The sequence below is a fragment of the Pristis pectinata genome, chromosome 10, assembly GCF_009764475.1.
Source record: "Pristis pectinata isolate sPriPec2 chromosome 10, sPriPec2.1.pri, whole genome shotgun sequence".
Classification (NCBI taxonomy): Eukaryota; Metazoa; Chordata; class Chondrichthyes; order Rhinopristiformes; family Pristidae; genus Pristis; species Pristis pectinata.
Window position 1 is genome coordinate 99239130 of NC_067414.1, and position 106075 is coordinate 99345204.

The 106075-nt window shown below is 54.4% G+C and overlaps 4 protein-coding genes across 11 annotated transcripts in view; 1 reads left to right on the forward strand and 3 right to left on the reverse strand.

Annotated features, from left to right (window-relative positions):
• The first annotated feature begins 22863 nt into the window (after positions 1-22863).
• On the forward strand, positions 22864-37759 carry degs1 (delta(4)-desaturase, sphingolipid 1). Of its 2 annotated transcripts, none has more exons than XM_052024358.1 (3): positions 22864-23026; positions 35038-35780; positions 36631-37759. In XM_052024358.1, the coding sequence occupies exons 1-3, from the start codon at positions 22945-22947 to the stop codon at positions 36772-36774; spliced, it is 969 nt and encodes a 322-aa protein (XP_051880318.1). In that variant the 5' UTR covers positions 22864-22944; the 3' UTR covers positions 36775-37759. The 2 variants fall into 2 exon arrangements, with proteins under 2 accessions (XP_051880318.1, XP_051880317.1); XM_052024357.1 differs by lacking the exon at positions 22864-23026 and adding an exon at positions 25829-25904.
• Positions 37760-37804: 45 nt separating this feature from the next.
• On the reverse strand, positions 37805-74363 carry nvl (nuclear VCP like). 3 transcript variants are annotated; one of them, XM_052024354.1, is made up of 24 exons: positions 74231-74310; positions 73473-73562; positions 72710-72780; positions 70815-70867; positions 69163-69247; positions 61710-61761; positions 60896-61129; positions 60055-60178; positions 59154-59230; positions 58524-58658; positions 57668-57769; positions 56762-56879; positions 56183-56327; positions 50975-51197; positions 49034-49252; positions 48594-48698; positions 46576-46638; positions 46237-46356; positions 45875-45974; positions 45405-45511; positions 44859-44935; positions 43358-43434; positions 42090-42169; positions 37805-39680 (listed from the first exon to the last, which is right to left on the reverse strand). In XM_052024354.1, exons 2-24 carry the CDS (start codon positions 73524-73526, stop codon positions 39636-39638), a joined length of 2466 nt encoding a protein of 821 aa, XP_051880314.1. In that variant the 5' UTR covers positions 73527-73562; positions 74231-74310; the 3' UTR covers positions 37805-39635. The 3 variants fall into 3 exon arrangements, with proteins under 3 accessions (XP_051880314.1, XP_051880316.1, XP_051880315.1); XM_052024355.1 differs by having other exon boundaries at positions 37958-39680; positions 73473-73568; positions 74231-74363; XM_052024356.1 differs by lacking the exon at positions 74231-74310 and having other exon boundaries at positions 73473-73826.
• Positions 74364-81207: 6844 nt separating this feature from the next.
• Positions 81208-99310, reverse strand: LOC127574798 (epoxide hydrolase 1-like). Of its 5 annotated transcripts, none has more exons than XM_052024156.1 (9): positions 99282-99310; positions 92696-92891; positions 90173-90353; positions 88157-88384; positions 86633-86762; positions 86037-86248; positions 85055-85163; positions 83184-83309; positions 81208-81697 (listed from the first exon to the last, which is right to left on the reverse strand). In XM_052024156.1, exons 2-9 carry the CDS (start codon positions 92873-92875, stop codon positions 81493-81495), a joined length of 1371 nt encoding a protein of 456 aa, XP_051880116.1. In that variant the 5' UTR covers positions 92876-92891; positions 99282-99310; the 3' UTR covers positions 81208-81492. The 5 variants fall into 5 exon arrangements, with proteins under 5 accessions (XP_051880116.1, XP_051880120.1, XP_051880117.1 ...); XM_052024160.1 differs by having other exon boundaries at positions 81208-81786; XM_052024157.1 differs by lacking the exon at positions 99282-99310 and adding an exon at positions 98613-98641.
• Positions 99311-103997: 4687 nt separating this feature from the next.
• srp9 (signal recognition particle 9) overlaps positions 103998-106075 on the reverse strand; it is a 3535-nt gene continuing 1457 nt past the window's right edge. Inside the window, exons 2-3 of the mRNA XM_052025461.1 lie at positions 105753-105821; positions 103998-104436 (exon numbers count right to left, since the gene is read on the reverse strand). Coding sequence (XP_051881421.1) covers positions 104317-104436; positions 105753-105821 — 189 coding nt within the window. The 3' untranslated portion in view covers positions 103998-104316. The remainder of the gene's footprint in view (positions 104437-105752; positions 105822-106075) is intronic.

The window sequence follows — 106075 nt, forward strand, 5'->3', positions numbered from 1 at the left end:
AGCTGCTGCAGGGGTGTGCAGCGGTGCTGGCTGCATGGGTCGCAGCTGCAGTGGGGCAGTAATGGTGTGGCATGACTATAAGATGAACACCAGCTATAGGGGAGTGAACAGTGGGGCACCCTGTCGGGGAGAGAGGAACAGAGAGACAGCAGGGTGTCTCAGACCCGGGGAGGCTCCATGTGGGAACTCCGGGATAGCCAGTGGTGTGGGAAGTGCGGTCAGCTGGAGGAGTTCCAGGTTGTAGTGTCGGTGTAGCAAATGAAGCAATGGAGTTATGGGCACAGGAGTTAAGGTACAGCACAGGAACAGGCCCTTCGGCCCACCATGTTGTGCCAAACTCATTAAACACCTAGTTAATCTGATCCCTCCTGCCTACACAATGTCCCTCTCCCTCCGTCCCTGCACATTCAAGAGCCTCTTAACCACTGTCGTATCTGCCTCCACCCCCACCCCTGGCAGCACATTCCAGGCTCCCACCACTCTCTGGGGGGGAAAAACTTACCCTGCAGATCTCCTCTAAACATCCCCTCTCCCCTTAAATCCATGCTCTCTAGTATTGGACATTTTGACCCTGGGGAAAGGATACCGGCTGTCTATCTGTACCTCTCATAATCTTACAAACTTCTGTCAGGTCTCCCCTCAGCCTCCAAACAACCCAAGTTTGTCCAACCTCTCCTTACAGCCCATGCCCTCTAATCCAGGCAGCATCCTGGTGAACCTCTTCTGCACCCTCTGCAAAGCCTCCCCATCCTTCCTGTACCAGGGCGACCAGAATTGAATGCAATACTCCAGATGCGGCCTAACCAGGGGTCTGCAAAGCTGCAACATAACTTCCTGACCCTTGAACTCTCTTTACATTTTGATCTCCCAAAGTGCATCACCTCACACTAGCCCGGATTAAACTCCATCTGCCATTTCCTATCTGCAACTCTATATCCTGCTGTATCCTTTGGCAGTCATCTACGCCATGCAAAAAGCCACAATCTTTGTATCATTTGCAAACTTACTAACCCACCCACCTACATTTTCATCCAGGTCATTTATCTATATCACAAACAGCAGAGGTCCCAGTACGGATCCCCACGAAACATCACTAGTCACAGACCTCCAGCTAGAATAAAGCCCAATGACCACCACCCTCTGTCTTCTCTAGGCAGGCCAATTTTGAAATGAAATGGCCAAGTCACCGTGGATCCCATGTATCTCAATCTTCTGGGAGCCTCCCATAAGGGACCTTGTCAAACTCCTTACTAAAATCCACGTAGACGACATCCCCAGCTCTACCTTCATCAAACACCTTCATCACCTCCCCGAAAAACTTGTTAGTAAGACACATGCCCCGCACAGAGCAGTGCAGGAGTCCGAGACCCCTGCTTTCAGGGTCAGTGTACACACCGACCTCCAAGGGGGATGATCCTGCGGGGTGAACGTGCCTCGGACTAGCGGGCAGCGAGCCCTGGGAGTCGGCATCCGCTGCCCCCTGGGGGGCAGCCTGGGTTATCCTGGGGCTCTGGGCTGGGCTGCGGGGGGGGGGGGGGATCCCTAAGGTGAGGAGTGGGAGGGGAAAGGGCAGTTGAGTGAAGGGTGGGGAGTTGGGAGGCAGGAGGACCAAGGTCAAGGTACATTGGTGCAGGGACAGGATACCTTGAAAGGCTCCCTCCCCTCCGTCCCCGCGTCCTCTCTCCGTCCCCGCACCCCCCCTCGGACCCTGTGTCCCTCCGTCCCTGCGCCCCTCCCTCCGTCCCCGCGTCCCCCCTCGGACCCCGTTGCTCTCCCCAGCAGCCTGCTCCTTGTTCTGTGACCCCTCAGCCAGGGGACCCATTCCCTGCATCCACTGAGACCTTGCGTTCATTCCTCTGAATTTCACAGGCCAGGACTCCCCAGTCCCTCCTCAAACAACAACCCCGGCCCCACCCCACCCTGCCAAGCACCAGTCTGGTGAATCTTCAACCCCCCCCCCCCCCCCCCACCCCTGTAGCAGGCACCATCCGTCCTTCAGTGAGACCAAACAGTGCACAATATTCCAGTCATGCTCTCACTGAGGCCCTGCACAGCCCTGTCGTACCAAAGCCCACCCCACCGCAGTGGCAGTGGCTATGTACACGGGCACCCAGGTCCCCTTTGACCAACATTTCCCAATCTCTTACCATTTAAAAGTCACTCTGGTTCAGATCAGTGCATTGAGAAACACACCAGGGTTCAATTACATTCCTTCTGTTTTGTACCAAAATTGGAGGGACGTGGTCCAAACACAGGCAAATGGGACTAGCTCCACCTGGCCAGCACAGGCCAGTTGGGCTGAAGGGGCTGTTTCTGTGCTGTATGGCCCCGTGACTTGCATTTCCATCCGCCGTGTTCTTCCTGACTCTCTCAGCTTCTCCGCGTCGCGCTCAAACCTTGCTACATCCTCCACCCTCACCATCCCGCACAGGTTAGTGGCATGAGCAAACTTGGAGATGTGACATTTGGCCCCCTGACGGTGAGCATTTGGATCCCAGCACCGGTGCCCGGGAGCGCAGTGAAGACAGTCTCAGACAGACCTGGTTTATTCCCATGCTTTGCTTTCTTTGACCGACCTGGGGAAATAGCCACGGTGCGTCACGTTCACACAAAGAAGGCAAATGCAGCGCCCACGTGGTCTCCCCCCAAAGTGTCGGCAGTGGTGCCGCCGGGCAGAGGTGCTCACCTCATGCCCACTCGGTGTGGTGCCAGGACCACTCCGGTCTGGACCTTGTCACAGGTGGGTCACAGTCGGGAACAGAAGAGCTGAATTGGTGGAAGGTGAGCATGACATCCAGGTGTTTGACCCAACGTGGAATCGAGGAGGGCAGCAGCCGTCAGAAGGAAAGCTTTCCTGTGGTTGTACCTCACACCGCGCGGAGCTGGCCCAGTGTTGGAGGTCGGCCTTCCCTGCAGGCACCCCGGGCAGTGTCCTGGATCCAACCACCCTCAGCTGCTTCATCGATGAGTTTCCCGCCGCTTGCATGGTGAGAGGTGTGGTGTGCACTGCCTGCATTGCAGCAAGACCCAGACAATGTTAGCTGATGAGAAGCAAGTGCACCCCAAGCACAGAAGTACCAGCTGATGACCACAGCACAGGAGCAGGCCCTTCGGCCCACCACATCTGTGCCGACCATGATGCCAATCTAATCCCATCTGCCTGCACGTGGTCTGCATCCCTCCACTCCTTGCCTGTTCAGGTGCCCATCTAAACGCCTCAAACACTGCTGTTGTATCTGCCTCCACCACCTCCCCTGGCGGCCTGTTCCAGGCACCTACCGTTCCCTGTGTAAGAAAACCTTGCCTCATAAATATCCCTTAAACTTTCCCCCTCTCACCTTAAAGTTGTGCCCTCTGGTATTTGACATTCTCACCCTGGGAAAAAGACTGTCTACCCTTTCTAAGCCTCTCATAATTTTATAAACTATCAGGTCTCCCCTCAACCTCTGATACTCCAGAGAAAACAATCCAAGTTTGTGCAACCTCTTGTTATAGCTAATACTCTCCAAGCCAGGCAACATCCTGGTGAACCTCTTCTGCACCCTCTCCAAAGCCACCTCATCCTTCCCGTAATGCAGCGACCAGAACTGCACACAGTGCTCCAAGTATGGCCTGATCAAAGTTTCATACAGCTGTAACATGACTTCCTGACTTTTATACTCAATGCCCCTGATGAAAGCAAGTATCATTGGAAATGAATACATTTTTAAGAAAATCTCCAGGCTAGTACTTCACTCCCCAAATCCCTGTATGGTAATTTGGTTCACCAATGTGTATGAGAGTTTTACAGTTTACCACATCCACTGATTTCCCCTTGCCTGTTCTAATAGTAACATTTTCAGAGAACTCCAGGTGTCAAACATGACCCCCCCCCCTCCTTTCATACTTCCATGCTGACTGCCGAGTCCAACTGTTCCAGTAATCCTGTAACTTACACCCTTCATTACAGATCCCAGCTCTCTCCCAACTACCAGTGTCAGGATAACAGCTCATTTGTTCCCTGAGTTCTCTCTCACCCATTAAATAGCAGCATCACATTAGCTGCTCTCTGATCTGCAGGAACCGTCCTGGAACCTGTGGATGTTTGCAGGAGAACCTACACTTGCACAACCACAGTTCTGGGATGGAGATGAGAACCAGGTTTATTGTCACTGACGTATTGTTCTGCAGCAACAGTACAGTGCAAAGACATAAAATTACTATAAACTACAAAAATAAACAAATAGTGCGAAAAAAGGAATAACGGGGTAGTGTTCACGGACCATTCAGGGATCTGATGACGGAGGGGAAGAAGCTGTTCCTGAACTGTTGAGTGTGGGGTGTGGGTCTTCAGGCTTCTGTACCTCCTCCCTGCCCCCCCCCCCCCCGATGGTAGTAACGAGAAGAGGGTGCTTGGGACTTGATGGCTTTTACTCTCACCAACTGCTCCAGTAACTTGATTCACTACAACTTTCCTTCAGCTCCTCGTCCTCACCAGATTTCTGGCAGGATTTTTTGCATCATCTTCCATGAATTCACCAGGTGAGTGACCAATATCACACTGCTGATAAGTAACTTCCACCCCAATGCTTTCTGTTCCTTAACTTTACCCAAGGCGATTTAACATGAGAAATCGGAGCAGGAGGAGGTCGCCTGCTCTGCCCTTCGGCTACCTCAGTGTATTCTCCAAGGTTCCTCATTCACCGCTGTACGTCCTGCGGCCTCTGTCTGGGAGGCCCCCACTTCTGCCTTTGATCATCTTTTCCCTTCTCTGCACCTACAAAAGTTTCGACGGTCGATTTATGTCTTTGTCAGTTTACTCTCCCGTTCCATCTTACCTTTTCTATTCATTTCTTGGTCCTCCTCAGGACTGCTGCTGTTCCTGGCAGCTTTCTGCTTTGGACTTTAACTTCTCCCGTCAACCACGAATGGATCACTCTTCCAGTTGGGTGTTTGTGCAACTGTCGGTCCTTTTAATGTACTTTCCCAATCAACTGCAGCTAAGTCATAGAACCACACAGCACAGAAACAGGCCCTTCAGCCCAACTGGTCTGTGCTGACCAAGATGCCCTATCCATGCTAGTCCCATGTGCTAGTGTTTGGCCCATAACCTTCTAAACCTCTCCATTCCATGGACCTGTCCAACTGTCTTTTAAAAGTTGTTAATGTACCTGCCTCACCCACTTCTTCTGGCAGCTCGTTCCATGTACTGACCACCCTCTGTGTGTAAAATAAAAAGTTGCCTCTAACGTTCATATTAAATCTCTCCCCTCTCACCTTAAACCTACGCCCTCTAGTTCATGATTCCCCAACCCTGGGAAAAAGACCGAGAGCATTCACTCTATGCCCCTCGTGATTTTATACACCTCTATAAGATCACCCCTCGTTCTCCTGCACTCCAGTGAAAACAGTCCCAACCTGCTCAACCTCTCTCCATAACTCAGTCCCTCGAGTCCTGGCGACATCCTCGTAAATCTTTCCCACACTCTTTCCAGTTTAATGACATTTTTCCTATAGCAGGGCGACCAAACCGGAACACAATGCTCCAAGTGTGGCCTCACCAGCGTCCTGTACAACCGCACCATGACCTCCCAACTTTTATACTCACTGCCCTGACTGGTGAAGGTCAGTGTGCCAAAAGCTGCCTTCACCACCCTGTCTACCTGTGACTCCACTTTCAGGGAACCGTGTACTTGTACTCCCAAGGTCCTTCTGTTCTACAACACTCCCCAGCACCCTGCTGTTCACTGGGAAAGTCCTACCTGGATTTGACTTTCCAAAGTGCAGCACCTCACACTTACCTGAATTAAACTCCATTTGCCATTCCTGGGCCCACTTACTCAGCTGATCAATATCCCGCTGTAATTTTTGGTAACATTCCTCACTGCCCACTATACCACCTATCGCAGTGTCATCTGCAAACTTACCAACCGTGCCTTGTACACTCTCATCCAAGTCATTGATATAGATGACAACGGCAGGGGTCCCAGCACCGAGCCCTGAGGCACACCACCAGTCACGGGCCTCCGGTCCGAGAAACTACCTTCCACTATCACCCTCTGCTTCATATCCAAAACCTCTAACTCCCTCCCTAATTCCCTCACTCATACCCCGCCCGGCCAGAGTTTCCCGCTGCCGCAGGGTCCTCTGGACCCCGGCCCGCTCCACACCACCACTCTCTGCTCCCCCGGGGCCTCGCTCCCTCCAGGCTTCACTGCCTGGTTCCTCCTCATTCTGCATCCCACCTTGCACCTCCACCAGCCCAGTCCCTGCCCCCCTTATCCCCTCCCCCCCTCCTGTTCCCTCCCCTCCATCTCCCTTTTCACCCCGTACCACTCCCAACCCCTCTCACCAGGCCAGCCCCCCTTCCTCCTCCAGCCCCAACCCTAACCCCTGCTGGGTCTTTCCATCCCCCCTGACCTCCCCCTCTCTGAGGTGGAGCGGTCTGTCCTCAGCAAAGCCCTCACCTTCGTACCCCTGTGCCCCCATCTCAATGAATCCCAAGCATGGCGTGATGCCCAGCTCTTTTTCCGCTGCCTCTGCCTCCATGCTGCCTTCTTCAGTAAGGAGTCCTCTCCCCTTTCCGATGACCCGTTCTCCCGCTTCCAGCCCTCTTCTTCCACCAGGATTCCCCCACTGGGCCTGTTGCCTCCCCCAGACATATTCATAGCCGACTGTCAGCACCTCATCAGCCGTCTTGACTTTCCTTCCCCCCTCACCCACTCCAACCTCAGCCCTGCTCAACGCTCTGCCCCCCACTCCCTCTGCACCAACCGTGACGTAGTCATCGATCCAGCCCACAAAGGTGGTGCCGTGGTAGGCTGGCGTACTGACCTTCCTTGCAGAGGCCAGATGCCAACTCTGGGAGACTTCCTTCTACCTACCCCGAACCATGACCACCAGGACATTATCTCCTGCACCATAACAGACCTCTTCGCCTCGGGAGATCTCCCCCCACGGCTACCAACATGATAGTCCCGCAACCTAGGACTGCCCGCTTCTATCTCCTCCCCAAGATCCACAAGAAGGACTGTCCCAGCAGACCTATGGTCTCCGCATGCTCTTGCCCCCCTGAGCTCGTATCCTTGTACCTGGACACTATTCTGTCACTCCGGTCCAATCCCTTCCCACCTACATCCGTGACACCTCACGCGCTCTCCGACTCCTCCATAGCTTTAAGTTCTTTGGCACGCACAACCTCATCTTCACCATGGACGTCCAGTCCCTATATACCTCCATTCCCCATCGTGACGGCCTCACCGCCACCCCTTCCTTTCGCGACCGGTGACGGAACCAGTCCCCTTCCGTTAACACTCTCCTCCGCCTGGCTGAACTTGTCCTCACTCTAAACCAACTTATCATTTGCTTCCTCTCACTTTCTACAGACCAAGGGTGTAGCCATGGCCACTCGCATGGGCCCCAGCTCTGCCTTCCTTTTCGTTGGCTACGTTGAACAGTCTCTGTTCCAAGGCTACTCCGACCCCATTCCTCAACTCTTTCTCCGCTACATCGATGACTGTATCGGTGCCGCCTCTTGCACCCGTGTGGAACTCGACGTAAATTTTGCCACTGATTTTCACCCAGCTCTCCAATTCACTTGGACTATCTCTGATACCTCTCTCTCGTTTCTTGATCTCTCCATCTCCATCTCAGGAGATTCTTTATCCACCGACATCTTCTACAAACCCACTGATGCACACGGCTACCTCGATTACAGCTCCACTCACCCTATCTCTTGCAAGGACGCTATCCCTTTCTCTCAGTTTCTCCGCCTTCGCCCCCATGATGAGGCTTTCCACTCCAGGACATCTGAGATGTCCAACTTCTTAACTAACCATGGCTTCCCCCACTGCTGTGGTCGAGAGAGCTCACACCCGTATCTCTGCCATTTCTCACACCTCCGCTCTCACCCCCACCCCTCCCTAGGGATAGGGTCCCCCTTGTCCTCACATTTCATCCTACCAGCCCACGTATCCAAGACATCATTCTCCACCATCTCCAACCCACCACCAGGCATATCTTCCCCTCCCCACCTCTTTCTGCCTTCCGCGACTCCCTCGTTCACTTCACCTCCCCCACCCATCCAGATCCCACCCCAGGAACTTTCCAATGCCCCCGCCATAGGTGCAACACCTGCCCCTACACCACCTCCATCCAGGGACCCAAACAGTCCTTTCAGGTGAGGCAGAGATTCACCTGCACCTCCCCTAATGTCGTCAACTGCATTCGGTGCTGCAAGGGTGGCCTCCTCTACATTGGTGAGACCAGACGCAGAGTAGGTGACCGTTTCATAGAACACCTGCGCTCTGTCTGTAACCGCGACCTGCATCTCCCCGTTACCAGTCACTTCAACTCCCCCTCCCACACTATCACTGATACGTCAGTCCTCGGCCTCCTCCACTGCCGGGAGAATTCCCAGCGCAAACTGGAAGAACAGCCCTTCATTTTCCATTATGGAACCTTGCAGCCTAACGGCATGAACAATGGATTCTCTCACTTTAGGTAATCCCCCCCCCCCCCCCCCAACTGTGCTTCTTCCCTCTCCTAGCCCTTTCTTCCCTCTCTCTCCCTACCTTTGACCCATCCCCCAGTGGATCTGCTCTCCCCTCCTCCCCCGCACCTGTTTATCACTATCTCTTACCTGCATCTACCTATCACCACCCCGTGCCCACCCCGCCTCCCCTCTTTTGTCCACCTATCACTGCTCTGCTTTTCCCTCCTATACATTGGGCTTCCCCTTTTCCTATCTTCAGTCCTGAAGAAGGGTCCTGACCCAAAATGTTGACCACCTGCTTTTCTCTACGGATGCTGCCTGGCCTGCTGAGTTCCTCCAGCACCATTGTGTTTTTCATCTGCAGTCTAGCGAATGGCCTCATTCTGCTAACCTGCCCTGAGCGAACTTGTGGGTTAATTGGCCACTGTAAATGTCCCGAGCGTGTGGGCGAGTGGTAGAATCTGGGGGAAGCTGATGAGAATGTGGGGAGAATTTAAAAAATGGGAGTAATGTCGGATCAGTGTAAATGATCCTACATTCAGCACGGACTGGGTGGGCTAAAGGGCCTGTTTCCCTGCTGTGTCTCTCTATCATTCGAGGCTATGCAGTCGGCTGTTGCTTGGAGAGATCTATTGCTTTAGACAAGTGGCATGCACTAGCTGCATTGCCGTGTGGTACATCTTGTGGGTAAGGAAACCAGAGGCGCTGCGTGTAAAACACTGGGTAACAAAGGAAGTGTCGCTGCATCGTGTCTGCCGGAGAGTCGGATGTCACGGAACCCCAGAGGACACACAACAACCCCGGGACCTCGCGTCTACTCAGGCAACAACTGATAAAGAGATGAGCCTGATAAACTGCGGGCTCAGGTCCAAAAATAGACACATAGGGAGGGAGGACAAGTGACAGGCCAGGGGAAGGCAGAGGTGTCCGAGACAGAGGTGGGTGCTGCGACATGATGCAAGGAAGGTATTGGAATTGGTTTATTATTGTCACTTGTACCGAGGTCCAGTGAAAAACTTGTCCTGCAAACCGATCGTACAGGTCAATTCATTACACAGTGCACTGAGGTAGTACAGAGTAAAACAATAACAGAATGCAGAGTAAAGTGTCACAGCTACAGGAAAGTGCAGTGCAGGCAGACAATAAGCTGCAAGGTCACAACAAGGTAGATCATGAGGTCAAGAGTCCACCTCATCGTATAAGGGAACCGTTCAATAGTCTTATCACAGTGGAGTAGAAGCTGTCCTTGAGCCTGGTGGTACGTGTCCTCAGGCTCCTGAATCTTCTGCCTGATGGGAGGGGGAGAAGAGAGAATGTCCTGGGTGGGTGGGGTCTTTGATTATGCCGGCTGCTTCACTGAGGCAGCGAGAGGTAAAGACAGAGTCCAAGGAGGGGAGGCTGGTTTCCGTGATGCGCTGGGCTGTGTCCACAACTTTCTGCAGTTTCTTGTGGTCCCAGGCAGAGCAGTTGCCGTACCAAGCTGTGATGCATCCCGATAAGATCCTTTCTATGGTGCATCGGTAAAAGTTGGTGAGTGTGAAAGGGGACCTGCTGAATTTCTCTAGCCTCCTGAGGTGGTGCCAGGAAAGGACTTAAGCAGGAGATATGAAAGAGACTGGCGTCCAGGTCTGCTGCAGAGTCCGGCACTGTTCCAGGGAGCCTGTCCCCCATGAGACAGCAGTCACTGCCCCCGAACAACCCCCCCCCCCCCCCAGCACACACACAGGGTATCTGCTCTCTCTCACCAGGCAAAGTCACCTCAGGGACCACAGCACTACCACGGCAGGTAGTGCCGCTGCCTCCCAGCTCCAGTGACCTGGGTTCAATCCCCACCTCGGGCTCTGTCTGTGTGTGGAGTTTGCACGCTCTCCCTGTGACCGTGTGGGTTCCCCCCCACCCCCGGGTGCTCCGCTTTCCCCCCCACATCCCGAAGACGTTCGGGTCGGTGGGTTCATTGCCACCACCCCCGTGGTGGGAGAACCAGCAGGGTGGAGGTGGGGGTGGGTGGAAGAGGTGTTAACGGGCGTGTATGACTGGTTACAGGGAAACCTGTGGGGGTGGGATTGTTCTGAGGGCAGGCATGGACACAATGGGACGAATGGCCTCATTCTGCTAACCAGCACCAAGTGAACCAGCTGGTGTTTACCACAAACTGGTCACTCCAGCTGACACCGGGTCCTTACCTCCGAACCTTCTGTCTCCTACACTGACGGCAAGAGTAGAAAACACACCCTCTGGGTGGTCCATCCATGACCCACCCAGTGCCCAGTCCAAGGTCCTGAGGAAGGGGCTCGGCCCAAAACGTCAGCTGTTTATTTCCCTCCAGAGATGCTGCCTGACCTTCTGAGTCCCTCCAGCACTGTGTGTGTGTGTGTGTGTGTGTGTGTGTGTGTGTGTGTGTGTGTGTGTGTGTGTGTGTGTGTGTGTGTGTGTGTGTGTGTGTGTGTGTGTGTGTGTGTGTGTGTTGCCCCAGATTCCAGCGTCTGCAGAATCCCTTGTTGTCTCCGAAGACTGAAAACTCAGCTCAGTAACGTGTCTGTGAGGCAAGCAGATCACCGAGCCTGTCCGGTTCCTGAAACCCTTCCAACCAAGGAAACCCGACGGGCTCGGTCAATCTGCCCCGGCGTTGCCGGTGGGGAACACAGCAGTGGTCGTGCCATTGCCTGTCAAAGGTGGGGGTCAGACCCTCTCCTGTTGGTCACTGCCTGACAGGTACCACAGTCTGGCTCTCGCTGCACACGGGCGTGGACTGCTGTGGAGTTGGGAATGGAATTGAACCCAATGTCAGCGAACGTCCCCACTGCTGACCTTGTGTTGGGAGGAAGGTCACTGGTGAAGCAGCTGAAGATAGCTGGCCTAAGTGCTGCCCAGGGGCAGGATTACAACCCCAACAACAACAACCACTAATGCCCAGTGACTTCTGTTGGACCGGGGCTCCTTAATGTCAATCCTGCCCCAAGGTCGAGGGCAGACGCTCTCACCTCACCTCTGGAGTTCAGGACGGGCAGTGCTTAGCAAAGAAAGAGCAGCTTGGCGGGAACACAGAACAAAGGGAAGCGCTCCAACAGGGGAAGGAGCAGAGGGAGCTGGCGCTGTGGGAGGGCCCGTACGGCAGGCTGTGAGTGTGGTTAATGAGGTGTACACCGCAAGGAGTGAAAGCAGAGATGTTGTACTGAATGAAAGCCAAACTACTGCAGGAAATCCAAACTAAGAACAGGAACAACCCTCCCCGGCACTCCCAGCAGCCCCTACATTGGGAGGGGTGGGGGAGCTTACTGCAGTCAATGCACCCACCAACCATGGACGTGGGGGAAACCCAGGCAGTCAGGGAGAACATGCACACTGCACACAGACGGTGTCGAGGGGCAGGCTGGATGGACTGTCCGCAGCCCCACTGCCCGACGATCATCTCCCCGACATCCCTCTATAGAGGACACAGTCCCAGACTCTCCAATCTCTGCCCCCTCCCCCACCCCCAGGAACCTGCTCTGGACCCTCCCCACTGTCGTCACATCCTCGGTCTGTGTACGTCCCCACGCAGGTCTCACAACACGGGGGGCCATTCAGCCCGTCGTCCATGCCAGCTCTCAGGCCATTTCCCCACCTGTCCCTATTTACGTCCCTGTAACATGAACAGGAAACGCTCAGCAGGTCAGGCAGCGCCTGCGGGAAGAGAAACAGTCGACGGTTCAGGTCAGAGACCCTTTGGCAGGACTGGGAAGGAGACAGCAGCTGTAAAGGGAGGGCGGTGGGGTAAGACAGGGGACACCACGGCGGATGAGTGTAGGGGAGCAGTTACGTCCCTGTAACCTGCCGCCTCTCACACGCCCAGGAGCTCCCCTCGGGTTCTCCTGAACCCCAGCAACACCACGGGCGATTTACAGCAGCCATTCAACTCCCATCTATGTGATGAGGGAGGGAACCTGGGGAAACCCACGGGGTCACAGGGAGAACACACGGACAGCACCAGAGGTCGGGATCGAACGGGGATCTCGGGGGCAGGGAGGCAGCAGAAATGACCCCTATGTAACTCTATTCCTTCTTGTATAGTTGTCAGACATCTTCACATTTCCTTCAATATCTGCCACAGCTTATCTGTCACTTTCCCAGTTCCCCCTTAGTCGAGTTTCGTTCAAACTTCAGCATTTGCAAGTATCTCAGTCTGACACTGACCGTGACATCTCATCAGGCTGTCATTGACGTACACGCCCAGGGTACACATACAGCAGCAGCACAGTGCAGTACAGATCGAGGGCCCCCTCCCGGCACTTATCCCTGCAACCACACCAAGTGCTACACCTATCGCCACACCTCCTCCCTCACCACCATTCAGGACCCCAGACAGTCCTTCCAATTGAGGCAGCGCTTCACCTGTGAGTCCGAGGGTGCATTTATTGCTTCCAGTGCGGCCTCCTGTACGTCGGTGAGACCCGACGCAGATCGGGTGACCGCTTCGTTCAGCAGCTTCGCTCCGTCCGCCGCGACAGCCGGGACCTCCCGGTGGGCACCCACTTCAATTCCACATCCCACTCCCACACTGACATGTCTGTCCACGGCCTCCTCTACTGCCACGTTGAGGCCAGACGCAGGTCGGATGACCAACACCTCATGTTCCACCTTGGGAGTCTCCAACCTGATGGCCTCAGCATCGATTTCTCTGACTTCCGGTAACCCCTCCCCTCTGTTTTCCCTTCTCCCCCCCCCCCCCCGTTTGTCTTCCCTCATTCCCGTGGCCCCCCCTCCCCTTCTCTTTCCCCTGCCCTGCCCTCACGACCTGCCCACCTCCTTCCATGGTCTACTGTCCCCTCCTATCGGATTCCTTCTTCTTCGGTCCTTTGCCTCCTTCACCTATCACCTCCCAGCTTCTTGCATCATCCCCCCCTCCCCCACCCCTTCCCCCCCTCACCTGGACTCACCTACCACCTGCCAGCCCGCGGTCCTCCCCCTACCTCAGCGGTTAGCGTAACGCCATTACAGCGCCAGGACACGGGTTCGATCCCAGCCGCTGTCTGTGAGGAGTTTGTACATTCTCCCCGTGTCTGCGTGGGTTTCCTCCGGGTGCTCCGGTTTCCTCCCACATTCCAAAGACGTACGGGTTAGGAAGTTGTGGGCATGCTATGTTGGCGCCGGAAGTGTGGCGACACTTGCGGGCTGCCCCCAGAACACTCTATGCAAAAGATGCATTTCACTGTGTGTTTCAATGTACATGTGACTGATGATCTTATCATTCTGGCTCCTGCCCTCTTCCTTTCCAGTCCTGATGAAGGGTCTCGACCCAAAACGTCAACTGTTCCCTCCATAGATGCTGCCCGACCGGCTGAGCTGTGTGAGTATTGCTCAAGATGGGGATAAACATGTTCACATAAACTTAATATAAATTAGACATAACTTACATGTGTGTAAACTAAACCACAAAGTAAACATAAGGACACTGGTGCAGGTTTGAGGAGTAAAAATGAGTCCTTCCCAACGGATCCTTCATTAGTTCCCTTCCATTACACAGGAGCAGATGTGGCTAGCTCTGCAGCGTCTTGTTCTCCGAAACTGTCCTGAATACACACTGTGAACACGTCCTTGGGACGATATCTGCCAACTTGACTCGTCTGGCCTGCAGGAGGATTGAAGTTGCCCACTCCCATTGCAGGACCTCCCAGACAGAATCTCATCGGTTCCTGCTTCTCCTCCCTCCGACTGTAGACACTTTACTCCCACCGGTGACTCACTTCCCCTGCTCTTCCTCCTCGCCACCCAAACTGATTGTGCATCTCGATCTCCGGAGACAGAGGTGATTCCCACTGCAATCTGAGCTCAGCCTTCAGCCGCAGAGAACACTGGCCCTCTCTCCCCTTGACCCAGCCCTCCTCTGTTCAGTTCCTAGGCCTGGTCTCTTTGCAAACACGTCTGCCTGATCAGACCCACTGATTCCTGTCATGTAGAGAAACAAAGGACTGCAGACGCTGGAATCTAGATGAAAAACACGACGATGCTGGAGGAACTCAGCAGGCCAGGCAGCATCCGTAGAGAAAAGCAGGTGGTCAACATTTTGGGTCAGGACCCTTCTTCAGGACTGAAGATAGGAAAAGGGGAAGCCCAACGTATAGGAGGGAAAAGCAGAGCAGTGATAGGTGGACAAAAGAGGGGAGGCGGGGTGGGCACGGGGTGGTGATAGGTAGATGCAGGTAAGAGAGAGTGATAAACAGGTGCGGGGGAGGAGGGGAGAGCAGATCCACTGGGGGATGGGTCAAAGGTAGGGAGAGAGAGGGAAGAAAGGGCTAGGAGAGGGAAGAAGAGAAGAAGCACAGTTGGGGGGGGGGGGGGATTACCTAAAGTGAGAGAATCCATTGTTCATGCCGTTAGGCTGCAAGGTTCCATAATGGAAAATGAAGGGCTGTTCTTCCAGTTTGCGCTGGGAATTCTCCCGGCAGTGGAGGAGGCCGAGGACTGATGTATCTGTGATGGTGTGGGAGGGGGAGTTGAAGTGACTGGTAACGGGGAGATGCAGGTCGCGGTTACAGACAGAGCGCAGGTGTTCTACGAAACGGTCACCTACTCTGCGTCTGGTCTCCTCTGAGGCCACACTTGGAGCTCCGAGTCCAAGCTGTGTCCTCACTGAGTCTGCTGTGTTCTCGGTGAATCGTTATTCTGTTGTGAATGCTTCAGGTGAAGAGGCTTCAGTTTTGTCTGTATCCCTCACTTCCTTACTGTGACCCGGTTTGCGGGAGCACCTGGCGTCCGGGTCACACTCTGATTACTATTCCCGTCCTCCCACCTTGCACATTCACCGTCTGCGCCCTCATTCTCCTGATACATTTCTCTTCGTTGGACCCCATAACTGGCAACTGGCGGGGAAGGAATGACGGAGAGACCGGGGCTGGAGATCGGAGAGAGACGGAGTACAGGAGTTGGGACATCATGTTACAAGTGTACAAAATGTTGGTGAGATCACATTTAGAGTGTCACATGCAGTTCTGGTCACCCAGCTATAGGAAGGATGTGATTGAGCTGTAGAAAAGTATCACAGGGATGTTGCTGGGACTGGAGGGCTTGAGTTATAAGGAGAGGCTGGACAGGCTGGGACCCTTTTCCCTGGAGCAGAGGAGGCTGAGGGGTGACCTAATCGAGGTTTATAAAATCATGAGGGGCAGAGATAAGGTGGACGGTCACAATCTTTGTACAAGGGTAGGGGAGTCTAAAACTAGAGGGCACAGGTTTAAGGTGAGAGGGGAGAGATTTAAAGGGGACCTGAGGGGCAAGTTTTCCACACAGAGGGTGGTGGGTGTGTGGAACGAGCTGCCAGAGGAAGTGGTAGGGGCAGGTACACTTACAATGTTTGAAAAACATTTGGACAGATCCATGGACAGGAAAGGTTCAGAGGGATTTGGACCAAATGCAGGACAATGGGACTGGTCAACCTTGGTCAACACGGAGGAGTTGGGCTGAAGGTCCTGGTTCCATGCTGTATTACTCTATGACTGGGGGATGGAAGGCAGCCAATCAGGAGCCTGGGATACGATTCACCGATAGTCTAAATGTAAAAGTTAGTAAATACATGACTAACAAGTACAGCTGAACCTTTATAAAACACTCCTCCTGGACTATGTTGAATTCCAATGTATTTACTAACTTTTACAGTTGGACTATGGGTGAATCACTGGGAGTTGGTTACGAGAGGGATCTGTGTGTTCCCGGTGTCACTGGTTCAGTTCAGTGAGTTACCACTGGAACCAGGTTTCCCCCACCGCTGGATCCCCACCACACCCTGACCCTGGGCTCCACCTCCCCCCACATCCCCTTCCTCACCCTCTGTACCCCCCCCCCCCCGCCTCCGTTCTAACGTCAGAAACTGCTGGAAACACTCAGCGGGTCAGACAGCACCTATGGAATGTGAAGCAGTGTTAAATCCTTCGTCACAACTGAACAACCCTCTCTGACCTTGGACTTTTACCCACAGCTGCTGCCTGACCTGCTGAGTGTTTCTGCTCAATACCCCAGCTCCCTTCCCCTCTATACCCCTATCTTTATATACCTCCCCTATACCACCCCCTATACCCTCCCCCATATCCCTTCCTCCTATACCCCTCCCTCAAAACATCTCTATTTGTTTCCCTTACCTCTTGAGCAACCAGTAAATACCAAGAAATATTCGTTAAAGTTCCCGCCCATCTCCTAACAGACATAGATGGCCCCTCACCTCTATACCCCCTCCCTCCCCTCTATACCCCCTCCCTCACTCCTCTAAACCCCTCCCTCTCCTCTAAACCCCTCCCTCACTCCTCTAAACCCCTCCCTCTCCTCTAAACCCTTCCCTCTCCTCTAAACCCCTCCCTCACTCCTCTAAACCCCTCCCTCTCCTCTAAACCCCTCCCTCACTCCTCTAAACCCCTCCCTCTAAACCCCTCCCTCACTCCTCTAAACCCCTCCCTCACTCCTCTAAACCCCTCCCTCTCCTCTATTCCTGTCCCTGCCCTGTGACCCCTCTATCCCTCTGCCTTTCTCTATAGCCCAGGCTCCTGACTGGCTGCCTTCTACCCCCTAGAGTCATACAGCATGGAAACAGGCCCTTCGGCCCAAATCGTCCACGCCGACCAAGGTCTCTGTGTCCGACAACACTCCCCAGGGCCCTGCCATTTACTGTGCAAGACCTGCCCTGGGTTAACTTCCCAACGTGCACCACCGGACCTGTCCGAGTTCAGTTCTTGGTGTGGGGATCCTGTCGGAACCAAGGATCTCTTCTTCACCGCCCGGACGCCACCAAGTTTGGTGTTAACTGCAGACTCACTAACCATGCCACCTTCATCCTCATCCAAATCGTTAGTATAGATGACCAGCAACGGGGGACCCAGCACCGATCCCTGCGGCACACCACTGGTCACACCCCTCCAACAGCTCCCTCTGCCTCCTACCACCAAACCAATTTTTCTTTACTGTGACCCTCTAAGCGGAGCTGGATACACAGTGACGTATTAATACCCACGTATATAAAAGGGAAGAGAGTAGTTTGGGTGACGGTGGTCATTGCTGCTGCCTCACTGCTCCCAAAATCCCGGTTCGATCCCAACCTCCGGTGCTGTCTGTCTGGAGTTTGTGCGTTCTCCCTGTGACCGTGTGGGTTTCCTCCAACATCGAAACACACAGTGAGATGCATCTTTTGCGTAGAGTGTTCTGGGGGCAGCCCGCAAGTGTCGCCACACTTCCGGCGCCAACATAGCACACCCACAACTTCCTAACCTGTACGTCTTTGGAATGTGGGAGGAAACCGGAGCACCCGGAGGAAACCCACGCAGACACGGGGAGAATGTACAAACTCCTTACAGACAGTGGTGAGAATTGAACCCGGGTCACTGGCGCTGTAATAGTGTTACGCTAACCGCTACACTACCGTGCCTGCAGAATTAGGCTATTCGGCCCATCGAGTCTGCTCTGCCAGTCAATCATGGCTGATTGTTTTTAGCCTTATTCTCCCACCTTCTCCCCGAAACCCTTAACCCCCTGACCCATCAAGAACCCGTCAATCTCTGCCTTAAATACCCCCAATGACTTGGCCTCCACAGCCGTCTGTGGCAACGAATTCCACAGATTCACCGCCCTCTGGCTGAAGAAATTCCTCCTCATCTCAGTTCTAAAGGGACGTCCCTTTATTCTGAGGCTGTGCCCTTGGATCCTGGACTCTCCTCCTGATGGAAACATCCTCTCCACGTCCACTCTGTCCAGGCCTTTCAGCATCCAGTAGGTTTGAATGAGATCCGCCTCATCCATCAGAATCCAGTCATCGCTGAATATCCCCACTCCGGACTTTTCGATGGAAGGAAGGTATTGGAATTGGTTTATTATTGTCACTTGTAGCAAAGTACAGTGAAAAACTTGTCTTGCATACTGTTCGTACAGGTCAATTCATTACACAGTGCATTGAGGTAGTACTACTGTGAAACAATAACAGTACAGAGTAAAGTGTCACAGCTACAGGGAAGTGCAGTGCAGGTAGACAATAAGGTGCAAGGTCAAACAAGGTAGATTGTGAGGTCAAGAGTCCATCTCATCATATAAGGGAACCGTTCAATATCACCATGGGAATAGAAGCTGTCTCAAAGATGGTTGGGGCCCAGGACACTCCCAGAGGAACTCCTGCGGCGATGTCCTGGGACTGGGATGATTGACCGCCAACACCCACGACCTTATTCCTTTGTGTGAGGTATGACTCCAGCCACTGGAGTTTTCTCCCTTGATGCCACAGTCTGTCAGACACTGCCCTGGAGTGCTGCCGAGGGCAGTCACTTCCACCTCCCCACGGGAGTTCAGCTCCCTGGTCCCCGCTTGGACCAAGGCTGTGGCAGGGTCTGGATCGGAGTGGTCTGGGTGAAATCCAACTGAGGTCATGGGTTAGTGCTCCCTAACAGCACATGCAACATCTAACAACAAGTGAATTAAAGTGGACCGGGGTTTCCGATAGTGACACCCAATGGTCAGGAAAACCTGTCAGTCTGGCACCACCAAAGTCCTGAACGTAAATTGGTTTATTATTGTCACACGTACCGAGGTATAGTGAAAAACTTTGATTTGCATACCATCCATACAGATCAGTTCATCACAGCAGTATATCGAGGCAGTACAAAGACAGTATATAGTGTTACAGTTACAGAGAAAGTGCAGTGCGGGCAGACAATAAGCTGCAAGGGTCATGAATGAGGTAGATTGTGAGGTCAAGAATCCATCTTAATGTACAAGAGGTCCATTCAATAGTCTCGCAGCTCCCATCGGGCAGGAGGTACAGAAGCCTGAGGTTCCACACCACCAGGTTCAGGAACAGCGACTTCCCTTCAACCATTCGGTTCTTGAACCAACCAGCACAACCCTGATCACTACAGTGTAGCAACACTGAGATCACTTTGCACCAAAATGGACTTCTGATTTTTTTTGTTCCATTGTGTTCTTTCTTGCAAAAATCATGTTTGTTTTTCTTGTGCGTGATACCCTGTATGCTGCCTGTGATGTTTGTTTGTCTTGTGCGTGATACCCTGTATGCTGCCTGTGATGCCTGTGATGTTTGTTTGTCTTGTGCGTGATACCCTGTATGCTGCCTGTGATGCCTGTGATGTTTGTTTGTCTTGTGCGTGATACCCTGTATGCTGCCTGTGATGCCTGTGATGTTTGTTTGTCTTGTGCATGATATCCTGTATGCTGCCTGTGATGCCTGTGATGTTTGTTTGTCTTGTGCGTGATACCCTGTATGCTGCCTGTGATGCCTGTGATGTTTGTTTTTCTTGTGCGTGACACCCTGTATGCTGCCTGTGATGCCTGTGATGTTTGTTTGTCTTGTGCATGATATCCTGTATGCTGCCTGTGATGCAGCTGCTAGTTTTGCTTTGCACCTGTACACACGGGTACTTGTGTAGATGACAATGAACTCGGTTTCGACTTTAGAAGCTGTCCTTGAGCCTGGTGGTACGTGCTTTCAGGCTTTTGTATCTTCTGCCTGATGGGAGGGGGGAGAAGAGAGAATGACCCAATGTTGGCTGCTTTACCGAGGCAGCGAGAGGGGAGTCCAAGGAGGGGAGGCTGGTGCCCGTGATGCGCTGGGCTGTGTCCACAACTCTCTGCAGTTTCTTGCGGTCCCGGGCAGAGCAGTTGCCGTACCAAGCCGTGATACATCCAGATCGGATGCTTTCTATGGTGCATCGATATAATTGCCGGGCTATGGGAGTTTTATGGCATTAGTTCCCCAGCCTGTGGCCAACACCCTGCAGCTAACTCGTGGTAAACCGACACTGACTGAAGGGTGACTTCCAGTTCTATCCCAGTGCGCTGCAGAGAACAAAGGCGATGTGTGTTGAATGTATCCCGGCTGCAACCTGAGAGGAAATGTTGAAGAGTTGTTTATAAAACACAAAAGTCAACCGCCTCTTTCACCAACAATTTACAGTCAACACACAAGTGACCAAAGTGGCCCCGTTATGTATGGCTCTGGCCTGAACAGGCTTTTGAAAGTGGGGAAGGAATGACTGAAGGTAAAACCAAGTCGGCAACAATGCTGAGAAGCTCAAACTTTCCCCCTTCAGTGTGTTGTGCCCATGGCTGAACAGCAAGCAGGCGGACAGGATAAAGATGAGACAGTCAAAAGGGAGACTGTGTCAATCAGACTGTGTGATTTCTGTGTCAATCAATGAGGCGGCTCAGGGAAGGCTTTGGCTATTTGCAGGTGTCTGCGGACAGGACCGGCTCCTGTGCACATTCCAAGTCATTGCTGGGCTGAATTGTGTCCAAAGTCGTCTGGAGTTAGACAGTGAGTAACATTTAAATTTGGAGAACAGCTTCCGAGGGGACTGCAGACAGAGTCGATTGTGTGTCTGGTCAGGGAGGTATAGACGTGAGCAGATGTCATAGGAAGCTCAAGCTGCACAAGGCAGAGGTCATGTTGCTGTACAACATCTGTAATATTTTATATCAGTGGTTATTAGTGATTTCATCCCACATCTGGTGTATTGTTTGCAGTGCTGTACTATTGTTCTACTTGTATGGTATGCTCAGCCTTGACAAGCTTTTAGAAGGGCTGTGAGTGGTGATGCTCAGTGAGCCTCGACTGGTTTTATCCATCTCAATGGGTTCAGACCGACTCCAGAAGCTGGGAGCGACCGGTGCCCACAAGGCCCATCTTCCAGGAGCTATCGGGTGAAGCAGGAGGACCACAGCCAGTTTTCATACCCACCTTGATGTGGGTACAGAGACCTGGTACAGCACAGAATTAGACAGGTGGTCCATCCAGACCGGGCCTGCTCCTGCCAGGTCCATTCCTTCCTCTTTCTGCAATACCCTGCAAATTACTTTCCCGTCTACACGATTCCTTTTTCAAGACCCTGATCGATTCTGTTTCCAGTGCCCTTGCAGTCGATGAATTTCACAGTCAGAACCAGCTTTATTAGCACTAACGTGTGCTGTGAAATGAGTTGTTTTGCAGCAGCAGTACAGTGCACGACATAAAGATTACTACAGGCACCAAGATAAATAAACTGCACAAAAGTGGAATACTGAGGTAGTGTTCACGGACCCACGTCCCCTCCCTTCCCGTACCTGCAGTGTACCTTTCTTCCTGAACCATCTGCTAAACACTTTTCTTCTGTTTAGCTTATCCAAACCGGTTCAAACTTGTAGGTGACTCAAAGCAGACAGACTGGTTGAACACACAGATGCTTACCGTTAAAATTATCTGCAGAGAGGCTGAGGTGGGACATTTTTACTGAATAAACACAACTCAGACTAACTGGCATTGCCTTAGCAAGGCTGCAGGAAGAGGGATGTGGGAGGATTTACACATGGCTATTGAAAGAGGTCAATGAGCAATTTATAAAGCATAGAGATTCCTGGGTGTTATGCGGAGAGGTAGAGGGGACACAGGCTGTGCGGGACATTATTCTGCAGGATGTACCCAGTTCCGGGTGAGAATCTTTGGGAAGGACACAGATACTTTGGAGAGGGTACAGGAAAGATTTAATACCATGACTGCAGAAATGATAGTCATCAAATTGAAGCTCAACTGTTGAGCTACGAGGAAAGAGCAGGCTCCTCAGAAGAGTAGGTTTGGTTGTGACAGGCCAAATGGCTTGACTGGCCAAGTCTAATGATGGAGAGGGGAGGTTATTCAAAACTGTAGCTAGTTTGATGATTCGTTGATTATTGTCACATGTACTGAGCTACAGTGAAAAGCCATGTTCTGCATGCCATCCATACAGATCATTTCAAGACACATGTGCATCGAGGTGGTACAGAAGGAAAGACAAATCAGAATGCAGGATATAGTGTCACAGATACAGAGAAAGTGCAGTGCAGGCAGACGATAAGGTGCAAGGGCCATGATCAGGTAGATTGCAAGGTCAAGAGTCCAGCTTATTGTACTAGGGAACTGTTCAATAGTCTTATAACAGCGGGATGGAAGCTGTCCTTGAGCCTGGGGGTACGTGCCCTCAGGCTTTAGTATCTTCTGCCCGATGGGAGGGGGGAGAGGGAATGTGCGGGGTGGGTGGGGTCCATGGAGGGGAGGTGGTCTGTGTGACACACTGGACATACCCCCAGGCAACGCCCACCCACCCGCCCCGCACAAAGATGGCGGCACGACCGCCTGCCACGTCACATGACCCACCCCCGCCCCGCACAAAGCTGGCGGCACGACCATCTGCTACGTCACATGACCCACCCGCCCCGCCCCTTTTGGACAGGCTGCGGCCGCCCCCGCCCTGGGACGACGGTGACGTCACGCGGGAGGCGGGTACGAACGGCCGGCTGCCTGCGCGCGCGCGCGCGCGGATGGTGGCCGTCTCCCATGGGGGGGAGGGGCGACGGTGACGTCACGGAGAAGGGGCGGGGGCCGGGGGCTGGCCGGGGTTTAAAGGGCGGCGGCGGGGCGGACGCGCCAGGCGCGGACCGGCCGGGAGCGGGTCTAGACGGGTCGGGTCGGGTCGCTCGGGTTCCGGCGGGCGGTGGCCATGGGCAACAGGGTGGCGCGGGAGGACTTCGAGTGGGTTTACACCGACCAGCCGCACACGGCGCGGCGGCGGGAGATCCTGGGTCAGTGGCGCCGGGGACCGTTAGACGGGGCGGGGCGCGCGTCCGGGGACCGTTGGGGGGGGGGGGGCGCGCGTCCGGGGACCGTTGGGGGGGGGGGGGCGCGCGTCCGGGGACCGTTGGGGGGGGGGGCGCGCGTCCGGGGACCGTTGGGGGGGGGCGCGCGTCCGGGGACCGTTGGGGGGGGGGGCGCGCGTCCGGGGACCGTTGGGGGGGGGGGGCGCGCGTCCGGGGACCGTTGGGGGGGGGGGCGCGCGTCCGGGGACCGTTGGGGGGGGGGGCGCGCGTCCGGGGACCGTTGGGGGGGGGGCGCGCGGCCGGGGACCGTTGGGGGGGCGGGGGAGGGGGGAGAGTGAGGTCGGCGCCCGGTCCTCGCTCGGTCGGTGGGTGGCGGCGGGGAAGGCCGAGACCCGGGGCCGTCCCCGGGCGGGCGGCGGGGTGGCCGTAACGGGGCCCGGGGCCCAGCTCCCGGCCCCACCCTCGCTCCCGCACCGTTATTCGCTGCCTCCCTCCGACTGCATTCCGATAACCACCGACCTCCTCCCCTCCCCGCCTCCGTGCTGACCCACGGGCACCCTTCATCCTGTCGCGGCGATTCGGGTCCCCCTCCCGGACACGGGCGGTCCCGGGTTACGGCCCTTCGGCTAACGGAGATTCGAACTTGCGGAATTCCCACACTTCTCTAGAAACTTCAGACAATAACATTGCTCGTGGAATTGGTGGGGGTGGGTGGGTGTGGTCGGGGTGGTCGTGGGGGGGTGGGTGTGGTGGGGGGTGGGTGTGGTCGGGGTGGTCGTGGGGGGGTGGGTGTGGTCGGGGTGGTCGTGGGGGGGTGGGTGTAGTCGGGGGGGGTGTGGTGGGGGGTGGGTGTGGTCGGGGTGGTCGTGGGGGGGTGGGTGTGGTCGGGGTGGTCGTGGGGGGGTGGGTGTGGTCGGGGTGGTCGTGGGGGGGTGGGTGTGGTCGGGGGGGGGTGTGGTGGGGGGGTGGGTGTGGTCGGGGGGGGTGTGGTGGGGGGGTGGGTGTGGTCGGGGTGGTCGTGGGGGGGTGGGTGTGGTCGGGGGGGGGGTGTGGTGGGGGGGTGGGTGTGGTCGGGGGGGGTAGATTAATTCAACACAATGTGGCTTTGTTATTTGGAAACTGATGTTGCATTGCTAGAGAACAGGGCACCTCTAATGTGGGGGTTGTCTGTACTTCAGTGTTATCAGTCACTGCTTCCACTCTCAGGTACTTGCCACTCTGTGAAGTTGGTTTCCCTGTAAATCTTTCCCTTGCACTAAACCTGTTATAATTTTATCTACCTTGTATGGGGAAGTTTCCTGCAGTCTCCCCTGTTAATACCCTTTGACTTTGTCCCCTCTGCTCTGGAGAGAGCACACCTACCTTCACCACATCTCCTTGTCACAGGATGGCAGCATCCTGGAAATCCTGCTCGTCCCTCTACAGCTTTATTGCATGCTTCCTATGTGACAGAACTGCACACAGTACTCCAGCTGAAGTTTTGAGGTTGGAGCATAACCTCCCTGCTTCTGTATTTGATGCCCTAACTAATGAAGGCCTCATGCCTTCCCAGTCGCATTGTCTGCTTGCCTTGTTGCCTTCAAGGATCTGACTTTAACTTTGAGGTCCTTCTGTTCCTCAATACTCTCTAGGACACTACTGTTCATGGTGTATATCCTAGCCTCATTGGTACTCAAAATGCATCACCCTGCATTTGACTTGATTAAAATCCATCTATCACTTCTCAGCCCAACACATTGATATCTCTCTGCAGCCTAAGTCTACCTTCCAGACTATCATCAATACCTGTTTATGGTAATCCTGTTCACCAGTCTGTAGCCCACTGTTTCTTGGTGATTCAAGTACTCCTCAAGATGCTTAATCTATTGTGAAAGTACTGTCTTCACCAGCTCTCTCAGATGGTGTGTTCTGGATTTTGGCCATCCTCTAGCTAAAACTTCTTGGATCCCCTTTACCCTAAATTTATGCTGTCTGTGGTGAATGTTTTTGTTTTGTGGGGGGCAGGAAGTGTGAGCTACTTGGGGTGTGGGGAAAGAAGTGCATGATTTGAGTGGGGGGAGGGGAGAGAGAAGTCTGAAGATAATCTTTTGGGCAAAGTGTGACCCTTTTTGCTAGTGAGGATGGACTGTTTTAAATTTGTGGATTAACCTGTCCTCTGGTTATCTTGCTAGGGTAGATACAGCATATCAACTGGCACATGTTGTCCTATGGTTAATTTGGCCCTGGGTTGGCTAGATTGATTTCAGCCTGCTGCTTGGTTGCAATCAATACCATTCCTTCTCTGGTTGCTGTCTTGAACTACTGAGCAGTTTAATCTTGAGCTTCTAGTATTGGACAGATTTTGCAAGTCTGCATGCCTTTGCACTTTCCCCATTACAGGAGGCTGTCAGTGGGTTGTAGCAGAAGTTTAAAAATGCTTCCCTAAAATTGGTTAATCTGCCCTCTTGGGTAGGAAACTGGGGAAGTAAAGATGAATTTTATCAGGAATGACTTGGGTCTTATCCCAGGACTTGAACTCTCCTGGGATAGTGAAGCAGTGCGGGCCTGTTTTGTGCTGGTCTGGTAACAATGTGGGCCTGTTTTTTTTCCAGTCTGGTAACAATGCACTCCATTTTGGGGGGGGGGGGGGGGGAATGGAGAGAAAGCCTCCCAAGTTGAATGAATGCTTCAGAGCCCACTGTTCTGTCTGCAGGAGTGTCTGAGCTTGTCACTATTAATTCTCCATCCCACACTGACCTCTGGTTTTTGCTCTGTTATGATGAGGCCCAACATTGTCTTTCAGCTGGGCACATTTGCAACATTGTGGACTTGATGCCTGAAGATGTAATGCTGATTATATCAAATTCTACCAGTTCTGCTGTAGGTAGGCTATCTTTTCCTTATTCAGGCTTCTGCCCTCTTCCTTTGCAGTCCTGATGAAGGGTCTTGACCTGAAATGTTGACTGTTTATCTCCATAGATGCTGCCTGACCTGAGTTCCTCCAGCATTTTGTGTTTAATAATGGCTCTTTTGTTTTTTCCGCTAGCAGAACCTGACTTGCTGGTCACTTCCTGTGACTTTGCATTTCACTTCCTAAATTCCTTTGTTCTTTTTCATGTCCCTCATTAGCCTATCAGTCAGAAACTTCACACCTTGTCATCACAACCTTGTCCTTGCCCAGCAGAGTGTCCTTGTTCTGTCTGCTCCCTCCTTTCTCCAACTTGAAACTTGTTTCCCCATTATGCTTTAACAAAAATACTGGGTTGCTGCACAATTAATCTTTGGGTACAGGATTTTGTAGCAGAAAATTAAATAGCTGTTCAGATGTGCAGTTGGTGAGGCTGAAACTGTTCACCTACTGGATGGATGTTCCTGGCCAGCTGCAGCCTGAAGTGAGTTGACAGTGTGCATCTGGGTCCAGAAATACTCCATGTGCCAGTAAATGGATTTCCCTCTGCCCCTGGCCCCCATGTATTGTTGGAATCTTCTGATCACATTCTGACTACATTGGCCAAATTTGTACTAGCGTTAATCTTCCTGCTGCTTTCAAATTGTCCATTGTAGTGGTACCCAGCTAGAACAAAGGTGGTGAATGGAGCATTGTCAATATTTGAGAATGGCCATGTGTGTGGCTTCCTTAACCCAAGCTCATTTCAAGTGGAGTAGGAACTTATTGTCCAAATTGGGTCCAGTGGGTGCTGGTTGCAAGGGTCCTTTGAGCACTATTGCTTATCGGTTTGTTTTTGCTACACAAAAGTTAATCTGCATTGTCCAGGGCTGATCTGTTGGTGGTCAACTTTAGAACTGATTTCAAATTGTTGTAGGTAGTAGGAGGAGCATTGTGCTCCCAGGCACACTAGGAAATGTCATGAATAGGGTTAGGGCATTTTCTTCCCAGTTGGAGGTAATGGCTGAATTCCACATGGCCATCCACATGCCACAATACAGGTAATGTCTGTTTGAATAGTTTGGGCAAATTCTGTGAGGTTTTGTAGTACTTTCCACCAGAAATGCCAAAAGATTTCTGTGCCATCAGCTCCCCATACAGCTTTTGATTTGTATGGTAAAAGGGCAGTTTAACTCGTGCAAATAAGGACTATATCCATGTAATTTAAACCCATGGAAGATTCTGACTGATATACAGTCCATCCATAGAAATCTATTTGCCAATTTTGCCACGCAACTTAGTTTCATCTTTTTAAAAAAAATCCTTTTGCATTATTCACAATGCTGCCTGTCTCTTGTCATTGGGGGAACAAATACATAAGACTTCTGTACAAAACAAAGTTTTGTTGTGGCTACAACACAGATCCCTTGTGGGACCTCACTAGACAGTCTGTCAGTTAAGTGTCTCTATCCTTTCTCCTGCTCAACCTGATTTTTGAAGCCTGGTGATTAGTTTTCCTTCAGTTCCATGCCCTTCATCTGGTTGTTTGACCAGCATTCCTTCTGTCTCCATGGTTGGATATTCTCAGTGGTTGATGGGACTTGTACTGATCAGAGTTCCATGACTAGTGGTGATCTGTACAATGACCTCTGTTATTATATGTAAATGACCTGGATGAAAATGAGGGTGGGTTAGTAAGTTTGCAGATGATACAAAAATTGGTGGTGTGCATGGTGTAAAGATTGCCAAAGGATACAGCTGGTTATAGATCAGTTGCAGACATAGGCAGAGAAATGGCAGATGCAGTTTAACCTGGTCAAGTGTGAGGTGTTGCACTTTGGGAGATGAAATGTAAAGGGATGGTACACTATTAATGGCAGGACCCTTAACAGTGATGTAGAGAGGGATCTTGGGGTCCAAGTCCATAGCTACCTGAAGGTGGCTGCACAGGTTGATAGGGTGGTAAAGAAGGCATATGGCGTGGTTGCCTTTATTTGAGGCATTGAGTTCAAGTAGGGAGGACAATGGTTGTAGGTTTATAAAACTGTGTAGTTAAGCTGTCTGGATTATTGCATTCAATTCTGGTCACTCCATTATGGGAAGGATGTGGAGGTGTTGGAGGGGGTGCAGAAGAGGTTCACTAGGATGCTGCCTGAATTAGAGGGCATGTGCTACAAGAAGAGGTTGGACAAACAGTTTGTTTTCTCTGGAGAGGATGAGGGAAGACCTCAGTTTTATAAGAATGAGGCCAAGCTGGAGTAGATGGCCAGCATTTCTTTCCCAGGGTCACAATTGCTAATACTAGAGGAAATGCATTTAAGGTGAGGGGGGCTAAGTTCAAAGATGTGGTGGGTGCCTGGAATGCACTGCCAGGGTTGCAGGTGGAGGCAGATATGATAGAGGTGCTTAAAAGGCTCTTGGATAGGCACATGAATGTGGAGGGATATGGGCATTGTGTAGCTAGAAGGGATTAGTTTAGGTATTTAATGAGTTTGGCACAACATGGTGGGCTGAAGGGCCTCTTCCTGGGCTGTACTGTTCTGTGTTCTACATCATAGATATAACATCTTGGAAATCATGCTGGCACCCTGATCAACTGTGTTCGGTCACCACTTGCATAGGCTCATTGGTTCCCAAGAACAGCTGGGCTAACATCTAAATAGTGCTTTCTCCCTTTTGCCCTTGAATATTGGGGTGCCATGGAATTTCAGGCCCAACTGCCATTGCAGCTTTGTTGTCTTGAGCATCCAATTTAGCTTTTTTAAAAAAACATTTGAGTTGAAAATGATCAATATGAAGTAAAGTAGGTTGCCACATGGTAACTTCAGTAAGTATTGAGATCTCTAATTGCAGCCTCCTGCATGTCCTGGGACAATAGAAATTTATAGCACACTATGTAGCCCATAGTTTTCAGCTGAGTAAACAAGCCTGCCCTCTTGGTCTGTAGTCTGGCAGTTGGTATGCATGCACACTTTCTATTACAGTTTTAATTTCTGTCTGTCCCAGTGTTTCAGGCATTGTTCAAAATCTCAAGTTTTTTCAACTATTGTGGAAAATCCATAGTTGAAGGAAAGTGATCACTGATGTGAAATAAATAGAATAGTGGAGATGCTCAGTGGGCCAGGCAGCATCTGTGGAAGGTTAATGTTTCTGGTCACACCATTCAGACATGATGCAGTGTTGTCATTGAACAGATGACATTGCTGGTGGAAGAGACCTTGCAGGAACCAATAAGTTTAATTGTTCTGTCAGCAGAATTCCTGTTGATACAAGTTTAACTCTAGTATTTTGCATGAATACTGTAGATTTGAACTAGTGAGCTGTTGAAACTTGCCAGGAATTTGTTCAAAGTTCCTTTATTTTGGGCACCAAGTCTTGTTTGCCAAAACTATCCATTAGATTTTACTGCTTAATTAGATATTAAACCACTTTAGCGCAATTGTTTTTAAACTTCAAACATCTGGCAGGATTCTTGTCAGGTGGGGGTGGAAACTGCTGATGTATCCTGTCCAGTCAGATGCAGGCAATAGAAGGGCACTGCACCAAACAAGCTCTTGCTGTCAAGCCACAGTTTACTTTTAATGGCTACATTTGGGTCAAAGGTACAGATTCTGGGTTGATCATTGGTGTCTTCTCCAGGTCAGGCAAGGGGAATGTGTGTGATTAGATCCAGTTGGATAATCTGTTAGTTTAATAATTTCACTCAGCAATTTATCTAGACTCGAGTTAAACTGGACAACAGATCAGTCCTAGAGAAATTGCTGGATTATATTTCCTTCTAAGGATACTTAATTGGGGTCTTAACCCTGCATCACATCCAAATTACTTTCCAACTATTATTTACTTTAGGCTGGTGCATAAATTGTGTAATCAACATTCCAGTTAGATTTGAGCACAGTTTGTCCTTGCAGCTTGGGAGATACCAGCACCTGCATAAGGCAGTGTTGGTATATGCAAAGGCCTGCAGGGAGTCCAGCTCAGGGCTTTGAAGTGAGCTGCTTCACCTTTGTGCCTTTCTGTCTACTAAAACACTACAAAACTGCTACCCCTCCCATAGACCAGCTTAATATTGGGGTTGACCTAGTTTTGATTTTTATTCTTTAATACCAGCAGTTTGTGGCATTAACTATCAAAGCTGCTTCATTGGAATTTGGGTTTGGGCGTTCAGATTTAAATACAAGCTGGGAGGCAGGTCCTGACCCCACCATTTAAAATAGTGTGTCTGACTATCTTCAACTCTGCTTTCATGTCTATTTGTAACTCTTCACTGTTGCTTATCAGAATCTAACTCCAGTGTGACAGTCAAGCCTCTGCTTTCACTTTCATTTTGAGCAAGAATTCCAAGACTTGTGACCCTTAGATTTTGAACTTGTCTTAAGTCGGTAACTCTAACTTTTTAAAGTTGTCTCTAGTTCTCCTCTCCCAGAAGAGGAAATTTCCTCTCCACATTCACCCTGCCAGAGACCTTGGCCTTGTTTCAAATTTCTTGCTCCAATCTCAAGTGGATACAAGCCTAGCTGGTTGAGGGTAGTGAGGCCAAATGTGGCCACGTTGCAGTTACAATGAAGGGATTAAATGCTTAGGGAAGATGCACAAAACCTGCTGGGCACAGAGCCAAGGGTTGAGCAAGAATGAGGAAGTGATGGAACTAAGTATTGCATGAAAACATTAGAAGATTTGAAATCTGAAATCAGTCTTGATGTTCCAAGAATGGGCAAAGGAAGCAGGTGGTTTAGATGCATCTGGATTTTGGAAAGCTTGCTGTAAGCTGGACATGGTTAACAACATTGGAGCATGTGGAAATGGGGCAGTGTGCTGATGTGAATGGAATTTGTTTTGGACATTGGGAATAAACGGGTCTTTCTCAGGTTGCCAGTTCTCCAGACTGGTTCCTGAGGAGTTGGGTTGACAGGAACTTTATCCTTTAGTTGGAAAGCAGAGGAAACCTCATTGAAACTTAAATTGTTGCAGAGCTTGACAGGTTCTTGTTTCTCCTGACTGAAGTCCTGAACATTGAGAAATGATGAAGCTGGAAGTTGTGGGAATCTCAGTAGGGTGGTGGTGCAGGTAGAAGATTGGCGTGTCCTTGATGAATAAAGGACAAGCTTGAACGATGGGGTGACTGCCTTGTTCTCAACATGGCAGGCAGCACATCAGATTGGGCCATTAGCACAATACAGACACCTTCCAGACAGGTGGATGAATCAGGGTGACATTATTTTCAGAATGTGGATATTGCTGGCAAGCTGAGTGTATTCTGTGTCCACGAAGATTCTTTGTGCTCTCGGGTAGAATTACAACATTTACACCAGGTGAGGGTAAGTAGCCATGCACCACCTCTGGATGTCCTGAGTGTGAGGTGCTGTTGGAATAGCCTCAGCAGTAACAACATGTATTGTCATGCTACAGCCTGTGTGATACAGATAGGAATTGGGCTGGTTAGCTGCATTGTCCTAGATGGTGTTGAGCTGCTTGTATTTGGCAAGAGGGGAATATTCCATCATGCTCCTGTCCTGATATTGCACCCATGGTATTTGTGGTTGCTCCATTTGTTTCTGGTAATTCACGACACTGGGGGCCCTTGGTCAAACTGATCCTATTCAATATGAAGGGCAGGTGGTTGGCCTCTAGTTCAAATGGTCACTGCCTGGCACCAGTATCTTGTTTAATCTCCCACTCCAAGCTTGCATGTTTTGTGCATCTTGCTGTGTTGTAGCCCTTCAGCTTCTGACCTTCTGAAGATGCTCAGGCCTGAGGGAACCCCTGCAGCAATGTCCTGGGCTTTCTCAATGGCAGCCACCTTGCTTTGTGCAGGATGTGAGTCCACGGTTTCCCTTTGTTATCCATTGACTTCAGCTTCACTAGAGATGTCAAGGGCAGGAACTTCAACTTCCACCTTCAATGTTGGACCCGAGGCTGAGGTGATGAGCGGTTCCTGGTGAACGACTCTATGCGGAGTCTGGGTTGATGCTGCATTGCTGCTCATGATGCCTGTCCCTTTGAGTGAACTGGGTGGCAATTGGCTGGATTGCATTTGTGAACAGGACAAGTCCTGGATGATTTTCCCCACTGGTTGAATGCCAGCATCTGTACTGGGAGGTGTGGCTAGTGCTGAAGTGCCTGGCTTCTGTAACAACTGGGACATTGTCTGGTCCTGTGGCCTTCACTGCAGCCAGTATTCCTGTGGTTTCTTTATTGGAGAACTGGCTGTGGTGATGTAGGATTTCAGACGGGAGATGAATCATCCACTCTGTATTCCTGGGTGATTGGCAGCCAACCCTTCCACCTCTCTTGGCACCTGCATTGGGCCTGCCTTTGAAGTGGTGGTCTGTTTCCTTCAGTGTGTAACCCTACAACCAGGGTGTACCAGGACTTGTGTTGTGGTATGACTTGGTTGTGTCTGTGGTATGCTGCTCCATGTTGCATTTGTTCCTTCAGTTTGATGGCCAGAGGCATGAAGTGTATTCCTGCCATGCACCACTGCAGTTGGCCCTTGCCTGAGCATTTACTGTGCTTGCATTACAGGTTGGTGTACACTGCTGCTGATGGTCCATGGTGCCTCATTGCTCTGAGATGCTAAGTCCTATCAGGCATGACTAATGCCACATACAGTGTCCTCACTACAAAGATGGGAATGGCCATTCCCACCAATCTTCTGGATTGTGGATTGAAGATGTCTGGTGGGTTAATCCTCTGGTACCTGCCACAGACATGACACTCCAGTGCTGTGACTGATGCCCACCAGTAAGTGGTTTGAAGTCCACCCAGAATGTGTTCTGTGCTGTTGCCTGGTACCAAGGTTTCAGCTGAGTGAGCCACTTGGTTGTACAACTATAAATAAGGGGGAGGTCCAATTTCCAACATAGACGGCAGTGGTTTCACACAGACTTGCTTTCTTTGCACACCCACAGTATTGTGGAGGAGGAAGGGATGGGAGAATTTCCTGACTGCCCGTGGTCCCTATGGACTGCTCCATCATGCCAGTTGTCTTCATCTGACGTCAGTGCTTGTCACCAACTGCCCTAGTTACTGGTGAATCTGAATCTGCCAGCCTCTGGTAGTACATTCCAGGACACAATTTGCTGCAGCAATTACTCCTTGCCTTCTGAATCATGAATTCCTCCTTTGATTTTTTTCTTGAAATCCTTGCCTGTTCGATAAAACTCTTCATTTTGAACACCACTTAAATCTTCTCCCACCCTCTAATCAAACAGCTGGATTCTAGTTGTTACCAGCAAATTTCCTTGATGAAATGTGAGTGTGGTGCTTGGGATTGATCACAGATGTGATGTTAACAAGCTCTGGTTCAAGGCTCCATCCAAATGAACCAGACAGATGCTGAGGTTGCAACAGCATCCCTGGTCCAACACCTTTGTCCCAGGTGAACTGCTTGGCCAGCAATGCACACTGAAGGATGGGTCTGGCTCTGATTGTCCAAGACAATGACCAAGACGGACTTAGGTCCTGAACTGATCACTCTCCTTAAGAAGATGATCCATCGCTAGTTATCTTCCCCACACTTCCCACCCCCCCCACCCACCCACCACAAGTTCTCCTTGAGATTAAATTGAGTTCTCCTGTTAGGACATGGCTACTGTATTAATGTGATTTCATTTCAAATCACTGATGCTATAATCTTATAATCCAGTGCAGAATGTATTTCAGAGCAGTGGTTGTGTTACCAGACTTGTAACTAGAGATCAGAACTACTGATTTCGAGTCAGGTGTCACGAGGGAAGCTTGAATTTGCATTCAGCACCTGGGTAGAGTTAACAAGTAATAATCCCAAGTACCGGATGAGTGTCAAATATTCATTCTGAGAGAAGCAATTTGCTGATGGTCAGGAGTCAGTTGGTTACCACCTTCTGAAATGGCCCAGAAAGCTGTTAAGTGAGGGGCTGGTAAATAGTGTCCTTGAACACCTGTATCCTACTTGGTTAACACCATGCTGAGCTGCCTTGCCCAGCTGGAGTTTGTGCTTGTTCCTGGAGTGGTGCAGCACCTACAACTTAAGGCAAGGTTGCTCCACTGCTCTCTGGGGCTGTGAGGAGATTAGTAGACAGTCCACTTATCCATCCTGTTTTGTAAAAAAAAAACAAAATCCTCCATCTGCAGGATTCCAACCTTTGATACTCTCTAAATAAAATTCCAACAGTGTCTTTTGGATTTGTGCCAGCCAACATGAACAGTATCAGCTGGTTAAATTATACTAATTACTGTCACTGTGCCAAGTTACCTAATCCCTCCAATTTGAGTTGTAGGTCATGGAACTGTTACATCACAAGCCAACAGATGGGCCAGAGTCGATGGCAGTTGAGTAAAGCAATGCTGTGGTCCCAAACCCTACTCTAAATCCTGCACACTTAGTCTTCACTGCCAAATGTCCCCCAGTATGGCAAGAATTGCAGATCTTGCCTTCTGTCCAGTTATCTCCTCTTCCTTAAGTTCCTGTGTCCTACTGCTAAATGGCCTGAATAGGTGTGATGTGCTGCTGGATTGGCCATGGGGCAGGTTTGTACTGACCTTGTGTTGAGGAATGTGGACCTCCTCCCCATGACTGGGTTTCCTGCCACATGAGATGTGCTATAAATGACCCTTGGTGTGGGCAAGTCACAAGTAAAGGGGTGTGAAAGATAAAGTTGCTTGTCAGCCTGAATTGCAGTTGCACCGATCATCTGTTGATGTTGTTCCAGGAAATCTCCACCTAGTGTGAACAGGATTTGGTATAACTAAAGTACTGCATCTGCGCGGGGAGGTTCTGAGCCTGTGTCACAGGATCCAGTGATGGCAGCTTGAGCTGTACCTGTCACCAGATTATTAGCCTGATAAGTTTCTGGCTGGTTCCAGAACTGACTGGCAAAGTGCTGTAGTAGTGCCTTGTGTTCTTCCTGTCAACAGGACTTGATATGCAGGTACTGTGGTGGTTACTGAAGCACACCTGCGGTATTGATCAGTACCTGGTGGGAATATAGCTCCATCTCTGCACAGTTTAACCCCATTGTTCAGTAATTGTACAGGTCCGAATCCCCCCCCCCCTTGCCCCTGTGCCTGCCCACCTCTTCTCCCCCCCCCACCCTCCCTCCCCCCTTGACCAGGCCACTGATTTGAACTGACTCGCTTTTTCTTGCAGCCAAATATCCTCAGATCAAGTTGTTGATGGGTCCTGATCACAACCTGAAGTGGGTCGTCACCCTGATGATTGCAGTGCAGCTTCTGGCCTTCTACCTTGTTAAGGACTTGGAGTGGAAGTGGGTGATGTTCTGGGCGTACGTGTTTGGTGGGTGTGTGAACCATTCCATCACGCTGGCCATCCATGAAATCTCTCACAATGCTGCCTTCGGGAACAAGTACGCACTGATCAACCGCTACTTCGGCATGTTTGCTAACCTCCCCATTGGCCTGCCGTACTCGGTCTCCTTCAAGCGGTACCATATGGACCATCATCGCTACATGGGTGGGAGTGGCATCGATGTGGACATTCCCACAGATTTCGAGGGCTGGTTTTTCTGCACCAGGTTAAGGAAGTTCTTTTGGGTCATCCTGCAGCCACTGTTTTATGCCATACGCCCGCTCTGCATCAACCCCAAACCCATCACTCACCTGGAGATCACCAACCTGGTGGTTCAGTTAACCTTCAACCTACTGATTTATTATCTCTGGGGAGTGAAACCGGTTGTCTACATGTTGGCAGGATCTCTCCTGGGAATGGGCCTTCATCCCATCTCTGGACACTTCATTGCTGAACATTACATGTTTTTGAAGGGACATGAAACCTACTCCTACTACGGCCCCCTCAATCTGATCACCTTCAACGTTGGCTATCACAATGAACATCACGACTTCCCCAGTATTCCGGGCTGCAGACTTCCTCAGGTGAGTTTTGGTATCATTTTTAAACTGTTCCTCTGTGCTGGGGCTGAGCTCTTGAACCATTTGTTAGCTGATGAGCTGTCTGAGTTGTACAATGGCAGGTCTGTACTGAGGATCTTCATGAATTTGTGCCCACTGATCAGTGGTTTCAAGTTCGCTCAATTTGCTTTGGCTGTGCAGTGAGTGATGTTTCATTGTACTCTGTGCAAACAAGGAGGGGCTGTTCTATTTGCATTTCACATTAGATCTGCAGAGTTGGCAATTGAATTCAAACTGGAGAATAAGACCCACGACTTGGCTGAAGTGCAGACTTGAATCAAACTACTTGATGTGAAATGATTAGGATAGATGCAATCTGACATAATGTGCAGTTGAGCAGGGCAAGGTTTTGGACCTAGGCAAACTTGATTTTTGAATTCCAGCTGTGTGATCTGACTCGATTTGCCTGTCAATGGCCATCATTTTGAAGCAGCTTTTCATCCAGTGAAATCCCCTGGGCCAGTTTAGTGGGAGTAAGCTACAACCTTCAATACTTGAATTACTACAAAAGTACGTCATGACTGCAAATCATGAAGTTGTTGGTGGCTCCAGTGTGGGTGGTGTTTCAAAGGGTGTGGGTCTGTGCTGGTTTTCATAGTGACGTAATGACACTAGAACTAAGCCTGGCCCTCACTGCAACTCCAGTTGGCTGGATTAGTGTTCCTCTCATGGGGACGGGGGGGGGGGGCAGAAATGTTGGTGGGATTCTGGGGATCTCTTGCTCTGATGCTGTCTGCTCTGTGGAGGGGCAGCAGTGAAACCTCTGCCTACTTGTCCAGGGTGAGGAGCTGATGTGTTGTTATTCTCTCGGCAGGTGAAGAAGATTGCTGCTGATTACTATGACAACCTGCCCCAGTACTCCTCCTGGGTGAAAGTGCTCTACGACTTCATCATGGATGATACCATCAGCCCCTACTCGCGCATCAAGAGAACAGTGAAAGATGCCAACCAGGACTAGGTGTGAACTGTCAAACCGGCAGAATAAGTTGGCTTGCCTCCTGGGCAGATTTTTATAGTTCTTACAAATCTTGTATTCTCCAAGAACAATGTTGTATTAAGTGTCTTTGTACAACCCATGCACTAAGCAACCGTGAATATTTAGTGTTTAATGACGTGTTTTGGCTGCTGTATAGCTTTGCTCAGCTGTTGTCAGACTAACTGCAGGAATTTGATATGACTGTAGGATGAGGTGTTGGCAATGGAAAGTGTTTCAGCTTGCAGTTGGATTGTGGAACCTGTTACCTTTTGAATTGCTGCATTTGCCTCCAATCTGCCGAGCTGAGGCAAGCAACCTTCGGCTTGGCCTGTACCTGATCACCTCACCCTGCTGGCTGTTCTGTGCCTTGTTCTTGGCCTGGTTGTTTAACCTGGCAAGCTGGGCTACAATATACTGAAGTAGGTGATCATTGCCTGCCTGGGCTGTTCCCAGCAGCTTGCGTTGTTCACCAACACTGCAGCTGTCGACACCGCACACACCAGCTGTTGGGAAGTGGTCACTTGATGCCAGTGGAGAGCTCGATAGTTGTGGCCATGGCAACTACAAATTGGGGGTGGTGGGGGGAGTAGTTCCCCTCCAGTTTAAAACCAAGTTGGGTGTCCAATCGTGAGTCCCCTGGAAGGTGATCTGGTTCCTCTCCCTTGATTTTTAGGGCTTGAAGGGGAACGTGAATGCTTGCTTTGGGTGTGGGGAAGATTGAAGGCCCAGGACTGCAGCATGAAACTGGCTGTGAGGAGTGAGCCTTTCAGTTGCCAAAGAATACCCATGTCTGTGAACTTCCTTGCTGTATCCTGCCTGCAATTGCTGGCTGCTTCCTCTTGACTGCAAGGATCAGTTTCTGCACTGTTTACTTTGCATGTTTTTGTACTGATGCTTCTATTAATGTTGAAACCACCCAGATATTGCCCATCTTGCAATTTAAAATAAATGGCTTTAATACTTGTAACCTGAGTTTCTGCAGCTTACTCTCGTAACAGATAGTGATAGAATGAGAATCTGGAGCAAAAGCTGCTGAAGGAACAGCAGCTGGTCAAGCATCTGTGGAGGCAAAGCGATGATCAATGTTTTGTCGAGACTCTGCATCAGACTCGTTGCTGCACTGCTTTTTGGCTGCCTGTGTAATGGGCTTAATTACCCATGGGAGGGGCTTGTCCATTACAGCTGTAACTTTGGCAACTGAGGAAGGGAAGCAGGAGCTCGATTTTGATGGAATCTGCATCCTAACATGATCAAACAGGAGCGTTTTTTAAACCCACTACTTGGACTGCAGCTGCCCTGTGACGTCACCACAACATGTGGCAAGTGCAACTCCTGGGTCATACTCAGTCCCTCAGATTTTTAGTCAATCTCAAATTTATTGGAAATCCCCTCCAGTTAAAGTGCCAGGCACAGTCCAACCCTATCTCATGTCAGACTTGCTAAAACTCAACAAAGGGCAAAACGAGTTGACCCCTAGCTAACAGGCAATCACCAATAGTGGGTAGAGATTGTGGGAGAATGGTGTTGTGGCCTTTAAGGGTACAGAAAGTAATGAAGTTTGTACAAAGGTTGTAAAGATTCAAACAAGTTTCCATTTGTAGGCAAGGTTATTCCAATTGCAGTAAAAACATCTGGTGCATTCAAAGGAGCACAGCTAACAACACTGAACCAAATACAATGGAACTTTTATCAACAGCCAGGACTGAGTCACTGGATGAGATAACTTGCTGCCTGCAGCATGGCACTGATGGTGACTCTTCCTCTTCCTCTCCCCAGATGCTGCTTAACCTGCTGAGTTCCTCCAGCAGCCTGTTTGTTCTGCAGGGCCCAGCAGCTGCAGTCTTTGTCTCCAGTGAAACTTTAACCTAGCAGCTGTAATTGAACTCTGCAAGAGTCCATGCTGGCTGAGGGGATGTGATCACTCCAGCTCCCAGCATTGATTAATGGAACTTCACTACACTTTGTACCATTGCAAACCAGCTCCTCCACCCCAGGAAAATGAGCTTGGCAAGAGGATGAAAGTGGCCTCAGTGTAGCCTGGCAGCTCAGCACCCTGGACTACTGCTGGGCCTCAGCAGGCCTGTCGGCTCAGTTTCAAACATTATTGCTGTATGATGCTACTCAAGTCTTATGATATATAATTTAAAAACATCCTTCAACCAGACAAAGTGAAACAGCACTTATCAGCAGCTGAGGACTGAGTCATTACATGAGCTAATTCAGTGCCTACAGCACAGTGCAGTGATGCCAAAGCCTGACCAGCTGCTGCAATACAAAATAATCAAGGACCCAGGTCCCAGTTCTGCTGAGAGCAGATCTCTGCATTAGTTTGTTGTGAAGAGCAAGGGCTGACCAAGGTCAGACGCTGCCAGCACACGTTCAAACATTATTACTCCATTTCTCAAGCTGGGCCTGCTCTGCAGAAGGACTTTGTTCAGTACCGCAGCTTCCCCACTGCAGGAGTGAGTGAACCTGGAAAGGTCTGACTGCAGCATTCGACAATGTGTTGTCCTGAAGCATGAGCAGGGTGGCTGGCCTCCCCATTACAGCTAACCCCACCCCCGCCACCCAAAAAAAAAAGGTTGGGCAGAATACCCTTTACTTCATCTGCACAAACTTCCTCTCCAGCTGAATTTAAATCCAACTGCCCCTTTCATTACAAACACCCACTCCCACTTCCATCCAAGCCACCAACCCTGGGGTCATTAGTCAGTGGGGGGAGGGGAGTCAGGTCTATTTTTCATGGCAGCGTTACTGTGGGGAACATCTCACACCGGGTCCAAGGATGTACCAGCTGCTTTCTGTCCAGGAGCCCCACAAACACCGGCCGCCGCCAACACCTCTCACTGACTGAGGGTCCGTCGCAGCTGCTCGTACATCAACTGATCCTGCAAGGGACAGAATGAGAGACGACCACGTCAGGTGTCTGAAGTTGAACCGCCCTCGAAAGGGTTAAACAGAAGTGAAACCGGCTTCAGCAGAGATAAGATAGCGGCTCTGAGCCTGCCCAGGTTTACGTGGACAAATAAAGCACACTGCATTCCCAAGGTCAGCCAGTCGATTAACCAGCCACCTTGCCAAAGTCCACCACATGCATGAAGTGGGCCTGAACGTTGCCCTGCCTCAGACGGATGTTGCGTTTGCCAAGGGAACTGACGACGGCTCCCTGGCTACTGTCGTCCAAAGATATTTCAACCCTGCTCCACCCAACACTTACTCCCCCCCACTACCTTTTCTGTTCACTAAACTCCTCTTCCCCTCTCCCTGAATCTGCCCCACTAGAACAACACCTTACAGTGCAGCCCTGCTCCTGAGTGGCCATAGATTAACTGCTTCCCTATCTCAGTCACAGGTGAGACTCGGGGACAGTGTCCTCTGCCTGGACGAAACCAAGGTCTGGTCTCATGCCACGGTGACAGAAATTTCTTTGGGAATTCTCTGGCTTGGCACGGGAATGTTCGACTGCTGCGTGCAATGCAGGCCAAGACTTTTATAGACTGAGCAATGAGGGTATTGTGACCAGGTGGAGAATCCAGCACCAAAAGACAGCAGGCATTAGAAGGGCCAAATGGCCCAGAAGGGACAATCTCACCTTCACCCCAAACTGTGGAACCTTTCCCCAATCTTCAGCAATCCCGATCCACCTGGTCCACTCCCTCTCCTGCTCCATGACTTGTAAACTGCCAACATGGCCTTTTCCATTGTCTCATTCCTACCCTCCACCCCAATCCACCCCGAACCCGCAGCACGCCGCCCCCTCCACCCCAATCCACCCCGAACCCGCAGCACGCCGCCCCCTCCACCCCAATCCACCCTGAACCCGCAGCACGCCGCTCCCTGACGGGCCCCCTCCACCCTCCACTCTGAACCCGCAGCCCGCCGCTCCCTGACGGGCCACCTCCACCCTCCAACCCAATCCACCCTGAACCCGCAGCCCGCCGCTCCCTGACGGGCCACCTCCACCCTCCACTCTGAACCCGCAGCCCGCCGCTCCCTGACGGGCCACCTCCACCCTCCAACCTAATCCACTCTGAACCCGCAGCCCGCCGCTCCCTGACGGGCCACCTCCACCCTCCAACCCAATCCACTCTGAACCCGCAGCCCGCCGCTCCCTGATGGGCCACCTCCACCCTCCAACCTAATCCACTCTGAACCCGCAGCCCGCCGCTCCCTGACGGGCCACCTCCAACCCTCCAACCCAATCCACTCTGAACCCGCAGCCCGCCGCTCCCTGACGGGCCACCTCCACCCTCCAACCTAATCCACTCTGAACCCGCAGCCCGCCGCTCCCTGACGGGCCACCTCCAACCCTCCAGCCTAATCCACTCTGAACCCGCAGCCCGCCGCTCCCTGACGGGCCAACGTTACCATCAGACCTTGTTGATGGTGACATGACTCCAGAGGCTGAACACCAGCTCCCTCTCACCTCATCCCTCCCTCAAAACCAGGAACCCACCCGAACATAAGGCCGTTGACCCCAGTTGGACACTGATCTCATTTCTTTGTGAGATGTCCCTTCCACAGCCTCTGGCTTCAACGATAGAGTCATAACAGTACGGAAACAGGCCCTTCGGCCCAACTGGTCCATGCTGACCAGCGATGCCCATCCAAGCTTGTCCGATCTGCCAGTATTTGGCCCATAACCTTCTAAACCTTTCCTAACCACGTACATGCCCAACTGTCTTTTAATGTACCTGCCTCAACCACTTCCTCTGGCAGCTCGTTCCATGTACTGACCACCCTGTATGTAAAATAAAGTTGCCTCTCAGGTTCCTGTTAGATCTCTCCCCTCTCACCTTAAACCTAAGTCCTGTAGTTCTTGATTCCCTAATCCTGGGGAAAAGGCTGAGTGCATTCACCCTGTCTATACCCCTCATTCCTTGGAGTGTAGGAGACTGAGAGGTGATCTTATAAAGTCCCAGCCTGTCCAACCTCTCCCTATAACTCAGTCCTGGCAGCATCCACAACATTGACAGTTTCTACTTCTCTGATCCCAGCCTGGTCACCTTCACCACGGAGGTCCAACAGCTCCATCCCTCTGCCTCCACAGCCGCTGCCCTGACCCACTGGGTCCCCGCCGAAGGTTATTTCTGCAGCCCTGTCTCTCTCGCTTGGTTCCCCACCGTGTCACAGGCAGCCCCGGCAGTCTCCCCACCCCTTCCCCCCCTCTGAAGCTGGAAACATCATCCTGAGGCAGTGATGGTTCCTGCCCTCCCCCCACAGTCACTGCTGGAGCAGCCGGGGAATCCCGGAGTTTCCCGATCCCTCTGTCCCTGTAGCCACTTGCTCCTGCTCACCTTTCTGGAGACGGAGGGTTTGACTTTCTCCAAAGCTGCTTCGAAATGTTGCCGTGTCACTCGCAGGCTCAGGCGGGAGGCTGGAACACACGAGCAGTTAGTGCAGGACCGAGGGAGGGGTGTCACAGGTGGGGGGACGGACCGGAGACAGGGAGGTGTCACGGGGGGGGGGGGGTACCAGAGAGAGGTAGATGTCACAGTCGGGGAGACGGACCAGAGACAGGAGAAGGGGCGGGAAGGAGCAGGCAGCAGGGAACGGAAGGGGGCAGGGTCATCATACAGCCCACAGCACACAAGCAGGCCCTTCGGCCCACTCTGCCCCTGCTGCCCACTGTACCTCCCTGAGCTGATCCCATTTACCAGGGTCTGGACCACAGGGTGATCCAAGTGTCTGTCTGGATGCTCCTGACTCTGTCTGCGCCACCCCCTCGGGCAGCGTGTTCCAAACACCAGCCCCCTGTGGGTGGAAACCCACACCCCCACACCCCGGTCCCCTCGAGACCTCCTGCCCCTCAGCTTGTGCCCCAGAGATCACTGGGGCAAGGCAGCTCGAGGAACAGCACCCAGGCCAACTGTGGCCTTACCGAGTCAGCTACCCCGATTTCCGCCTGTATCGCTTGTGTGTGACAGTGATTCCGTTCGCTTGTTTTCCCCTTTCTCCCCCCACCTCCCTCACCCCCTCTCTGTGGGGGCTGAGGACGTGCCCAAGCTCAGCTGGCCTGTCACAGCTCCCACCCTGTTGTCTGCTGGTGCTCCACTCACTGACCGGATAATCCCCACGGTCTTCCCGTCACAGACGTCCGCTGCTCCACCCTCCCTATCCGAGCTGCCTTCGCCTCTGACGCAGGAACACCGACTCGCGCTCCCTCCCCTCAGACGCTGCTGCTCCTGGATTTTTGCTGAGGCTCCGTCCCCGTCGCCACCACAGGGAGCGAGGGTCTTCCTGCACACCCTGTGGGCCTGCACGTCTCTCCTCGGTCTCCACCGCTCCACGGAAGACAGTCCCAGCCCACCCGCTCTCTCGGAACCGGGGCGCTCCCACCCCAGGCGACACCCTCCCTGCAGCATGGTGACCAGAACTGTGGCCTGCCCGGTGTCAGGGAGAGGTGCCACCCATCACCTCCCCACCACCCCCTGCACCGAAGGTGACCACTCGCCAGGACCCCACACACTCCCCAGGGTCCTGTGTACCTCAGGACCGATACTGTGGGGTGGGGTGGGGGTTGGTGGTGGCAGGGGTCAGGGGGAGACGGACGTCGCACTCTCACCTGGCTCCGGTTCTGAGAGCTGCTGCCTCAGCGCGTTGATGGAGGCTTCACGCAGCAACGCGGACAGGTCGGCACCGCTGTGGGGAACACAACACAGCCAATCAGGGCGGGGGTGGGGGGAGAGCAGGAGGGGGCGGGGGTGACGGCGGGGGGGGGGGTGGGATGGGACGGGGGCGATGGGGGGCAGGAGGGGACGCAGGGGACGGGAGGGGACGCAGGGGACGGGGGGCAGGAGGGGACGGGGGGCAGGAGGGGACGGGGGCAGTGGGGGCGGGAGGGGACACAGGGGGCAGTGGGGGCGGGAGGGGACACGGGGCAGTGGGGGCGGGAGGGGACGCAGGGGACAGGGGGCGGGAGGGGACACGGGGCAGTGGGGGCGGGAGGGGACGGGGGCAGTGGGGGCGGGAGGGGACGGGGGCAGTGGGGGCGGGAGGGGACGGGGGCAGTGGGGGCGGGAGGGGACGGGGGCAGTGGGGGCGGGAGGGGACGGAGGGGACAGGGGGCGGGAGGGGACGGGGGCAGTGGGGGCGGGAGGGGACACGGGGCAGTGGGGGCGGGAGGGGACACGGGGCAGTGGGGGCGGGAGGGGACACGGGGCAGTGGGGGCGGGAGGGGACACGGGGCAGTGGGGGCGGGAGGGGACACGGGGCAGTGGGGGCGGGAGGGGACACGGGGCAGTGGGGGCGGGAGGGGACACGGGGCAGTGGGGGCGGGAGGGGACACGGGGCAGTGGGGGCGGGAGGGGACACGGGGCAGTGGGGGCGGGAGGGGACACGGGGCAGTGGGGGCGGGAGGGGACACGGGGCAGTGGGGGCGGGAGGGGACACGGGGCAGTGGGGGCGGGAGGGGACACGGGGCAGTGGGGGCGGGAGGGGACACGGGGCAGTGGGGGCGGGAGGGGACACGGGGCAGTGGGGGCGGGAGGGGACACGGGGCAGTGGGGGCGGGAGGGGACACGGGGCAGTGGGGGCGGGAGGGGACACGGGGCAGTGGGGGCGGGAGGGGACACGGGGCAGTGGGGGCGGGAGGGGACACGGGGCAGTGGGGGCGGGAGGGGACACGGGGCAGTGGGGGCGGGAGGGGACACGGGGCAGTGGGGGCGGGAGGGGACACGGGGCAGTGGGGGCGGGAGGGGACACGGGGCAGTGGGGGCGGGAGGGGACACGGGGCAGTGGGGGCGGGAGGGGACGGGGGCAGTGGGGGCGGGAGGGGACGGAGGGGACAGGGGGCGGGAGGGGACGGGGGCAGTGGGGGCGGGAGGGGACACGGGGCAGTGGGGGCGGGAGGGGACACGGGGCAGTGGGGGCGGGAGGGGACACGGGGCGGGAGGGGACGGGGGCAGTGGGGGCGGGAGGGGACGGGGGCAGTGGGGGCGGGAGGGGACGGGGGCAGTGGGGGCGGGAGGGGACGGGGGCAGTGGGGGCGGGAGGGGACGGAGGGGACAGGGGGCTGGAGGGGACAGTGGAGCAGGAGCAGACGAGGGGGGGATGAACAGACTCACGTGAAGCAGTCACACCGCGGGTCGCCGGCGATGGCACTGAGGTCAACGTCCGGGTCCAGGGGAGGCCGAGTCCCACCCTGCAACACAGCAGCTGCACTGAGGCCGTCTGGGTCAGCACCTCCCCTCCTCCCCAACCCTGGGGTCAGCACCTCCCCCCCACTCCCCACCCCCAGGTCAGTACCTCACCCACCTCCTCCCCCGGGGTCAGCACACCAGCCCCCTCTCCCCACCCCCGTCTCCGCACACCCCTCCCAGCCCCCGACCCTCCGAACGTCACATCCTCTGCACACACCACCGGAGCCTCTCGCCCCCGCACACGCCTCTCACCCCCGCATGCCCCCACCTGCCCAATATTCTACACACCCATCACCCCCCTCCACATGTACCACCACACGGCTCCCCCACACACCCAGAGGACCCTCCACACCCCCCGACCCTGCACCTCCCACGTACTCCGTCCCCACCACTGCTGGAACCAGACACCCTCACCTACCGAGGGGGGATGTCACTGGGCAGTGGTGGGGGTCACCACCTTTGCCCTCTCACCTTGGTCAGAGTCTGGAGGATGGCGAGTCTGTCAGGGGCCGGGGGCAGCCCCACGTACAGCGTCTTGTCCAACCGTCCGGGGCGCAGTACGGCCGGGTCAATGATATCTGGGGCAGAGGACAGGGCAGTGAGAGTGTGGGACCCCCAGACCCACCCCCACAGGGCAGTGTGGGACCCCCAGACCCCAAACCCACCCCCACGGGGCAGTGTGGGACCCCCAGACCCCAAACCCACCCCCACGGGGCAGTGTGGGACCCCCAGACCCACCCCCACGGGGCAGTGTGGGACCCCCAGACCCACCCCCACGGGGCAGTGTGAGTGCGGGACCCCCACACCCCACCCAAAACAGGTTCTGCAGAGGGCGAGGGTGGGGTCCGTCCCCGAACACCATTCCCCACAGGGTCTGTCCCTCACACTGTTCCCCCTGGGTCTGACCCCCAACCCCACAGTGACCCCGTGCCCCTGGTTACCTGGGCGATTGGTGGCGGCCATGATGAAGACCTGTCTCCGTGCCTGCAGCCCGTCCATCTCCGTCAGTAGCTGGTTCACCACCCGCACGCTGGCTCCTGACTGGGGGGGGGGATGGGGAAGGGAGGGCGAGGTAGGAGCGGAGGCGGGACCGAGGGGCAGACACAACAGATCAGTCCAGCGTCTCCATAGTCCCACTCACCCCGTACCCCAGAGACCACCCACTCCCCCCGAACTTCCCCCCCCAGAGCCCCTCCCTCCCCCTTTATCCACTCCCCCGTCCCCTCTGGAGATCCTGGGTGGCTTTCCCAGCCCCTCCCTGACCCCCACCCCTGCCCGCCCGACCCCTGACCACCCCCCTCACCTCGTGCTCTGACCTCCGCGGACACAGGGCGTCGAGCTCATCAAAGAAGATGACACAGGGAGCGGAGTTCCGGGCTCGCTGGAATACCTGGCGCACAGCTCGCTCGCTCTCCCCCACGTACTGCGAAGACACCAGAGGGTGAGGGGGCTGTGGGGGGAGAGGGGAACGGGGGGGGGGAGAGGGAGTGGGGAGGGGGGACAGAGAGCAGCGGGGGTATTGGGTGGAACTGGGGCAGCAGGGGAGGAGAGAAAGGACGTGTGAGAGATGGGGAGGGTGGGAGGGGGGGAGGAGGGGAGGTAGTGGGTATCTGCCCCCCCCCCCGCCCCCACTGACACTCACCATGTTCAGCAGCTCGGGCCCTTTCACCGAGATGAAGTTCAATCCCGACTCGTTGGCCACGGCCTGGGGACACAACGTCGGCTCAGTCAGGGCACAGCCACTCCCCCCACCCCTCCCCTCCCCTCCCCCCCACAGCCCTTCACCCAACCCTTCAGAACAGGAGGGAGAATTTCAGCCACGGGGTCTGGCACCCACCGGGCCCCCCCTGCACGCGGTAAGCTATGTAGAATTTAGGTTAATCTCAATGCGTGTGAGCGTGTGTGGATCCCCACCCTGTAACGCACTGCGCTGCGGCAATTCCACCCAGTGTACGTACATGCACGGCGGCGGTAAACGTGACCAGACACGGGAGTGGACAGGAGGGATACTGTGTAACAGACCTTCCCCGGGAGTTTTGGGAATTATCCACCCCTGATGCTGCAGCTCATTCACTGCGGAGGGAGGTTTCTGTGGAGGGAGATGGACAGCTGATGTTGCAGGTCGAGACCCTTCATCTGGACCATTCCCCACACCCCCAGATGCTGCCTGACCCGCTGTCTCTGTGTAACGGACCGGACACACAAGGAACAGGAGCAGGAACCAGACAACCTGCCTCCCAGCCCACTCCCCCATTCACCAAGATCACAGCTGGTGCTTTACCTCAGAGACACCTCCCAGCACTGGATCCTTTCATACCCAGAAACCTCCTTCCACTACAGCATCGGGGGCGGGATAATCCCAAAACCCCCAGTCCCAAACGGCCAACTCCAACTGTGTCCCGGGTGCTGGATGCCTCAGACAGGGGGAGCATCCTCCCTGCATCCGGACTGTCGGGTCACCTCTCGTCCTTTACACTGGAGAATGTAGGCCCAGTCTGTAGTCTGCCCTCAACGTGAGGCTGCCCAGGGTGATCGGGCGGTAGAGAAGGCGTGCGGCACGCCTGCCTTTATTACTGGAGGCGTTGAGTTCAAGTTGTTGCAGCTGTATAAAACTCTGGATAAGCCACACTTGGAGTATTGTGGGCAGTTCTGGTCTCCCCATCACAGGAAGGATGTGGATGCTTTGGGGAGGGTGCAGAAGAGGTTCCCCAGGATGCTGCCTGGATTAGAGGGCATGAGCTAGGAGAGGTGGGACAAACTTGGGTTATTTTCTCTGGAGCAGCAGAGGCTGAGGGGAGACCTGATAGAAGTTTATAAGATTATGAAAGGCAGAGATAGACAGTCAGTATCCTTTCCCCAGGGTTGAAATGTCTTGTACTAGACGACATGCATTTAAGGTGAGAGGGGGAAGTTCAGAGACCTGAGGGGCAAATTTTTTTTTACACAGAGAGTGGTGGGTGCCTGGAATGTGCTGCCAGGGGTGGAGGTGGAGGCAGGTGCGATAGAGGGGTTTAAGAGGCTCTTAGACAGGCAGGTGAATGTGCAGGGAACGGAGGGAGATGGATGTTGTGTAGGCAGAAGGGATTAGTTTAGTTAGGTGTTTAATTAGTTTGACACAACATGGTGGGCTGAAGGGCCTGTTCCTGTGTTCTGTTCTAACCAGCTGAAGCTACCCCTGGGGCCAGTCCATGAACCCCGGGCAAATTCCCTCACTGGCAGTTAAACCCTTTCTCAGATCCAAACTCTACATCGAGGTTCTCACCAGTGCCCCGTACGACATCCCCCACGGGAGCCGGGCCCGACAGCTGGGAGCCCCATGGGACCTGACAGGAAAGATGCGCGGAGGAAAACTAGGCTGTATCACAGTGCGTGGGAACGGTGCCTGCCTGCAGGACCACAGCAGCTGACCCAGGACCACGGCACAGTTCCTGGGGACACTGCAGAGATGGCACTCTCTGCAGACAGTCCAGCTACAAACCCGGACCACGGACTGACCCCCACCGCAGTATGGGGGCTCGGTGGGGGGGGGACGGCTGGCAGTAACCCCCCCTCCCCCCCCCATCACAAACCATCCACTGATTTAGTGCCCCCCCACCCCCACCCTCCCCGGCAGCCAGACCAGCCCAGGCAGGGGCTGCCTGCAGGACACAGGGCACTCACCTTGGCCAAGAGCGTCTTCCCGCAGCCCGGAGGCCCAGCCAGCAGCACGCCAGCCGGGTTGGACAAACCGAGGACCTGGAACTGTTCCGGATGTCGGAGAGGGGCCTGGGAGAGGGGAAGGACTCCGTGAGTTCCAGCAGGACTGCACTCGCACCCAGCCCCTCCCCAGGGACATTATCCCCACCCCCACTGATGTCACCCCCACCCCCAGTGATGTCACCAGTGAGCTCCGGGACGGCGGGGGCTCTGGGGGTTCCAGGAGCTCCGTGACAGTGGGGGGTCCAGGGATGGTTCTGGGACGGTGGGGGCTCTGGGACGGCGGGGGGGTCCAGGGGTTACAGGACTGAGGGGGGGCTCGGGGACGGCAGGGGTCCCGGGACGGCGGAGAGCTGTAGCGGGATCCTGGACAGGCACCAGGGGCCTGGGGGGGGTAGCAGTACCAGGATGGCCATGGTCAGCTCCTCGCGAATCTCCTGCAGTGCTCCGATGTCGGCCCAGCTCACATCCGGCACCGTGGCGAACCCCTCCCGCTTGGCAGAGGGCTGGACGGCGGAGAGGGAGCTGGTGAAGTCCGTCATCTCCATCTGTAGATCCTGCAGCTCCTGCAGCGGCAGCGGCGCTGGGTCCCTCAGCACCGCCCGCAGTCGCTGCAGCTCAACCTGCGGGGCAACCAGAGAGAGCTGTCAGAGGGAGCACCCCGGGGCGGGGCAACCAGAGAGGGCCGTCAGAGGGAGCACCCCGGGGCGGGGCAACCAGAGAGGGCCGTCAGAGGGAGCACCCCGGGGTGGGGCAACCAGAGAGAGCCGTCAGAGGGAGCACCCCGGGGTGGGGCAACCAGAGAGAGCCGTCAGAGGGAGCACCCCGGGGCGGGGCAACCAGAGAGAGCTGTCAGAGGGAGCACCCCGGGGCGGGGCAACCAGAGAGGGCCGTCAGAGGGAGCACCCCGGGGTGGGGGAATGGGGCTGAGGAAGCAGGGACTGGCTGAGGGGAGCGGGGGTGTGTGGTCACAGTAACCCCGTCCCTCCCACTCCTGACCCCAAATACACCCTCGACCCCTGATCCTAAACCCACCCCTACCCTGACCCTACACTCTGCACCCCTAAACCCACCCCCAACCCCAAACCCACCCCCTAGGCTGACCCCAAACCTCCAGTTTCTGCCCCGGCTGCAGGGAGAACAGACCCGGCCTCTCCCGTCTCTCCTCAAACGCTCCACCCCAGGCAACAGCCCGGCGGATCCCCCTGCACCCTCTCTGTACAGTCACACCCCTCCTACAGTGTGACGACTGCAACTGTACACTGTACTCTACCTGCCACCTGACCGTTGGGTTACGAAGCTGCACCGTAACCTCCCTGTTCTTGTACTCAGTGCCCTGGCCAATGAAGTCCAGCGTCCCACACACTGCCTTCACCACCTGAAGGAATCCTTGGGCTTGTCCACCAAGGTCCCTCTGTTCCTCACTACTCGGAAGATGCCGACCATCCATTGTACCCTTCTTAACCTGCCCGAAGACAAGTCCTGCTGCTATTTCTCTGCCTATTTTACCAAATGCTTATCTTCCTGTGACCTCAGATCATTTTCACATCATCTGTAGACTTACTGGTCACATCTCCCACATTCACACGGCTATGATGAACGTATACAACAAACAGTAAAGGTGCCAGCACCCGTCCCTGTAGTCTGCCACCAGTCACAGACCTCCATCACAATAACACTGCCCTCTGCCTATTACCAAGACAACTTTGGATCCAATCTTCCAACTTTCCCTGGATCCCAGCAGCTCTCATCTTTTGGACCAGGCTCTCACGTGGGCCGTTGTCAAAGGGCTAACTGAAATCCATCCAGACCACATCAACAGCACCACTCTCAGGAACAAATTTTCTTAGCTCTCTGAAAAATTCAATCAAATCCGTCAGACAGGATCTCCCCCCAACAAGGCTGGGCTGGCAATCTTTGATCAGTCACTGCCCATTCTAAGTATAATCTAATCCCATTGCCTAGATTTTCCAGTAACTTCCCGACGGGACGGTGCCGAGGGGGTGTGTGACGGGACGGTGCCGAGGGGGTGTGTGACGGGACGGTGCAGAGGGGGTGTGTGACGGGACGGTGCAGAGGGGGTGTGTGACGGGACGGTGCAGAGGGGGTGTGTGACGGGACGGTGCAGAGGGGTGTGTGACGGGACGGTGCAGAGGGGGTGTGTGACGGGACGGTGCAGAGGGGGTGTGTGACGGGACGGTGCAGAGGGGGTGTGTGACGGGACGGTGCCGAGGGGGTGTGTGACGGGACGGTGCCGAGGGGGTGTGTGACGGGACGGTGCCGAGGGGTGTGTGACGGGACGGTGCCGAGGGGTGTGTGACGGGACGGTGCAGAGGGTCCCTCACCAGCTCAGACTCCTGCCGCTGTCCTGAGCTGGGATCTCCGGCGTCAGGTCCCTGGGACACGACTTCCTGCCGCCGGTTCAGGATGCGGTTGACGGCGTTCATGGCTGCCTCGCGGCACAGAGCCATTAGGTCAGCGCCCACGTAGCCTGGCGTCAGGCGGGCCAGCTCCCGGAAATCGAACGGCTCCGGCAGTCTCAGCTTCCGGCACAGAGTCCGCAAAATCCTGGCGGGAATCAGGAAATCACTGGGTGAAGCACAGCACTGGAGGCAGGAGCAGGGACTGCACGCTGCCCATCACATCTAACCTCAGCATGACCCTGCCTTCTGACCCCCAAAAGGATGGAGGAGGAAGGGGACCAGACGCCACATGAGAGTCCATCAACCAACCGAGGGGTGAAGGGTCAGAGAGAGAGAGAGGGTCACAGAGGGGAGAGGGGTCACAGAGAGGGGTCACGGGGAGTGTGTGTAACAGGTCGAAGGAAGAGGGGAGAGAAGTCAGACAGTGTGGGGTCAGAGGGTGAGGGAAGAGGGGTCAGAGGGCTGTCAGAATGTTTATTATTAGATGTACCCATTTCGGAGGAAGAAATAAAGAAAGTAATTTCTTCAATGAATTTGGGTAAAGCACCCGTTCCTGATGGGTATACAGCTGAATTTTTAAAATCTTTTTCTGACCTTCTCTCTCCCTGGTTAGGTAAAATTTTTAAAGCAACTATTTCTTTAATTCTTAAAAAGGATAAAGATCCCACTGAATGTGCATCTTTTTTTAAAATTTTATTTACAGGGTGGTAACAGACCCTTCCGGCCCAATGAGTCCATGCCGCCCATTTTAAACTCAAACTAACCTACCCGTATGTCTTTGCAATGTAGGAGGAAACCGGAGCACCTGGAGGAAACCCACGCAGACACGGGGAGAATGTACAAACTCCTTACAGACAGCGACGGGAATTGAACCCTAATCACTGGTGCTGTAATAGCATCGCGCTAACCGCTACACTACCATGATAGACCTATTTCTTTACTGAATGTGGATTCTAAAATTTTTCCAAAATATTGGCTTCTAGACTGGAAAAGGTACTTCCACAAATTATTTCTGATGACCAGACAGGATTCATTAAGAATCATTATTTGCATTTTAATATTAGAAGGTTAATGAATATTATATATACCCCTTCATCTGTAATTCCAGAATGTGTTATTTCGTTAGATGCCGAGAAGGCGTTTGATAGAGTCGAATCGGAATATTTATTTAACACGCTTGAGAAATTTAATTTTAGTTCAAATTTCATATCTGTGATCAAACTGATTTACCACACACCTATGGCTTCAATACTTACTAATAATCAGAGATCCCCCTTGTTCAGCTTTTTCAAGGCACTAGACAAGGTTGCCCTCTGAGTCCTTTATTATTTAATATTGCTTTGGAACCTTTGGCAATTACCATTCGGGATTCTTCTAACATACTTGGTATCACTCGTGGAAAGGGGACTCATAAGATATCTCTTTATGCAGATGATCTGTTACTTTATATCTCTAACCCAGAGAAATCTATCCCTGCAGTATTATCACTGCTTGCTCAGTTTAGTGTTTTCTCTGGTTATAGATTAAATCTTAATAAGAGTTTAACTTTTTCCATCAAACATGCAAGTCCCAATTTATAGGCAATTACCATTTAGATTAGTGACTGATTATTTTTCGTACCTGGGTGTTGAAATTACCCAGAAACACAAGGACTTATTTAAAGTGAACTTGTTACCTTTAATTAATTACGTTAAACAATTATTTACTAAATGGTCCCCATTCTCTCTATCATTGATTGGCCGAATTAATGCAGTTAAGGTAAATATTTTACCAAAATTTTTGTATCTATTTCAGGCGATTCCAACTTTTATTTCGAAATCCTTGTTCTCGAGGTTGTTGATATCAAGAGAGAGGATGTGTTGAAGTTGTTAAATAATATTAAGACAGATAAATCTCTGGGGCCTGACGGGATTTTCCCCAGGCTGCTTCGAGAGGCTAGGGAGGAGATTGCTGAACCGCTGGTAAGGATCTTTGAGTCCTCTTTGTCTACGGGGGTGGTGCCGGAGGATTGGAGGGTTGCGAATGTGGTCCCCTTGTTCAAAAAAGGTAATAGGGATAGGCCAGGGAATTATAGACCGGTGAGTCTCACGTCTGTGGTGGGTAAGCTGTTAGAAAGGATTCTAAGGGATAGGATTTATGAACACCTTGAGAATCATGGACTGATTAGGGACAGCCAGCATGGCTTTGTGAAGGGAAGATCTTGCCTCACAAGCCTGATAGAGTTCTTTGAGGAGGTGACCAGGAAGATTGATGAGGGTAGTGCGGTGGATGTGGTTTATATGGATTTTAGTAAGGCGTTTGATAAGGTTCCTCATGGTAGGCTTCTTCAGAAGATCAGAGGCCAAGGGATCCAAGGAAGCTTGGCTGTGTGGATTAGGAATTGGCTTGCATGTAGAAAGCAGAGGGTTGTGGTGGAAGGAGTGCCCTCGGATTGGAGGGCAGTGACTAGTGGTGTCCCGCAGGGATCGGTTCTGGGACCTCTACTTTTTGTGATATTTATAGATGACTTAGATGAGGGGGTAGAGGGCTGGGTTAGTAAGTTTGCAGACGACACTAAGATAGGTGGTGTTGTGGATAGTGTGGAGGGCTGTCGGAGCTTACAGAGGGATATTGATAGGATGCAGAGCTGGGCTGACAAGTGGCAGATGGAGTTCAATCCGGAGAAGTGTGAGGTGGTACACTTTGGAAGGACAAACTCCAGGGCAGAGTACAGGGTAAACGACAAGGTACTTGGCAGTGTGGAGGAGCAGAGGGATCTGGGGGTTCATATTCACAGTTCATTGAAAGTTGCCTCACAGGTGGAAAGAGCAGTTAAGAAGGCCAAGTGGGATGTTGGCTTTCATAAGTCGCGGGATTGAGTTTAAGAGCCGCGAGGTGATGATGCAGCTTTACAAAACTCTAGTTAGGCCACACTTAGAGTACTGTGTTCAGTTCTGGTCGCCTCATTATAGGAAGAATGTGGAGGCATTGGAGAGGGTGCAGAGGAGATTTACCAGGATGCTGCCTGGATTGGAGAGTATTGAATATGAGGAGAGGCTTAAGGTGCTAGGGCTTTATTCACTGGAAAGGAGGAGGATGAGAGGAGACAGGATAGAGGTATATAAAATATTGAGAGGAATAGATAGAGTAGACAGTCAGCGCCTCCTTCCCAGGGCACCAATGCTCAAGACGAGAGGTCATGGCTTTAAGGTTATGGGTGGGAGGTTCAGGGGAGATGTCAGAGGGAGGTTTTTCACCCAAAGAGTGGTTGGTGCATGGAATGCACTGCCTGGGGTGGTGGTGGAGGCAGATACATTGAACAGGTTCAAGAGCTTGTTGGATAGGCATATGGAGGAACGTGAGATAGAGGGATATGCGGGAGGAAGGGGTTAGGTAGTGTGAGGGTGGTCTGATGGACAGCACAACATGGTGGGCCGAAGGGCCTGTTTTGTGCTGTATGGTTCTATGGACACTATTGATTCCAAAATTCTTTCATATATATGGCAGAATAAAAACCCAAGGTTAAGTAAGAAATATTTACAAAAATTAAAGAAGGATGGTGGTATGGCTTTGCCTAATTTTAGATTTTACTATTGGGCAATTAATATTCGATATTTAATTTTCTGGGCACAAGATTTAGATGCAACTCATTGTCCCTGTTGGGTACACCTTGAGTGTGAATCAGTGCAAGGATTTTCATTAGTTTCTATTTTAGGAGCTTCATTCTCTTTTGCACTGACTAAATTGAATAAACAAGTGATTAATCCAACAGTTAAACATACAATACGGATGTGGTTCCAATTCCGTTAAATTTTTGGGTTGAATAAATTTAATTTATCAAGTCCCATTCAATCTAATTTTTTCTTTCAACCATCTGGAATTGACTCAGCCTTTTCCTTATGGAGAATGAAGTGAATAACATGTTTTTGAGATCTATTCATTGATAACCGTTTTATCTTTTCAACAGTTGTCTAATAAACACAATCTGCCTGGATCACATTTTTTTCGATATTTACAGATTAGAAACTTTTTAAAAGTTACTTTACCTTCTTTTCCGACACCATATAAAACTGAAATTACGGAAAATCTTTAGGTTTTAATCCTTATCAGAAGGGCCTGATAGCAGTAATTTATGATTGGATTATGAAAATACGCTCAGAGGAACTTGATAAAGTTAAGAGTGAATGGGAAAGAGAACTTCAGATACTCTTACCCACAGAGACATGGAAGAAAATTCTCCATTTAGTTAGTACATCTTCAGTGTGTGCCAGACACTCTTTGATACAGTTTAAGGTAGTTCACAAGACCCATATGTCCAAGGACAAGTTAGCCTGTTTTTATCACCATGTAAATCCTAAATGTGACAGATGTAAATCGAATGTGGCTTCTCTGACACATATGTTTCTCTGTCCTCTTTTGGAAAAATATTGGAAAGACACTTAACATTATTTCATCTGTACTGAAGATTGATTTACAACCTCACCCTATCACTGCAATTTTTGGATTACCAAGGATGGAATCTGGCCATTTATCTGCTTCTGCTCGTCCTATGATCGCCCTTGTCACATTAATGGCCAAGCGATCCATTTTGTTCAGATGGAAGGATCCAATACCTTCCACCACTTTTCAATGGTTCTCTCAAACTATAGCATGTTTGAACTCAGAAAAAATTAGGAGCGGTACTGTTGACCCTTCGCTTAAATTTGAGGAAGTTTGGAGCCCATTTATTCCATGTTTCCATACAATAATAAGCTGACCTTTCTCAGATCCCGCTCAATAACCCTTGAATGCAGAGAAGCAGAGTTGACGACATAGTAATGTTTCTTTTCTTTTTAATTGAAGAAATATTAGCCCAGTTTTTTTTGAAGTTTGTGGGTTTTTTTTGGTTTATTATCAATATTCTTTTTTGATCTCTTTCCTTTTGTATTTGTTCACTCACTTAAGAGAGCGGGAGATCTAGATTACTTTTTCCACTCCTTATGATTATATATATTACTGTTACGATTGCTGTCCTGATCTCTCTGCACCAGATGTAGAATTACTAATGTTCCATATATTATTTTGTACTAATTTGAAAATTAGTAAAAAGATTGAAAAACAACAAAGAGCAAGTGTGTGAAGGACTGAGTGGACCTCGGACGAGACACTCACTGTTCCCGAGCTCCTTCACTGGGAATGCCCAGGCAGATTTCCCGGTCGAACCGCCCGGCCCTTCGGAGCGCTGGGTCCAACGCGTCGGGCCTGTTAGTTGCCCCGACGACCAGAACCTGCGTGGAGGCGTCCAGCGCGTTCAAATCTGCAACCAGGGTACGAGGGGTCAACCTGGGATCCCACACTGAGACCTCACCCCCTCCTCCTCACCCCCTTCCCACCCTCCCCTCCTCCCCCTCACTCCATCCCCATCCCCTCCGCTCACTCCCTCCTCGCCCTCCCCCTCCCTCCTTCTCCACCCCCACTCCTCGCCCCCAACCCCTCACTCCCTCCACTCACTGCCTCCCTGCCCTCCCCTCACCGCTCCTCAGCCCCCACCCCCTCCGCCCTTCCCCACTCCCCTCACTCACCCTCCCCCTCACCCCCTCCGCCCTCCTCCTCCCCGCCTTCCCCCTCACTGCTGTCTCTCAGCCTCTCCCCGCCCCTTGGACCCTCCATGCTGCCCCTTGGCCTCTCCCACCCTCCCCCCGCCCCTCCCACACCTCCCCCCAGGGTGGGGGTGATCTCGCACTGACTCACCGTCCATACAGGCGAGCAGCTGAGCCACGATGCGCCGCTCCATGTCCTTGGAGGCGACCTCGCGCTTGGGTGAGATGGCGTCGATCTCATCGATGAAAACAATGCACGGAGCCTGGAGCTGGGGGTGGGGACACGTGAGGGGGTGAGGAACGGTTGAGGGGGTGTGGGGACACGTGAGGGGGTGAGGAACGGTTGAGGGGGTGGGGGGACACGTGAGGGGGTGGAGGGACACGTGAGGGGGTGGGGTGGGGGAGTGGGGTAGGGGTTTCAGACCCGGGAGGGAACACTGGGACGATTTGACCGCAACGGCCCCCACATCACTGCCCCCGCACCACATCCCTCCCCCCCGTGCCCCCCATCCCATGCTTCCCCATTGTCCCTCAGTCCCATCCCCCAGTGCCCCCCTTGTCCCCTCCAGTCCTCCCCATCCCCCCGTGCCCCCTCCAGTCCTCCCCTTGTCCCCCCCAGCGCCCCCCACCAATTCCCCCCCCAGTGCCCCCCTTCAGTCCTCCCCATCCCCCGTGCCCCCCTCCAGTCCTCCCCTCATCCCCCCAGCGCCCCCCACCAATTCCCCCCCCAGTGCCCCCCTTCAGTCCTCCCCATCCCCCGTGCCCCCCTCCAGTCCTCCCCTCGTCCCCCCAGCGCCCCCCCACCAATTCCCCCCCCAGTGCCCCCCTTCAGTCCTCCCCATCCCCCGTGCCCCCCTCCAGTCCTCCCCTCGTCCCCCCCAGCGCCCCCCCACCAATTCCCCATCCCCCCCAGTGCGCCCCGAGTCCTCTCTGTCCCCATCCCCCCCAGCGCCCCCCAGCAGTCCCCCCAGCGCCCCCCCTCCAGTCCTCCCCTCGTCCCCCCAGTCCCCCCCAGCACCCCCCACCAGTCCCCCCCAGCGCCCCCCTCCCCACTCACCACAGCCTCCTCGAACAGCTGGCGCAGCTGATGCTCGGACTCCCCGGACACACCGGACACCATCTCCGTGGCCGCCACCCGCAGCAGTGGCAGATCCAGCTCCTGGCAATGGACCGGGGTCAGAGCAACGTTCCTGGACAGATCCCACTGGATGCTCCCAGCGGGAATGGATGGGATGTTGAGGGGGGACATTCCCGGGTGGGAGGGGACGGGGAGGGGCGACGTTCCCGGCGGGAGCGGACGGGGAGGGGCGACGTTCCCGGCGGGAGCGGACGGGGAGGGCCGACGTTCCCGGCGGGAGCGGACGGGGAGGGCCGACGTTCCCGGCGGGAGCGGACGGGGAGGGCCGACGTTCCCGGCGGGAGCGGACGGGGAGGGCCGACGTTCCCGGCGGGAGCGGACGGGGAGGGCCGACGTTCCCGGCGGGAGCGGACGGGGAGGGCCGACGTTCCCGGCGGGAGCGGACGGGGAGGGCCGACGTTCCCGGCGGGAGCGGACGGGGAGGGCCGACGTTCCCGGCGGGAGCGGACGGGGAGGGCCGACGTTCCCGGCGGGAGCGGACGGGGAGGGCCGACGTTCCCGGCGGGAGCGGACGGGGAGGGCCGACGTTCCCGGCGGGAGCGGACGGGGAGGGCCGACGTTCCCGGCGGGAGCGGACGGGGAGGGCCGACGTTCCCGGCGGGAGCGGACGGGGAGGGCCGACGTTCCCGGCGGGAGCGGACGGGGAGGGCCGACGTTCCCGGCGGGAGCGGACGGGGAGGGCCGACGTTCCCGGCGGGAGCGGACGGGGAGGGGCGACGTTCCCGGCGGGAGCGGACGGGGAGGGGCGACGTTCCCGGCGGGACCACCCACTTACCCCAGCAATGGCCTGGGCCAGCAGAGACTTCCCACAGCCGGGGGGTCCGTGCAGCAGGAAGCCGCGGGGGGGCTGCACCCCCAGCCGCTCGTACACCTCCGGGTGTCGCAGGTGGACCAGCAGTCGGCACACCTCCTGTGGGGGGAGGGAGAGGGGGGGTCACATCATCACCCCCAGCCCGACACCACCCCCCAAGCCCGACACACCCCACCCCAACACTGCCCCCACATCTCCTGCAGGAGGAGAGGGAGGGGGTCACACCGTCACCCCCACACTGCCCCCCTTACACCTCCTGTGGGGGGAAAGGGAGGGAGAGGGGATCACTGTCACCCCCACCCCAACATCCCCCACACAGCTCTGGAGGGAGAGAGAAAGGGGGGGGTCACACCATCTCCCCCACCTGGACACACTGCCCCCCACACCTCTGGAGGGAGGGGGTCACCCACCATCTCCCCCAACCCTGTCACCCCCCCAACACACCCCCACCCTGCCCCTCCTACACAGTGTCACCCTCCAACCGTGTCACCGCTTCTGCACCCCCACCCAGCCCCCCACCCCACCAGCACCGGGGGGGTGGGTATCAGGGAGGGGGGAGGGAGAGGTAGGGCACAGACACATCTCCTGTCTCACCTTCAGGGTCTCGCTGCTGCCGCCAACGTCCTCGAACGTCAGGGGGGACTGCTGCACATGGAACCCACGCTTCCCGCCTACAGAACAACACAGTCAGTGTCGCTGACACAGGCCGGCCCCCCGCGCCCGTCTATCACCTTCCCACCTGGACTGCACACCCACCTCCCTCCCACCCCCTCCCTGTTCATGGGCCCTTAACTGCCTCTCAAACCCCCTCTATCGTATTTTCCCCCCACCCCCCCACTGTCCCAGGCACCCACCACTCTCTGGGTAAAAGAACCCACCCCGCACCTCTCCTTTAAACTCTCCCCCTCTCGATTTTGACACTTCCAACCCTGGGAAAAAGACTCACTGTCTTGTCTACTGAAGCCTCTCATAATTTCATAAACTATCAGGTCTCCCCTCAGCCTCTGACACTCCAGAGAAAACAATCCAAGTTTGTCCAACCTCTCTTTATAGCTAATACTCTCCAAGCCAGGCAACATCCTGGTGAACCTCTTCTGCACCCTCTCCAAAGCCTCCTCATCTGTCCGGCACTGCAGTGACCAGAACTGCACACAGTGCTCCAAATGTGGCCTGACCAAAGTGTTATACAACTGCAACATGACTTCCCAACTTTTATTCTCACCACCCCAACCAATGAAGGCAAATGTGCCGAACCCCACGTGCACCGCCCTACCTACTTGTGTTGCCACTTTGAGGGAGCGATGGACTTGCACCTCAAGATCCCTCTGCTCCCAAGGATCCTTCCTGCCACTTACTGCACCACCCCTCCTTACACCTGCCATCCCAACAAGTCAGGAGGGAGGGGCAGGGTCCCAGGTGGGGAGGGGGAGTGAGCCTGGGATGACGGACAGGGGAGCCCTCTCTCCTCACACCGTACGTCAGGGTGAACACTGACCTGTCCTGTCCGGGACGGCGGTCTCTCCCGTCCCATCCGCACCCCGTGGGGGCTCCTGTTCCCGGCGTCGTCCTCTCCTCCGGCCGCTCCTCTTCGGCCGCTCCGGCCCAGAGCGTCCTGCTCCCTGCGGCACAGCGGAGGTTTCAACAGCCCAGGTACTGACACCCCTACACAGGGGAGGGGAGGGGGGTGCAGGGAGCTGGGGCCAGGTGGTGAGGGGGGAGGGGATGGGATGGGAACTGGGGAGGGGAAGAGGGAGCATGGTGAGGACAGGGAACACTGTGTTTCCAGAGGGAGGGAGATGTCCAGGGGAAGCTGAAGGGGGGAGGGAGCAGGGAACGTCCCTGCCCCTAGAGCCCAGGAGGGAGAGAGGTGGGGTAGGGGAATTGGAGGGGGGGGGAAGGATGGGGGGAGCTGGAGTGGGGGAGTGAGGGAGGGAGCAGGGAACACCCCTGACCCAGAGCCCAGGAGAGGGTAGGGGGAGGCGGAAAGGGGGGAGATGTGGGAGCATTGGAAGGGGGAGGGGAGAGAAGGGGCGGGGGAGGTGGGGAGGGGAGAGTTGGAGGGGGAGGGAGGGAGACGGGTAGGGGAGGGGAGAGTTGGAGGGCGGGGATGAGGAAGGGTGGGGGAGGGGAGAGTTGGAGAGGGGAAGGAGGGAGGGAGAGGAGGGAGGGGGGAGGGAGGGTGAGGGGGTGGGGGAGGGAGGGAGGGAGGGTGAGGGGGTGGGTGAGGGGTGAGGGGAGAGGGGAGAGGAGAGGTGGGTGAGGGGGAGGGGGGAGGAGAGGTTGGGGATGGCGGGGGAGCAGTGAACACCCCAGACACACACAGACAGCCACACTACCTGGGAGCCGTGTGGAGTCTCCTCGTCGGTGGGAACTGTCCCCGGCGCTCGGTCAATGAACCAGCCCCCCGGGGACACCTCCGTCCCACCCGGGGTCCTTTCCAACCCTTCTGCCCGCCGAGCTGCCTGTCCCGGCGTGCTGCTGCCCTCGGGCACCTTCCTCGGAGCAGGGCTGGGATCCCCATCTGTCCCCCGGTAAAGGCTCAGCAGCGACGAGTTCATGTGGTTGGTCGTCTGGGGAGGGGAGAGAGAGACTGGGTGAGAATGGGAGGGGCAGGGGGAGTCTGGGGGGTAACGGGGGGGAGAGAGGGAGAGAGAGGGGAGGAGGGAGTGGGTGAGGGTGGCAGAGGAAGGGAGAGAGAGAGGGAGGGGGGGAGGGGGCAGGAAAACGACCCTCTCCTCGTTACCCCCCAGTTCTCCAGGGATCTGATAGTGAGTCCCTCCCACCACCAGCCAAATCCTCCCAGCTCACCTCCCCCCACCTCAAACACATGCACCCTATCCCACCGTGACCCCCACCTCGCCACCCAGCCCCTGCACAGAGCCACACCAATGTCTTCCCATCACCAACCGAATCCCCCCACCCTATCTCATCACATAACACACCCAGGCCCACAGTAAACCCACCTCCCCACCCAGCCTCCACACAGCCAGGCACCACCTCAACCTCCCCTATCCCACTGTCCAAATACCACCCGCCACCCTCACACCCAGCGATGTGGTGCCCACCCAGGGAGGGATGTGGTGCCCACTAGGTAATGCCCACAGCCGACACTGATCCACCAACCACAACACCTCGACCAGCTCTAATTACCGGATACTCTGGGTAATCCTCACTGTCAGATGAATCGATGATCACCTCTGAACTGTGGAGCAAAAGTCAGCAATGAATAAGGGGATTTCAACAAAGAGACAGCACAGGTCAGACACAGAGTGAAGCTCCCTCCGCACCGTCCCGTCACACACTCCCGGGGTCGGACACGGGGTGAGGCTCCCCCCGCACCGTCCCGTCACACACTCCCGGGGTCGGACACGGGGTGAGGCTCCCCCCGCACCGTCCCGTCACACACTCCCGGGGTCGGACACGGGGTGAGGCTCCCCCCGCACCGTCCCGTCACACACTCCCGGGGTCGGACACGGGGTGAGGCTCCCCCCGCACCGTCCCGTCACACACTCCCGGGGTCGGACACGGGGTGAGGCTCCCCCCGCACCGTCCCGTCACACACTCCCGGGGTCGGACACGGGGTGAGGCTCCCCCCGCACCGTCCCGTCACACACTCCCGGGGTCGGACACAGGGTGAGGCTCCCCCCGCACCATCCCGTCACACACTCCCGGGGTCGGACACGGGCTGAGGCTCCCCCCGCACTGATATAAAACCCTGCTGACCATCCTTTATCAGTTGTCATCTTTCTAAATGCTGGTAGACCCTGTCCCCCAGAATCCCCACCTGTGACCCCCCCCCCCACTGATGTCGGCGATCGTCAGCGCGGCTTCATGCCAAGTCACAGCTCAGAAGTTTGGTTGAGTTCCTTTTTTGAAGAGGTGGCAAGAGGTTTGATGAAGGCAGGGTGGTCTACGTGCTCTTCAGCCAGGCCTTTGACAAGGATCTGCATGGAAAGCCAGTCTGGAAGGTGAGATACATGGGATCCAGGACGCACCAGCAAGTTGGAGACAAAATTGACTTGGTGGCAGGAGTCAGAGGGAGGCAGTGGATTCTGTAACCACGGTGTGCCACAGGGATCGGTGCTGGCTCCACTGCTGTCTGTCATCTATATTAACGGCTTGGATGAGAATGTAGCTGGTGTGGTTCGTGAGTCTGTGAATGACTCCAAACCTTGTGGTGTTGTGGATAGTGAAGATTATTTAAGATTACAGCAGGATCTAGGACGAGTGGGAGAGTGGGCCAAGGAACGGCAGAAAAAATTTAAGATAGGAAGAAAGTAAAAGAGGAACGAGCTGCCAGAGGAATTAGTAGAGGTGGGTTCAATTACAGCGTTTAAAAGGCACTTGGACAAGTCTGCAGACAGGAAACGTTTCAAGGGATGCAGGCAAATGGGACCAGGTAGCAACTGGGTCAGTATGGAAGAGTTGGGCCGAAGGGCCTGCTTCCGTGCTGTACCACCATCCCATCACACTCCCCCAGGGCAGGGACAACAGTCTGCCCAAGACACCAGCTTCATTAAGTTGGGCTAAATTATGACTGGATCAAGACTGTAATATGCTGCAAGGTGCACTCCAGGGTAGGTCACACACTCAGCCCAGACCCTGTGGGACACCCAAACCTAGTCAGGCTTCAATTCTGTAAATTGACCCTCTATTTAAAAAGTCACGAAGTAGATACAGAGTGAAATGACACAGAGCGCGAGCTTCGGTAAGTAAGCGGGGGCTAAGTGTATTTTATTTTATTGAGTTTATTCGGGTGGAAGCTGGAAACTTTTACAGTTAAATCTTTGCAGGCTGCTTTTCACTGGAGCTTTCAGCTTCAGGTGAGCAGGTAAACAAGAGGCCCAATTAACTGTAACTCTGACTTCCATAATTTATAATTGTAATCACTCGTTAATTCTAACTGTGACCTGTGTTACTGTGATTATCACTCGTGTTTGTAATTCCTTTGTTATCGAAGTCAATTAGCTTCAGTTTGTCTGACACACAGATGCAACCATAAGGACAGTGCACCAGTGTCTTTACTTTCTTCAGAGTCAAGAGGCATGGGATCCAGGGAAACTTGGCTGTGTGGATTCGGAATTGGCTCACCCATAGAAGACAGAGGGTGGTGGTAGATGGAGCGTATTCTGCCTGGAAGTCGGTGACCAGTGGTGTTCCACAGGAATCTGTTCTGGGACCCCTGCTCTTTGTGATTTTTATAACTGACTTGGATGAGGATGTGGGAGGGTAGGTTAGTAAGTTTGCTGATGACACGAAGGTTGGTGGTGTTGTGGATAGTGTAGAAGGTTGCTGTAGATTACAACAGGACATTGATAGGATGCAGACCTGGGCTGAGAAGTGGCAGATGGAGTTCAACCCAGATAAGTGTGAAGTGATGCACTTTGGAAGATCGAAGTTGAAGGCAGAATACAAGGTTAATGGCAGGACTCTTAGCAATGTGGAGGAACAGAGGGATCTTGGGGTCCACGTCCATAGATCCTTCAAAGTTGCCACACAGGTCGATAGGGTTGTTAAGAAGGCTTATGGAGTGTTGGCCTTCATTAGTCGGAGTACTGAGTTCAAGAGCCGCGAGGCGATGTTGCAGCTCTGTAGAACTCTGGTCAGACCACACTTGGAGTATTGTGTTCAGTTCTGGTCACCTCATTATAGAAAGGACGGGGAAGCTTTAGAGAGGGTGCAGAGGAGATTTACCAGGAGGATGAGAGGTGACTTGATAGAGGTGTACAAGATGATAAGAGGCATAGATCCAGTGGACAGTCAGAGACTTTTTCCCAGGCTGACAATGGCTAACACGAGGGGACATAATTTTAAGGTGATTGGAGGAAGGTATAAGGGGGATGTCAGGGGTAAGTTTTTTTTTTACACAGAGTGGTGGGTGTGTGGAACGCACTGCCGGCAGAGGTTGTGGGGGCAGATACATTAGGGACATTTAAGAGATTCTTAGATAGCCCCCTATTTTTCTATCATTCATGTGTCTATGTGGGAGGGAAGGGTTAGATAGATCTTAGAGCAGCATAAAATGTCAGCACAACATTGTGGGCCGAAGGGCCTGTACTGTGCTGTAGTGTTCGATGTAGGGTAAGGAGGTTCGGCTTGTCACCGAACGCTCTGACAATCTGAGATGCTGCTTGAGGCCTGGACGACGGCATCTATCAGAAGTGCCTTCGGTTTGTCCAATGTGGAATACAGAACAGGCCCTTCGGCCCACCACGTCTGTGCCGACCGTGATGTCGATCTAGACTAATCCCGTCTGCCTGCACGTGGTCTGTATCCCTCCACCCCCTGCCTCTTCACGTCTGGCTAAATGCCCCTTAAACGCTGCCACTATATCTGCTTCCACTACCTCCCTGGCAGCACACTGCCGGCATCCACCACTTGCTGCGTAAAAATAATGGTCTTGCAACTCTCCTTTAAACCTTCCCCTCAAGCCCTTAAAGCTATGCTGTCTAGTATTTGACATTGCCACCCTGGGAAAATGACTGACCATCTGCCCTATCTATTCCTCTCGTAATTTTTTATATAAACCTCTAGCAGGTCTCCCCTCAGCCTCCAAAGTATGTCCACAACCTCTCCTGATAGCTGATACTCTCTAATCCAGGCAACATCCCGGTGAGCCAGTTCTACACCCTCTCCAAAGCCTACACAACCTTCCCACAGTGCGGTGAGCACAACTGCACATGGTGCTCCAGTGCCGGGTTATGGAGCTTGGGCACCACCTTGAGGCACCGTGCTGTATCTGCGAGGCTGACAGTTCTCTCTAACACGCTTCCCAGTTTAACAACATCTTTCCAACAGCAGGGAGACCAAACCTGAATACAATTGACATGGAAACAGGCCCTTCGGCCCAACTCGTCCATGTGTTGCCCAGTGGGCTAGTCCCATCTGCCAGCATTCGGCCCATAGCCCTCTAAACCTCTCCCATCCATGGACTTATCTCGACGGCTTTTAAACGTTGCTGATGTGCCCACCTCAACCACTGTTTCTGGCAGCTCGTTCCAAATACGCACCACCCTTTGTGTGAAGAAGCTGCCCCTGACGTCCCTTTTAAACCTCTCGCCTCTGATCTTAAACCTATGCCCTCTTCTTTTTAGCACCCGTCCCTGGGAAAAAGACTGTGTGCTTTCACCCTGTCTATGCCCCTCATGATCTTATACACCTCTACCAGGTCACCCCTCAATCTCCTGCATTCCAGGGAATAAAGCCCTTGTCTACACAACCTCTCCCTGTAACTCAGGCCCCCAAATCCAAGCAACATCCTGGTGAATCGTTTCTGCACTCTTTCGAGTTTAATAACACCTTTCCTATAACACGGCGACCAAAACTGTACACACACTCCAAGTGCGGCCTCACCAATGTCTTATATAACTGTAACATAACTTCCCAACTCCTGTACTCACTGCCCTGACTGATGAAGGCCAGCACGCTAAACAACTCCTTCTCTACCCTATCTACTTGTGTCTAAGAGTTGCGAAGATTTCTAAAGGGTGTGGGCAAACAGCCCGAAGTTGGGGTCCACACTGATACTAATGTAGGTCAAAGACGGATGAAGTCCCATTAGCGTGAATTTAGGGAGCTGGGTCACAGATTTCTGAAGGGGACCTCCAAGGGCAGTAATCTCTGGTTCATTTCCACGGGCCAGTGAGTATGGGAATAGCAGGATGGATCAGTATGGCTAAAGGAAGTATGGCGTAGAGAACGGGGGGAATTTCTGGATCAGTGGGGAAGGTGGGAACTGTACAAGCAGGACAGGCTGCACTGGAACACCTCCAACAGCCAGGGTAGGGGATAGTTTAACTAAGCTGGCAGGGGAACGGGACACGGTTCATGTATAGTTGGTGGGAGGCAGAGAGTACTGTCAAATATACAAGGGGAAGTTGGCCCAGAGCAGGTGTGAGGGCGATAGCGCACATGGGAGACTGAACTAAGTCTATTTTAATGCAAGGAGTCTGGCCAGTAAGGCAGATGAACGGAGAGCATTGATCAGCACTGGGGATAGCACATTGGTTGAAGGAAGGGCAGGACTCGCAACTCAACATCCCAGGGTAGGGAGACGGCAGGCACGACACGGGACGGAAGTGGAACGGAGGAGGATAGCCTGAAAGGTTCTTCAGAAGAGAGACATGCGAGACTGCGGGTGCTGCAATCTGGAGCAACACACAACCTGCTGAAGGAACTGAGCAGGTCCAGCAGCATCTGTGGGGAGGGGACAGGAATTATCGACGATCCGGATCGAAACCCCGCATCAGGAGCCTGACCGGAAACGTCAACGATTCCTTTCCCCTCTCCACAGACACTGCTCGAGCCGCTGAGTTCCTTCAGCAGCTTGTTTCTTCAGAAGGGGCCATTTAGGTTCAGCTTAGGGATAAAAAGGGAGCATCACTTTGTTGGGAGTGTACTACAGACCTGACAGTCAGCAGGAGATAAAGGAGCTGACGTAGAGAGCAATAGGGTTATCGTGGGAGGGGGTTGCAACTTGCCCAACGTTTACTGGGATGGCCTTGGTGTGGAAAGATTAGACTGGTTGGGATTTTTGAAGTGCACCCAGAACTTTTTGAGCCGATATAAGTCAAACTGGAGACAGGGCAGTCCTGGACCTAATGGAGAGAGGTTGGGGCTGATCTTATAAAGGTGTATAAAATCATGAGGGGCATAGATAGGGTGAACGTGTACAGTCACTTCCCCAGGGTTGGGGAATCAAGAACTAGAGGGCAGGGGTTTAAGGTGAGAGGGGAGAGATTTAATAGGAACCTGAGGGGCAACTTTTCCACCCAGGGGGTGGTCAGTGTGTGGAACGAGCTGCCAGAGGAAGTGGTTGAGGCAGGTACATGAACAACATTTAAAAGGTACTTGGACAGGTACATGGACAGGAAAGGTTTAGAGGGACATGGGCCAAATGTGGGCAAATGGGACCAGCTTAGATGGGAATCTTGGTCGGCATGGACCAGTTGGGCCAAAAGGCCTGTTTCTGTGCCGTGTGACCCCAGTCTCAGGGAGTGAAGCTCGGTGAGAGGTTACGTGTTAGTGGGAGAACATTGTGGAGATTGAGATAGGGTAGAGAGTGGGAAACTTCTCCCCACGGCATAGAACCCTGGAACTGGAGGACACAGGTTTAAGGGTAAGGGGCTCGGTGGTTTACAGAGACCTAAGGAAGGCCTTTTCCCCACCCAGAGGGTGGGAAATCTGGAACCCACTGCCCCAAGGAAGGGCGGTCGGAGGCAGGTGACCCGAGTGCAGGCAAATGCGGTGAGTGCAGGTAAGTACTCCACGGTGGGCTGAAGGGCCTGATCCTATGCTGCCAGACTCCACAAAGCTCCCTCCATTCTGTCACGTCACACACTCAGGGCAGGGAATGGCCTTGCACCTTATTGTCTGCCTGCCCTGCACTTTCTCTGTAACTGTAACTTTATTCTGCATTCTGTTATTGTTTTCCCCTGTACTATCTCAATGCACTGTTGTACAGAAGTGACCTGTATGGATGGCATGCAAAACAAAGTTTTTCACTGTACATGTGACAATAATAAACTAATTCACCAAAGAGAAGAAAGTATATAAAGAGTTCAGTAAAAAGCCATTCTTTTTGTTATTGTTCATTCATGGGACGTGGGTTGTGCAGACAGAGGCAGCATTTAGTCACCGTCCCTCACTGTCCCTGACAAGGTGGCAGTGAGCTGCCTTCTTGAACAGCTGCAGTCCGAGGTGTGGGGACACCCGCAGTGCTGTCAGGGAAGGAGTTCCAGGATTTTCACCCTGTGACGGTGAAGGAACGGTGATATATTTCCAACTCAGGATGGTGTGTGGCTTGGAGGGCACCTTCCGGGGGTGGAGCTCCCCATCCAGGGGGGTGGTGTTTCTCTCTCCCCCCACCCCCCCGCTCCCCCCCGTCCAGGGGGTGGTGTCCCCCCCAATACAGGGTGTGGTGTCATTTCCCCCCCAATACAGGGGTGGTGTCGTCCCCCCCCCAATACAGGGGGTGGTGTCGTGTCGTTCGCCCCCGCCAATACAGGGGGTGGTGTCGTTCCCCCCCCCCCCAATACAGGGGGTGGTGTCGTTCCCCCCCCCCCCAATACAGGGGGTGGTGTCCCCGTGCTTGTGCTGCCCTTGTCCTTCGAGCTGGTAGAGGTGGTAGGTTTGGAAGGTGCTGTCTGAGGAGACTCGGTGAGTTGCTGCAGTGCCTCCTGTAGATGGGACACACTGCTGCTACCGTGTGTCGGTGGAGGAGTGAGAGAGACTCCCCGGAGACAAATCCCCGGGGCGCACCCCTCCAGACTTGACCCAGAGTCAGTCACACACACAGGGACAGGCCCTTCGGCCCACCACGTCCCTGCTGACCATCACATACCCATCGCCATTAACCCCACAGCCTTTCCTGCTTTGGTGAATCAAGGGCTCATCCAAACATTCATTAACTCCGACCGTGCTGGGTGAAAGATCCCCCCAACCACTGACACCTCACCCCAGCCCTGTGCTCTTCAAGGCCGCTGCCTGTGGGGACGGGACACACTGGCTTGTTGGGGCAGAGGCGGAAGGGGGAGCTGATGGAGGGGTACTGGGTAACCAGGGGCAGATCACCAGGAAACCTCCCCCCGAGGCAGTTCCCTACCCATGGTCATCGTGGCTCTGACGGGCACGTTTGGCGAGATGCTCCTCTTCATAATCCAAGGCCTTGCTGCTGATCAACTGGTACACTGTGGAGACAGGAGAGGCACCGTCAGTGGGGGGGGAGGACACCGAGGGGACACTGTGGAGACAGGACAGGCACCGTCAGTGGGGGGGGGGGGGGGGGGGGGGGGGGGGACACTGAGGGGACACTGTGGAGACAGGAGAGGCACTGTCAGTGGGGGAGACCGAAGGGACGGGGAGTGGGGGGGGAACACAGGAGGGGGGACAGGAAGTGGGAGGGGACAGGAAGTGGGGGGACAGGGGAACAGGAGGGGGGACGGGGGTGGGGGGGAACAGGAGGGGGGGACGGGGTGGGGGGGGAACAGGAGGGGGGACGGGGTGGGGGGGGAACGGGAGGGGGACGGGGTGGGGGGGGAACGGGAGGGGGGACGGGGTGGGGGGGGAACGGGAGGGGGGACGGGGTGGGGGGGAACGGGAGGGGGGACGGGGTGGGGGGGGACACGAGGGGGGACGGGGTGGGGGGAACGGAAACACACGAGGGGGCGGGGGGGTGGGAGAGGGGAACACATGAGGGGGCAGGCGGTGGGAGGGGGGAACGGGAGGGGGGACAGGCTGCAGTGTGAGTGGTGTTGACGTGTTCCCAAGGGTGCAGGATTGGTCAGCTGGCAGTATCGGGAACAGAGACTCCAGGAGCAGGGAGAGCACGCTACAGCTGTGTACAACACCCGGGCGAGGGCTGCACACAGTGCTGGACACACTCAAGGAACAACATCCATACAGATCATTCCAAATGTAAGTACGTCAAGGCAGCACAAATGGAAACAGAATGCAGTACATCGTGCTACCGTTACAGAGAGAGTGCAGGGCAGGCAGACAGTAAGGTGCAAGGGCCACAACGAGGTAGATTGTGAGGTCAAGAGTTCATTTCTTCACATTCAAAAGTCTGATAACAGCGGGATAGAAGCTGTCCTTGAGCCTGGTGGTACATGCTCTCAGGCTTTTCTATCTTCAGCCTGATGGGAGGGGGGAGAAGAGAGAAAGTCCGGGTGGGTGGGGTCTTTGATTATGTTGGCTGCATCCTGAGGCAATAGGAAGTGTAGACAGAGTCCATGGAGGGGAGGCTGGTGCCCGGGATGTGCTGGGCTGTGTCCACAACTCTCTGCAGTTTCTTGCGGTCCCGGGCAGAGCAGTTGCCGTACCGAGCCGTGACGCATCCGGATAGGATGCTTTCTATGGGTCTTCCGTAAAAGTTGGTGAGTGTCAGTGGGGACATGCTGAATTTCCTTAGGCTTCTGAGGGAGTAGAGGCACTGGTGAGCTTTCTTGGCCGTGGTGTCCACATGGTTGGAGCGGGACAAGTTGTTGGTGATGTTCACAGCAAGGAACTTGAAGCTCTCAACCAGCTTGCCTCAGCACCTTTGACACAGACGGATGTTGGGGGGGGTGTACTCCACCCCACTTCCTGAGGTCGATGACCCTCCTGCTACAGGAGGGAGCCTCACCCTGACACCCAGTGCATCCCACCACACTGCACTGCACCCTTCCCCAACGGGAGCCTGACATCTCATCAGCTCTCACCACCCCTGGAACCCAACACCAAACACCACCCCCACCGTCACGGTGTCCGACTCACCCTTCTCCACCTGGATCCGGAAGACGTTCCTCTTCCTGCGCCCGTAGTCCATGCTATGGGGGAGGGGAAAAGGAGATGTTACCACCACCCAGACTCTCCCACTAATCCCGTAACCAGTCACCCCTTTACCAACTGCCCCTTAACTCTGCCATCCAGTACTGGAATACCCTGCTCCCACCACCCTTCGAGCAAGGGGGTTCCCAAAATTCACAACCCTCAGCATTCCCTCCATCTGTTAAACCAGCACTGTCTGACTTCTGAAGTTTGACCCCTTGTTACAGATTCTCCCAAAGGAGGAACCATCTCTCTGCATCCATCTCATCAGGACCCCTCAGAATCTTATATTTCAATCCAGCCATGGAACATACAACAGTACAGCACAGGAACAGGCCCTTCGGCCCACGATACTGTGCTGACCACGATGCCAATCCAATCTAATCTCCTCTGCCTGCACGTGGTGTTTACCCCGTGATGTAGACTGTTCATCTAAATGCCTCGTAAATACTGCAATAATCTCTGCCTCCACCACCTCCCCCGGCAGCCCGTTCCGGCACCCACCACTCTCCGTGTAAGAAACTTGCCCCACACATCGCCTTTAAACATCCCCCCCACCCCTCACCTCAAAGCTATGCCCTCTAATATTTGACATTTCTACCCTGGGAGAAAAACTCTATCTCCCCGACATGTGCCCCTCCGCAGCCTCCGACCCTCCAGAAGAAATTATCCAAGTCTGTCCAACCTCTCCTGACTGGACCCCTCATGCTTCTAACCTCCAGTGGAGACAAGCAGAGCCAGTCCAGGCTGCCTTCCTAGTCCAGGCTTTACTCTAGTTTAGTCCTGCTGCAGGGTTTCGACCCGAAACGTCGACAGTTCCTTCCCTCCCACAGATGCTGCTCGGCCCCGAGTTCCTCCAGCAGATTGGTTGTTGCTTTAGTCCAGTGAACCTTCTCCAAACTGCTTCCAGCATCCTTCGTTAAACAAGGACCAAACTGTACACAATGCCCCAGATGTGGTTTCACCAAAGCCCTCTTCACCGGAAGCAGAAATACTTCTGCATTCAATTCCCCGAGCAGTGAACAGAGACGTCCTCCTAGCTTTCCTGACCACATGTTCACCTGCCTCCCAGCCTTTAGTGAACCTCGTCCAATCTCAGCTCTGCAATTCCTCACTATTTAGATAAAATGTTTGTTTTTTTCCTGTCAAAACGGACAATTACATTTCACCACACTGTACTCCATTTGCCAAATCTCTGCCCATTCATTTAATCAAGTTATACCCCCCTCAACCCTCCCTGTTGTGATCACCACTTGCTGCCCGACCCAGCTTTGTGTCAACAGTAAATTCAGCAATCTCCCTTCTGTACCTACACACGGCATTTAGACAAGCTGTGAGACGTTGAGACCCCAACTACTGCTTCTTACACCTTGCCGAGCAGCAGTAATCCCACTTGTACCGACCCGGTTTCGCGTTACCCAGCCACTCCTCCATCCTGCTGCGACGTTACCTCCTGCAGTAACCCTCGATGGGTCACCTCGTCAAATGCCTTCAGAAGATCTTGGTACCTCCCTCCTTCACCACCCTGGCTCATGCACGACCTCTCCTCTCTCCCCCACACAGACCATAACCTTTCACACAACGACACACAGTATGACATGTAGGGAGAGGTCAAACACCCACATCGTTCACTGTCTACCACCTCCATACTCGGATATCGATTAATAACCTCGTGTCACACCTTATAAAAGGCCTTCTGGAAGTCCAAAGACACCACATCCGTTGCTTCACCCTACTATTCCAATAATTACCACAGCAAAACATCCGTCAGACGTGCGTTTGGGAGCTCACTGGGGGAAGGGGAGCAGAAGGAACGCTCGGAATGCACGGTAGGAGCTCACCTGTACTGTCGTTGGAGGTCAGCGGCCAGAACCCCAATGTCCACATACCGACTGTTGCTGTTACTGAGGTACTGCAGCGTGGAGAGGAGACAGGTGACTCGAGACGGAACCTCTACAACCCTCGTTCACCCTCCCCTCCCTACGCCCACCATTTGATGCAGCCTGTCCACCTGCAGAGCCAACCAGCCCTTCCCACCCCCCCCGCCCCCCCCGACAGACGCTGCCAGACCCGCTGAGTTCCTCCAGCAGTTTGTTTGTTGCTTCTGATTCTTAAACTCCAAACCCCTTTGCAATAAAGGCCAACGTTGCCTTCTGAACTACTCGTTCGACCCGCCCACGAACTTGTTGTGATTCAAGCACCAGGAGACTTGGGTCCCTCTGAATTTCATTTATTTGCAATCTCTCTTCTTTCAGATAATAATCCACCTTTCCATTTCTCTTACCAAAGTGCGTAAACTTGCACTTCCCCACGTTGAATCCACATTCCATTTCTTCACTCGATCTCTCTACACCCCACTACAGAATCACAACACCCTCTTCAAACATGTCCTTCCACCTATTTCCGTATCATCAGCAAACTTCAAAACCTTACATTTGGTTCCCTCCTCCAGGTCACTAATGTACAGTAACAATTAAGAGGCAAGAACCAACTCCTGTAACCCCTCCACTAGTGACAGCCTGAAAAGGACCCATTTATTCCAACATTTTGTTTTCTATGTGACAGCCAGTTTCCGTGCCAACACACACCCTCCAACACTTTTACCTGTTTCACCCGGTGCTTCAGGCGAGCATCTACCAGAGGGCTCCTGGTCTTCATGCTGACAGTGTGTTGTCACCGGCAGCCCAGCTCTGCCTGTAACTGGAGATATGATAGGTCACACACACTAGGTCCTCCCCACCCCACCGGTACACACAGCCTGGGTACAACACCACGACAGGGAACAGGCAAACGGCTAGCCCGGGACACAGGCCAGTGAGCGAGAGGACAACCGCAGTCAGATCATGGCTGGAGCTCAGCACCGTCCCCCGACCCCTGGAACACTCGACCCTCTGCACCCCTAGGACGTGCCCCCTCCCCCATTCCTAGGACCACCCCCCAGGGGGACAGCCCCCATCTCAGGGACGCTTGGCCCCCGTCCCCTGGTGACACAAAACCCCCAGCCCCAAATGACCCAACAACCAACAAGCCCCCCAGCCCAGGACAACCCCTACCCCAGTCCTCCTACACCCCAGGTAACCCCCACCCAGACCTACCCCTTCCCCCTGACCCTACAACTACACCCAACCACCCCCTCCTACCCCCCTCCACCCCACCCCTCTCCTCCTCTCCCCTCCTCCACCACCTACCCCCCTCCCCACCTCCCCCTCACCCTACAACTGCACCCAACCACCCCTCCTACCCTTCCCCTCCACCCCTCCCCTCCTACTCCTCTCCCCCCTCCCCTCCCCACCCCCCTCCACCCCTCCCCTCCTACTCCTCTCCCCCTCCCCTCCCCTCCCCTCCCCTCCCCCCGGACCCACCCCCTCCGGTCCCTTCAGTCAACGTGCTACGGGGTCCTGTGCCGGGGTCCTCACAAAGTCCGTCCTTTCCCCCGCCTGCAAGAAGGGAGGGCGTGCGGGTGCCGTCACTTCAGGCAAGGCAGCGGGCAGCCCCGTCTCCACAGGGGAAGGACCGGAATCCAGTTTGCGCACGCGTGCGGCGTCTCGGCGCCATGTTGGGAAGGTCCGGCTGCGCGTGCGCAGTGTTGTTGTTGCTGCTGTTCCGCCATCTTGGTAGAGGCGTGGTGGGTGGGTGGATGATGGTGGAGGGGATGGGACTGGGGACCGGTGGGGGCTCTCTGCCCCCCCACCCCTCCCCTCCCCCCACTCCCCGTCTGCCCCCCACCACCTGCCCCTCCCACCCCTCCCCGTCTGCCCCCCACCATCTGCCCCCCCACCCCTCCCCTCCCCCCACTCCCCGTCTGCCCCCCACCACCTGCCCCTCCACCCCTCCCCGTCTGCCCCCCACCATCTGCCCCCCCACCCCTCCCCGTCTGCCCCCCACCATCTGCCCCCCCACCCCCCACCACCTGCCCCTCCCCATCTGCCCCCCCACCCCACCCCTCCCCGTCTGCCCCCCACCATCTGCCCCCTCCTACCCCACCCCTCCCCGTCTGCCCCCCACCCCCACCATCTGCCCCCTCCTACCCCTCCCGTCTGCCCCCCACCATCTGCCCCCTCCTACCCCACCCCTCCCCGTCTGCCCCCCACCATCTGCCCCCCTACCCCACCCCTCCCCCCACCACCTGCCCCTCCCACCCCTCCCCTCCCCCCACCACCTGCCCCTCCCACCCCTCCCCGTCTGCCCCCCACCATCTGCCCCCTCCTACTCCACCCCTCCCCATCTGCCCCCCACCCCCACCATCTGCCCCCTCCTATCCCTCCCCTCCCCTGTCTGCCCTCCCACCCCTCCCCGTCTGCCCCCACCATCTGCCCCCTCCTACCCCACCCCTCCCCGTCTGCCCCCACCATCTGCCCCCTCCTACCCCACCCCTCCCCATCTGCCCCCACCATCTGCCCCCCCTACCCCACCCCTCCCCGTCTGCCCCCCCACCCCTCCCCGTCTGCCCCCACCATCTGCCCCCCCTACCCCACCCCTCCCCGTCTGCCCCCCACCCCCCATCTGCCCCCTCCTACCCCTCCCCTCCCGTCTGCACCCTCCCACCCCTCCACCCCGTCTGCACCCTCCCAGACCCACCCCCTCACCGTCTGCCCCTTCCCACCCCTCCCCCCCACCATCTACCCCCTCCCACCCCTCTCCTCCCCGTCTGCCTCCTCCTGCCCCTCCCACCACCCCCTCACCCCCCCATCTGCCCTGTTCCACCCCTCCCCTCCCCATCTGCATCCCCCCACCTTCCCTCCATGCACCTAATTCAGAGGCAGTTGACTAGGTGCCACATGAAAGGGCAGTGCATCAGTTAACAGTTCTTGCCACCGCAGGAAGTGTTGCAGCCTGTCTGAAAACGAGTTGTTGCAAAACAACACCTGCAAGAAGTTGTCCTTTTACACGTGGGATCCGTTCTTAGCCCCCAGTTATTTACTATTTACCTGAAGGAGGGTGCAATCCTTCACCCCTCCTCTATCCACCTGTCAACCACCAGCCCGTCTCACCCCTCTCCCACTTTTTAAATCCCCTCTCCACTCTCAGCCCCCAACTCCAACCCTCCTGCCCACCATCCTCTTCACCCCCCCAGACCTCCTACTAGCACCAGTCTCACCCCTCCGCCTCTCTTTATACCAGCATCTCTCCTCTCCATCCTCAGTCCTGATGCAGGGTCTCGACCCAAAAAGTCAACAACTCCTCTCCCCTCACAGAAGCTGCCCGACCTGCTGAGTTCCTCCAGCAGATTGTTTATTGCTCCAGATTCCAGCATCTGTGGTCTCTTGTGTGTCCTCTGTACAGTATCCAAGTTTGGGGATGACATGAAAATAGGTAAGGAGGCCAGTTTTGATGAAGATATTAAGACTCCGTCAAGGGATACAGATAGGTTAAGTGAGCAGACAAAAACTGGGCAATGGAGTTTAATGTGGGGAAGTGTGAGGTCACACACTTCAGTAAGGGAAAGTCAAAAGGCGGGTCATTATCTGAGAGAAAGAGGGAGTATGTACAAGAGCGTTAAATTTTCCAAAGGTCATATTTGAGTTCTCTTTGGGATGTGCAAAACTGTGCAACACGACGGTGTCAGCTTGGAATGCGGTAATGTTTTGAGAACGTACAGGCGTACGCAGCCTTGAGATTAGACAATGGCAAAAGCATGTCCCTCCGCAAATCATGCCATCTCTACGCGCTGTCCGCTTTTCAGTTTTGTGCCTAGGCTGGAGTTCACAAGGGATAAGGTGGTACAGACTGGCATCATGGCTGAATGGAAAAGTACCAGGGTAGAGGCTTTGAAAGGTATAAGAGGGGGATCTCGCCTTGGGCTGGAGCTGGGACCACGACCAGTGCGAAGGGACAGACTGACACAAGGCGGAGAGACGGCTGCAGAAGAGGCTGCTGGACACCTGGGCTTCCCTCTGGCATTGTATGGGATTGGATGATGAGTATTCTTCTTTCCTTCTGTGTTTTATTGAAGTGGTTAATCTTCATATAACTCTAATAAAGTCATTTATTTTATAACTTCTTAACACGTGTATAGAACATAGAACACTACAGCACAGTACAGGCCCTTCGGCCCACGATATTGTACCAACATTTTATCCTGCTCTAAGATCTATCTAACCCTTCCCTCCCACATAGCCCCCCATTTCTCTATCATTCATGTGTCTACCTAAGAGTCTCTTAAATGTCCCTAATGTATCTGCCCCCACAACCTCTGCCGGCAGTGTGTTCCACACACCCACCACTCTCTGTGTAAAAAGACCTACCTCTGACATCCCCCTTATACCTTCCTCCAATCACCTTAAAATTATGTCCCCTCATGTGAGCCATTTTCACCCTGGGAAAAAGTCTCTGACTGTCCACTTGATCTATGCCTCTTATCATCTTGTACACCTCTATCAAGTCACCTCTCATCCTCCTCCTCTCCAAAGAGAAAAGCCCTAGCTCACTCAACCTATCCTCATAAGACATGCTCTCCAATCCAGGCAGCATCCTGGTAAATCTCCTCTGCACCCTCTCTAAAGCTTCCACATCCTTCCTATAATGAGGTGACCAGAACTGCACACAATACTCCAGGTGTGGTCTAACCAGAGTTCTATGGATCTGCAACATCACCTCGCGGCTCTTGAACTCAATAATCCGACTAATGAAGGCCAACACACCATATGCCTTCTTAACAACCCTATCGACCTGAGTGGCAACCTTGAGGGATCTATGGACGTGGACCCCAAGATCCCTCTGTTCCTCCACACTGCTAAGAGTCCTGCCATTAACCTTGTATTCTGCCTTCAACTTCGATCTTCCAAAGTGCATCACTTCACACTTATCTGGGTTGAACTCTATCTGCCACTTCTCAGCCCAGCTCTGCATCCTATCAATGTCCTGTTGTAATCCGTTGTTGTCCTGTGTACAGTGCCTCCTTAGTTTGCGAATACCTCTTGCTGCTGACTCAGGAAAGAACCAGGAATGAGAGATCGTAGATGAGGGATCTGGGTGTTCTCGAGCACAAGTTGCAAATGTTAGCAGACACGAGCAGCCAGTGGTTGGAAGACAACTGGGATATTGGCCTTTATCGCAAAGGGGTTAGAGTCTGGGAACAGAAGTATCGCTGGGTTGTTGATGGGACCACAGTTGGGTTCCCAGGTGGAATGTTCCTCTCCTTATTCAAAACGGGGTGTTGGAGGCAATCCAAGAGAGATTCCCCAGGGTAATTCCTGGGAGGAGGGGATTGTCCTATTGCAAACGGCTAACAAAATTAGATCAATGATATTGGGGGAGCTCAGAAGAATGAGGGAGGATCTTATTAAAACGTGCAAGGGGCTAAACAGGGAAGATTTTGTGCTGTTTCCACTGATGGGAGAATCTTGAAGGAAGGGACATAGTTAAAAGATTTGGGGGGGGGAGGGGGTACAGTCATTTAAAACTACATTGCATAGGAACGTCTTGCAGAGTGTTGAATCTTTAGAATTTTCTATACCCGGAAGGTTGTCCTCTGTTGAGCCTCACCAATTTTTATCGATGCACCACAGAAAGCATCCCATCCAGATACATCACAGCTCGGTACGGCAACTGCTCTGCCCGGGACCACAAGAAACCACAGAGTTGTGGACACAGCCCAGTGCATCACGGAAACCAGCCTCCCCTCCATGGACTCTGTCCACATTTCCCAGATGCCTCAGTAAAGCAGCCAACGTAATCAAAGACCCCACCCACCCCGGACATTCTCTCTTCTCCCCTCTCCTGTCGGGCAGATGATGCAAAGGCCTGAAAGCACGTACCACCAGGCTCAAGGACAGCTTCTATCCCGCTGTTATAAGACTATTGAACAGTTACCTCGTACAATAAGATGGACTCTTGACCTCATAATCTACCCTTGCACCTTATTGTCTGCCTGTGCTGCACTTTCTCTGTAACTGTAACACTTTATTCTGCATTCTGTTATTGTTTTCCCTTGTACTACCTCAATGCACTGGTGTGATGAAATGATCTGTATGGATGGCATGCAAAACAAAGTTTCTCACTGAACCTCGGTACATGTGACAATAATAAACCTACCTCTCGTCATGCAGCAAACGGCCCACTCCGGGATCAACCTGCCGTATCATCACTTCACTCCCTCCATTGCAAGTACGTGTTGTTTTTTCAGACGAGGAGACCAAAAGCCAGGGTCTGGTCTCACCAGTGCACCGCTTGCCAGAGCACCTGTTCAATCCTTGCATTAAAACCTTCTGCCCTCCCGTCTGCACACTGCACCTCACGTTAGCTTTCAGACACCCAGCTCCCTTTGTCCACCAGTATTTGGTCCTGCCCTCTTTTGGAAAAATATTGGAAAAATATTGGAATGACATTTTTAATGTTATTTCAATTGTATTGAATATTGATTTACAACCTCACCCAATCACTGCAAACTTTGGGTTTCCAGTGATGGATTCTGCTTGTCGTATGACTGCATTTGTTACATTAATGGCCAAGAGATCCATCCTATTTAAATGGAAGGATCCAATACCCCCTACCACATTTCAATGGTTTTCTCAAACTATAGCATGTTTAAACTTGGAAAAAATTAGGAGTAGTACTGTTGATCCTTCGCTTAAATCTGAGGAAGTTTGGAGCCCATTTATTCAATGTTTCCATATGATGTAAGCTGACCTTTCTCGAATCCCGCTCAATAACCTTCTATTTGAATATCGAGGAGCGGAGCTAACAACGTAATGATGTTTTTCCACCAAAGACATGACAGCCCAGCTTTTGTTTTGAAGTGTTTGGTTTTGCTTTTGTGTATCATCATGTTTCTTCTTTGCCGTTCCACTGTGGTTTCTTGGCTTTGTTTATTTTTGGGCTTCTCTCTTCATCCAATCAAATTTCTTTTCAAATTCTTTTGTATCATGTTCGTTTAGTAAGAAATTGGGAGGTTCAGATTATATTATCTTACTCCGTGTGTGTGTATATGTTAACTTATCATTGTGATCCCGATCCCTTCACACCATGTGTAGAATCACTGTTGCTATCTGCAGTAATTTGAAATTTAATAAAAATATTGAAAAAGAAAAGAAAGTATTTCCCCGATCCGTCACCAGCTCATAACATTCCCTCTCCTCAGTAGCCATCGACGTTCACTGGTATCACCGTCGCCGAGTCCCACACCGTCGCCACAGAACAGCACAGCCCAGGAGCAGGCCCTTCAGCCCACCACATTGTGCCAAACTCATTAAAGACTGAAACTAAACTAATCCCTTCTGCCTACACAATGTGCACCTCCCTCCATTCCCTGCACATTCACCTGCCCCTCTAAGAGCCTTTTAAACACCTCTGTCGTATCTGCCTCCACCCCCACCCCTGGCAGCAGATTCCTGGCACCCAACACTCTCTGTGTAAAAAAAAACTTGCCCCGCACGTCTCCTCTAAACAGCCCCTCTCATCTTAATGCACACCCTCTAGTTGTAGACATCTCTACCCCGGGAAAGAGACTCTGCCTGCACCTCTCATAATTTTATAAACCTCTATCAGGTCTCCCCTCAGCCTCCGTTGCTGCAGAGAAAACAACCCAAGTTTGTCCAACTCCTTATAGCACATGCCCTCTAATCCAGGCAGCGTCCTGGTGAACCTCTTCCGCACCCCCTCCACAGCCTCCATGTAACGGGGCGACCAGAATTGAATGCAACACTCCAGATGCGGCCTAGCCAGAGTTTTATAAAGCTGCAACATAACTTCCTGACTCTTGAACATCCTGAGAATGTCCATTGATCAGAAACGTAACCAGACCAACCACACAAGTACAGTGGCTACAGGAAGAGGTCCAAGGCGGGTATACTGTGGTGAGTGACTGACCTCCTGATGCCCCAAACACCAGTCCGCCATCCACAAGGCACAAAGTCGGGAGTGTGATGGAACACCCTCCACTTGCGTGGATGAATGCAGTTCCAACAATTCTCAAGTTTAACGCCCATCCAGGGTAAAGCAGCCCGCTGAGTTGAAGCCCACTCACCATCCTAACCATCCGTTCTCTCCATCCCATCTCCCAGTGTTGCTGCAAGATGCACTGAAGTTACCCCCACCCCAGGAATGTCTCACACCCACGGACTCTCCCGTCAAAAAGGACGGGCAGTGGGGCAGGGGAACACCACCACGTCCAGCTTCCCCTTCCAGCCCCACACCACCCTGCCTTACAAAGACCACCGTTCCTTCACCGTCGCCGAATCTCAAGCCGGGAGCTCCCTCCCCAACAGCACCGTGGGAGCCCCTTCCCCAGAGCTTTCTCCTCGAGGTGAGAGTGCCGGCAGTGCCAGCAGTCTCCAGGTTAACTGTGAGCAGGGAGAATCAATGAAGAGGGAATTTGGAAAATGAAAAAGGCAAGTGGGGGTGAGAAATGTTTAAGTTTTATTTGTCAGTCTGACAGTGAAGTAGAAAGGTGGACAATGTTGTCCGGGAGGAGTCCATTACACTCGAGCCATGGAAGGTTCGAGTTATCCAGGTTAGCAGGAGGTGATTATTGTCCTGAAGGTAGAGGGGTTTGTCTTCGCCTCGTGAATATGGGATCGATTATCCAACAGGGCTTCCCAATCAGGGATACAAGGCACAGGTGGTGATGTGGTGGGGAGGGGGGGCAGGGGTCCCCCATTGGGGTCGGAGATGGGCTCTGCATCTCTCAGCCACTGTTTTCCGCACATCGAACGAAGTGGACGAGGTCTTCAGCGACCAGCTCGGGCTCCTCAAAGGCAGCGAAGTGACCACCCCGTGACATGTAGGAGTAGGACACGATCTTCCTGTACTTCTGCTTGGCCCAGGCCAGTGGAATGTGCATCAGTTCATTGGGAAAGGCGGCTAACCCCGCGGGGACGTAGACTCCAACCCTGGAAGGGATAATACCTCTGAAACTGAGAGAGTCTAAGGGGAGGGAGCAGCTGAGGGTCTTCCCTCGACACAGGGGCCTGGGAGAGAGCTGAGGGAAAACAAGGGTCATTATCACCTCTACTTCCTCAGGAGGCTAAGGAAATTCAGCATGTCCCCATTGACCCTCACCGATTTTTACAGATATATCACAGAAAGCATCCTAACCTGATGCATCACAGTACGGCAACTGCTCTGCCCGAGACCGCAAGAAACTGCAGAGAGTTGTGGACACAGCTCAGCACATCACAGAAACCAGCCTCCCCCCTCCATAGACTCTGTCTACACTCCTCGCTGCCTCGGTAAAGCAGCCAACATAATCAAAGCCCCCACCCACCCCAGACATTCTCTCTTCTCCCCTCTCCCGTCGGGCAGAAGATACTAAAGCCTGAAAGCACGTACCACCGGGCTCAAGGACAGCTTCTATCCCGCTGTTATAAGACCATTGAATGGATCTCTCAAATGTTAACTCTTGACCTCACAATCGACCTCATCGTGGCCGCCCCCCTTGCACCTTACTGTCTGCCTGCACTGCACTTGCTCTGTAACTGTAACACTTCATTCTGCGTCGTTTTTCTTTTTACCACTTCGATGTACTTAAGTATGAATGATCTGTCTGGATGGCAGACAAAACAGCAGCTTTCCACTGTATCTCGGTACATGTTACAGTAATAAACCAATAACTTCCACCAACACAGCAAAGCATCCTGTCAGGGCAGTTGGCCAAGAAGGTCTTACACCAAGACACTTCAGGAGATGGTGTGATTGGTCCAGGGGCAGGATTGAAGAACACTCTCCATAGACTGAGAGCTTTACAGAAGAAATTCCAGAGCTTAGGAATAGCTGCAGAAGGTACAATGATGGAGAGATGCAGTCAGGGAGGGTGTGTGGTAGCAGGGATCACAGAGAGCTGTCAGACTGCAGGGGGTTACAGGGATGGAGTGGGGGTGTTGGGCAAAGCCATGGAGGGGTTTGGAAGCGAGGATGCGAACTTTAAAGTTAAACCATTGTTTAACAAGGTCATTCAGTGCAAGAATGAAGGTAGGTCTGGGCAGCAGAAGCAAGGAGCGGACCAGGCTCCGCACCGTCCCGTCACACAGTCCCTCCGCACCGTCCCGTCACACAGTCCCGGGGTCAGACACAGGGTGAAGCTCCCTCTACACTGTCCCATCACAGACTCCCGGGGTCAGACACAGGGTGAAGCTCCCTCTACACCATCCCATCACACACTCCCGGGGTCAGACACCGGGTGAAGGTCTGTTTACACTGATTAAATCCCAGAATGTGTTCTCTTGCTCTCGGAGTGTGTACCTCATAACTCCCATTCAGTGTGTAGCTGAAGTATTTAGCCACGAGGCAGGCGGACCTTGGACCACAGTATGAGGAGGGAAGGGGCTTCACGGCCAGCTGTCACCCACCCCGTGCCCCCCAGCACCACCCATCACTCACTTCGCATCGATCCTGTTCGTGAAGTTGCCGCTGAGGTTCTCCTTGTACAGCCTCATGGAGGTGGTGATGGAACCCGTCACCCAGTAGATCATCACATTGGTCAACAGCTCGTCCAGGGAGAACTTCCTGCCAGTGGGACACGAGGGGGGGGGGGGGGGGGGGGTGAAAGGTCCGAGACACAAATAAATAAAGGCCAGCTGCACGCACCGCGGATGCTTCCTGGTCTGGGGGTGGATGCGGGGGGGCAGCTGCGAGTTCTGGTGCCATGTGCCTTTTCTACAGTTTGTGCCTCTCTGCACGATTGCTCTCTCAGGCCCCACTCGCTCTGTCACTGATTTCATCCGAGGCACAACACCTCGAGCTTCTGTCTGGGCCGGTGGCACTGTCCCGGATTCACTATCAGTTAACTCCCCTCCTCTGTCTATATCGGAACCGGCCGGAGCTCGTCCCCGTGATACTGGGCTCAGTTTTTCTCTCCCCACTGACGCTGTCTGACCTGCTGAGCAGTTCCCACATTTCACAGCTTTTACACATTGCCTTGCCCGTGCTCTCTCTCATCAACGGCTCAACCTCACTGACGGCTTATCCCCAATGGCAACCCTGACCTCACCCTATCGGAGGCAGAATATCGAACATTACAGCACAGGAGCAGGCCCTTCGGCCCACCATGTCATGCTGAACTAATTAAGCTAATGATGCCTAATTAAACTAATCCTTTCTGTGTCCCTCCAGTCCCTGCACATTCATGAGCCTATCGAAGACCCTCTTAAACGGGTCTCTCATACCTGCCTCCACCACCACCCCTGGCAGCACACTCCAGGCACCCACCACTCTCTGGGTAAAAAACTTGCCCCACACATCTCCTTTGAACTTAACCCCTTCTCACCTAAAATGTGTGCCCTCTGGTGTTATTACATTATAATAATATTTTATTTGTAATACCATAATATCCCCCATTTACCTTACCTCCATCCTCTCTGTAATAAATTATTTTTCCCTCCCTCTTCCAGTTGTGTCAGGGGCTCTCTGACCTGAAGCGCTGTCCGATGCTCCCTCCATGGAAGCTGCCTGCCCTGCTGAGTGTTGCCACACTCTCCCTCTTCATTTCACCTTCTCAGTAACTTTCCCCAGGCCGGCGCTCGAGCCTCTCCCATGGATCGAGCTGGTGCAGCTGGGAACTGCAGGGTGGGGCTGTCTTGTGCCTGCGAGATCACAGAGTAATACAGCACGGAAACAGGCCCTTCGGCCCAACTGGTCCATGCCGACCAAGATTCCCATCTTAGCTGGTCCCACTTGCCCACGTTTGGCCCATATCCCTCTGAACCTTTCCCATCCACGGACCTGCCCAGGTGTCTTTTAAATGTTGTTAATGTACCTGCCTCACCCACTCCCTCTGGCAGCTCGTTCCATACACTGACTACCCTCTGGGTGAAAAAGTTGCCCGTCCTATTAAATCTCTCCCGTCTCACCCTAAACCTATGCTCCCGAGTTCCATGGGGAAAAGACGGAGACCATTCACCCCATCTATGCCCCTCATGATTTTATATACTTCCATAAGATCACCCCTCATTCTCCTATGGTCCAATGAAAACAGTCCCAACCTGCCCAACCTCTCTCCATAACTCAGTCCCTCGAGTCCCAGAAACATCCTCGTAAATCTCCTCTGCTCTCTATCCAGTTTATTGGCATCTTTCCTATAGCAGGGTGACCAAACCGGAACACAATATTCCAAATGTGGCCTCACCAACGTCTCTACAACAACAACATAACAGCCCAACCCCAGTACTCAGCCACACAGCTGAAGTGCGGAATTCGAGGCCAGGACTTGTCACCAAAGAGAATACATGGGGGAGAACGTCGGGAAGTCCCACCTGTCCAATCCCCCGTCATCCAGGTCACGGAAAGCCAAGTTGGTCCAGCTGGAGAACTTCTCCAGGATGTAGGCAGCCAGTCCCACAGGGGAGTCAGTGAGAGCATAACCTGTGAAGCAGGGAAACAGCCGTGTTGTACCTGTGTCCCAGGTGACTCCCTGTGTGAACCCAGAGCCCACCAAACCGACTCCAAGCTGTAGCAAACTCCCGCGCAAACATCGAAACCACCGGATCCCTCCAAAAGTACTTGCTCCAGGATATTCCAAAGGTAGCTTCCAGGCTACACCTCCCAATCCCACAGATCTTGGTGAACTTTCATCGGGTAACATATTCCCATAATAACTGGAGATACCAACTCTGCCACTCAGTATAACTCACATCCCTGGATCAGGTCCAGCCTGGAGCCTATCCTGAGTACCCGTTGTTATGGATATAACACCACCAAACGAGAGAATCAAATGGTAGCTGGTTACACACCCACAGGGATCCGTTGTTCTGTATATAAACTCCCCAAACCCCTGGATTAGATCCCAGCCTGTAACTCACACCCAGAGATCTGTTATTCTATATATAAACCCCCCAAAGCCCTGGATTAGTTCACACCCTGTAACTCACACCCAGGGATCCGTTATTCTATATATAAACCCCCGAACCCCAATATTAGTTCCCAACCTGTAACCCACTCCCGGGGTATCTGCTGTTCTAGATAGACCCACCCCGAACCCCTGGATTAGTTCCCACCTGTAACTCACTCCTGAGAATCTGCTGTTCGATATATAAACCCCCCAACCTCCCGGATTAGTTCCCAGCCTGTAACCCACTCCCGGGGATCTGTTATTCCATGTACAAACCGCCCGAACCCCCAGATTAGTTCCCACCTGTGAGTGACCCCCTGTCGGTGACACAGGCCAACCCCCTGAATCCCAGTTACTGCTGCGTGCTGCCCCAGGGCCGGCGGCCGTTCCCTCGGCCCGATGTTTACCTGGTGTGTCCGGTTTCGTTCCCTGGATGTGCATGTACCCCGACTCCTTCAACATGTCGTAGATGTTCTTCCTGAAGGGGAACATCCGTTCTACGTCGGTCGGTGAGAATCCAAACAGGGACGGCAGGTAGGACCCCAGGAGCAAGGAGGGCAGTGTTTGCAGTCCCAGCCTCGACACTGGGAAGAAGTTCAGGTGGATGCCCATCACCCTCCTGAGGGGACAAGTGGGGATGGTCAACGGGGAGGGGTAGGGAGGGGTGGAGAAGGTCAGTGGGGAGGGAGGGGCAAAAATTCAGCCTCACTCGCTCCCCACGAGGAGACTCAGCACAGTCCTGGGTGAGACCACAACTTCCCATCCCCCTTCCCCACAACTGTCCCTCCCCCATCCCTCCCCTCCCCTCCCTCCCACCCCCACCTCCCTCTCCCTCCCCTCCGTCTCCCTCCCCTCCCTCCCACCCCCCTCTCACTCCCTTCCCTCCCACACCCGTCTCCCTCTCCCTCCCCTCCCTCCCTCCTGCCCCCTTCTTCTCACCCCTCCCCACTCCACCGCACCCCATCCCATCCCTCTCCCCCGGCACCCGATGACCTGGACGCACTGGGGGAACATCTGGGCCATGTTGGTGGCGATGAGGGAGCCCCAGTCCCCTCCGTGCAGGTAGAAACGCTCCAGGCCCAAACGCCGCATCAGTTTGTGGAAAATGCGGGCGGCGCAAACCGTATCGAAGCCTGTGGACAGGGGAGCGCGTTACAGCACCTTGTCCGTCCCCATCCCACGTCCCAGCACCCCATCCCGTCCCCCATCACCCCGTCCCGTCCCATCAAGTCCCAGCACCCCATCCCGTCCACCATCACCCCGTCCCGTCCCATCATCAAGTCCCAGCACCCCATCCCGTCCCCCATCACCCCGTCCCATCCCCATCCCACGTCCCAGCATCCCATCCCGTCCCCCATCACCCCGTCCCGTCCCATCATCAAGTCCCAGCACCCCATCCCGTCCCCCATCACCCCGTCCCGTCCCCATCCCACGTCCCAGCACCCCATCCCGTCCCCCATCACTCCGTCCCGTCCCATCATCAAGTCCCAGCACCCCATCCCATCCCCCATCACCCGGTCCCGTCCCCATCCCACGTCCCAGCACCCCATCCCGTCCCCCATCACCCCGTCCCGTCCCATCAAGTCCCAGCACCCCATCCCGTCCCCCATCACCCCATCCCGTCCCATCATCAAGTCCCAGCAACCCACCCCGTCCCCCATCACCCCGTCCCGTCCCATCAAGTCCCAGCACCCCATCCCGTCCCCCATCACCCCGTCCCATCATCAAGTCCCAGCACCCCATCCCGTCCCCCATCACCCCGTCCCGTCCCCATCCCACGTCCCAGCACCCCATCCCGTCCCCCATCACCCCGTCCCATCCCATCAAGTCCCAGCACCCCATCCCGTCCCCCAGCACCCCGTCCCGTCCCATCATCAAGTCCCAGCACCCCATCCCATCCCCCAGCACCCCGTCCCGTCCCATCATCAAGTCCCAGCACCCCATCCCGTCCCCCATCACCCCATCCCGTCCCCCATCACCCCGTCCCGTCCCCATCCCACGTCCCAGCACCCCATCCCGTCCCCCAGCACCCCGTCCCGTCCCATCATCAAGTCCCAGCACCCCATCCCGTCCCCCATCACCCCGTCCCATCCCATCATCAAGTCCCAGCACCCCATCCCGTCCCCCATCACCCCGTCCCGTCCCATCATCAAGTCCCAGCACCCCATCCCATCCCCCAGCACCCCGTCCCGTCCCATCAAGTCCCAGCACCCCATCCCGTCCACCATCACCCCGTCCCGTCCCCATCCCACGTCCCAGCACCCCATCCCGTCCCCCATCACCCCGTCCCGTCCCCATCCCACGTCCCAGCACCCCATCCCATCCCCCAGCACCCCGTCCCGTCCCCATCCCACGTCCCAGCACCCCATCCCATCCCCCAGCACCCCGTCCCGTCCCATCATCATGTGCCAGCACTCGATCGACTCCCCAGTGGGAGTCGGGCAGTGGGAATCCCCGGTGGGGGGGGGGGGGGGGGGCAGCGGGAACCCCCAGGGCAGGGGGGTGGTTCAGGCAGTGGGACCCTCACCTTGCTTGCGTGGTGCCTCAGAGAAGCCGTACCCCGGGATGGAGGGACAGACCACCTCGAAGGCCGGCTCCTGGTCCCGGCCCCGACCACCAGGCTCCGTCAGGCGGGACATCAGCTTGTAGAACTCATAGAAGGAGCCAGGCCAGCCGTGGATCAGCAGCAGGGCGCAGACCGTCCCGTCCGGGGGAGCGAGAGCCGGCTTCACGTGGACAAAATGCACCTGCAGCCCTGGAAACCAAGGGCAACGTCAGCACAGCAACAGGCCCTTCGGCCCATCTCCTCCCTGCTGACCTCTGTGGCCACCTGCGCCGACCCCGTCTGCCGTCTGTTAAATACAGCGACCGTATCCGCCTCCTCCCACCACTGCGTTCCTGATGCCAACACTCGGTGTGTGTGGGGTCTCCACTTCCTCACGAGGGTCCGGGAGGGCGGCAGGTCCCCGGGAGATGGCGACAGGTGGATGGAAGGCGAGGGGGAGAGTGGGAGAGGGGGAGAGGGGGACGGAGACGGAGTAGGGGAGAGAGGGAGTAGGGGAGAGAGGGGGACGGAGAGGGGGGAGAGGGAGAGGGGGGAGAGAGGGAGAGGGGGAGAGGGGAGGGAGAGGGGGAGGGAGAGGGGGGGAGGGAGAGGGGGGGATTGGGGAAAAACTGGGGAAGTGGGGAAGATGCAGTGAGCTGGGGGGAGATCCTGCCTCCATCCATCATCCACTGGCCACTGTGTCCCAATCCCTGCCCCTCCCTTCCTGCCCATCACTACACAGGACAGCACAGGAACAGGCCCTTCGGCCCACACGATGAAACTGAATCCCTTCTGCTTGCACATGACCCACATCCCTCCGTTCCCTGCAGATTCATGTGTCTGTCTAACAGCCTCTTAAACCCTCCATTGTATCTGCCTCCACCACCACCCCTGGCAGTGCACTCCAGGCACCCACCGCTCTCTGTGTAAAAAACTTGCCCCGCACATCTCCTCTAAACAACCGCTCTCACCTTAAATGCATGTCCTCTGGTATTAGATATTTCAACCCTGGGAAAAGATCCCGGCTGTCTACCCTATCTGTGCCTCTTGTAATTTTACAAACCTCTATCAGGTCTCCCCTCAGCCTCCGCCGCTCCAGAGAAAACAACCCAAGTTTGTCCAACCTCTCCTTACAGCTCCTACCCTCTAATCCAGGCAGCATGCTGGTGAACCTCTTCTGCACCCTCTCCAAAGCCTCCACATCCTCCCTGTGATGGGGCGACCAGAACTGCCCACAGTGCTCCAAGTGTGGCCTGACCAGAGTGTTCTACAGCTGCAGTACCACTTGTTGACCGTTGAACTCAGTGCCCCGACCGATGACAGCAAGCGTGCCGCCCGCCTTCGTCACCACCCTGGCTACTCCCGTGGCCACTTTCAGGGAGCTGTGGAGCGGAATCCGTCGTGCAGAGAGAGCCGGCCTCAGACTCCTCTCCCTACCCTCACCCCCCCCCCCCCCAATCTCCCCTCTCCTCCAGTCCCGATGCAGGTTTTGATCCGAAGTGTCGACAATTCCTTCTCCCCCCACAGATGCTGCCCGACCCGCTGAGTAAATCCAGCAGATTGTTTGTTGCTCCTGGTGACTCCCCCCTGCACCGTCTTTGTTCCCCCCACACCTGCTCAACCATGTTATCTACCTGTGCTGCCCCTTCAAGGATCTTTGGGTCCCTCAGGACCCCGAGAACCCCTCAATACAAGGTCTGCGTCCTGCCCTCAGTCGCTGTCCCGAAACTCCTGGCAAACACCCCCCCGCCTACATCCCCACCCACCACCCCCGTCCCAATGTCTCACCGCAGACTGGGACCCCACCCCCCACCCCAGCAGGGACCGAGGGACCCTCCCCTCCACCCCCCCTGGCAGGGACCGAGGGACCCTCCCCTCCACCCTCCCGGCAGGGACCGACCCTCCCCTCCACCCCCCTGGCAGGAACTGAGAGACCCTCCCCTCCACCCCCCCGGCAGGGACCGAGGGACCCTCCCCTCCACGGACCGAGGGACCCACCTTCGATCCTGGTTCTGAACTGAGGGAAGCCATTGAGCAGCGTCACCTGCTTCCGCCAATCATAGTCGTTCCTCCAATAGGACACCAGCTTCCTCAGGTAGGCGGAGTTAAAGCCGTAGTGAAAGCGGCTGTTCTCCAGTGAGGGGGTGAAGCGGCTGTTGTCCAGCCGGCTGTGCAGGTCCTGGAGGTCAGTCAGACAACACCTCAAATGGGCTGGTTCACCTGTACACACACACACACCTGCACGCACATACACCTGCACGCACACACACACCTGCACGCACACACACACCTGCACGCACACACACGCGCACCTATATACACATGCAGACACACGCACATATATACAGTATACACACACACATATACACACATGTATATGTATACACACGTGTATACACACATACATATACTGTATACACACAGAGACAAGCCTGAATAGATGCACACACACACACACACACACACACGTATACTGAGAAGCCTGAACAAGTGCATGCACACACCCTGTCAACAGGCCCAACAAACAAACACACACCAAATCGACCCCAACACCCTTCCCCAAGACAGCCAAACCTTGGTGTCAGGTTGAATCGTTCAGCCCTACAACCACCCACAGTCAGACTACACCTGCACCGTTCCCCACCACTGGGGTCAGTCAGCCCTGGCACACGGTACAGTTACATTTGCCGACGGGTACCTGGGAACATGAGGTGCTGGTGAACAGGTAAATTACTGGTCATCCGGAGAGCTGGCACCAACAGTCCCGAGACCCGGGGACAAATCTCACCACGGCATCTGGGGGAGTTAATCATCTGGAATTCGGGATAAACCAGTGAGTAGCCTCGGGACTGGTGCCACTGAGAAATTCCCCCTGAAGGATCTCACTGATCCCTGGTTCAGTTATGTCCTTCTGGGGGAATCTGTTGTCTTGGAGTCATAGAGCACAGAAACAGGCCCTTTGGCCCAACTGGTCCATGCTAACCAAGATGCCAATCAAAACTAGTCCCCTATGCCTGTGTTTGGCCCATGTCCCTCCAAACCTTTCCTCTCCGTGGACCTGCCCAAGTGTCTTTTAAACGTTGTAACTATACCCGCCTCTCCCACTTCCTCTGGCAGCTCGTTCCACACACCCACCACCCTCTGTGTGGAAACAGTTGCCCCTCAGCTCCCCTTTAAATCTTTCCCCGCTCACCATAAACCTGTGCCCTCTAGTTTTAGACTCCCCTACCCTGGGGAAAAGACCGTGACCATCCACCTTATCCACGCCCCTCATGATTTTATAAACCTCCATAAGGTCACCCCTCAGCCTCCTTCACCCCAGGGAAATCAGTCCCAGCCTGTCCTTATAACTCAAGCCCTCGAGTCCCGGTAACATCCGAGTGAATCTTTGCTGCACCTTTTCCAGTTTAATGAGCTCCTTCCTACAGCCTGGCAGAGGATGTAGGTGGTCTGATGAGCAAGTTTCACGATGACTCGAAGACTGGTGGAGTTGAGGACGGGAAGAAGGTCCAAATATACAGCGGGACGCTTTACAGCACCAGCAACCCGGGTTCAAATCCGGCCGCTGTCTGTAAGGAATTTGTACGTTCTCCCCGTGTCTGCGTGGGTTTCCTCCAGTTGCTCTGGTTTCCTCCCACATTCCAAAGACGTACAGGTTAGGAAGTTGTGGGCATGCTATGTTGGCGCCGGAAGCGTGGCGACACTTGCAGGCTGCCCCCAGAACACTCTATGTAAAAGGTGCAGTTCACCGTGTGTTGCGATGTACATGTGACTAATAAAGAAATCTTATGTTAAGTGTCAACACAGGCGGATAAGAGTCGGGAAGTCATGTTGCAGCCGTACAAACCGTCGGTTAGTCCGCACTCAGAGCACTGTGTACAGTTCTGGTCAGCGCACACAGGAAGGTAACAGCGGAGAGAGTACAGAAGGGATTCACCAGGATGTTGCCTGGAATGGAGGGATTGGATAGACTGGGATTATTCCCACTGGGATGGAGGTTTTAAAATTATGCAGGAACGTAGATCGAGTCTGTTTTGCAATTCAGGGGAGTCTAGAACTACAGAGTTTAGTGGGGGAGAAACTTAAAGGAGATCTAAGGGCTCATTTTCTTTCTTCACACGGAAGTTGGTGGGTATGTGGAACAAGCCGCCTACCCAGTGTCGACGTACAGGGCGGAGTGTGAAGGGCTATCTGTTGCCCATCTCCAACAGCCCTCAGAGTGGCGCACTGAGCCATTCCCGAGTCACCTGCTGCCGTGGGTCTGGCCTCACACACAGGCCAGGATTCCCTCCTCACCCCTCAGGCCCCCTTCCATCCGGTGAACCAGCTCACACCCTTCCTCCACAGCCAAGCAGCCTGTGACCTGCCCCAACAGCTCAAGGGGTGGGGTCAGACTGAAGGTCCCCCCTCTGTTCCTGTAACACCAGCAGGTTTGGTTACGAGTGCCTGGTCAGTCACCGGCCCCGTTACCGCTAGGTTACTAGTTACATTACTAGTTTGGACCTGGGTTTCCGCCGTTACCTGGATCATTTGCTCTGACACTTCAATTCTGAAGGGCTCGACGCGTTCATCCTCCTCCGAATCCGGCCGGTCCCCCTCCCCCCACCAGCCGTCACCCTCTGGGATGGTCCTGGGGCTCTCACGCCAAAACAAGTAATAAAGGAGAGCTCCGAGGACCACAGTGAAGATCAGGAGCAACATCTCGGAGAGGTTGGATCTAGGGAGGAGGAGACAGGCGCATCAGTGAGAGAGAAAGACCTGGTTTACATCACCCCCCGAGGTCTGCTGCCATCACACTGATCGTGGATGCCACAGGAGTCACCTTCAACCGAAGCCCAGCACTGCAGTCTTTGGGGAAGAGTGATCATAATGTGATGAAATTCTACACTGCGTTTGAGGGTGATGTGATTAAGTCCAAAACTTGGGCACTGAAGCCAAATTACAAACATATGCAAGGGGGTGAATTGCCCAAGGCAGAGTTAGTGAGATACTGCACAGACACACCAAGCCCACACTCATCCTGCCTACTCTGTTTATCCTCCCCCACATTCCCATCAACTCCTGCTAGAATCCACCACTCACCCACACACCAGGGCCATTCATGGCGGCCAATTAACCTACCAACCCGCTCGTTGTTTGGGGGGTGGGAGGGAACCGGAGCACCCAGGGGAAACCCATGTGCTCGGAGGGAGAGCGTGCAAACTCCACACAGACGGCGCCGGTGGCCAGGATCAAGGGATTGGGAAACTGAGTTAGAAGATGGGAAGGACAATTAGCAGAATGAAAACAGTTAAAGAAATAATTAATGATTGTGTTCAGTTCTGGTCGCCGCATTACAGGAGGATGTGGAAGCTTTAGAGAGAGTGCAGAGGAGATTTACCAGGATGCTGCCTGGATTGCAGAGCATGTCTTATGAGGATAGGTTGAGTGAGCTCGGGCTTTTCTCTTTGGAGAGGAGGAGGATGAGAGGTGACCTGATAGAGGTGTACAAGATGATAAGAGGCATAGATCGAGTGGACAGTCAGAGACTTTTTCCCAGGATGACAATGGCTAACACGAGGGGACATAATTTTAAGGTGATTGGAGGAAGGTATAAGGGGGATGTCAGGGGTAAGTTTTTTTTTTACACAGAGAGCGGTGGGTGTGTGGAACACACTGCCGGCAGAGGTTGTGGGGGCAGATACATTAGGGACATTTAAGAGACTCTTAGATAGACACATGAATGATAGAGAAATGGGGGGCTATGTGGGAGGGAAGGGTTAGGTAGATCTTAGAGCAGGATAAAATGCCGGCACAACATTGTGGGCTGAAGGGCCTGTACTGTGCTGGAATGTTCTATTTCCTATAAGTTGCAGTGAACGTGCACTCCTTTAAGGAATGCAGATCAGCAGTAAGGAAAGCAAATGCTTTCATTTCAAGAGGTATAGTGTATAAAAGTAAGGAAGTGTTGATGAGGCTCTATGGGGCATTGGTGAGGCCTCATTTGGAATACTGTGTACAGTTTTGGGCCCCGTATCTTAGGAAGGATGTGCTGATGTTGGAGAGGGTTCAGAGGAGATTTACAAGGATGATTCCCGGAACGAAAGGGCTTACATACGATGAGCGTTTGTCGGCTCTTGGACTGTACTCACTGGAGTACAGAAGAATGAGAGGGGACCTCATAGAAACATATAGAATGTTGAAAGGACTGGACAGAGTAGATGTGGCTAAGATGTGGGTGAGTCCAGGACCAGAGGGCACAATCTTAGAATTAGAGGGTACCGGTTTAAAACAGAGATGAGGAGAAATTTCTTTAGCCAGAGGGTAGTGAATTTATGGAATTCTTTGCCATGTACAGCAGTGGAGGCCAGATCATTGGGGGTGTTTAAGGAGGAGATTGACAGGTATCTAATTAGTCAAGGTATCAAGGGATATGGGGATAAGGCCGGAAATTGGGACTGAATAAAATTTTTTTTCTTTTTTTCCTTTTTTTCCCTCATGGAGCAGACTCTGATAATGTGTATAATGTATAAGGAAAGGTTAGGAGAGTAAAAGATTGTGAGCCCTGAGACGTGAATTAAAGGCTACATCAGTATGGCTGTAATAGACTGCTTGAAATAGCTGTGCTTCACTTTGCAGTGCCTTGCTCCAGAGATTTTGTTTGCTTCAGCTAGTTTTCTGCAGCCTTGAGGTATGATAGTACCAGTACAATCAGTTCCTGTCTCAGCAAGTCTGCACAATTGACTCTTGCTCCACTAAACTGACCCTGAGGATACCATGAGGAACCTTATGTATACAAAGATAACCGGTGGAACCAGATGGTCTGAAAAGATTAAGGAACTATGGCTTTAGTAGAAGTAGTAACTTTTTTAAGTAAATTCCTTTGTCTGTAACCGATCATGATGTAGAAAATAAGTGCCATGCTGCCTGACTAATGCATGATCATTCCTTGTATGGTAATTGTTTGCATCTCTGAAAAAGTATAAGAATGTATGTAGATCAATGTATCTCAGAGACCACCCGGTCCGGGACGTAGGTGCCTGGCTTGGTCCTCTCTCCTCGGATCAAGTAATAAAGAGATTGAATGAGAACAGTGGTCTTTTGAGTCTTCTCTCCGACCGAATTCGACAACTCAATGGGCCGAATGGCCTACTTCTGCTCCCTTGTCTCGTGATCTTGTGAACAGGAACCCCCCCCCCCCCATCAAAGAGGGTTTCAATTCCAACCATTACCACCTTACGGGTAGAACACGTGGCCAAAACAACAGGACGTCCAAGGTCAGCAAAGGATGGCACAAAAATACTGCTGGAGGGAGAATAGAAAGTGAGAATAAACTAAGCAAGGGCGTGTAGACGCACTGGGAAAGCTGCTACAGGCGTGTAAAAGGAAAAAGGTTCACAGGGGTAAACGCAGACCCTTACAGACAGACACAGGAGAAACTGAGAGAATTATTAAATGGGCGTTTTGATCCCTGTCTTTATTTACCAACTTGCATGTCAAGACCATCCCTGGCACAGCCAGCACATATTGCCCATCCCTAACTGCCCGTCCATCAGCTCCCATCGGGCAGGAGGTACAGAAGCCTGAAGTCCCCACACCACCAGGTTCAGGAACAGCGACTTCCCTTCAACCATTCGGTTCTTGACCCAACCGGCACAAGCCTACTCGGTATACCTCAGTACAGCGACACTGGGACCACTTTGCACTACAATGGACCTTGTTTTGTTCTAATTCAGTTCTTTCTCTCATAATTTATGCCTATTCTAATTTTCTCTTATTAACTTATGTTTTTCGCGTGAATGTTGTTGCAAGTAAGTTTTTCGTTGCACCTGTGCAGATGACAATAAACGACCTTGACCACTTCAATCCTCTGGTAAATGCTCTCCCAAAGCACTGTTGGAGAGGGAGTTCCCAGCAACAACGAAGGGACGATGGTGTATGCCCAGGCCTGGTTAATCCGTGACTCAGATGTGCCAGCATCCCGTGCCCGCTTCCCCCGCCCACCTCCCATTGAAACAAGCGAGTGTGGAGGGAGGTGGATGGGGTGCCCACCAAGGGGCGGCTTGGTCCTGGATGGCGTTGACTTCCTCAGGAGCCGTCGGAGCTTCCGCTCGCCCAGGCAAGTACCGAGTGTTCCATCGCACTCCTGACTCATGCCTTGTAGGCAGTGGACGGGCTTCGGGACGCCACTGGTCTCACTGCAATGTGGAAGATCTCGGGAGCTGCAGGAGCGGACGGCGAGGGCCATCTCCCGTCTCTGGAGAAGTCGGCCATTGGAGACAGAGAGGAAGAGGAATTTCTCTCTCTAAAAGAGCTGTGGATTTTTGGAATTCCCTGCCTTTGGAATTCTGAGCCACAGATTCTGCCACACCATGCACGTTCGAGGCTTCCGGATACAAGTGCGTGGGAAATCCATCAACAGGTGGATCTGAAGACACCCAATAAATACACAAAGCGTATCCGGAGCAGGAATCCACCAGCCGCCCCGAACCTGCTCCAGTTATCAAGGTCACCCCACTTCCGTTCCCTGGCACCCCCCTCGATTCCTTCAAGACCAGAAGTCTGTCGGCCTCCATTCTGGAAGGACTTGGGCAGTTTATTGTTCACCAGCTCACCGCCCGCTGTCACCACGTCTCAGACCCCCCCAGCCAAGGGAAACATCCTCCTGACATCCAGACCTTCAAACCGTGCAAGGATCTTCCAAGTTTCAATGTGATCTCCTCTCATTGCTAAAGAAAACATACAGTTCCTGCCACGGAGCCACACAGCACGGACAGACCCTTTGGCCCAACTTGTGCATGCTCACCCACCTAAGCTGGTCCCATTTGCCCACGTCCCTCTAAATCTTTCCTAGCCATGTACCTGTCCAAATGTCTTTTAAATGTTGTAACTGTACCTGCCTCACCCACTTCCTCTGGCAGCTCACTCCACACCCCCACCACCCACTGCGTGAAAAGTTGCCCCTCAGGTCCCTATTAAATCTCTCCCCTCTCACCTTAAACCTGTGTCTCGTTCTTGATTCCCCAACCCTGGGGTAAAAGACTGAGTGCATTCACCCTGTCTATGCCCCTCATGATTTTGTACACCTCTGTAAGGTCACCCCTCAGTCTCCTACGCTCCAAGGAATAAAGTCCCAGCCTGCGCAACCTCTCCCGAGTCCTGGCAACATCGTCATAAATCTCCATGCACTCTTTCCAGCTTAATGACGTCAGGGCGACCAAAACTGTACGCAGTACTCCAGGTGCGGTCTCACCAACGTCTCGTAGAACTGCAGCTGATGAAGGCCAGCCTGCCAAAAGCCTTCTTCACCACCCTGTCTACCTGTGAAGCCACTTTCCGGGAACCACGTACTCAAACTCCTAGGTCTCTCTGTTCTACGACATTCCGCAGGGCACACGACCATTCAGTGCAAGTTTGTCTTCCCAAAGGACAGCAGTCCGGTCAGCCTGTCCTTACAGTCTGACCCACCATCCCTGGAACCAGTCCGTCCGTGGTACCTGCTGTGGTCTCATCAAAGGCCCGGCAACGCCTGAGTGGCAGAGGGAAAGGTTTGAGGGGAGGGCAGTGGGTGCCAGTGTCACCCTGGAGGCTGGTGAATGAAAGGCGAAGACAAGGGGAACTCTGGCCGGGAGACAGGCGGGTGAAGAGGGACAGTAACTGGATCAGACCCGTGGACTCTGGTGGGGGGGGGGGGGGGGGGGGGCGCGGAGAGAGGGCACTTCAGAAGGCAGCTGAACGTCAACTCTTACCGGCTGAGCACCAATTGCGAGAGCAGCGAGGCCACGGTTGCCCAATGTGTCCCACGGCTGGGGTCAGAGCTGGCACAGGGGTGGCACCTCTGCTCACCACACCCGGGGCAAGGAGCAGGGGATCAGCGGGAGGCTGCACCAAGGTGCTCAGGATCAAGAGGGTGGGGTGGGGTGGGGTGGGGTGGGGTGGGGGGGGTGGGGGGGTGGGGGGGGGGGTACAGAGAGGAGCTCGTTCACCGAGCGGAGACGGCAGTGATTTAAGTTAATCTGTGAGGGGGACAGGAGGGGGGCTGGGCTGGGGCGGGGGTTCTCCAGGCTGAGTGGCGGGGGGGGGGGGAGGTGCAGCCATTCCAGCGAGGGGCAACTTCTGCAGCCTGAGACATCCCCCCCCCCCCACCCCCACCCGGAGCACGACCCAGACGCAGAGCCGCGGGTCTGCAACTGCTGCCCGGTGCAAGGTCCAGAGCTGATTGACAGGCAGCCCAGAGAGGAGAGGGGAGGGGGGGTGGGGAGGGGAGGGAGGGGGGGTGGGGAGGGGAGGGAGGGGGAGAGGGGTTGGGGGAAGGGGGGAGAGGGAGGGGAGGAGGTGGAGGTAGGGGGAAGGGAGGGGGCGGCGGGGACCCGTGCACCCTGCTGCAGACCTCCCCCCAGCGGCCCGGCCCGGCCCGTCCCGTCCCCCCCCGGGAGCGGCCCGGCGCACCGACACCTACCGCAGACTGTCCCGGCCTGGGCTGGGAGCGGGGCGCTGCCCTCTGGGACTTGTAGTCCGGGGGGCGGGGAAACAGCGCAGCCAGTGGACGGGAGCGGGTGGGGAGGGGCCGGGGGTGTATGTGGGGGGGTGGGGGGCCGGGGGGGTGTAGGGGGACCTGCAGCAACACACAGCGCAGCCAGTGGACGGGAGCGGGGGGGGGGGGGGGTGCGGTGGGGTTGGGGGTGTGTGGGGGTTGGGGGGGTGTGGGGGGTGTGTCTGGTGGGGGGTGTGGGGGGGGGACAGAGAGGAGCTCGTTCACCGAGCGGAGACGGCAGTGATTTAAATTAATCTGTGAGGGGGACAGAAGGGGGGGGGGCGGGGGTTCTCCAGGCTGAGTGGCGGGGGGGGGGGGGGGGAGGTGCAGCCATTCCAGCGAGGGGCAACTTCTGCAGCCTGAGACATCCCCCCCCCCCCCCACCCGGAGCACGACCCAGACGCAGAGCCGCGGGTCTGCAACCGCTGCCCGGTGCAAGGTCCAGAGCTGCCCAGAGAGGGGAGGGAGTGGGGGGGTGGGGAGGAAGGGGGTGGCGGGGACCCGTGCACCCTGCTGCAGACCTCCCCCCCCCCCGCAGCGGCCCGGCCCGGCCCGTCCCCCCCCCCGGGAGCGGCCCGGCGCACCGACACCTACCGCAGACTGTCCCGGCCTGGGCTGGGAGCGGGGCGCTGCCCTCTGGGACTTGTAGTCCGGGGGGCGGGGAAACAGCGCAGCCAGTGGACGGGAGCGGGTGGGGAAGGGGCCGGGGGTGTATGTGGGGGGCCGGGGGTAGAGGGTAGGGTTGGGGGGCCGAGGGGGGTAGGGAGACCTGCAGCAACACACAGCGCAGCCAGTGGACGGGAGCGGGTGGGGGGTGTTTGGGGGGTGTGGTTGGGGGGTGTGTGGGGGGGTGCGGTGGGGTTGGGGGTGTTTGGGGGGGTATGTTTGGGGGGTGCGGTGGGGTTGGGGGTGTGTGGGGTGTGTGTGGGAGGGTAGGGGTGGGGGGCCGGGGGGAGTAGGGGGACCTGCAGCAACACACAGTGCAGCCAGTGGACGGGAGCGGGTGGGAGGGGGTAGGGCTGGGGGGGTGTGTGGGTGGGTGGGGGTATGTGGGGTGGGGGGCCGGGGGGGTAGGGGGACCTGCAGCAACGCACAGCGCTGGAGGGTCTCAGCGGGTCGGGCAGCATCTGTGGAGGGAGATAGTCAGTGGTTCGGGCCGAGACCCTTCATCAGGAAGAGGGCAAGAGCCAGAATAAGATGGGGGGGAGGGGGAGGCAGGGATAGGTGAGTCCAGGTGAGAGGGTGGGGGCGGGGATGGGGTGGGTGTGGAGGTTGGGGCATGGGTGAGGGTGGGGATGGGGGCATGGGTTGGGGTGAGGGTAAGAAGCTGAGAGGTAGAGGAGGCAAAGGGCTGGAGGAGGAGGAATCCGGTAGGAGAGGGCAGATACGAGGCGTTGTTCCTCCTGCAGTCTGTCTGCCGGAGGTGCTCCCTCCCTGCCAGCAGCCATTCCGGATTCACACCATGGCTCCTTCATTGCCACGGGGTCTATTTCCAAATCAGGACGGTGCTTGACTGCCGTCTTCTCGCAGCTACCATGGGGCAGGAGGTACAGAAGCCTGAAGTCCCACACCACCAGGTTCAGGAACAGCTACTTCCCTCCATCCACTTGGTTCTTGAACCAACCGGCACAACCCTGATCTACGGTGTAGCAACACTATGACCATTTTGATCACTTTGCACTAAAATGGACTTTGATTTAGTTTGTTCTAATTGTGTTCTTTCTTGTAAAAATTGTGTATAATTTATGTTTTTCCTTGTGAATTGGAATTGGTTTATTATTGTCACTTGTACCAAGGAACAGTGAAAAACTTGTCTTGCATACCAATCGTACAGGTCAATTCACAGTGCATTGAGGCAGTACAAGGGAAAACAATACAGAGTGCAGAGTAAAGTGTCACAGCTACAGAGAAAGCGCAGTGCAGGCACACAATAAAGTGCAAGGTCATAATGAGGCAGATCGTGAGGGCAAGAATCCATCTTATCGTAGTAGGAGACTGTTCAATAGTCTTATAACAGTGGGGTGCTGCTTATCTGATGCTCTGTGCCTGTGATGCTGCTGCAGGTAAGTTTTTCATTGCACCGGTGCAGACATGGACTTACACGTATGACAATAAACTCGACTTTGGATACCCTGCTGCCCTTGACCTTCTTGGGTGGGTTGGAGAGGGGCTGTTGGCACAGCTTGCAAAGACCTCCCAAAACAACATACAAGATGCTGGAGGAACTCAGCAGGTCAGGCAGCATCCGTGGAGGTGTAAGGAAAGAGTTAAGTTAGCTAAAAGTCATTTCTGATTCCTCCTTAGTATGTGCAGTCGTGTGCAACACAAAATGGTGTCAGCTCGGATTATGGAAATAGCTTGTAGATGTGCATGGACACACTGTGAAGAATGTTTTCTTCTTTACAGACCTGTTGTCTCAGTTTCTCAGTTATGTGTTTAGGCCGGAGGTCACGAGTGATAAGGAGGTACAGGCTGGTACCATTGAGGAATGGAGAAGTACTGGGGTAAAAGTTATGTTAAGTTTTTTTGAGGGGTATAAAAGGGGGCAGCTTCTTTGTGCAAATCGGGACCTTCCCTTAGGCTGGGTCACGACTGGTGCTGAGACACAGACAGAAGGCTGCGTGAAAGGCTGTCGGACACCTGAGGTTCCCTCCGCCATTATATAGATCAGTTCATTGATTGGTTGATAAGTATTATTTTGCTTCCTTCTGTATTTTAAGTTTTCTTTTTCCTTTCTGCATTTTATTCTTTATATAACTCTAATAAAGTAGTTTCTATAACCTTTAACACATGTACAGTGCCTCCTTTGTTTGCAAATACCTCTTGCTGCTGAATCAGGAAAGAACAAAGAATGAATTTTAAGATATTTTCGTTACAGGAGGGAAATGGACAAGTCAATGTTTGGGGTTGAGACCCTCGATCTGAGCTGGAAAGATAGAGGGGAGATAGCCAGTGTAAAGAGGTGGAGCGAGAGCTCAGAAGCAGCAGGTGGATCCAGGTGAGGGGAGGCGGGAATGGCGGCAGAGGCTAGGAGGTGATGGGTGCAACAGCATTTCATATTTCCGCCTGGGTTGTCTACAAGCCGATGGCATGAACATTGAATTCTCCAACTTCAGGAATCCTAAAAGTGCGATGTCAGGAGTTCAAGATCTGCGGGTTCCTGTTGGGGTGAAGGGCAAGGGTGGCAGGTTTCAGGAACGTTGGTTGACGAGAGATGCTGAGGCTCTGGTGAAGAGAAAGAGAGAGACATACACCGCGCATAAGCAATTAGGAACTAGTGAATCTTTTGATGACTACAAGAAGTGTAGGAGTGCACTTAAGAGAGAAGTTAGGAGGGCAAAAAGAGGATATGAGAGGGTTCTAGCAGGCAAGGTGAGGATGAATCCCAAGACATTCTATAGGTATATTAAGAGTAAAAAGGTGGCTAGGGAGAGAACGGGTGTTAAAGATCAGCGTGGCCGTCTGTGTGTGGAACCAAAGGAAATGGGTGAGATTTTTAATTATTTCTCTGTGGAGAAAACGACAGAAGCCAAGGAAATGGGGGAAATGAGTGGTGTCTGGGACCACACACGATTGAGCAGGGAGGAGGGACTGGAGGTCTGAGAGTGCATTAAGGTGGATAAATCCCCAGGGCCAGACCTGGTGCATTCTCGGACCTTGTGGGAAGCTGGAGAAGAAATTAGAGATTTTTCCTTCATCTCTGACCACAGGTCAGGTTCCAGAGGACTGGAGAGTGGCTAATGTGGTACCATTGTTTAAAAAGGGTAGCAAAAACATGCCAGGAAGTTACAGGCCGATGAGTCTGACATCGGTGGTGGGTAAGTTGCTGGATGGGATTCCGAGGGACAGGATCTACCAACGTTTGGAGAGACAGGGTCTGATTTGCAACAGTGTGTTTGGGAAGTCATGTCTAACAAACATTGGAGTTTTTCAAGGAGGTAACCAAGAGGATAGATGAGGGAAGTGCAGTGGATGTTGTCTATATGGACTTTAACAAGGCCTTTAACAAGGCCCCTCACGGCAGGCTGGTCTGGAGGGTTCGATCGCATGGGATCCGGGGGGGGGGGGGGGATAGAGGATTGGATTCATAATTGGCTCTGTGGTGGGAAGCAGAGGGTGAGGGTCGAGGGGTGTTTCTCAGACTGGAGCCCGGTGTCTCCTGGTGAGCCACAGGGGTCAGTGCTGGGACCTTTGCTGTTTGTAATTTATATAAACGCCTTGGGTGTGAATGTACAAGGCGCGGTTAGTAAGTTTGTGGATGATACTAAAATAGGTGGTGGTGTAGACAGTGAATTAATTTATGAAAAATTACAGGGGATCTTGATCAGCTGGGTCTGTGGACCGAGGACTGACAAATGGTTCTCAATCCAGATAAATGTGAGGTTTTGCATTCTGGGAGAACACACCAGGGGAGCACTTGTACAGTGAACGGTAGGGCCCTGGGGAGTGCTATGGAACAGAGGGACCTAGGAGTACAAGTACAGAGTTCACTGAAAGCAGCATCACAGGTAGATAGGTGGTGAAGAACGTGTTTGGCACGCTGGCCTTCATCAGTCAGGGCACTGAGTATAGGAGCTGGGAATTTATGTTGTACAAGACGAATACTGTATAAGACACTGTTATACTAAGTTCTCTAAGACGTTGGTGAGGCCGCACTTGGAGTATATGTACAGTTTTGGTCGCCGTGTTATGGGAAAGAAGTTACTAAACTAAAAAGAGGGCAGGAAAGATTTACCAGGACGTTGCCTGGACTTGGAGGGGGTCTGAGTTACAGGGAGAGGTTGTGTTGATTAGAACTTTATTCCCTGGAACATGGGAGATTGAGGGGTGACCTGATAGGGGTATACAAGATCATGAGGGGCATAGACAGGGTGAAAGCACACAGTCTTTTTCCCAGGGAGGGGGGGACTAAAAACGAGACAGCATAGGTTTAAGGTCAGAGGTGAGAGATTTAAAAGGGACGTCAGGGGCAGCTTCTTCACACAAAGGGTGGTGCGTATTTGGAACGAGCTGCCAGAAACAGTGGTTGAGGTGGGCACATCAGCAACGTTTAAAAGCCATCGAGATAAGTCCACGGATGGGAGAGGTTTCGAGGGCTATGGGCCAAATGCGAGCAAATGGGACCAGCTGGCTGGGCAACATGGCCAGCATGGACGAGTTGGGCCCAAGGGCCTGTTTCCTGTGACGAACCTGCTCCCAGTCCCTTTTCTCTCCTCCTGATCTGCCCATGCCCCACACACTCCTTGCCACTGGGTCCCCTCCCCCACTGTTCCCATCTGCCTGAGAGAGAGGGTGTGAAGACAAGACAGATTCAACCACGGATCATTTATTTCGGCATCCGAGCTCCATGCGAACTGGCAGTTTCCGCACAGGAACAGAGCCTGCGGGTTACTCGAGGAGACGGAGTGACGGTCACTGCAAACACAGCGCAACCGGGCAGTGGGGGAAGGTCCCAGCCGCAACAGGAGAGGGCATTCCCAGTGCCAGGAAACACAGCGTCCTTCCTCACAGAGCCCCTCCCTCCCTCCCCCGCAAAGCTCCTTCGCCCAGCAGCTCACGTCCCTCAACCTCCTCGCTCCAAGACACGTCACACAAGGCAAGTCTCTGCTCTTCCCTCCAGCCCCCGGCTTCACTCCATCTCCATCAGGCTGCTGCGGCATTCCCGGGAAACCATCAGACGCATCAACTGGTTCTGGAACTTCTCAAACTTCTTGACATCTTGAGCTTGGTCCGTCTTGTACTGGAGGCACTGGTGGGAGAAGGGAAAAAGATCGTGAAACAGGCTCAAGGGCAGCTTCTATCCCGCTGTTATAAGACTATTGAACGGTCCCCTAGTACGATAAGATGGACTCCTGACCTCACAGACTTAAGGACAGCTTCTACCCCACTGTGATAAGACTATTGAACGGTTCCCTTATACAATGAGATGGACTCTGACCTCACGATCTACCTTGTTGTGACCTTGCACCTTATTGCACTGCACTTTCTCTGTAGCTGTGACACTTTACTCTGTACTGTTATTGTTTTTACCTGTACTGCATCAATGCACTCTGTACTGACTCAATGTAACTGCACTGTGTAATGAATTGACCTGTACGACTGGTTTGGAAGACAAGTTTTTCACTGTACCTCGGTACAAGTGACAATAATAAACCAATACAATCTACCTCATCATGGTCCTTGCACCTTATTGTCTGCCTGCACTGCTTCTCTGCAACTCTAACACTTTATTCTGTATTCAGCTATCGTTTCCCCTTGTGCTAGCTGGATGTGCCATTATAATGAAGTGATCTGTATGGGCAGCATGCAAAACAAGTTCTTCACTGCACCTTGGTACCTGTGGCAATAATAAAACCAGTTTACCAATGTCCCCGAGAGATGCACGAAATGCACCTCACACCATGGTCCAAAGCCCGGCTCACATTCACCCACTTGATCTCCAAGGGGCTCCACCCAACCTCACCTACATCCGGAGGTCCCCTTCCACACCAGGGGCTGACCCGATCCTCCAGCACCCATGCCAGAGCTTCCCCACGCTAGCACAGATCCCTCCTCAGCTCCCGACTGAGTTCCCAGGTGCACCTCACACCCGAGGCTCCACAGACTTACACCCACCGGTGAACAGAAGCGTCCCGTCCACCTCTCCAATCGGCTGGAGCAATTTCATCTCTCCGACCCCAGCCCCTCCTGACACCGACTCACTGGGGGCAGCAGAGACAGCCCCACCGACCTCCCCACCCCTTCACTGGGGGCCCCACCAACCCCCCTACCCCTTTACTGGGGGCGGCCCCACCGACCCCCCCAACTCCTTCACTGGGGGTGGCCCCTCCGACCTCCCCCACCCCTTCACTGGGGACAGCAGCCCCTCTGATGCCCGAGCACTGGAGACAGCCCGACCCCACCGCCCCAAAGCAGCGACCGGCTGGAGAACAGCTGTGTCTGTCCCACACAGGCAGGACACACCAGGCTGAGTGACCCTCGGGCGCCCCAGGGGAGAGAGGCAGTCTCCGGCACTGCTGACCCCGAGCGCAGGGAACCCAGAGAGCAGCCGCAGCCAGAACTCACCACCACATCGTCAGTCACCTTCATAGACAGGAGGCCGGTGCAGTGTCGGTACTTGATGACCACCCGCACCTGGGGAGAACAAGATCACACTGAAGGGACTGGGCACCACACCCAGGGGAGGGGGGACACTATCAGGCAGGGTTTCTGTCAGCACTGGGGGGGGGGGGGGGGGGGGGGGGGGGGGGGGGGGGGGGGGGGGGGGGGGGGGGGGGGGGGGGGGGGGGGGGGGGGGGGGGGGGGGGGGGGGGGGGGGGGGGGGGGGGGGGGGGGGGGGGGGGGGGGGGGGGGGGGGGGGGGGGGGGGGTGAGGAGGAAGGGTGTGGG

Excerpts from the sequence above, each read along its gene's own strand:
- LOC127574798 (XM_052024156.1), bottom strand. The coding sequence starts at position 92,875 with ATGTTGCTCCTGATCTTCACTGTGGTCCTCGGAGCTCTCCTTTATTAC. Across the intron at positions 88,385-90,172 it reads GTTCAGAACCAGGATCGAAG|GGCTGCAGGTGCATTTTGTC; the intron begins GTGGGTCCCTCG and ends CTTGGTTTCCAG. Across the intron at positions 81,698-83,183 it reads ACGAACAGGATCGATGCGAA|GGTTGGAGTCTACGTCCCCG; the intron begins GTGAGTGATGGG and ends TATCCCTTCCAG.
- degs1 (XM_052024358.1), top strand. The coding sequence starts at position 22,945 with ATGGGCAACAGGGTGGCGCGGGAGGACTTCGAGTGGGTTTACACCGAC. Across the intron at positions 23,027-35,037 it reads GCGGCGGCGGGAGATCCTGG|CCAAATATCCTCAGATCAAG; the intron begins GTCAGTGGCGCC and ends TTTTTCTTGCAG. Across the intron at positions 35,781-36,630 it reads CGGGCTGCAGACTTCCTCAG|GTGAAGAAGATTGCTGCTGA; the intron begins GTGAGTTTTGGT and ends TTCTCTCGGCAG.
- nvl (XM_052024354.1), bottom strand. The coding sequence starts at position 73,526 with ATGAAGACCAGGAGCCCTCTGGTAGATGCTCGCCTGAAGCACCGGGTG. Across the intron at positions 61,130-61,709 it reads AGGATTACCCAGAGTATCCG|ACGACCAACCACATGAACTC; the intron begins GTAATTAGAGCT and ends TCCCCTCCCCAG. Across the intron at positions 51,198-56,182 it reads AGTGAAGGAGCTCGGGAACA|GATTTTGCGGACTCTGTGCC; the intron begins GTGAGTGTCTCG and ends GATTCCCGCCAG.